Genomic DNA, 144,179 nt, shown 5'->3' with positions numbered 1-144,179 from the left:
TTAACTAGTCTTGATAATAAATGCCCCATGAGCATCTAACATGCAACCAACTTTGAGAATCACTGATCCAATAGAAAGGACACCCCCAGAATATGATCTGGTTACTTAGAAAGCTCCTAACCTCTTAAGTTAGGTGAGTGAATAGACGGTGCACCTAACCAAAGGAAGTGACAGTCACCATGAACTGTAGAGTGATGGAGCCATATTTGGAGTTTGGGGGCAATTCTGGAAATGTAGAAATGGTGGTTATGTTTGGGGACAAAGCCAGCTATAGAATTTTCTACATATTTGATTCCAGGACATAGGAGAGTCCCAGCAGGACAGTGAGAACATATCAGGAGCAACTAAATTAGGATGTGAAAGCTGTCCTTAAAAGTAAGGAAGGTTCAAGAAAGACAGGAATTAACTTGCTTGACTCTGCTCTGGCGGGTATAACAAGTCCCAATCAACTCATGCAATGGGGAGGCAGATATTAGCTCGAGATCTAATGTAAGACTCTGTGATTGAATCTAAGATGAGAACAGATTGTCTAAAATAGTAATGAATTCCCTGCCATGAGAAGTATTCCAGAAGGTATTGTGTGCCCTTATTTTTCACTTTCCTCTAGCCACCATCTGTGAACTGCTTGAGGTCAAGGGCTTTGCATTATACCTCATACCTTCACTGGATACAGTTGTTCTTGGAGACTGGTGTATGTCAGTAAGGGTTTGTGGAATGTCAAAAACACTTAACAATTGGTATGACATAAGGCTAATTAGTCAGAATGAACACAGACACATGGTCTTATTCATCCAGGTGATATCTCTTTAGTTATTGGATCTTGTAGAGGTTCACGCAATAGCGTGAAGGGCGTGAGGGGGAGTTTGGAGCAGTGATTATTCAAAAATTCTAATTTTTTCAAGTCATCATGCCTCTCTATGCATGTTGGGTAAACATCGGTCCTATGTCATGAATGAATGAGTGAATCAATCAATCAGTCAGTCAAAGCTACAGTGGAGAGACAGAAGCGGTGGATTTGGATTCTAGACCTCTATCATTAACTGGATAGGATAGATGAAGCTGAGCACATTATTTCAGTACCCTCTATCTTAGTTTCCTCCTGGGTAAACGGAGAACTGTAGTCTTGTCCTAAGGCATCAATCATCATAAGGCTTACAGGAAATACCAGATATAAAGTTACGTTGCAAAGTTAGATAATTCTGTTCAAATACTGGTTTTGATTATTCAATGTGATGTGGATATTTAAATGACTCTCTCCAGATGCAGCCTAATTCACCCCTTCTGAAGTCCACATTGTATCTTTTTCTCCCTAGGAAATGAGAAGTTAATTTCCACTCCTGATTACTCCCACCCCAGCCCCACTTTAGAAAGGGATCTTCTCTCCAGTGGCTTCCCTGATGCTACTGCAGTTGCTAAGCAACATGGAGCTAAGCAGAAGCAAAATGTAATTGTCCCAGGAAGGGAATTCCAGGTCTACAAAGGCTGGATTGTAGTTTGGGAAACTGCCTTCCTGGCTGCAAGAAATTCAGTAAAAGAAGCATTCTTGGCATGTGGTTCCTCATGGATGCTCCAAGAGAGTGGTTTTTGATACTTGAAAGGCAACAAGGTGGGGGAGGAGCCTTCTTCTGGGTTTTCATTTTCTGGCTCCCTGGCAGACTTTTTGTCACTGTGACTTCAGAGTGCCCCAAATCTGCAACAAGATTTTGAATGCCCCCGGTTCCTAACTGAGCCTTAGGAGCCCAGCTCTAAAGAGTTTACATTTATACCACACGGAAGCCAAAAGGAGATCCCGGAGAAATACCACAAGGAGGTGCCGGCTCTTCATTCCCCTCTAAGAATCTACCTACTTGGGCCATACCAGGCAGAGGTAAGCACAGAAAGGTGTTATAGAGACAGCTTGTTTAAATTGAGGGGAACTTATTGAGAGGATACAGGGGAACCTCATGGAAGGCAGATATAGGAAGTATAGCCAGGCCTCTTGGGAACTGGGAAGTTGCCAGGCAGCTCCTCTCTCTCCCTCTCTGGGGTCACAATGACTCTTACCTGTGCTTTTTTTCTCTATCTGTTTCATCCTTACAGGGACAAATTTTCTCTGTAAGATGCTTGGCTTTGCTCCTTCACAACTTTGGCATATGTCTGACTTTGATTTCTTTTATACTCCATGACAAGCCTCAACTGCAACCTTTTTTGTGATTCCATTTTTCTCGTAGAAAAATACCTGATCACCTCCCGTGCATCTACGGTGCATTCCTGGTACCTATGACTGAGGCCAAGGGGCTGGCACATGCATGACTCTCCAGCCTTGAGAGTTTCTTCAGGAGGACCACAGGAAATGTGGTTACAATGGGGAATGGGCGGGGCTGGCACTCCAGGTGTGTTTAGAATAAAGAGCTAAAACTCTCAGCAAACGTATATATTTCCAGTACTAAGGTCATCTTGTCACATGGGAAGAACTTGAGCTTTGAAGTTAGGCAGGCTTGGGTGTAACTCATCCTGAGAAAAATCTCTCTGAGCTCCAGCTTCTTCATCTGAAAAACAGACCTACTGATAGTAGTAACTTCACCTCTTTAGGGCACTAGTGAGGAGTAAGGGAGGCTAAATGAGATAATGTATGATGAGCACCTGTGTGGTCAAGATTATGCTAGATGCTGAAAGAGTACAGGAGGTACATTGTATATTTGTCAGTAAACTTTCATTTGGAACCTACTATATTTGACCTACACTTAGTACTATGCATACAAAAACTGTTAAGAATGTCCTTTACCTTGAGAACTTTCAGGCTAGTAAAAGAGATCCATACGATGTTAGAATCAGGATGATCGTTCTCTCTTAATTTCTTAGTGATTGAACCTGAAGAACATTGTGATTTATTCTTAACCTCTTACCCGCGGCCAGCTATAGCTCTTAATAGCAGAAGAGTCCTCTGTACACAGCTTTATCCCGCCTTCATGCATTTGAAATCAATTTTAACAGACAAGATTATATGTGAACCAGTAAATTTGAAATATAAGAGATGATACAAACTGTACTTGTAACCCACAAATATGAAGATGCAGAAGGGATTCCGTCATAGGAAAGAGACGGAGATGATCTTTAATGTGCCGTCTGTCCATACGGTGCTATGAAACTAAGAGCTGAGAAGAGAAATCCAAGTGAACTACAGTTTAAATTAAAACTTTTGGCCCTGAACTGGCCAAAAAAAAAAAAAAAAAAAAAAAAAAACCATGTGACATAAATAGATAGAAAGCTGGGGTGTCCAACCATGGACTATTTTATAAACATGTGGGATGGTCAGCCCATTATTGCTGATTGGAGTCAGTTCTTGGCTCGACCATAGTCATATGAGCATTAGAAAGACCTCATGGTTATAGGGGGAGGACAGCTTTTAGAATGGTAGGAGGATGGCCACAACCAAACATTAATTTGAGCCCCAGCTTGTTGGCTAATGGGCTTATTCCAGACTCTGGTATTAGAATCCACAGAGTCACTCTTGCTCTCTTGATAGTTAAGCTATTCATGTCAAAAATAGTACTATGGATACTGAAACTAGGTAGACACTCAGAAATGCTTTTGTATCAAATCAGTTACAAATGATTGCACACAAGGGCCACAAAACGAAACCAGCTGAAGAAACTGAGACAAATGGCTCAAAGTTACAGAGCCAGTAGTTTGTGGATTTAGGCTTCCAGGCCCAGGAGCCTGACTCCAAAGGCCACCCTTCTAACCATGGCTCCGTACAAATTGCTCTATTGCAGTATTACCTAGCTAGTAAATGGCACAGAGACACCTGGATGTTCCTTATATCACCTCTTTAGAATGTATTGAATGAGCCTGTTGATTTCACTCTTCTCAACTAAATGAATCACAGTAACATTGAGACTTCAAATTATAGAGCTGGCAGGTTCATTAGAAATCATTTGGACCAAGCAATTCATTTTAAAGATGAGAGAAAACTGAGAACAAGAAAGATAAACTGACTTTCCCAAATTTTCCTGCAGGTGACAAAGCCAGGTTTAGAAACCACTTTGGATTGCAATCACAGAGCCCTTCCCATTATACTTAGCTGCCAGGGCTTGGTTGCTCCCTCTGTAGACCAACTCAGACTAGAAAAAAGAGAACCAAGAAGTAGAAGGCTCAGCAACCAAGCACCCCTCTGACCCTTCAAAACAGAGAAGTTTGGAGATGTTCTCTTTAAGAAAATAATTTGGTATACATTTTTGTGATTGTCCATTTTTATTTTGAATTGTAGCCCAAAGGAAAGAAAATAAGGTTGACTGCTTCACAATTAGGCTGATATTATCTCAGCAATTACTCTAATTTTTATACTCCAATAATTGATAGTAAGAAGATATATTGGAGAAAAAAGTAAAAGGAAATATTTTGAGAGGTTAGGAATAAGCTGTAAGTATGAACTTGCATATGGGGTACTTCTGAAAATAGTTGGTAAAATTTTTTGTATAGCAAAATCAGTTATTGTAATGGCATATATTCATAATGAAAGATGTTGGACTCATTTATCTATCCAGCCATCCATCCATTCAGCCACCCATCCATCCCTCTATCTTGGAAGCTACTGGGTACATAATGATAGGCACCAGGAGAAGTGTAAAGAAAGGTAAGATACCATCCTAGCCTGGGAAAAACTCTTAATCCAGACAAGAGCTCACAACCTTTAGTTTCCAGTCTGCAGGGAAGTTGAATGTAGAGAATTCTAAGTTCAGTCAGAAACGGTGACAAAGGACAACTTGTAGATTTGCTTACGTAGACCCTTAGTTAATTTTACCAAAGTCACCAGCTACCAGCTTCTGGACATCTCACATAGTATTATAAGTAAATGAGTTCCCTCATATACAATATACAATACCCATAGTATAGTATATTTATTGTATATGTATTGTATTATTTATTATATGTAAATATACAATACCCATAGTATTGTATTTATTCATTTATTGTATAATTGTATTGTATAACATACAATACTATGGGTATTGTTTATGTATCATATATGTATTGTATGATTATTGATTATATTGTCTTTAATCAATCTGTAACCATTTGCACTTAAAATTAGAACAAATTGATATGCAGAAAGGATGCCCATCAGCTCCTGAAACTTTCTTCCATCAATTAAATTATGTGCCTGTACATATATTTGCATCCTTGTTCTCAGTTTCTCAACAGTCAATTCCTTCTCTCTAAATGATGAGATGATGTGTGTAAGGTAATGAACACAGTGGTTGATACACAGAATGGCAAGTAGACAAATGGAAGAAGTTTTCACATTATCTTACTCACCTAGATTTTTTTCTCTCCTCTGTCTGAATTATCATTTCTTCTTGTCACTCAAAATTCTGCTCAGGGTGACAAATCATCCTTTGAAGATTATTACTATCTGTGTTTAATGCTTTAACCACTGGAGCAACCTGTATACGGTTGCAGAGTTGTGATGCATAATGCAATGATCTCAAACCAATATACCCAAGTTTGAAAGAACAAAGGAGAAATGAAGTTAATAAATTAATAAAATTTAATTTTGCTTAACCTTTGTGCATAAAACATTGGCTTGTTGATGTAATGCTATTCTTTAAATAAGTGTGTCTCCCTATGAAAGTGGTGACCAAATCTTTTCACTCATGTGAAACAAAAGACTAATAAAAGGCAATTATATTTCTTATCTCAAGAGATATATATGTATTAGTTGTACCCGGTGTGAAAAGGATCAAATCTTAATACTATTTCTGTTATGAAGTTATGGCAGGGTTTGGGGGAAAACACCATAAAAGCAGTGATTCAAGCATATAAGGCAGGGCAAGCTTCCAACAGTGATATTGATATTTAGTCACCACTTCAGTAAAGGGCCAAAGATAAAGTTTTGGGTGTGCCCATAGGTAGGCAAAGATTGGTGGTAGTGAAGCCAGGGTAGTGAAACTGTGCAGGTAACAACTGTAAGATCTATTCATGGCCTGGGAGAAAGAAGAGATTGTCAGAGTAAGACAGAAACCCAGAGCTGGCAAAGGGGTACAATGCAAGTCAGGCCCTTAGAAATGGTGGTCATAACAGAGATTAAAGCAAAAGTGTAGTCTTATGAGCCCCTTATAGAGTGGTGATGTCCAAGAAGGTATCTTTGACTCTGAAACTCAAGTAGGGTGGCACTGGTGATCAGAATGGAGCTCTGGTGGGGCAGGTGAGTCATGTCCAATAATCAGTACAGGCATAGACATCCTGGCAGGAAATAAAATAAAAATAAAATAAATAAAATGTTTAGCACCAGGACATGTCAAGCTGCTCCAGCATTACTTACACAATGACCAGGCTCATTGTCAAATGACAATTTCATTTATGTTCAAAGCTAGCTTCTACTTAAGGTCTAGCTTTTAGTTAGGTTAAAGAGTAAATGATGGATAAATGGTTCACTTAAAAAAATCATAATTATCATATCACTTGTGTGAATACAAGTGTTCTATCTTCCCCAGTGGATTTTAAGCAAGTCAGGAAGAGAAACAAGCACTTCGCTTCAGTGAGTTCAAACTATGCATTGGCTACCAACTACTGCTAGAGATTTTGCTTACCATATATTTCTCTCTTGCTGCAACTCTTCCTTAGTAAATGATACCTCCCTCTGCAAACTTCTGCATAAGCTATTTTCTGTTTTTTTTTTTTTTTTACCAATTCATTTCTATGGTGCCTAGATAAGATAAACTTGTCTACGTAGCTCTTACCACTCTGAAGAAGGGATGCCAGAAACATGGGGTCCTACCTGGCCACATACATTGAAAGTCCGGGTATTCTGCCTTTGGTGAGAAGGAAGAGTCAAGAAAAAGATGGCAGGCCATCTCGGAACATTCAAGAGTTTTGGCCATGGAAGGAAATAGCTGCTTGACTCACCATCTACAGTTGTAGGTAACAGATTATTTGCAACCTTTAGTCAGGTGCCTCTCCACCTCTATCCTCCTCTACTCTGTTATTGATATTCCTAAGCTCTCGCTACCCTTCTACACGTCTACTGATGAAGGAGAACTTAAAGCTAAGATTTAGGATGCCTTACAGTAGGCTTTTAGTTACATGGCAGGATAAATAAACTTCTACTTTTGGCTCTAATGAGATGGCTTTTATCATACCTACCCACCCACTAAGAACAAAGAACATTTGTTTGAAGGCATTTAAGAGCAACCAAGAAAGCCAAAACATGAAGTGCCAGCATCCCCCAAAGAAAGAAAATGCATTGAGGAAAGACTTAAATTCTGCACTATTTCTTCCCTCAAAACACTTGCTGATTTAGAAGCCCCACATGGAGCAGAAGTCTGAGAAACCAAGTAGAAAGTAGAAGCTAAAATGTAGAAATGTTGAGTAGGGTGTAACAATATTATGAGGCTGGGAAAACAAAAATGTAGTTTACAACTTCCAAGACAGCCAGGACTTGAAGGGCCAGAGTCCCAGAGAGAGGTACAACACAGACAAGTAACTCCTGTACTGCTTTTCGTCTTGAGGAATGTGATGATTCCTAAGCAGTATGGAGCAAAAGGTTGAGAGGTCAAGAAGAAAACACACGAAGAAACAGAGAAGCTAAACAGAGCTTTCTGAAGCCAAACTTATGAGAAGGAAATATTATGGCTCACATGAGAAGAAAATATTATGGCTCATGCCATACCAATAATGAGGGGTCTGGTAAATATTCCCAGGCTTTCTTTTGGAATCCTGGAAGGTTCTCATCTTAGGAGGAGTAAAGGTAAATTAAAAACAGACTAGACTTTACAATAATAGAAGCCCAGCTCCAAATTGATTCAATGTCTGATTAGATTAAGTTGAGCTGCACATAAGAATCAAAAATGCATGCTACCTGGAAAAAAGTACCATCAGTCAGAACTTCTGTAATTTTTATGCACAATGTCTGGCATTCAATCAAAAGTTACTATGCCTCTAAGGAGATGGATAAAAGAAAAAAGAGACAATAAAGACTGAGTAAAAGTTGATCCAGAGTTTGAAATTGTCAGACATGAACTGTAAAATATTTGCAATTAACATGTTAGTTTAAGAAAAGTTGCAGAATTTCACCAGATCCATTTTTTTTCATTTTTTAAAAAAGAGAAAAAAATAGAAATTTTAGAAGAAAAGAAACCTCAGTGACAGAGAGTTAGTTCTCAATAAGTGGATTTAATGGCAGATTAGATACAATTGAAGAAAGAATTGGTAAACTGGAAGTGAGCTCAATAACAGATATCCAGACTAAAGCATTAATCATTAGAAAATACAGAAAATACATGTATGTAACATCAACTATATAGCATGATTTAACATATTTCAAAAGATTAAAACACTTTAAACTTCAGAGAATCATCTATGACAAAATGAAATTAAATTGAAATTTATAACAAAGAGATAACCAGAAATAACATAAAATCCCAAATGTTGAAGATGAAATAATATACTTCAGAATAACTCATGAGTCAAAGAAGGAATCACAATGATAGACTAGACCTAAGTAATAACTAAAATACAATATATTGAAACTTTGGAACTAAAGTCAAGTTTGGAGTGAAATTTACATAAATTTACACAAATTTAATTTGTGTGTAATAGAAAATAATAGAACCTAAAAGATTACTGATCTCATCATTTATCTATAGAAATGAGGAAAAAGAACAGTAAAATAAACCTATACAGGTAGAAGGAAGGAAATAATAAAGAAAAATCATAGCAGAAATTAATAAAAAAGACAACGAACATATAGAAAATTAATAAGCCCAAAGATGGTATTTTGAAAAGGGGTAAGAGCCTTTCATGAACTCACATGTAGACTCATGATTCATAAATTGTAAATAATTTTACCAGGTATAATATACTAGGTCTTCTTACCACTGACCTGCATGCATACATACATTTCTGAGTTGCTTTGAGTCACTATTTAAATGGGGAAAAAGAAGCATTGGGTTTTGCAAAATAATTTGATGAGTTTATTTTAAATTACGTATGTTTTGGCTTGTATATATGTATGTTACATAAATAATATTCTTTAATTCATGTATACGTATTAATGAATAAAGCTTCAATTCAATTCGACAAATAGTTTTTGCATTTTTAAGTGTGTTGTACCCTGGAAGTAGAGCAGCAAAGAAGATAAATATAATCCTGGATTTTCTCAAATTTATAGTGTAATGGTGATACTTATGCAGAGAAAGAAATAAAGTAACAAAAGAAGAGGGGGAAGGCAAGAAGGATATTGTTTTTTATACATCAGATACAGAGGCAAGAGGAAATAATTATCTAAATTAATCAGACCTTGGGCAGCCCTGGTGGTGCAGCGGTTTAGCGCCACCTGTAGCCGGGGGTGTGATCCTGGAGACCGGGGATGGAGTCCCACATCGGGCTCCCTGCATGTAGCCTGCTTCTCTCTGCCTGTGTCTCTGCCTCTCTTTCGCTCTCTCTGAATAAATAAATAAATAAATCTTAAAAAATAAATTAATCAGGCCTTTATCATTTATTTTAACCTTGTAACCCTTTTCTTTTTATCTGATTAATTCAGATTGATTACCAATTTTGATTTTGTTTGGACTATATTTCTCAGCTCTTTTTTATCCTTATTTTACCTGATTTTATAAATGAAATATTATATATTATATTATATTATATTATATTATATATATTGTCCTATACTGTCCCAAGACATGTACATGTCTTGTCCTAACTGGAAACCCTTCAGTGAGGAAACATGTATACCAGATTCTATGGAAAACACAAACAAAACACATATCCTTCTACCCATTCACATACACAAGTGAAACTCTGATGGCTTCTGGTCTGGTTGTTGCCTAATTCTTAATAGGACTCATGGTAGATACTGCTAGTTGTGCCCCGATATCAGTTCACTCATTAGTCCCCAGGATAATAGTATCTTCGCATTTTTGATGAACTGGGTATAAAGATTGTACCTTCCTTTGCAGCCAGGTGCAGTCAGGTGATTCTAGCCAATGTGATGGTATCAAAAATGGAATATGAAATTTCAAGAAATGTCTTTACTCACTTTCTTTTTCTTTCTTTCTTTCTTTCTTTCTTTCTTTCTTTCTTTCTTTCTTTCTTTCTTCCTTCCTTCCTTCCTTCCTTCCTTTCTTCCTTTCTTCTTCCTTTCTTTTCTATTCTGATACCTAGAATGCAGATTCTGCCATCTTGGACCATGAGGTTGAGACTACCCACTATAAAGCAGAAGAGCCTGACCAGTCTGGAGCACTATACCAGTCCAGAATACCAGTCCAGAAACTACTGTTGTGCAGTTTCTGTTAGATTAGGATTTCCTTTACTCACTGCCTAACCTACTTCTAACTAATCAGGGCTCTTCAGGATGCCATGCTAATATTCTTGTACTTCAATAAGCTCATAGCATAGTAGTAATGACTTAGTATTTTAATGACCACATTAGATAGAGCCAAAATTTCATTGTGTTGAATTCCGAAGTCAGTATACATTTCTTACTTTTGATTGGTTCTTTAGGAAGGAAGAATTTATATCATTAAGGGGACCTTCGGGGATCCCTGGGTGGCGCAGCGGTTTGGCGCCTGCCTTTGGCCCAGGGCGCGATCCTGGAGACCCGGGATCGAATCCCACATCGGGCTCCCGGTGCATGGAGCCTGCTTCTCCCTCAGCCTGTGTCTCTGCCTCTCTCTCTCTCTCTCTCTCTGTGACTATCATAAATAAAAAAAATAATAATTATAAAAAAAATAAATAAAGGGACCTTCGTAGCCCTTTATGTGCCTCACCAAATGAAAGTTATGTGTCTCATCAAAGGAAATGACATGACTATCCATAGACTGATTTAGTTGTGTGAAGATATTGCCATCAAAGATCTCCTCTTAAAATATTAGTTTGTGCCTTAAGGGATATCTAACACTTACACTTTAGGTTAATGTCCCAAAGGATCTAAAGTTGGCAAATTGGGAATATAAATTTTAGTTTTACTTCTAGAATAAAGTTTTAGTTCTAAAGATAACCAATAGTCAGCTGAAGACTTACCTCTTCTGACAAAGTTTTATGGTGCAAATCATGAGTTAATCTCTAGGGTTCTGGCCAGAATTGAAAATAAGATTTTTAAGCAACATGAGACACACTACAGAGAACACCCACAGCTGCCTCATGCTCCACACCCACTCCCAGCCTCTTTGTTCAGTTAATATTTTCCTATTTTCTGTTATGATCCCTGAGCTCACATTTTTCAAGAAAAAAACTGGTGATTGTATTAATTAATTCATTTTATACTGTGAGGGACTGCTCTTTATTCATCTAACAGTGTTAATTCCTTCCTCTCCTTGCATGCCTCTTATAGTGGGGGTGCCAGAACACATCCAGCTCTATTCTGGTTAGTAGGGAAAGTGAATTACATGAGAGTACTTCTTGGAACAATCTCTGGACTCCCTACACAGAGCATTTCTCTTATGTCTTGATAGCATTCTTTTTAGGTGGACTCCTTGGGAAAACCAACATTGGGAGGGAAAGGGAAGGGGCAAAACTGAATCCAGATAAAACTAAGGCATCTGGCCTCGCCATTCAGGAAACACATTGATTTTCATCAACTGTAGGAAGAGAAACAATAATTGGAAGTGATCCAGCCTTAGTTCTCAATAGGGAAAAAAAAAAAAAAAAAGGCCTCTGGAGACCCCTGGCTGACATGAGTTTGTCATTTAACAAAAAACTCAAAGTCTTGGGTGGAGGATAAATAGTTATTGGAAGTGATGGGGAACTAGGAGTTTGTGCTGAACCACCTTTAACATTTATGTTTTAAGCTTTAAATTCACAGATTTTTTTTTAATTACTTAAAAAATTTATTTATTTGAAAGAGAGAAAACATGCACACAGGAGCAGAAGAAGCAGACTTCCCACTCTGCAGGGAGCCTGGCAGGGGGCTCAATCTCAGGACCCCGAGATCGTGACCTGAGCTAAAGGTAGACATTTAACCGCCTGAGCCACTGAGGCATCCCTAAACTCACAGATATTTTTAAGAGTGAATAAAATAAAAAGTGGGAGAAATTCTGAGAGTGGATGGATTATTGAAGGCAATGATGAATTGCCATTCCATCCGTGTGTTGTCTTTTTTTTTTTTATTTTTAATTTTTAGTTACCTATGATAGTCACAGAGAGAGAGAGAGAGAGAGAGAGAGAGAGAGAGGCAGAGACACAGGCAGAGGGAGAAGCAGGCTCCATGGACCGGGAGCCCGACGTGGGGTTCAATCCCGGGTCTCCAGGATCCCACCCTGGGCCAAAGGCAGGCACCAAACTGCTGCGCCACCCAGGGATCCCAGTCTTTAGGTGAATATCATATACATAATATGATCTTTATAGAGATTGACCTAAAGAAAAACATCTGTGAATTTCCCTGATTCATTTGCATCTCAGTGACAATTTGGTGCAATAGCAAGTTCTTCAGGGCTTTGTAGGCCCAAATTTCAATTTTGTCTGTGACCCTTTGCGAGTTGCACGACCACAGGCCTATTACTTTACATTTTTGAGATTCAATTTCCTTTTCGGTAAATATATCTACTTTCATCATACCCATGAAATTTAAATATTAAAGTATAGGCAAAACATGTCTAGTACATTGTTCATTTCTAATCCTGTTACAACTTGTCTCAACAGGAAGCCATTTGGAGCAGGTGTAGAGCTACCCCTTTATTCTGTTACCAACTCACTAGCCAGGAACATACAGAAGCACCAGGGATGATGTCAGGAGTTTTCACCACAGTTCTGAGGCTGGGACATCCAAGACCATCATCTTTAAACCTAGCATTGTGGCAAGGCATATGTCTCTCTGGGCACATCTAAGCCTTGGCTTGGCGAGAGATGGAGTAGATGGTCTCATGAGGTTTCATGTGTCCTATAATTCTTCGCACAGCAAGCTTTTGCCTTTGTTATTTTGTTCAAGCCACTGCAGCAGATCTGACCCAATTTAGCTGTTACCATTTCCTCCTTGAAAAAAAAAAAAAGAAGAAGAAGCTCAGAGAAGACCAGGGCTGTTGTGCTACTTCCATAACTTGCTTAATGTTTGCCTGCCTTCTCCCATTTCCTAAGCACCTTAGACCTAGCACCACCTAGGCCCTCTCTGTAGGTGGTTTGAGTCGGATCTCAGGGCTTGTTAATCTCTGCTTGTCACTCTCTGGCCAACAAACTGTTTCAGTGTTAGCTGCAACAAGTGATTGCCTACTTTGTGTGGTATGCAGGTCCTGACCCTCACCCCGAGAGTTCCCTCCCTACCTCTACAATGACCTATATTCTTATTTGAGTCAAGTCTCAGAGCCTGCAGATGGCACATCACAGCTGAAGCATACAGATCACACAGGAGAGACTAAAGGGTGGGGCTATTTGCACAGGAGCATCCATTAATCAGCATATTTGGCAGATGGGTTATCATATTAGCAGTTGTATCTTTGGAAATCTGTTTGAGGGGAAGGAGTAGGATACAAGGCTGGCATGGTTAGATGATGGAATGAGGGAAGGAAGATATCTGGATTTTGAAGTTGTGTCCCAGGTGAGTTTCTATCCTTCTGAGGGACATGTAGAAAGAAGTGCCAAGATCAGCATAAGTCAGATGGTTTCTGGAGGAAAGGACCTTAAAGATACCAAGTTAGTGATTAATTATGGGTGGTAAGAATATAGACAAATGCTCCATTCTTTTTTCTACTTTTCAAATTCTCTAAAAATAAATGATGTGACAAATATCATAAGATAATAACTACACTCCTTACCAGTTTTTACAATTATTTATTTATTTATTTTTAAAGATTTTTTTTATTTACTTGAGACACAGAAAGGGAGAACATGAGCAGGGGGAAGGGCAGAGTGAGAGGGAGAGTGAGAAGCAGCTGACGTGGGGCTTGATCCTAGGACCCTGGGATCATGACCTGACGAGAGCTGAAGTCAGATGCTTAACCAACTGAGCCACCCAGGTGTCATTTGTAGGAATTTTAAAGATTGAATTTCTATGATTCCATGGTTGACCTTTTGTGTTGAGGGGAGGAACAGAGTGACTGCCACAGGTATGGTTATAGTGTATGCAGGCTTTAGTGCTTTCTTCATGGTTTCCTTATACTAGAGTCACCTGTATTTGTTTGCCTCTGTGACATATGTATGTCTATCATTCCAGTTTCACCCCTTGAGCTGCTTTTCACTCCTAGAGATGCCTCTACTTGAGCATGACACCTTCATTTCACCTTCTTTAGCATCATCCCTAATATAACCATGGTTATTTAATTAAAAGACTATTTAAAAAAAAAAAAGACTGTAAGACATTCTTTTTTCTGTACGTGTGGGGAGAGTATCCCCACATTCATAGACTGAAGTAGAGCCTTGGCCAAGTTTTAGTGGTTCAATGTAGGTACGACCCTCAACCAGAAATCTATAGTTAACCAATTCAGTTCCTCACTATCTTTTTGTTCTATATAGACACATGTTGTCTGAACCACTTTGATCAGATAATTCTAATAATAAATACACATAAGCAGACATGACTAGTGTAGCTATCTATCTGGATCCAAAGCTCCTTGTCTTTTCTGCAACAATTGCCTGAAGCCATGAGTTTCCCACTGACTATGATTTGGTCAACCATGTTATTTCAGCCATCTTAAGACTGAATCTAGGCAGCCCGAAGCCAAAATAACCAATTAAACAAGGAGGCCCAAGACATGGGCTGGGGTTCTACATTGGATGCCAAATATCTAGACCTCTCCCATCCACAGTTAACAAAAAAATGAGGGTGAAGATTCCTATTTAATTACTCAACTTATTGTCTGGATAAAATTAGGCTGTGAATGTTGCAGTCCTCTGAAATTTATTTATTTATTTATTTTTTTAAATTTTTTATTTATTTATTTATGATAGTCACACAGAGAGAGAGAGAAGCAGAGACACAGGCAGAGGGAGAAGCAGGCTCCATGCACCGGGAGCCCGATGTGGGATTCGATCCCGGGTCTCCAGGATCGCGCCCTGGGCCAAAGGCAGGCGCCAAACCGCTGCGCCACCCAGGGATCCCAGTCCTCTGAAATTTAAAGTGTAGTGTATATGGATGAGACAATTATCAACTGATTGGCAATTGCACTGTTTAATCATATCAGTTAATATCAATCAGATCAACCAAGCCTCAGAAGGAGAGAGCTGGTTACTATGTAAAAACAGCCTGCCTAAGTGCCATCCCTGGTGCCCAATTTGCCACTTTCCCCCATTTTTACTCCTGTTTAGCCTTGGAAACATTGCAAGTGATTTCCATCTGATTTAGAAAAGTAATGGAGCAAAGAGACTATCTGTAAACATAAAGAATACAATGGGAAACATTATGTGTGTATATAAAGAAAGAGAAATAAAACCAGGCAAAAAAACTTTATAGCTTGTCTCAAAAGAATTATAAAATTAGTGGATGAAGGGTATGTTGTTACATTTTTATATTTGCATTTTGCCAATGGAAGGCCTCATAATATTTTTACTGTACTTGTAGATTTGGCTCTTCCGCCTGTCACATGGATTGAAAGCTGAGTCTCTGGAATTGGGGGCTGCTGGAAGGTGAGCTGATTTCAGGGATGAGAGAAAGTCTGAAGTGGTGATGGGCAGCCTCCTTCAGCATCTTTGCCTGGAGTGGAGCTGAGCAGGTGCATGGCATCACGTCTAATAGTGCTGTTCACGGCAAAGCTTTAATCACACTCTCTTAAAGTTGCTTTTCTTGGGAACACATTATTCATTCTCTGTCCTACTCATTTGTACACCATCTCAAGATACCAAACCAAACCAAACCAAAATGAAGCAAAAGTTAATTAAGAGAGGGCCTTATGATTCCAATCTTGGTGCTTATGTTTTATTGCTCTGATACTGCCATTCTGATGTTTTTGGAGCATTGATTTCTCAGTGTTTGGTTTATATCTGAAGAAATTTCCTTCTGCATTGCAAAGTTAGTTGATTTTTTTATCCAGTTTGCTATGGATTGGACTATGTACTTCCAGTTTTCATACTTGAAGCCCTAAAGCCCTAACTCCCAATGGGACTGTTTTTCTGGAGATAGGGCTTTTAGAAAGTAACTACAGTTAAATGAGGTCATAAGTGTAGAGTCCTAATCTGATAAGTTTGGTGTCCCTATAAGAAGAGGGAGATCTCTCTCTCTCTCTCTCTCTCTCTCTCTCTCTTCTCTTTGCCATATGAGGACACAGTAAGAAGGGAACTATCTTCCAGCCAAGAAGAGAGCTCTCACCAGGAACCAAATTGGCTGGCACCTTGATCTGGGACTTCCCACCTTCCAGAACTGTGAGAAAATGAATTTCTGTTGCTTAAGCCACCCAGTCTACGATACTTTGTTATGGCAGCCCAAGCTGCCTGATGCACAGTTAAATTGCTTAGGCTTATTTATTCTTAATCAATGAACAAGAATTAACTTGGCTATTCAACTATGAAGCCATTTCTGTTTCTCAAATAAGCTGCTTACACCTTCAAAAAACAAGAGGGTGGGTTTTAGTTGATTCTGTAGCTTGACACCCAAAGAAGGTTGCACAACTTTACAATGTTTGCCCAGTGATGAGTGTCAGGTAGATCTAGTACCTGAACCTTCTGAGTCCTATTCTAGTATGTTTTACTCTACACCACAAACTTATAAATCATCAAATCCAGAGCTTGGTCTAAAGTACCAAAATAATCAATCAAAATCCAGAAACCATTCAGAGGGAATTGATATCTTTTTTTTTTTTTTACTATGTTAAAACAAAAGAAAGAAAAAGATTTCTATACAACAAAAACAAAGCAAAACCAACCTCTACCATATATAAAGTCATAAGAAATGGCAGACTATCAAAAAGCACTAGGCAACTCATCATAGACCAATAACCTGGTAGGAAAATGGTCAAAGCAAATTAACAGACAATTCACAGTTAAAGAAATGTAAAAATCTTTTACATATATGAAAATATTTTTACATCCCTCATAATAAGAGAAATGCAAATTTAAATGTCACTGAGATGTTATTTTTCATGTATCAGATTGGCAAAATTCCAAAAGCTTAATACTACACCCTATTACAAGGAGAAACAGGGACTCCATTCATGAGGAAGAACAAATAAGCACAGGCCTTTTGGAAAATAAGTAAAAAATATCTAAAATAACAAGTGTTTGTCCTTTTTTATAATAAATTTATTTTTTATTGGTGTTCAATTTACCAACATACAGAATAACACCCAGTGCTCATCCCATCAAGTACCCCCCTCAGTGCCCATCACCCATTCACCACCACCCCCTGCCCTCCTCCCCTTCCACCACCCCTAGTTTGTTTCCCAGAGTTAGGAGTCTTTATGTTCTATCTCCCTTTCTGATATTTCCCACACATTTCTTCTCCCTTCTCTTATATTCCCTTTCACTATTATTTATATTCCCCAAATGAATGAGAACATATAATGTTTGTCCTTCTCCGATTGACTTACTTCACTCAGCATAATACCCTCCAGTTCCATCCACGTTGAAGCAAATGGTGGGTATTTGTCGTTTCTAATGGCTGAGTAATATTCCATTGTACACATAAACCACATCTTCTTTATCCATTCATCTTTCGATGAACACCGAGGCTCCTTCCACAGTTTGGCTATTGTGAACATTGCTGCTATAAACATCGGGGTGCAGGTGTCCCAGCGTTTCATTGCATCTGCATCTTTGGGGTAAATCCCCAGCAGTGCAATTGCTGGGTCGCAGGGCAGGTCTATTTTTAACTCTTTGAGGAGCCTCCACACAGTTTTCCAGAGTGGCTGCACCAGTTCACATTCCCACCAACAGTGTAAGAGGGTTCCCTTTTCTCTACATCCTCTCCAACATTTGTGGTTTCCTGCCTTGTTAATGTTCCCCATTCTCACTGGTGTGAGGTGGTATCTCATTGTGGTTTTGATTTGTATTTCTCTGATGGCAAGTGATGCAGAGCATTTTCTCATGTGCTTGTTGGTTGGACATCCACATGCAGAAGAATGAAACTAGACCACTCTCTTTCACCATACACAAAGATAAACTCAAAACAGATGAAAGATCTAAATGTGAGACAATATTCCATCAAAATCCTAGAGAAGAAGACAGGCAACACCCTTTTTGAACTGGGCCACAGTAACTTCTTGCAAGATACATCCATGAAGGCCAGAGAAACAAAAGCAAAAATTAACTATTGACTTCATCAAGATAAGAAGCTTTTGCACAGCAAAGGATACAGTCAACAAAACTAAAAGACAACCTACAGAATGGGAGAAGATATTTGTAAATGACGTATCAGATAAAGGGCTAGTTTCCAAGATCTATAAAGAACTTATTAAACTCAACAGCAAAGAAACAAACAATCCAATCATGAAATGGGCAAAAGACATGAACAGAAATCTCACAGAGGAAGACATAGACGTGTTTGTCCTTTTTGATCCAGATTTTCTTTTCTGAGAATGGATCCTATAGCATGCACAAGTGCAAAATGACCTTTGTCCAGAGTTATGCATTTCATTACTGCTTGTAAGAATAAACAAATGGAAAGACCTTAAAAGTCCATCAATGGGAGACTGAATGAACTGTGGTGAAAATAGAGAAGAATGAGGGCTCTCCCTACCTCGTGTTATGGAAAGGTCTCCAAGGTGTAGCATTAGCTGAAAAAAAACAAAGAATGAATATTATGCTAACTTTCAAAAATGAAATACATAGACCTAAATAAAGACCAGAAGGTATATAATAAGCTTGTCAATGGCCTATGGGGATGGGTCGAGATGGGGCCAAAGAAGGATAAGGAAGGCAGTGAGACTTTCGATTCTATGTATTTTCTTAGAATAATTTTTGTTTTTTGAATCATGTGAATTCATTACCTATCCAACTTAAAAATAAACCAAACAACAGAGAGAGAGGAAGAGAATGGGAGAGGAGAAAAAATCCATGAGGACAATTGTGAATTTCCCTCAGAAATCTGTGCCATTTTGTTCTATTTCCTGATGTGAAGAAATATTTTATAATGGATATTTTCAGTACTTCCTGAGTAATAACTTTGACAGTTTAAAAAAAAAACCATATAGAATGGTTGGTCACCACATATTCTAAAAGCACAACATTTAAAAGAAGTTTGGCAAAGAATCAGGAAAATACAATCCCAGGATAATCTTACCACGGTTTAATGTTTTCAATTACTGACTATCTGTGGCAAGGTTAATGGGAATAACACAGGCCTTAGAGACAAACCGCATTTAGGTTCAAAGTTCATTTCTGCCACTAAGAAGCTCTGTGTTCTTGAATGAATATCTTCACTTCTAAGACTTCACTTACTTCTCTTAAGATTGTCATAGTAATATCCCTAGTTGTAGTAGTGACAATCCAGCAGGATCATTCAAGTTAAAGATCTAGCACTGGTGGGCATGTCATAGATGGTAGCTATTATTAGATAATTTCTGTCTTGTCATTGTGGAAATTCCATAAAGCCAGTAGGTATTTGCAAAATAAATGCAGTCTAGAGAGGTCAGTAACATCTTGCCTATCTCACTCATCACCAAAAAACAGAACACAGAAACAGAAAGAAGCAAACAATGGCTCTCAGTAGCAAAATAGATTCCACAAATATATATATGTACATTTGAGTATTTGCCTCTTCAAACAGCCCCCTTTGAAGGCCCCCTGTAGAGCCAATATGGCTTGGATTTCATGGCAGTGGTAAGAACAGAAATAGAGAAGGGACTGATACAGTCAGATATGCTGCCCAGGGAAAAGTGACAGATCATGGCCTGAGATAAGAATTGTATAAACTGTAACAAATACAAGAACCTCAGAGCTTTTTATCCAAGCTTTTTATCTAAGAACACATCTCCATACCCCAATAAGTTGTGAAGACCCTGCTTTTTCATGCCAGGTCTGTGGCAGGTACTCATACAATAGGTTTGAAAGGGTTGGAAAGAATAAAGACTTTTATTAAAAAATAGTTAAAATAAAAATAAATGTTGATCCTTAATATCTACTTGTATAGATAACTCAACTTCCTTGAATTGTTGGTTCTCCGCATTTTTTTCACAAATAGCTATAATTTTACTTCATGCAGTACTTAAAGGCTCGTTAGAAATAGAAACTCTGGTGGAAAAGTATGGGTTGAGATGAATAAAAACATTTAAATATAACTCGAAACATGAAAGCTGCACAATAAATGGGATATTGTTCTTATGTGCTCATGGAAACTCCAGTAAACAAATAGAACCAAGTTACCTGTCCTTCCTTTGATTTTAGGCTTATGCATGCATAGAGTGAAGCCTGTAATATTTTCCACCAGGCTCTCAACTTTAGTTATTCCTACTTGTTTAAATTTGGGGAAATCTAAGAACTGAACAATGACTTTTGCAAGTTGCAAATTGCTTTAAGGGGAAACACTTCAGCTGTTGTGTGTGTAACTTGGTAAATGATACCCTCTCTTATAGCCATGAAACAGAGATCTTAATTCCTGTTGAGCTTTTGTTTATAGAGACACAGGCATGATGGGGAGGCTTGCCCCCAACACTTTGCTGATACCCACTTGGGATAACTACAACTCTCCTCAGCAGCGGAACCACAAGAAATCCTGCCACATTTTCCAAACAAGCAGCAATCAAACTGCCAGTGGATCCTCTGCATCACATATTTTGTGGATGACATATGTGGCTATGTTCTTCTGGGTCAACATTCTTCCTTTATTATGTGGAGTCTCCCAGTCACTCTGTAGACAGTCATGCCACTGCTGTGACTGCTAACCAGAGAAATTGTGAGACCAGATCTAAAGAGTGTCCTGATGATGGAAAGTGGCAAGTCACTTTCATTATTTTGTCATCATTGTATGAATAAAATAATAATGAATAATCAATTCATGGGGTGCCTGGGTGGCTCAGTGGTTGAGCATCTTGCCTTCAGCTCAGGGCATGGTCCTGGAGTACTGGGATTGAGTCCCATATCGGGCTCCTTGCAGGGAGCCTGCTTCTCCCTCTGCCTAGGTCTCTGCCTCTCTCTCTGTGTCTCTTATGAATAAATAAATAAAATCTTAAAAAAAGAATCAATTCATGCTTGTTAATCGAATTCTACTTCAGGAACAGAGTAAGAATCAATGGTAAGAGGTGTGTGTGTGTGTGTGTGTGTGTGTGTGTGGTGTGTGTGTGTGTGTGTGTGTGTGTATGAAGGGTTAGTACGGAGTGGGAAAGAGAGATACACCAGAATCATCTGGGGATTTATTCAAAGTGTTCTTGTGCATCTCTATGCCTTTTTCCTCACCCCAATTCATTTGAATATATCCTTGAAAGGAAGTTCTGTGAATTTAGGGAGGAAAATATGATTCTGATATAATAATAATAATAATAATAATAATAAAACTTTGTACAGTGACAATATAATTGCCAATGAGGTTTATCGGAGGCATGATTAATGCTAAGAATAATAAGAAATAGGTATAATAATAATAATAGTAAAGATACCAAGTAGTAAACAGTTATTGAATGTATTCTATGTGCTGGACATTTTTCTAAACTCTACCTTTTCCTGTGGTTGAGATCTTTTCTCTGTGATTAATACACTGAGTGGCTATTACGGTTTGGAAATTAACTGTGTGAGGTCACCCACATTCTTTTCCTTATCTCCTTATTTTATTTTTTTCATGAGAAAAAAAATGGTGCACTAAAGAACACTTTCCTGTGTGCTATACATGGCTTTAGGTAAGTAAGCCACCCGAGCCTCAGTTTTCTTATTTGTGGTACATGGGGATAACGAACACTTTTTTTGTCTATATTGATACATAACAATAGTTATTACAGTGAGATGGTTAATTAGGTTCAGAGTATGGTTAAGAAAGCAGGAAATTTAAGGCTCCCCTCAAAAATCAAATTTTATATGCCAAGAGGTTTTAGCTGTATTTAATCTGGACTAAATACCATGAAGTGCAAAGAAATGTACAGTATGCCCTTCCTCCTATAGTTTTCAGGGATAAACTGCATGAGACAATCAGTCAAAAGTACACTTTTGTATTACCTATATAGTGCAAAAATTCTGGGTTAAAGATTCGGGAATAGAGTATGCTAGAACAGTAGGAGTCCAAAGTGTAAAAGGAAGGAAAAGGGTGACAAGCATTAGATCAATAAAGGAGGTATGACTGAGTCAGGTCTAGAGGGCATTCACATGGAGAGGAAGGGAAACCCTTTCAGGAATAGCACTGGTGGAGGTGGCATGGTGAACCTGTAGTCCTAAATAATCCTTGTATTATGCTAACTGCTCCAAGAGTGAACCCTTTATACAAAACATAGAGAAAATAAATTCATAGCTACATTATGCAGTGAATATCTTTGTGCAAGTTTACAGCATTAGTAAAGTATGTGCTTCTGCATAATTTATGTCTCCAGGGAATTCCCTGAGGGAAAGGATCAGTGTTCCGTGTCATAATTCTCGTGCCCTTACCACATCCAACATCATTCCAAGTACACTGGGAAGAACTCAATTCACATTTACAGGTGGGTTGGAAACATAAATACTTTGATGGTCTTGGCAGGAGAGATGAGGTGATAGACCAGGAACTTCAGGCTTTGCTGGGGCTGGTCAGAAGCAGAACTATGGGTCAGAGCCATAGAAGGAAGAGAGCTATTGGGAAGAGGAGTAGGGACCATCACAGAAAACCAGGTCTAAGCTATCTTCTCAAAGCATGTCCCCATCATTACTGCATTACCATGATCTACCCACCTCAAAACTGAAACCTGGGAAGCCTGCATCTTTCCCATCCACCCCTCCCCTAGCCCCAAATGCCTCTTCTTAAAAGTAGACGAAAGTTGAGGCTGGGGTGTTGTGATTAATGCCAACACGTCTAGAATGTACCTCCATCAACCCACGGTCTTCCCATTTTTCTTAGATGCTGAGAAAATGCTTTTCACAGCTATGATGACACAGCCAGAAATATCACCTTTTGAAGACATCATAACTGTGAGATATGACACTCTTTTGGCCGTTAGAAGGTTATTTGCTGTAGCCATTAAATACAGCCCTGTCACTCCCACTCACCTGAGCCATATTTCCTCCTTCAATAGATTATCCATAAATATAGGCTCAGGTACAAATAGAAATAATGAACATTCACAGCTAAAGAAGACATGCACAGCCAAATGCTGCTAAAGTGTAAGGTTTTCTCATAGGAAGGGAGCAATCCTTCCCTGGAGCAGGCTAGCAAAGCCCAGAGGCCAGGTCTTCTGGAGGACTGTCTGAGGCTCAGGTCAATGTGACTTCTCCAATATCCCTGTAATGCAGAGCCTGACCTCCTAAATGCCAGAAATGTGCCTGACTGCCAACTTGGGGCCCAACCTACTTTGCTGACATTTGGTAATTAGAATGAATTAGTAGTAGTAGCTTGTGTATTTGTCTACTATTTAACTTTAGTGAATATTAATATAGGAAACAATGCATTGCATTTGTGTGGATTCTACAATTTCCAAAGCAGATCACAGTAGCACATTCATTTAATCGAATATATATGCATGTATATATATATAAAATTAGTAATATTAATATATATAATCTCACATATGTGTATATTTGTTGTTGCTATTGTTTTCCTGATCCAGGTGCTTTATTATCTTATATGTAATTAGCAATTTATTAATAACCTGATAAAATACTGAAAAATGGGGAATCTCTGGGTGGCTCAGAGGTTTAGCGCCTGCCTTTGGCCCAGGGTGCGATCCTGGAGTCCTGGGATCAAGTCCCACATCGGGCTCCCAGCATGAAGCCTGCTTCTCCCTCCTCCCGAGTCTCTGCCCCCCACCGCCCCCCCCCCCCACCGTGTGTGTGTCTATCATAAATAAATAAATCTTTAAAAAATACAGAAAAATGTAGAAAATACATAGCAACTGAGCATAAAACTAGGGCCAAAACTTTTACCTTATGCAAGAAAGAAAAATTGTATAATTAAATGTGAAATTACAGAGCATAGGTGACTAATTCTGAGGTATTGGAGAAAAGGTGACCAACAGTCCTCTGGGATTGACAGGACTCTAGCTTGGCTCAGAATAGAAAGTCTGCAAAATGCTTTTATCTGGATTGTAAAATATAGGATCCTAGCAGAGAATTTGGTAGGTCATCCCTAAGAGTGAGTAGAAAGATGATAAAGGTAGGAATACTCTTGACATATCTGGGAGTGTGTCCTGGAAGATAGTATAACACCTGAACTGTTCATGAGACTTCCCACATTTAGGGAAATAACTGAAGAATTAGGCTTTAGAAATAATTTGTCGGGGCACCTGGCTGCCTCAGTCAGAAGAGCATTAGCTCTGGATCTTGGGGTCTTGCGTTTGAGCCCCACATTGGGTGTAAAGATTACTTAAATAAATTTTAAAAAAGAAATAAATTGTAGTAATACCATGATATAGTGATTTTCAAAGATGAAAATATTTTCATGAGTGAAATGGGACTTATTGTCATTTCATGGCTCAAGATAGATCTGCCTACCACAGAGGAAAAAAATATTAGCCTACCTGTGAGTTGTATTTTTGTCTGTATGCCTATACACGAAGTTGATGTTGTAGTTGATTAACCAGGAGGATGTACCTCATGTGGATGCTCTTAGTCAATAAAAGAAAATTGTATGTCACAAATGTGTTATTTTCACAAGTTCATACTTTCAAAAGTCAAAATTTTCATGGGGGGAATGCTCTGTTTGTAGAATTAAGCATTATTAAATTCTATTGACACTAGAAGTACATGACACACATACATGTAGGCTAAATATCTTTTTTTAAAAATAACTTTATTTATTTATTTATTTATTTATTTATTTATTTATTTATGATAGTCACAGAGAGAGAGAGAGGCAGAGACACAGGCAGAGGGAGAAGCAGGCTCCATGCACCGGGAGCCCGATGTGGGATTCGATCCCGGGTCTCCAGGATCGCGCCCTGGGCCTAAGGCAGGCGCCAAACCGCTGTGCCACCCAGGGATCCCCATGTAGGCTAAATATCTTATGCACTTCATCAGCTTCCATATCTTCAGTGTATTATCTTTCGAAGGTATAACATAAACATAAAATACATATAGATATGCTTATAAATGTTCATATACATATGGAGACACCTGCTTATACACATATACAAGCAATTTTATGTTGAGATCTGGCCATTAGCATGTCAGGATTAGAGGAGAAATGCACACAGCAGTAAGTGAAGGGATTTGGTTTTGCTTAATTTTGACCGTATACAGTATGTTCACCACACAGTGGACAGGAAGATCCTTCTGAAAGGTGAAGAAGTTCTTGTCAGTTCCCTGCTCAAAGCCTTCCAACGACTTCCCATTACAGCTAAAATAGATGCAAAGTCCTTACCACAGTCTAGAGAGTGCTTCCTGTTTGGGCTCTAGGTCCTCTTGTTAATTCCTATCATTTTTGTTTATCCCACCAATATTGCCCTTTCACTGTTCTGTGAGGATGACTAGCACATCTCTGACTTAGAGTTTTTCCCCTTGATGCTTCCTCTGCCTGGAGCACACGTCTCTCAGATCTTCATATGGCTCATTCCTTCATGTTATTAAGGTCTCTCCTTAATGGCCACCTCCTCAGGGAGGTCTTCCCTGATTACCCCACCTAAGGTTGCTTACCTGGCCTTCTCTGTCCCACTGTCTTATTTTATTTTGCTTGTAAGTCTTAGTACAACTGACATTTTATAATACGTCTTTTTGTTATTCATTTAACTTATATATCTCCCAAATGGAGATGTCAATCCCCAAAGAATGCTCTGTTTTGTTTTGTTCTGTATCTCTGGCACATGGCAGACATCCATTAAATGCTTGCTGAATGAATAAAATAAAATAGTAGGATAGTATTAGTATTAGGTTTATTTATTTGCATACTTACTTGTTAACTGAATTATAATTACCACCATAAATCTATTATCAAACCTAATAACTGGACATTATCAGAATCTGTCATCTACCTGTGTTGGCCCCTCCCTCACACAGTTTTCCTATAAGAGATAATGCTTTTCCTGAATTTTGTGTTATTATTTCCTACCTTTTGAAACACAGTTTTACTCTATATGTGTGTGTGTATCTAAAAGTATATATTGTTCAGAATATATTGTTTCATTTCATCTATAACCGAATGTCATTTTAAAAAGTATCATTCTTAAATGGGAAAAAATATCATTCTACATGTAACCTGGAACTTCTTTTTCACTCGGTTTTATATTCTTTAGATTTATCAATGTTATTTTCTTTTGATATTATACTATTTTGATAAGTGTCTGTGGCCCATTCATTCTCACGGTTGTATAACAGTATTCCATTCCGTGAGTGTGCCATAATTTATTTTCATGTCATCCTCTAATGAGTCTTCCAGTACTATATTTTCCCTCAATGGTTGAGGAAATTTGGCAGTTTTAAGCAATTAGTACAGGACCCCTGAAATAGTTAGTGGGGATCTGGGCTTAGTCTCTATTAAGGATCCTTTCCAATGTGTAGAGATGTGCCAGGGGCATCCTGAGTGAGGTGCCCTATATTCAGTTACAAACAATGTGTTCTGCTCTCTCACCTGTTTTCTTTGGAGGCTGCTCCTAGCTCTTCAGAACTGGGCTCATATCTGTAGGCTGAGTTGTAGGCTCAGTCCTGTTTAAGTTTCCAAAATAAATATGGTAGAAGGAAGAAGAGTTTAATGATTTAAGCTGATGAGATTTTATATTAAGTCTTCTCAGGACCCAAAGGAAGCCTTTGTGTTGCCAGACAGATGTAGAAATTAGTGTTCCACTCCCTGGTTCCAGTATTGCTATTGCCAACTTCCTGCTTCCTTTTCTTCCATATTGCCCTGAATTCATAGTCATGGTTCATCCTTGACTCTTTGACATGGTTTCATCTTCACTGTCCTCCTGTCCAGGATTCTGGTTTTGTTGTTGTTGTTGTTGTTTTTCTTTAGAAATAGTCTTCTCTCATGAAATGCAGTCAAATCTTGCAGCCTTGTCTTAACCTTCCCAGTGTTGTTTCTAAAATTCTGTGAGTTAGGACAATCTTCCCTCAATATGACTAGTAAGACCTGACAGCATCTGGATCCATCACTCGGGAGTCCTGCTTGCTTGATCAGAACACCAGTGCAGATCATTCTTGGATTTATGACAGAAACCATTGTATTTACAGACATCAAACTTCCATTTAAACTGCAAATCAGGAATTCATCTATATAGCCAGAACAGAGTCACTGAATTTGTTAATGGCTGAAATTAAGGGTGGGATTGGTGACCAAGAACCAGAGAGGCTGTAATTGGTCTTGATGGGTATAAAACACAAGAGAGATCACCCCAAAATGATCATAGGCAATATTAACATAACTTTGTGATACAGAGTCATACATTGTTAGAGAGTGTGCACATTGGTATAATGCTTTGGAGAGCAATTTTACAGTATGCATTCTTAAGGTGTTCATGGATTTTGGCCCTAAACAGTCACTTCTGGAAACATGCTGGGAAGATAATTTTAAACATAGAAAAACTATGCACAAAGGTGTTCATAGCAGCATTACATAGCTACAAAAAGAAAGGTAACAAACAAAACTCCATTAGGATAATAATTAAACTAATTAAATTAAAATAACTATTATTTCTATTAGAAGAATAGCATAAATCTTAAATCTTATATACTAATAGGAAAAATATCAGCATTATAATATCATACATAAATTGAAATAATATATATGGTATAATCACAAATGTACAAAACAATCCTTTCTCCCCACAAGCTATGTCAGGAAATAAGACTGGTTGGAAATGTTCCAAAATACTGAAAGTGGTGGAATGATAGCTATCTTTTAGTTTGCTGGGTTTTCTGTATCTTCCTTAGAAATATGTATCACTTTTATAGGGAGAAAAAAATAACCAAACTAAAATAAATCAAACAGGACACCTTGTCAATTATGAACACAAATAAAAGATACACAGTAGAGAGTGAAAAAAAAGTAGCCTCAAAGAGCTTTAAACTGCATCCTTCCCTGCATAGATCTCTCACCCTGTTGAGATCAGAGGACGTAAGCCCTTTCTAGCTGCCTGTGTAACATCTGCTTTAGAGATCAAATTCTAGAGAAGAAATGGACTCAAGACATAAAATAATTTACTTGATGGTAAAAGTAGACTTTCAAATCAGATGAAATCAGAGGGATCAGTTAATGTGTGTAAATGTATTTAGAACAATATCTGGCACACTTTAAATGCTGGGGGGAAAAGTAGCTACTATTATTATTATTATTGTCATTATTCAATACATGACATTGAAAATACTGATAAAATTTTAAACATTAGATTTTATATAAAAATAAATTCCAGGTAGATTAGAAATTCAAATGCTAAAAAATGAATCCGTTAGCAAACTAAAAGAAAATTCAAGAGAACCAATTGAAGATTAGAAGGACAATTACTTTAACAGTAAGCAATGAATTTTTGTGTGTGTGGGAATAGAAGTTAAGGGAAATAACAATCGCTATTTACAAAATAGCTACTTTATTGTTTCATGGTTTTTAAGATAGCATGCTTATTTTCATTTTTTCTCATTACAAAAAAGTTAACTTTATTATGAAAAAACTCTTTAAAATCTATTAGAAAAGAGGAAGTTACTTCAATAAAGAAAATAAAGCAAAGGCACCCATGATGTTAGCAACATGGCTGAATAAGATGCCCCTCATGTGTAGCCTTCCTTCAACAGCAATAATTTGGCATTCATCCATGGACAAAAGTACCTTCCTGGGAACTTTGAAATACAGGAAGATTGTGAAACTCTAGTGTACTCCAAGACTAAGAGAGTTGTTTTTAGAAGGCAGGCTTGCAACCAGGCAGCTGACTCATTGACTGTGGTCTTGGCTATAGACACAGAAAATGACTCTGTATCCCCGAGGATTCAGTCAGTTACAGCCCTGTTTGGCTTTGGGTCTAAAGTAGATACACAAAAGATAAAGAGAAAGGAATTAAAGCATGATAGCACAAAAGTAAATCACAAAAGGGGACAATAAGAGAGGAAGAAAGAACAAAGTAACTTAAAAAATAGTCAGAAAACAATGGATGCAATGACAATAGTAAGTCCTATCTACCAATAATTATTTTATTTTATTTTATTTTATTTTTTTAAATTTTTTATTTATTTATGATAGTCACAGAGAGAGAGAGAGAGAGGCAGAGACACAGGCGGAGGGAGAAGCAGGCTCCATGCACCGGGAGCCTGATGTGGGATTCGATCCCGGGTCTCCAGGATCGCGCCCTGGGCCAAAGGCAGGCGCCAAACCGCTGCGCCACCCAGGGATCCCCCAATAATTATTTTAAATGTAAATGGATAAAATTCCCTAATCAAAGGACACAGAGTAGCTTAATGTATATAATAAAAAGCAAGCTGTAACAATATGCTGTCTACAAGAACTAACTTTAGCTTAGGGAAACATATAAGTTGAAAGTGAAGGGATGGGAAAAGGTATTTCATGGAAATGGGTACCAAAATAGAGTAAGAGTGTCCATACTTATATCAGGTAAAATAGACTTTTAGTAAAATTAACCACAACAAACAAGGAAGGTCACTATGTAGTGATAAAGGAGTCATTTCATGGAAAGGATATAATAATTATAAATGTATATGCACCCAACACTGGAGCAGATAAATATTTAAAGCAAATATTAACAGAACTGAAGGGAAAAATAAGCAACAATAAAATAATAGGTGGGAACTTCAGTACTTCACTTGAAATATTGGATAGATCATAGATCATCAAGACAGAAAATTCAAAAAGAAACAGCAGACCTGAATAACACTATTAGACCAAATGGACCTAACAGACATATACAGAATACTCCATCTAACAGCAGCAGAATCACATTAAAGCCTACTATGAACAATTACATATCAGCAAATTGGATAACATAGAAGAAATGGATAATTTCTTAGAAACATACAATCTACTAAGACTGAATCATACAAATAGAAAATATTAACAAACCAATAATGAGTAAAGAATTTGAATCCATAATCAAAAGATTTAAAACAAAAAAAAGCCCAAGACCAGATGGTTTCTCCTGGTGAACTCTACCAAACATTTAAAGAATTAATACCAGTCCTTCTCAAATTTTCCAAAAAATTTGAAGAGAAGGGAATGCTCCCAAACTCATTTTATGAGGTCAGCATTAGCTTGATACCAAAGTCAGATAATGACACTGCAAAGAAAGAAAACTACAGACTAGTACCTCTGATAAATATGGACGCAAAAATTCTCAACAAGATTCTACTACACTGAATTCAAAAGCACCTTAAAAGGATTATACACTATGATCAAGTGGGATTTGTCCCTGGGATGCAGGGATGATTCAATATATTCAAATCAATAAATATGATACATTGTATTAATAGAATGAAATATAAAAACCATATGAACATCTTAATAGATGCAGAAAAAGCATTTGACAATATTCAACACCTTTTCATAATAAAATCTCTCAACAAGTTAGATACAGAGGAAACATATCTAACATAATAAAGGAGATTATGACAAAGCCCATAGCTAACATCACACTCAACTGTGAAAAGCCAAAGCTTTTCATCTAAAATTAGGAACAGGATTGTTCAACACAGTATTGTAAGTGCTAGCCAAAGGAATGAGACAAGAGAAAGAAATAAAAGGCACCTAAATTAGAAAGGAAGAATTGTCTCTGTCTGCAGATGACATGATTTTCTATATAGAAAACCCTAAAGACTCTACCAAAAAATTGTTAGAACAAACAAATTTAGTGAGATTGCAGGACACAAAATCAACATATGAAAATAAGTTGCATTTCTATACATTAACAACAATATATCTGAAAGAGAACTAAGGAAGACAGTTATGTTTACAATAGCATCAAAATCAATAAAATACTTAGGAATAAATTTAACTAAAAAGCTAAAAGATTTGTATACTTAAAACTATAAGATGCTGATAGAAGAATCAGAAGACACAAATTCATATAAAGATATTCTGTGTGCATGGATAGGAAGAAATGATATTGTTAAAATGTCCTTATACCCAAAATCATCTATAAATTCAATGCAATCTCTATCAAAATGTCAGTGGCGTTTTAAAAAAGATTTTATTTATTTATTCATGAGTGACACAGAGAGAGAGGTAGAGACATAGGCAGAGGGAGAAGCAGGCTCCGTGCAAGAAGCCCGGTGTGGGAATCGATCCTGGAACTCTGGGATCACATCCTGAGACAAAGGCAGACATCTACTCAACTGCTGAGCCACCCAGGCATCCCTTTCAGTGGCATTTTTAACAGAAATAGAAAAAATAATCTTAAAATTTTTATGGAACCACAAGAGAGCCCAGATAACAAAAACAATCTTCAGGAAAAAGAACAAAGCTGAATGCCTCATACTTCCTGATTTCAAACTATACTACAAAGCTATAGTAATCAGAAGAGTATGGTACTGGCATAAAAACAAGAAACAGACATCCCAGAAATAAACCCATGCACATAGGGTCAATTATATTGATAATATAAGGGAGCCAAAAATTCACAGTGGGAAAAAGATAATCCTTTCAATAAATGGCATTGGGAAAACTGGATATTTACATGCAAAAGAATGAAATTGGGCTCTTGTTTATATAATCACAAAAATTGACTCAAAGAGGATTGAAGACCTAAATACAAACCTGAAACTGTAAAACTAGAAGACAGTTTAGGAAAAAAAACCCTTGATGTTAATCTTGGCTATATGTGTGTGTGTATATATACATATATATAGATATAGATAGATAGATAGATAGATAGATAGATAGATACATAGATAGATATTGCATATATATATATATAAAGTACAAAGTACAAAAGTAGAAATAAGCAAGTGGGATTGCATCAAACTAAAAAGCTTTAGCACAGGAAAAGAAACAATCAGAAAAATAAAAAGGCAACTTACAGAATCAGAGAAAATATTTACAAACCATATATTAGATAATAAGTTAATATCCAAAATATATAAGGAGTTCATACAACTGAATAACAAAATCAAAAGAAAATAGTTCATTAAAATAAAAACCTAAAAAATAAAAAAAAAATAGTCCAATTAAAAATGAGCCAAGAACCCAAACTGATCCTCAATATCGCTAATCATCAGGGGTATGCGAATGAAAAGCACAAATGAGATGTCACTTCATACCTGTTAAATGTTTACTATCAAAAAGATAAGAGAACAAGTGTTGGTAAGGATATGGAAAAAAGGGAACATGACTGCACTGTTGGTAGAAATGTAAACTGGTGTAATCACTATGGAAAACAATGTGGAAGTTCCTCAAAATATTAAAAATAGAGTTACAATATGATCTTGTAATCCAATTTCTAGGTATATATATCTGAAGGTAATGTAATCACCCTCCTAAAGACATATCTCTACCCTCTCTACCCTCATGGTCACTGCAGTATTGTTTGCAACAGTCAAGACATGGAAATGACCTAAGTGTCCATCAACTTATGAAAAATTGAAGAAAATGTGGAAACATTCATCAACTTATGAAAGGATAAGAGAAATATCTGTATACATATATACATATAGTATGTGTATGTATGTATTATATATGTGCATTATGCATATGTGTGTATGTATGTATATATAAAATGGAATATTATTCGGCCATTAAAGGAAGGAAATGCTGCTAATTGCAACAATATGGATGGTCCTTGAGGGTTTTTACACCAAATGAAAAGTCAGACAGAGAAAGATTAAAAACTGTATGATCTCACATATGGCATATAAAACGAAAAAAATGGTAAAAAATCATAGAAACAGAGTAGAATGGAAGTTTCCCAGGAGTTGGGGACAGGGAAATGTTGGTTGAAGAGTATAAACTTCCACTTGTAAAATGAATAAATTCTGGAGCTCTAATATTCAGCATGGTGATAGTTAATAATACAATGTTATATGCTTAGAGTTGTTAACAGTAGATCTTAAAGTTATTAAGAGTAGATCTTTTTTACATATGTGGCGAGATTTCACCACATATGTAAAAAATTGTAGTTAATTTAGGAAATGGATTTGTTGAATAGACGTCTGCCTTTGTTTCAGTGTGTGATCCCAGAGGTGCGGGATTGATTCCCACATCGGGCTTCTTGCACGGAGCCTGCTTCTCCTTCTGCCTATGTCTCTACCTCTCTCTCTGTGTTGCTCATGAATAAATAAATAAAATCTTCTTTAAAATGCCACTGAAATTTTGATAGAGATTGCATTGAATTTAGATGACTTTGGGTGTATGGACATTTTAACAATATCATTTCTTCCTATCCATGCACACAGAATATCTTTATATGTATTTGTGTCTTCCATTTCTTCCATCAGTGTCTTATAGTTTTAAGTATACAGATCTTTTAGCTCTTTAGTTAAATTTTGTTGTGGGAATCGTGTCACAAATATATCAAATTATCATGTTGTACATTTTAAACCTTCACAATGTTGCATGTCAATGATCTTTCAGTAAAATTGGGGGGGGGATGGAAAAAAAGATAAAACATTAACACAAAGTGTGCATGTTCATAAATCACCGAAGAATCTTTCAATTAATTAAATGCTAGTAAATTGATAGGTTCTAAAAATTAAGCATCAAATAAAATGAAAATCAAATAATTAATAGGAACATAGATGGATTTTAGTGAACTCCAGAATCAACCTCTCTCTCTCTCTCTGTCTCCTTCTCTCCTTCCCTTCAAAAGTGCATTAGGGTATTGCTCTTGATTAAAGAGAAACACACTCTCATAGGAATGTAAATTAGTAAAAGCTTGTGGCAGAATTTGGCAATATGTAAAGTACTTAAAATTATAAACATGCTCTCATAGACAAGTCTCGTTTTTAGAATTTCTCCTAAAGAAATAATCTGACAAATGTTCAAAGATGTTTGAACAAGGGTGTTCATTGAAGTGTTGTTAATAGTATTGAGAAATTGGAAATAAATAAAATATTTGAGAGTGGGGAATTAGTTTAAAATTTATGCTACATGAAGTAGAATATGCTATGTAGAGTAATTTTTAAGTATTTGAATTTATAAGTATATGCATTGAATTTCTTGAAAAACAGTATGTTGATAATATATTAAATGAGAAATCAGCTAAAACCTAGAATGTTCAGTATGATTCTTTTCCTGTAAAAATTATACACACTCACATATAAACATATCCAAGTAGACTCACTCAACTGCTAGGAATAATATGTATCAAAGGCTGACTATACTACTTCTAAATGTGGAATTACAGATAATCTTTTTCTCTTTTGTTTTTTATTTTTCTACAATACACACACATTACTTACTCACTTTCAAATAGTCAGACTACTTCTCACCTGAACTACCACTCCCATTTAGAGCACTGTCACTTTTTCACTTGGATCTCCCTGAAAATAGTGTGGGAGAGAACTGGAGGACAAGTAAGGTTTGGAATTGACCTGGAAACAGAAAGACCAGAAAGAAGAAAACCCAGTAAAGCACATTAGTAAACTGACTCACTGTGTGCAAATGGGGTGCAATCCCACCATGGTCTATGTGAATGAGCCTCAGAGCTGCATCTCTCCTCTGTAGAGGGTTACTCCAGGGTGCTAAATTTCTAGTCATTGGCACTTTTTAAAAAAATGGCTATTTATTTATTTATATTTTTTAAATTTTTATTTAAATTCAGTTAATTAACATATAGTGTATTTTAAGTTTCATAGGTAGAGTTCAGTGTGATTCATCACTTGCATATAACACACAGTATTCATTACATCAGGTGCCCTCCTTAAGGCCCATCACCTGGTTACCCCATCCTCCCACCCATCTCCCCTCCAGCCACCCTCAGTTTATTTCCTATAGAGTCTTTTACAGTTTGTCTCCCTCTCTGATTTTGTCTTATTTTATTTTCCTCACCCTTCCTCTATGATTCTCTGTTTTGTTTCTTAAATTCCACATATGAGTGAGATCATATGATAATTGTCTTTCTCTGATTGACTTATTTCACTCAGCATAGCAACCCTGTGGATGGACTGAGCCTACTCCCCTAGCTCCAGAGGACATCCTCAGGCAGAGAAGCAGAGCTGAACATGTTTTACTCTAAGTAAAATAGCAATTCTTGGATTCTATTGACCTCTATTCTTACTTTATTTTTCTCCATTTTCTCTGCAAGCCAGATCTTTTTCTTTATTTTTACAAAAAAGTCATTTCTGTTTGTCTCCCTGCTAACCATGGCCTGCGAGCTCTATTAGGTCAGAGCTATGCCTGTGTTTTTGTTTTGTTTTTAGTGTTAGTTCTCCTGTGTCTGGACTATTGCAGGCACATAATAGGTGCTTAATACTGAATGATGTGCGGACCAATGGGTGAGTGAATAAGTCTAGGACTCATCAGCTTCCAAGGGAAGAGCAGAACAAGGTAGAGAACATTTCACTAGGATCAGATTCCTCCTGTGATATTTTCTGCTTAGCAGGGTCACTTTTGCTAACCCTTCATGACCTTACTAATTCTGTGTAGGCCTACCAATTGCCTTGCAGCTGACGTTCCAAAATGCAGCCTATTGCCTGCCTGAGTATGTGGTATCTGCCAGTGTGCACTTGGTTAATCAGATCCTCAGCTCTCCAGGGTTCCTGTTCCCATGAAGGTCCACACCCTGGGCTTCCAGGTCAACTCCTGTCTTGACGACCTGCCCTACGCAATCAGTTCTCAGATGACAGAGTCAGTGTTCTCAGTGCATTCCTGGAGCAAGTTTTGATCAACTCTGTGCTTGTCTCCTTGTCAAGCCAAGAGAAAGAACCTGGAATGCTGGCACTTAGCCTTGTAGCCCAGACTTTCTTGACAACACACCCTCCCATAAGCCAAGGCAGAATCATGTCTCCATCACCACCTTTCCCAGCCTTCCTGGTCCTGGATCCATGCCTGACCTCCACCCTGCATCACTGCTGTGGCTGCTCAAGAAATATGAGGCCCACCCACAACTTTCTTCTCCCATGATTCACTGAATTAATAACAAGGCTCTATACTGAGAAGTGATAATATCTTCTCTCCAAAGAATGTGCAATGTTTGGAAATGTGCTTGGGCAACCCCTCCCCAACATCCAGAGACACCAAAGATCATTTATTTATTTACCCAGGAGAACAAGATGAGGCTGATATTGAAAGTACCCACTGTCCCTCATGGTAGAGAACAGCAGAATTGAAATTTTTGCTGAAATCAGTGACATTTAAGTCCTTTTGGTAACATGCACTGTTACTTGGATCTGTTCCATTGCATCTTATCCCATTGCATAGGTAATAAATGCAAATTTAAGTATTCATAACATTAAGGACACATAGCATTTTCTGATCTATTGTAATATACTCTTATTTTGAAGTTTTGAGACTGAATTTTCAAGAGATAGCTAGTGTAATTTGCTTTTCTCTCTACCTTTCACAACTAAATTATTTTTAACATGAATTATATGAAAACATTAGAAAAAAACCAATTATTTCTACAGGTATTACTTAACTCTGCTTAAATGCCCATAAAGAAGATCTTAGGTGCTTGAGATGGGTGTTGAGATGCCTCCCTAATGCTCCCAAGTAGGAAATGTTCAGTGATGCCTAGGTAGGTTTATCCTCAAAACATTTTTTTTAAAAGATTTCATTTATTTATTCATGAGAGACACACAGAGAGAGGCAGAGACATAGGCAGGGGGAGAAGCAGGCTTCCTGCGGGGGAGCCTGATGCCGGACCCTGGGATCATGACCTGAGCCAAAGGCAGATGCTCAAGCATGGAACCACTCAGGTGCCCCTCCTCAAAACTTTTTTGTATAAAAGATTTCATTTATTTATTTGAGAGAGTGCAAGAAAGTGGACAAGTGGGAGGAGAGGCAGAGGGATCAATATACTCTCCCTTGAGTGGGGAACCCCATGCAGACCCAGAGATAATGACCTTAACTGAAGTCAGATGCTTAATTGACTGTGCCACCCAAGTGCCCTGGAATTTGAGGTTTGAATGAATGTTGTTCTATGGATTTTTATTATATCCTTGACCTTAAGAGATTTCATTACAGCAATATTAACTTTTTACAATTCTATGCTAAGTTTTTGACAATTACAATAAAATGTGAATTTATATCTATGAGCATAAACATTTTCTTAATGTTGATTCAAAACCACAACACTCTATTTCACAGAAATAATAAATCAATATGGTTATTTATTAGTATTATCTACATTATCACCCCTGAGTTACTTCTTAATATAATTCAAATAATTTCTCTTCTTCCTTGCTCTTCCCACAGAAGGCAATTCACCCTTACCTAAAATTCTCTGTGTAAGATTGTGCTTGAGTCTTTGGAATAATAATGATGTAAATGAGATGCAGATTTTAATTTTGAGAGAACTACTTCCTCTCTGTTCTGAAAGACATAGTTTGTTGTATATAAGAAACCACTTTATGTAGAGTTCATAGTTCACGGTAGAAAACCATACTACTTATAAAATGCTCATTTTGTGCTCAGAATTGTGCTCAGTACTTTACATCTGTATCATATCATTTTACCCTCAGAACATCTCTACGAAGTAGGTAATAACCCCCTTGAGCAGATGAAAGAACTAAGGAGTCTCCCCTATTTGATTTGATTGAAAGAACTAAGGGGTCTCCCCTATTTAATTTAGTTATGAAAGGTAGAGGGAAAAGCAAATGTTGATTTGATACAATGAAAATATTCTCATTCTATCCTTCTACATTCTGATGTGTCTGTCTTCACTCATTTCTTTGTGTATTTATTGAAAACCTATTTCTTTTCATCTCCTGCTTTGTGCAAAAGGTATATCAAGGAGCTGTGCTAGGAGTTGCAAGAAATAGAGAGGAATAAAATTTAAACCCTTTCCCCAGGATTCAAAATCAAGTTGAATGTATTATTGGGGTCACAAACTTCTGAGCAGTGACAACCTAAAATCTTAGTGGCTTAACACAATAGAAGTTAATTTCTTCTGGGTCCAGATTACTTTCATCTGGTGGTTTTGCCATCTTTTGTACTTTAGAATCTTTTACTTCTAGCTGATAGGTGTGTGTGTGGGGGGGGCGAGAGATACAAGATGGTCCAAGCCAGGTCATGATATACATCAGTCTATTCTGTTGACCAGAATTCAAAATGTGGCTCTGTGCATCTCAAGGGTGGCTGGAATATGTAGTCTCACTGTGTGCACAGATAGGAAAGGAATAGATAATGATGTGCATGGAATAATTGCTCAATAAGCACACTCCTCTGGGTGTCAAATATCCCTTCACTTCTCCAGAGAACACTTGTCCCTGCCTCATGACCCAAAGATCCATCCATTCAGTGCATCTAGCTCAATTTGCAGGAACTCTGATCACACATGTCCTATCCATGAAGTCCCTGTGTGACTCCCTATAATCTGGTAAAATATGCATTCTAAGGACGAGTTTTTTGCCCTCTCACCCCATTGACACACCCCACTCTATCCTCCATCGCCAATGTACATTGTAAAGGAGGAACAGGATAGCACCTATAAAAGCTCCCATCTGCAAAGTTGTCTAACAAAGATGAAGTCTTGCTGGGCAGCCCTTGTAAAGGATTCTTATGTGAGGGGGTAGAGAAGTTCTGGATGAGACCCTGATTAGGCCTCTGGGAGAGATTCCTTTGTGCTCTGTTTTTGGTGGCCGTTTTTTGAACATTTTCTTTATGATCATACAGGAGGTCACTTTGGGGACCTCTCCTTGAGGGCTGCCCATCATTTACTGCCTATTACCCACCAATTTGGGGACTCAAAGTTTGCTTTAAGTCCTAAGTAGCCAGTTTTCTTTTTCACAATACATTTCCTTCAAAAACATGATAATCTTCTGGTCCATTTGCTTCTAGTCACTTCATGTGTTAGTAGCCAATCCTCAATCTCTTTTTCTAGGGATGATTCCAAACCCAAATTCTTTATTCTTCCTATCAGTGATTTTCTTTGTAAAGTAAATGGACAGTAAGGTTTAGGGTAAAGTAGGAGAGAGGACCTACCATCCTTAATCTGATCTTTAGTAGTTGTCTGAGATTCTTTGAGTTACAAATAAAAAGACAAAAAATAAGTAAAAGGCATATTGGGCCTTGCTCATTAGCAAGCTCTCCTTAAACAAAACAAAACAAAACAAAACAACAAAACAAAACAAAACAAAACATATAAGAACAAAACTCAAATCAACAAATAAAAAGAGAGTTTAAAACAAGGGCATTCTCCAGTGCACGAAGTGATCGTTCTAGACCAAATGTCTCTTACCTGCAGTGGGAATGGTGAAACCCACCTTGTCTCAGTTAAACATTAGAAGCCATATGAAATAAATGAACTTGTGGGAAGCAGGAAGACATTAATTGAATAATTTTAGAAGCCATTCATTCTCATTTATTATCGTATTACAGCATCTTGCAGGCCTATGAGTAAAAAGTTAAGCATTCATATTTTGCAGGAATGAGTGAATGAACTAATTCTTATTGAAAGCTTCTGGAAAATTCATTCCTTTGGGTTAGTAATTCATGAACAGGAGCTTACCATTTTTCAGTCTTGCTTTCAATTGCTCTCCCTGCTAAATTCCCTAAATTATGCCATATTTTTGTGTAATATTGCATTTTGGCAAACAACAGAATTTGGGAGATGACACTTGAGAGATTGTCATCTAAAAGTACATTATAAAAGAAAAAGATTCTTACCAGATGACCTCTAAACCACATACACATTCTTTGAAAGTGAATGTGATCAAGTTCATGGGCTACACGTTACCAGTTACTAGGTTGGGGCCCTGTTCAGAAAGATGGGGAAACCTGATAGTATGTGGGCTCAAGGAGGTATAGACAGAGGTGATGAAGATGATGGAGAATTCTACATTTCTTTGGAAATGATAGCAGAGATGACTCTCCTATTTTTGGAGGATAACACCACACAATAGAAGGAACACTGATTTTAAAGTTGGTAGATTTTGTTTGCAGACTAGATCTAATGTTTATGAGCTATATAATCCTGAGCAGGTTACCTAACCTCTCTCCAGCTCTTTTTCCTCATCTGTAAAATGTGGGATAATGATGATACATTCTTCAGAGCATTATTAGAAGGAACAAATGGACTAATGGATGGGAAAGTGCTTTTGAAGTGGCAAAGCAGTTTCAAATGTGAGTAGTAATTACAATTGGCCCTCTATAAATGGTCTTTGATAATAATGGTCAGTTTCTTATCCCATTCTTCCGTGAGGGATTGTGGATAAAAAGCGTCAGTCCTACAGGAACAGGGCTTGTTGTTTGCACCTTTGTCTACCCAACTCAGAGAGTTTTGGAGAAGTGGGAGTGGGACTCACCTTACTCTGGCATTCTTTCTCCAGGTAGTATGTTACCAGGTTAGAACTGTATTCTGATACAGAATATAGTATCAGTATGACCAAGTACAAAGAACACTGGGCTGAGAGTTCCAACACATGCTTTCATTTCTTCATTATTTCATTCAATCATGCATTAATTTAGCTAATATTATTGAGGGTCCATGATGTATCAGGCACTTGCTAATCTACCCTGAGTATTTACTGAGCCCCCCTTTCATATTAATAGGAATTCAAGAGTCACTTAAACTATTCATGTGTTGGTTAACTCAACTGACCGCAGTGGTGAGCCTTGCCCTGTCTTTCTTATATAGTTTTTATGAGAGAATAGCTTGGAGACTGCTTTGCAGAAATAAAAAGACTAGACAGTTCTGAGGTGTTAGTGTCTTATTGGCGTATCTTGAATAATCATTGGCATATAGCCTGGTTACTGTGTTCAGGTAGGGCAGCCACAAATGAAAGCTGACCATAAAGAAACAGAGAAACTGGTTATGGTTTAATGACATTTTGCGGAATGTTGATGACTGAACCAAAAATTATTTCATAATTGGATATGATGTGAAGCTAAGGCCATGGAAAAAGATGAGACAGTGAATTCAAGGAGAACAGGAATAGGTGTGGGAAAATGGATGGGGTGATGGGTTAGGGTTTTTAACATGCTGCTTTACAAAGATGGTGGGAGAGGCAAGGCATGTCTGATGAACACTCTGAGAACTTTAATACAAGAAAGAAACATTAAGCTGGCTTTGGTAGTAGTATTAATGAGCATTTATACCACATTTTGTTTTCTAAGTACTTTACAAAGGTTAATTGGGTAATTGCAACCCCATGAAGGTTCAGCATTATTATTTCTCTTTCATGCCAATAATCCTCTCTTTTTCTAGCTAGCTGAGACCCTCAGGCACTGAGTCAAAGGTTCAGCTTTCAGTCAGGTGTATCCCTATGAAATAATGCATTGCTCTTAGAGGGCAGACATAAGGAACAGGCCAGTGATATTCTAACATCTTCTCCTTTTCAATGATAGGTGCAGTCATACTTATCAAACCTTAGCCTGTGGAGAAACTAGTTATAATACCTTTAAAGAGTCACTTTCATGCCTCTTCTTTGCTTCTAAAAAGAGATTAACCAGTTATTTTCATACTACATGGACTATTAGAAAAAACCTTGGATTCATGACCCAGAGAGGTATGTTTTGGTGTGCTTTCTGCCACTTATTTGTTTATTGGTAGTGATCATTTCAACAAGTTATCCACAATTCAAACTTTGAAGATTTCTAAGCTTCAGGGTTCACCTTTGCAAAAGATAAATAATAATACCTGGCCTATTTTCCTCCCTGGTGATTTGTGAGAATGACATAAAACATCATAACTTTGGGAAGGCTATATGGCCAAATGTGCTAAGTTTTATTAGTTAGCATGGTTTTTATAACACTAGTCAAAGATGGCAACCATACAGTGTTACCATCTCTGCTCCTGGCCTGTGGGCTGATATTACTAATTGATCATGACATTTTCCCCCCTGAGTGAGGCTCTAGCGTCAGAATCCTCCTCAACATGGCTCTCTTAGCTACCACTCCTGATTGACTGGAATTGGTACAGACAAGAAAAACATTTGCCAAATCGAAACCTAAGTCTCTTCTGCTATTTGTATTTATTTTGTTATATTCAGTAGGCTATATTTACACCTGGTTATACAAGTATTTTTTAAAAAGTGAACAGTCTTTCTTAGTTGTCTTCTGCCATTTCTAAAATGAAAATTTTCTTCTCTGATGTAAGTATATGCTCTGATAAATATTATCTCAGGAAAAAGAGAAAAGTACAGTCAGATCAGGAGGTGTGAAGTTCTGAATCAAGACATTCATTTTGTTGTAATCTCTTGCCTGGGAGATATAATCTCTAAAAATCTAATCATTTAGCCTATATCCCATAATAGGTAAACTCTGTGTAAATAAAAAATGCCCTTGAGTCCAGTTGAATCAAATCTAGGCTCTCATGTGACTTGACTATGTTCCAAATATAGGTTCTATTTTCAGCTTCTGGATGCCTTTCCAGTTTGAACTGAACAATGAAAAAAAATAATAGATATAGTATCAACATCATTCATACCTGGGATGATTAAAAACACTTAAAGCATTAAAAATAATTTTTAATAGACTTTTTTGCAATCCTGTACTGAAAAGGAAAGTAACTAAGGTGAGTGGTTGTGAAAAATTCCCATGTTCAGTGGGGATACCTTGTCAATTTAGACAGATGAAGCAGAGTCAGTGAAAACTGTGGGATACAGAGATCTGATTTTTAACTCCTAATTTAAAGGTATATCATATGAAAATGAGAGAACACTGCCAGACTATCTGTGGAAAATTTTATATTATGGTATCTTCTGCATTGCAGAGGGGAAATGAGAGACTTCTTTTCCCAGAAATTCCTTCCTCTACAGTTTCAAGTTAGAGTTTGTCAATGAGAGATGTTCACATGTTATTTGGAAGCAGGAAGTCACTATTCTTTGGAGGTAATTGCATTCATGGACAGATGAATGATTCATGATTAGGTCTTGGTGAGGTCAAGAGAATTCACTTGGTTTGACCCTGAGAACTGAGAGATGTGGTACAAATTTCTGAGGGCTTTATGAGAACTGAAACAGTTTTCCAGAGAGCTCTTCAAACTCTGCTTTGGTACTTCAGATAAGATCTTTAGGGTCAGCTTCCTCTGTTCTTCTGATAGACAAGTCCCTATTTCCTGACTTATGCTCTTCATACTTGGAATAGTTAGAGAGGCTTATATATATTTTTCTTTTTAGAGAGAGGTAGAAAGGGCAGAGGGAGAAGGAGAGAGAGAATCTTAAGCAGTCTCCACACCTGGCACAGAGTCCAACACAGGCTCAATCTCATGATACTGAGATCATGACCTGAGCCAAAAAAAAGAGTCAGAAGTTTAACCTACTGAATTACCCAGATACTCCTAGAGTGGCTTGTATTTCTTGACTGAACTCTAACTAATAGACTTATTTTAAACTGTAAGTTTAAATTAAACTTGGGATAATTAAACTTTAATAATGAAGCTGTCATATTGATTCTCTGATAGGATTATAATTGAACGCAGTAACAATTTCAGTGCCAGTGCAAGGTGGGTCACAGATAGTCCATAGTATGTAGTAATAAAACAGTTATTTACATTTTCTCTTCTAATTTCCTGGAGTTATGTATCTACAGAAGGCAAGACTTTGAGAGGCAAAGTAGTTGTAGTAGTAATAAAACTTTATGGTGAAAATAAATAGTAGAAGATATTCAGGGTGGGGCTAGCTCCTTTTGAGTGCAATGTAAAGCTTGGAAAAAGAAGCACAATACCATGGTTTTAAATTAGTTATTCAAGGAATGGGATAAGAAATAAAGACTGTGACTTTAGTTATAGTCTTGAATGAATTCCTTATTTCTTATAGCCACTGGCCAATATTTCTAAAACCCAACCAAAAGTATAATCCTGAGAGTGGGTAAATTGAAATGCAAAGTGAACATATAGACTTATCAGGTCTCTTATATTAAAGTTAGATCATTTACCAAGAAAAAGTGGAAACTTGAAAATCATGAGGAGATATTTGGACAGATTTCAATGGATTTAAGTACCTTAAACACCAAACCTGTTGTGCCTTCTTTGCCAGCAGAAGCAGCACTGTCTCTTTTCCTGCTTGACAATACTGTAAAGATTTTAATTCAGACATTCACCCTGCAAAAATGTGAGTTCTATTTTAGACCTCTGGACTGCCTTTCTTTGCCTCCCGAACCATAACTAGACTTAACTCCTAGTAAAAACCAAGAGAATAAGAATAAAACATAAATTATGATTGGGAAGGAAGTTCCATACAACAAAGAAGAACTCCAGTATTTTGTCATCTTTTAGTTGTTTGTGTGTGGAAATGTTATAGGTGTTAGACCAGGGAATAAAGGGTTTAATATTGAATCCTAGTAATCACAGTAGAAAGTCATAGCCCATGACTTGATTCTCAGAATTAACTCCATGGATCCCATGATTCTTAAGGGAAAGTTGTAACCACAATAAAGAGAGACTCTGCTCCACTACCAACATTTATATCATATATTTTCCTCCTGCTCTTCCTCAGATTAAGTCATGGTCATTAATGTAGATGAGGATACACTGAGGAATACCTAGAATTCTGAGTGATTACTAGACATCTAAATCGATGCCAATTCCAGGGGACTCAAAATGTCCTTTTATTCTACAAATGTAGAGTAAAAGTTTATAAAGGTCAAATGATGAATGGAGTTTGGGCCTAAATTCTATCTCAAAATGTGTATGGTGATACCCCAAACACCGCTAGCTATTTTCCCAGCTTCTGAATTTATAGTTGGAATAAGCACACTTTGAAAGTGGCAAAACCTTGCATGTTGGCTTCCTGACCTGTGGAAAGATAGGTACAATGGTAAGAAGAACCAAGTGGTAGTTTATCTCTACAAAAGAAAAAAAAACATGATCAACATAACATACTAGGGGAAATTTCAAAGATTAGTGATATGATCAAAGATTTGGAATATGCATACCTGCCTTGCCTGAAAGTAAGACCAGACCAATTAAATTCCTGATATCTGGTATTCTACTATTGCCTTTGTGCCTGTTAGCAAAACGAAAACAAAACAAAACAAAATTGTAGGAATGGTTTGCTTTTACTTGGGAAAGATAGAAGTATAACTTCACTGTCTTACCTCAAATTATAAACTCTTCATCACAATTTAGCAAGCAGAAACTTGATTGTCTCACCAATATACAGGGAATGATCTGAATCCGTAACACAAACGACATGATGGTGCTTGGAAATGATGATCATGGTGCAGCAAATACCCTAGATGCCTTTGTAAATGATATAGAAGTCACAAAGGTAGAAAATTAAGCTCATAAAAATTCAGATATCTCCCATTTTAGGAAGTTTTTAGGCATTGAATGGTCTGGGGTATATTGAGATTTCCCTGCAAAGTGAAGTGAAGAACTACTTGTTGTATCTTGTATCTATTAATTCTCAGAAAGGGGCTCAGTACCTGTGAGCCTCTGAATTCTAGAGATAAGAGATACATATGAGGGTATGCTAATCCGACTCATTTATCTGTTACCAGTTCTGAGTTGTGCCCAGATAAAGATAAAGCTTTCTAGAAGGCATAAGGTGCTCTGCATCTTGAGCTATAGGACCAAGCTGATCCAGTGCTTGGTCAAAGTATCTCTAGGGTACTGTGTAACATCTATAGGAGAATCATAGCCCAAATCCTTAGGATTGTGGAGCAAGGTTATGCTGGGCTTTTAAATTAATTAATCATTTGTGGTCTGAGTCAACTTCACTGATCTCTGCTGGGTTTACTCAAATGTCGTTCTGTCACCTGACAGATCAGCAGAGAGCTGGATGATGTAGGATGTCCTTGCTCACCTGTGCACTCACCTGTGTGGCTGTTAACGGGTTATCAGCTAGGACATTGGAAGTGACTGTACTATGTATCTCTGATCACTCAGAAGGCTAGTCCAGGACTTTTCACATGGAGACTACAGAGTTCCAAGAAATGCAAAGATTTCTGTGAAGATTCTGGAGGCCTATGTTCAGAACTCAAACTTATTCTGCCACATTCTGTTTGATAGCAAGGATATTAAGATAGCCCAGATTCAAGAGATGGAAAATAGATTCCACCTTTTGGTATTAGGAGCTTCAATGTGTCATTGTAATTTTGACAATGTATATAGACTTTCATGGCATCTATTTTTGTCACATTGATAACTCTTTCTCCATCAATATGTGTTGCTCCCTGGGAAGTTCTCTATTTCTGGCCAACTAAGTAAGAAAAAAATTGGACCTGTTTTATAGATAATTCCGCACTATATGGTAGCACCACCCAAAAGTGTATGAGTATGTACAATGGCCAGTTTCAGAAAAGCATTTGAGGATAGGGGTGAAGAGAAATTCTACAAGTGGGCAGACCTGAGTATTGCAGTTCTTTGTTCACTTTTCCTGGAGGAGCTTTTCCTCCAGGAAAAGTGAGCAAGGATACACATTTATTCAGTCATGATTAGGCCAGGTTGTTATGGACTCAGTAGGAAGAAGATTAGAATGTTGGTAATAACAAAGTCTGTGGGAGAAGTCTGTGGAAGAGACTCACAGAATGTACAGAAAATATGGGGATATTTACATCCCATTGATGCTCACCAAATACTACTGGTGAGCGGTTCCCAAAGTTCAGGTGGCTTAGAAGACCTATGCTTCTCTGTCAGTTAGCCTCCATCCCAACACTTTAGTCATTGTTCAGTGAATTCATGAACAAAATCTGGGCCCATGGTGGCAGGGTGGAGTTATATATTAATTCAATATCATGACTTTTATTCATTAAGACTTATCTGGCTATTATATAGCTGAATGCCAAAACTGTCTATAGGAAAGATCAACAATGAAACCCTTATGTGATTTTGGACAGGTGATTAAATTGAATCTTCTCCCATATGAAGAGTAATAATGTATCTTCACTAAAAGAGATGAAGTCTAGATTTATATTTGATTTCTCTGCCCTCAGTGGTACCTCTATAGCCATCATTTGTTGACATCCAGTCATGGAGTACCCAGCCAGGTAAAGATTCATAACCAGCTGAGGTGCTGAATGAGGACAAAGAAAACATGGAAAGTGTAGTATAAAAAGGAAATTATTGTCAACCCTGGCTGTGTGATTAGTGGCAAAAATAACTTTGTGGTTATGCACATTTTCTCCCTTGCTTTTATGCGCTTTACATGTTTACCTATTCTTTTCTCTCACTTTCCCAATCTCCTGTGTCTAATATAAGATGTGTTAATTATAGGTTACCCTGTAATTCAGGACTAAAATTACAAGATACCAATGGAAATTTGGTCTGAGCTTAAAGATGAAGGGCATTATTGAAAGATGAAATGACATGAGGCCCTTGAGTGGCTCAGTCAGTTAAACATCTGACTCTTGATTTCAGCTCAGGTCATGATCTCAGGGATCATGAGGTTTTTTATGCTCCATGCTGGGTATGGAGCCTATGGAGACTGCTTAGTATTCTCTCTCTCTGCCCCTCCTCTTGCTTGTCAGCTTGTGCTCACACACACACACTCTCTCTCTCTCAAAAAAAAAAAAAAAAAAAAAAAAAGGAAATGACATATAGGGCTTTGTGTCTACTTTTGGAGCAAAAAGTGAGTAAAAGTCTTTGGATGTATGAGATATGATTGCACCACAGTAGGTCAAAATGATGTTTATATCCTGTTTGAAGGTTAAAATGGGCAAAATGGGCATGTAGGGATGCTGGTTTGACAAATAGTGTCCTCCGTCTGTAGTGTTGGACTATCTATTATCAATTTGGCACCAATACCACACTCTTCTGAGGTCTCTTTTGCAGTGCAGAGGAAAATAAAAAGTTTACATTTCCCAGAATCTTCTTTCATATATAGTTTTAGTTTAGCATTTGCCACTTACATAGATTTGGAAGACAAAAAAGCAGTCACTGTTCTCTGGAGGTCGTTGCTGCCAGATATAGGAGTAAATGTGAGATCTGCAGGAGTTTTCTGGTGAGTTCTTGAGAACCCACTGTTTACTGCTACAGATTGAGATTGTTGGTGGGAACTCTGATGGATTGAGCGGAGTTCTGGCAAGCTGTTATGAATTGTTGGCTTTGGGGTTCAGGCTGAAATCTTCAGCTTTGGATTCAGCAAATTTTGTTCTCCAGGTTCTTCCAAAAGCTAGATAAGCCCATAATTCTTATATAAAACTCTGTATATCCAGAGAAACTTCTATTTTCTTCCATGAAACAACTGGAAGGATCTATAGTGGCTCTTCAGACTGGTGATCCCCAATATTGATGAATAGGTGTCTGTTAGTATAGTCTGTATCCTGTGAGGGAGAACATGCATAACAGCAAATACTTTAAATTCAGTAAGGTTTTCTTTAAAAGAATTTGTATGTAATAAATCATAACAGAATCTATATACATTAAAATATATTGTTGAGATGTTACTCATTCAATTTACTGGAACACATGTGGATTCAATGAGTTCTTGTAGTGATGCCTACTCTCTCTTGGCTGTCCCATGTAACACCCTATTCCAGAGAAGAGAAATGGAAGATAGTATTTGAAAACTAATGCTATGGCTCAATACTGTCACTTTTTCAATAAGAAGTTTGAAATTTAAAGAAAGTAATTGCCTTTGATCATCCAGCGAGGACCAAAAGAAGGGCATTCTCAGTTATAATAGAGGGCAATTTCCAATAAAAACCATATCTAGTCGTAGAGATGATAAAAATGTCATAAGTCTATAATTCTTTACTACTATTTTTCCCATCTCTGAAGATTTCTTTTGGGCTAAGAAATGTTTTTGAAAATGCAGACACTTTGGGGTGTCTGTGCGGCACAGTAGGTTAAGCATCTGATTCTTGGTTTCAGCTTAGGTCATGATCTCAGAGATGTGAGATCAAGCCCTGTGTGGGGCTCTGTGCTCAGCAAGGTGTCTGCTTGAGATTCTCTCTTCCTCTCCCTCTGCCTCTCCTGCTCATGCTCTCTCTCTCTCTCTCTCTCAAATAAATAAATAAAATGAAATAAATCTTTAAATTTTTAAAAAAGAAAAGAAAATACAGATGCTTTGTGAAATAGAGTAGAGGCCTGTTAGTTATGCATGTTTCTTGTAATTATTTTCTCTCCAAAACATGACTGAACTGAGCCAGTGCATGTGGTACACCTCATTGGGATGAAAGGGGAAAATAAAATGTCTTTTTTGGAGTAGTGATCTCTTGTTTAAAGTGATACTTTGTAGGATAACACCAGTCTTATGTAGGGAATGAGTTTATATAGCCAGATTTAATTGCTGGAATATAGATACTGGGCTTTTAAGAAAAAGTACAGAAAGGAAACTTGGAGAACCTTCCCAACGGTATATTTAGCCTAAACTGGAGGTTTGTCCATGATTGGTTTTGAAAATAGACACGAATCATTATAAATTATCAAGTCAAAACAATTTTAAACACTGAAGAGTAAAACTACATCCTCCTGCTACTACCTTCATATATAACAAATGTTCATTTGCGTCTGTCACATTTCAGGAAGTGTTTTATGTGCCAAAAGAAACATAAGAAGACCTTGCAGGGAATAAAACAGCCAGTCCCTTTGTCTCAGAGTTCACATTCCAGTTGCTATGCTAGATGTATGAGAAGCAAAAGATAGAGCCCCCATTTCAAGAAGCTTATAATTTTGGGGAGTGACAAGGATAATATATCTGACCAAAAGAAAATACAAGATTATATAGTCAGTCACTAAATTTAATGATTCAGGTGACATGAGAAAGACAAAGGCTTGTTTTTCCAGGAAGAAGGTTATAAAATAGTTCTGAAGAAAAGCCTGCATGAGTACATGAAGCAGTTGTACAAATGCTATCAGCAGGTTGCTTTGGTTTTCATATTTGCCACAGCAGTTCTCAACATATTGGAGAAAACTGTTTCAAAGTGGAAATTTGAGTACCTTGTCTATGAAATAAGTATACTGTCAACGCATTCTACATAGATGCTCAAGGTCAGTTATTTCTCTGGTGGCAGCTTGGAGGCTCTGCCAGATATGGAGATCATGCCTAGAGTCTAACTTGACAGCCTGGTCAAGGTTTGCCAGGTAAGAGACTGCTTCCAGAGGGACCAGGGAGGTTGAGTATTCCATCCATATTCCATAGACGAACATAGGAGAGAGATCAAGTTCAATATAGAAAGTAAGGACATTAGAGGCCAAGAAGGTATCATCTGGCTGTCCAGATCAGATCTAGAGTCCAGGAGGCCAGAGAATTTGTGAGACCATCTCCAGAATGCAGGAGATATCGAAACTGAGTTGGTATCCTAGGGCTGCATTTATTTCTTACATTTGTTCATTCCTTCTTCCAGCTACTCAAAACACACTGGGCACTGTACATACTACTGCACCATCTGTTGGGGGAAAATGAAGACGAACAGATACATTGCCCTACACCTTGGTAAGCACCTGCAATGTGTGTGCAGGCTGCCGTAGGAGTGCACTGAAGGAGCTTTCATTCTTACTGCTGCGTGGGTGGGCGAGGAAGCACAGGTGTGAGCATTTGCCAACAGAGGCACCCATAGAGCCCCCAGGTGTGCATGCTCCTGCTTAATGTCAGGGCCAAGGAGAGGCCTTTTGGGATTTTCTTTTGGTAAGTAATTAATATATGTTTCAAGTTAAATGCCAAGAGCATGAAAAGACCTCGCAGGTGCTAAGTGTTATTATAACATATTAAAATAATGAGAGCCTTGCTCATCTTGCTTTGCCTAGCTTAGTGGTTATTCTCAACACTGCCTGCAGATTAGAATCACCTAGGGAACTCTGAAAAAAAAATTCCAGTGCCCAGGCCTCATCTCTAGAGATCGGATTTAATGGATTTTGGGTGATGCTTGAGCAGGGGGAAAGCAAAACAACTCCCCAGGTGATTCTAATACACAGGCAGAGCTGTGATCCAGTGTAGGGAGCTCAAAAAACTCTTCATTTCTCCGTATCCTGATAGTTTTCTGAGACTTAGTTCAATTCCCATCTCCTCTAGGAAGTCTTCCCTGCTTTGTTCATCTGTTTGTGAACTACTGAACTTTTGTCATCTGTAATACTCAAGTACTTCCTGACCAACACACTGAGCTATTATAAGATCAGGGGCTATAACTTTTATTGCTCTTACATCCTAGAAATCTGACCCTCAGATTTGGCTAAATTATCCAGACTGTGGATCAAAAGTATAATTGTTTTTAATGTATGTTGATGCTTTACACAGAAATTGGAATGTTTCGTAGAATATTAGTGCTGCATGGAAATGTAATGAGCCCTAATCAGATCCCCCTCGTTTTATAAATGAAAATATTGAAAGACAAATCACTTCTCTAAGTTCATAGCATTGCTGTATGCCTGGTCGTAAATTCTCTGAACACATTCCCTCTGACACGTTAGATGTTCTCAGATTGCACTTTTCAGCATTAGAAGGAGAAGACTGGCACACATTTATATTTTTCCTAGAGTCCTAATGGTGATAAAAACAGAACAGGAATTGGACTAAGGCTCAAGATTTATGTGGATTGGGTATTTGAGTCCCTAGAAAAGGGAGTAAAATGAGGAAGCTGCTGTTTGGTTTAAATAGTTCACAGCCAGGGGCAATTTTGTCCCCAGAGGGGCATTTGGAAATGTATACAGACATAATTTGTTTCATAACTAGAAGGGGTGCTACCTGTATCCAGCGAGTAGAGATCAAAGATCCTGCTAAACATCCTGCAATATGTAGGATAGTCCCTCACAACAAAGAATTCTCCAGCTCCAAATGTTAACAGTGCCAAGGTTGAGAAGCTGTACAGTAGATGTTCCTTCGGCTCAGGAGAGGGTGCAGAGCCAAAGCCAAAGGACAGAGAGCTACTGATACCTCCAAACAGAATGGTTTGCCAGGGTGATATGGTGGGGAGATGCCTGAGACAAACATTCCACGATGAGATGGAAGTCTTGATGAATGCAGTGATATATGTGCATCATGTTAATAAGAATTCTTACGAGGAGGCTCTGAGTCTGTCATTCAGATGAACTCATTGTCTTATGCCCAAAGTTCTCTGCAGATAACTTGTGATTCTTTGGAGTCTGAGAGCCATCTACTTGGTCTGAAGCTCCAGCATGAAGCTCAGTGTTATGGACTGAATGTTTGGATTTCTCCCAAATTCGCATGTTGAGACCCCGACCCTCAGTGTGACTGCATTTGTAAATGAGGCCTTAACACATGTAATTAAGGTTAAATGAGGTCATAAGGGTGGGGCCTTGATCCATAGGATTAGTGTTCTTATAAGAAGAGACACTGGAGCTCCATCTCCCTGTGCACTCAGAGGAAAGGCCACATGAAAGTTGCTGTCTACAAGCCAGGAAGAGAGGCTTCATTAGATGTGGAATGCTTCCAAATCCAGTTCTGGGACTTGCAGCGTCCAGGCCTGTGAGAAATAAACTTCTGTTGTTTAAGACCCTCCCTGATCCCTGTCCTCCCATCTGTGGTATTTGGTTACAGCAGCCTGAACAGACTAAGAAAGTCAGGAAGTTTAAACAATTAGAAGAACAGGATGTAACAATCATCTCCAAAGTTGGAGAAAATATCTTATGGGGGAAACAGCAAGAGAGTAGAAACCTGGACCATCCTCCAGTGAATCCCATCAGTGTGGGACATCTCCTCCCTGCTCCCCTGCACTCAGCACTATCTCCTAATGACCTCTTTCCCTTAACACCTGGTTTCAACTGATTGAGGTGTTTGGATGCTAGTTCTCTTGGAAGCTCAAGATTGTTTCAACAGAAGTACAACATTGAATAATACAATTAGAAGATATTTAAACAAAAGGAGGGTGAACTATTTTCATGGTATAAGGATTAGGTAACAGGGACCAACCATTAATAAAATTAATTTTTTTCCTTAAAGCCTTTAGTGTAGTGCTTTTTTTTAATTAAAGATTTTTATTTATTTATTCATGAGAGACACAGAGAGAGAGGCAGAGACACTGGCAGAGGGAGATGCATGCTCCTCACCGGGAGCCCGATGTGGTACTTGATCCCAGGACCCTAGGATCATGACCAGAGCTGATCATGATCAGCTAGCTGACCCCTAGTGCAGTGATTTTAAAAACTGGATTGGCATAAGAATTATTTAGAGTTCTTGTTAGAGATTCAGATTTGTGGACCAATCTGGTTTAGTAGGCTTGAACTGGGGCCCAGAGTCTGTTTACAAAATCATGGGGATTTCAAAACAGGTGATTCACTGGTCACACTAAGAAACACTGCATCCATACTTCACAAGGGTTTTTTTTTTTTTAAGAGTTATGTATTTTGGAAATGAAAAGGAAAAGGAAAAGATGAGGGGTTAGGAGAGAATGAAATGGATGGTAAGACTGGGAAATAAAAGGGAAAAAGAGATATAATGAAGCAATGTGGGCAATCATGGGGCAGAAGTGCATTTTACAGCAAGTCATAGTGAGAAGGGATGGAGCCTGCTAGAACTTTGTAGCAAGAAAGTCTAGTTTATTTGGTCTTATCACAACTTGCTCCTGAATTCTGCCCTTGGCATTTGCAATTGTTGGCAGGGACAGCAATCAGTTCACTCTGTACCTCAGTTTAAAACTTGGCATCAGCAGAGAGTCCTCTATAGAGCCTGTCTTTGGTTCACTAGGAGTATTCAGGAGAAGAAATTCAGGAACCTTAAGTGCAAATGAGAAGATGGGGATCAGGTCAGATAAAGATATGTTGGCAGTCATATTCCATAGACATATCCCATGGGATATCCTATGGGCATAGCCCACAGACATATACAGCCAGATTGTGCCAAGAGAATGAACTTCTCAAGAAAAACTACACCATATACTCACACATTCTGTGCTAACCCTTAAGATTTATTTAACTTAGATGAAGTCTAGTTTAAACAAATGCCAATAACAAAAGGGATATGTTGTGTTTAGCTCTGGGAGGGCTATGGATCTCTAGGGAAAACCATTTTCCGCCTCACTAAAGGTGGTGATGGGATAGCGGAGGGGGGCTACAGATTAGATACAAGTATACTGGATTTCTATTGCTAATTTTGTTATACCAGAAACTAGATATTCCAGAATCTTGAGGGAATGCCTGAGGTTTTTCTGGGTTGGGCTCAAAAGTGAGGTTACATGAGATTTGGGAAGTGGATATGTAGCAGCAGTTGAAGATAGGTGTCAAAGAAAAGTGATGAAACAGACACAGAGGTGCAGATGGGTTCCAATTTGATCTTGATCTCAACTGGTGGGCTTGCTGACCAACAGCATCCATGGTCTGTCATCTTACCCTTTCTTGCAATCTCATAGAGGCAGTAGTTACATAGATCCAGATGCCTTCTGCAGACTTCTGCAGCCAGAATTCTCCCCAGTTGGACTGTAGCAGCTAGATGCTCCTAGCTTCCAGATGCCCCTGCAAGTTCCAATTCATTCAGGAATGCTATGCTAGTTAGTGACCTTTCTCTGACCTTTCCACTCAAAACCTTTACTTCCCCAGTGACTCCCTCAAAAACGTAAGGTCTAATTCTTATAGGAAATTCCTTCTTCCATGATACTTGTGATGATACTACTTCCCTCACTAAACCCTGATTAATACAACTCCAAATCACCTCCCTTCCCCAACCCTCCCACTGTGCACCAGTTTCATAGGCCTTCAAAGCACAGAGACCACTGAGGAAGTGCCAATTCTCCATATATCTTAAAGACAGCTCTTCCTGTAATTATTAGTGTCTGAATCTGAGACCATATCTTAGTGAGTGCTAAAGAAAGGTAGGTTGTGTGGAGCTATTACTTTGTAATAATATGAAATGAGAGGCATCCCTTGGTTTATAAAGAAGTTGGATTGAAAAACATGGCCATCAGAGATCATTGTAGGAGCTGCTGAGCTGAGCCCATGAGACTGTCAGTGACCCTAACCCTGGTTATAAACTTGGAACACTAGGTGAGGAAACCTAGTGACAGACAGGTGGAGGTATTCTAGACACGGCACCCAGACAGAGAAAATTGCTTTACAGGAGTTATTGCAAATGCAGAAATCAAAGAGACTACGAGGGGGTGAGAAAGTGGCAACTTAAAAGATAATTCAAGATGTTCCAAAGACAAAGAGATATCTTCTGCAGGGCAGGTAACACATTACTTTCCTGGGACTGTAGATTTCAAATACAGTGTACTCATGGCCAGAGGAATCTATGGGAGTTCACGTTCTGGGTTATATATAATGCCGGTGGTTCTGGTACTGTGTCCCATCATTCTCAGGGGCAGAGCCAACCAAACTCTGCTTTGGATTGGTGGTCTGAGGGGCTTGCCACAATTCAGTATCCTTCCCAGATGGAAGCCGATGAGCAAAGAGTATAGGGACAGCCACACCTATGACTAAACTTTAGTTAGCAAAATGTGTCTTTACTTTGTTAACAAAAGTGCTTCTATTCTTTTCTTTTTCCACTTGTTTTATAGAAAATGCTCAATGTAAGGATTTTGAACTATACTGAGCTGAGGCTAGGCTAATAAGGGAATGTAATGTATTTTTCCAGTTTCAGACCAATGGGTAGACCAGGATCTATCTGGTTCCTTCTTGAAGTTCTGTGGTGATAGCATCGGTTGCTCCTCCCATCATGGTGGGCATCATGATTGCAAGACGTGCACATAGAGGGATGGATATTCAAGCTCAGCAAAGGGCAGATGAGAGTCCTCCTTCTTCCCAACTGGTGAGCACAACACAGCTTTTTTTTTCCCTGCCCTGCTTTGGAGGCTCATGTAGGAAAACTCTCTCCCTTCTCTTCCAGCCACAGAAAAAAAAATCACTGTCAGTTCAAAGGATCTCAAGGATTAGCCTGAGGTCCAAACCTGTGTGCTGGCCTTGCCTTCAACTGCAATCACCTTCCACCCTGCTGCCTCACTTAATTATCTCCAAGCCTGAAAATGTCTCCCACCTTTACCCCAAATGAGATAGTCCTCTGAGCAGCTGGCTAGCTGAGGGCAACAGCTGGATGAGCCTAGTAGCTGCTCTGGAGGGATAATATTATCCTGTGATTATCATACCTTCCTCTCCCAGGGGCACTGGGACTTGTAACTGTTGTGCTTCTTTCTGCTTTACATGTAAATAAAGGGAGGGAAATGCCTTGATTCCCTTAAGCTGGCAGTTGAAATCATGTTCCAACTGGGAGACTGAAGCTTCCAGGCCTCCTTAAAATGCTAATGAGCTCTGAGGTACACACTGGCAGGGGCTTCCAGGTGGATTCTGCTGGTGCCCAGGGCTGCTGTGGATGGTACAGCGCTCTTTCCCTATGATCTTGTGTCTGCTTCTTCTTCTTCTTCTTCTTTTTTTTTTTTAAATAAATTTACTTTTTATTGGTGTTCAATTTGCTTCTTTAGCCCTTTCATTTTACCTGAAGACTGGAACTGCTCTTTGTATTAGAGATTCCGGTGCCACCACCTGCCCAGTCCTCCAGCTCCCCAGCTCCCAGGATAATCCTATATAAATCATGGTGGCGTGAAAACTTCAAGACAAACAAAGCTGGTCATTGGTGTGTTCCCACTGGAGCTTTCCCACTGGTAAAGAGGAAGACCTTTACAGGGGATGGGACTAGCAAAGGAAAAATTAGGAAGTGGCAAATACTGGATGGTGGAACTTGGGCAAGAAGCCAAAATTTAGCCTACAAAGACAAAGCAGGAGTGGGAACTCAGTTTGAGTCAGACCCTGTTTAGCATAAGAGAAGACCCTGATTCCAATGAGAATTGGCATATCTGGGGTCACTGGGCCAGAAATAGACTGGAGTTTATGAGAAGAAAGTCATGGGAACTAGTGCTAGTGACCTTCTGAAACCATAGTCCTGACTTTTCCTAAAGGCAGGACTTCTCTGGAAGGCCTATGCTCTCTCTTACCTCAAGGATGCATCTCTATCAGTCTTAAAGGGCCAGGACTCAGAATTTTCACAATTTTCCCCTCACAGACTTTGTTGCCCTTGTCGTCATCGTTGTTGTCCTCTATTCTGATTGTTTTCTCATCCCAAAGCTGGATTACTGAGACTAGAGTACTGGATGCTAAGCTTTTGCTGGCTTCAGACAGATCTGTTCTTCTCTTGAAATTATTTTCACACTTTCTCTCCTCTTTCAACAGTAACAACTTTGGGTGTGTCATTTAGGGCTGAGCGTACTCTCTAACCCAATGTTCAGAGCCTACTGAATCTCACTAAAAGATGGTAAGAGCAGGTAAGCAGTCATTACTGCATTTTGATAGAGAATTGACTTTCCTCAAAACCTCCCCTTTGTGCCACCTCTCAAATCCTGTCCAGTTGGTGTTATCTATTTCATCTATTGGCCCAAAGACAATACGGAAGTACAGAACAGAGCAGCACTCAGTTTAAAGAACTTTTCCCAGGCCACTGGAATCAGGCAGTTGGCAATTCCCAAATCTGTTTGCAGACAGTGCTGAAAGTTGAGATTAGCCTAGCTGCAGGATTGGATACAGCCTTTGGATTGCTTTGCCAAATATGGGGTAAAATGACTTTGGCTGCTGTAAACTCCAGCTTCAATGGAGACAGAAGAAGTCTCTCTTTTTCACATCTTTTCTGAGCTCCTGGGGCCTAACAGTCAGTGTTTGGCTTAGAGAGGGATTCAGTATCCTTTTATTATAGTTTTGATGTCAACCCCAATGCCACATGGGAAGGCTCCTTATGTTCAAGGGGCAGCCACAGCAAGAAAGAGAAATCTGTGCTTTTCTATTTTTTGGTCCCTGAGATAATTTTGAAGGAGGTGATGTTTGTGTTTCCAACTTACCCTTCCACTCTTCAATTTCTATATCTCCTATGTAAGCACCCATATATCATTCTCATGGATTTGTGATCTTAGGATATTGTTCCTTCTAGAAGAAAGCGATCTGAGAATGAAACTTACATTAAGTATTCATAACTGGGTATATTATTCCTTTAAAGGCTGTCTAGATTTTAAAAGAGGTTACAGGAAGAGGGCAATACTTAAACCATATTTGTCCTACATGCAAAAACATTCTTTGACCCAAACAGAATGTAAGGATCCATTTCCACAAGCCAAGAAAACTTAGATCTCTTTAAAGATTCAGCCCCTTCTTGGCTGAAACATTAGTTCCCTGTAGCTTCAATTCATACTGTTGGTATTCGTGATAAAGCTATAGCTTCTGTGGATCATTATTATTAATTATTATTTTTTGATAATACAGAAGATCATGGAATTTTGGTGGGAAGTTAAGATGGGAAGAGGAAAAGAGCAGAGCATCAGGAAGCCCAGAAGATAGACATGCATTGTTTATATAGGTCATTGGTTACCCTTGCTGAGTGGTGTTAAGGTATGATCATCTTTGATCTCCACTAATACCCTGAAGTCTTGGATAATAGTTAGACAGCTATGCTCTTTAAAAGATAAACTCACAAAGATAACAACCAGGATATTTTATAAAGTTTAATAATTTTGTTGGATTATTAATTTTAGTATGGACATTTGGGACACTGTCATAGAATAGAACAATTTTAGTTATTTGTGACATAGAACATTGGTGGGATACATGGACGCTAGATGAGATATATTCTATGTACAATGTTAAAAAGCAAAAATATTTCCACTGCAAACATTTATTCCTGGCAGATAGAAATCTGTTGAGAAAATGTTTTCTGTCAATAACACATATCATAATGGTGGTTGACGTTTTGAGCTGGAAGACAGAACCCCAGGGATGTGTGCAGCATGAGAGATAAACACATGAATACTAAGAATGTTGTTTTTTTGCTTAGTTGGCATTGGAAAAACTTGATTCATACATATATAAATATTTGGATTTTTTAGGTGATTGTGTGCTAAAGCACATCGAAGTTGTAATAATATCTTGTGTTAAAAATAAAATGAGTCATTTAAAAAAATGTGAATTTACTTACTTAGCAATCAATGTTCTTTTCCTGAACTTTGTGTACCTGTTAGCTGTAGCAGATAGGGTGTCTATTAATAATTCACTCTTCCATCAGTGCTGTATGAGAGTCCCACTCATCATCATTCATTTTAGTCATTCTGTATTGTGTCTTATTTTGGTTTTAATTTACAATATCCTGATATCTAATAAACTTGAGCACCTTTTCATATGTTAATTTATCATTTTGACATTTGGATTTTAAGAAGTTCCTCCTTCAAATCTTTTGCTCATTATCCTTCTGGCTTCCTTCCTTTCTTTCTTTATTTTAAAGATTTTATTTTTAAGTAATCTCTACAACCCAACATGGGGCTCAAACTTACAACTTTGGGATCAAGAGTTACATGCACTACCAACTGAACTGGCCAGGCACCGTACCTCTACCTGCTGTCTTATTGATTCAAAAAAAATTCTTTATATGTGCTAGGCATGAGTCTTTTTCATTTTTTATTTTGGTTTGAGTCTTTTATAGGTTGATGTATTAAAAATATTTTCTCATTCTGTAGCTCTCCTTTTTAAATTTTCTTGATTTCTCTTTATAGCCAGAAATTCTTAAATTTAATAAAATCCAATTTATCACCACTCTTTTGATTTTAGCTCCTTTTGTATCATATTTAAGCAATCTTTGCCTACTTCAAAGTCATAAAGATATCCCACTGTGATTTCCTCTAAAATAATTACTGGTTTTCTGTTCACATTGAGATATATACATCTATCTGATATTGATATTTTATTTATAATGGATTTTTAAAAAGATTTTATTCTTTATTCATCATAGACACACAGAGAGAAGCAGAGACATAGGGAGAGACAGAAGCAGACTCCATGCAGGGAGTTCAATGTGGGTCTCGATCCCTGGACTCCAGGATCACGCCCTGAGCTGAAGGCAGGTGCTCAAACACAGGGCCACCCAGGCATCCCCTATAATAGATTTTTTTTTTGTCTGCAAATACCATTTATTGAAAAGCCTATCTCTTTCCTAGGGAACGATACTGCTATCTTTGTCATAAATTAGATGATTTTTCTAGATTTGGGTCAGTTTATACATTCTCCATTCTGTTCTACTCCTTTTTGTCTGTTTTACTACTCTTGCCAGAAGTGCACTTTCATGAGTATTATAGTATATTTTGCATCTGGAAGTATAAACCCTTCAGCTGAAAACCAAGAAGAGGATTTATTTAAACTTCTTCAAGATTACTTGAGCTATCCCTAGTCCTTCTATGACCAAAAAGAATTAGGACAAGCTTGTCGATTTACACTCAAACAGACCATGTTGTAATTTATTTGGATTGATGTGAATCTCTAGGCAATTTGGGAGAATTAATGCCTCATTTGGTTCTCCCTATCCATGATAATGGTATAGTCTTTGATTTATATAGTTTTTCTTTTATTTCTCTTATTTTTTTAAATAATAAGTTTATTTTTTATTGGTGTTCAATTTACCAACATACAGAATAACACCCAGTGCTCATCCCATCAAGTGCCCCCCTCAGTGCCCATCACCCATTCACCCCCACCCCCTGCCCTCCTCCCCTTCCATCACCCCTAGTTCGTTTCCCAGAGTTAGGAGTCTTTATGTTCTGTCTCCCTTTCTGATATTTCCCACACATTTCTTCTCCCTTCTCTTATATTCCCTTTCACTATTATTTATATTCCCCAAATGAATGAGAACATACAATGTTTGTCCTTCTCTGATTGACTTACTTCACTCAGCATAATACCTTCCATTCCATCCACGTTGAAGCAAATGGTGGGTATTTGTTGTTTCTAAGGGCTGAGTAATATTCCATTGTATACATAAACCACATCTTCTTTATCCATTCATCTTTCGATGGACACCGAGGCTCCTTCCACAGTTTGGCTATTGTGGACATTGCTGCTATAAACATCGGGGTGCAGGTGTCCCGGCGTTTCATTGCATCTGTATCTTTGGGGTAAATCCCCAGCAGTGCAATTGCTGGGTCGCAGGGCAGGTCTATTTTTAACCCTTTGAGGAACCTCCACACAGTTTTCCAGAGTGGCTGCACCAGTTCACCTTCCCACCAACAGTGTGAGAGGTTTCCCTTTTCTCTGCATCCTCTCCAACATTTGTGGTTTCCTGCCTTGTTAATGTTCCCCATTCTCACTGGTGTGAGGTGGTATCTCATTGTGGTTTTGATTTGTATTTCCCTGATGGCAAGTGATGCAGAGCATTTTCTCATGTGCATGTTGGCCATGTCTATGTCTTCCTCTGTGAGATTTTTCTTCATGTCTTTTGCCCATTTCATGATTGGATTGTTTGTTTCTTTGGTGTTGAGTTTAATAAGTTCTTTATAGATCTTGGAAACTAGCCCTTCTCTTATTAACATAGTTTTCAGTGTTCCTGTCTTAAATACGTTTTGTTAGATTTATTACTAGGTATTTGATATGTTTGATGCCATAATGATGTTAAGTGACACATTAGTTTTTTTTATTTGTTTGCTATAGAAGTAGAGTGGACAATTCCTTCAAATGCTGTTTTGCTCATTATTTTACTCTTTTCCTTAGGGTATCCAATTATATTTGTTCTTACTGTGTTCACGTGCTTCATTGCATTTTTCTGTGTATTCCATTCTTATTTTCTGTGCTTCAGTTTGATGATGTCTTTATTTTAATCTTTATCCATATCTCTATATAGTTATACCTAATCTATCTGATTCAATGTCTGTGACTTAATGATTTTTTAACTTATCACTTGGATTCTTATCTTCAGATACTTTAAATTCTGGAATTTCTATTGATTCTTTTTCTAGATATATAACTTCTGGAGATTTTTTTCTACTTTCAATCCATTTTATGCATATCTTTGACTATTTAAAAATCATATTTATCATTTTAACATCAAATTTTTTATTCTTCTAAGGGCATTACTAGATCATCTGTCAGTTTACTATTATGTTTTTTTCCCATTGTCCTCAATGATATCTATTTTTAGCATGCTTAGTAATTTTTTATTGAATGCCTGATATTGTGTTTAAACATTGTTAGTGACTCCATATGGTATCTTCTTTCTGAGAGGATTCAACCTTTACTCTGCTAGGCTGATTCAGTGGTAGCTGATCATCTTTATTCCAATCAGGGACTGAGTTCAACTGATGCTGGGCTGCAGTTTTTGGAAAGTGCCGTCTGCCTCGTTTCACTCTTCTAGGGTGTGCCCTTGAAAAACTGTCAGCTAAGATGTAGTTCCTGAACTCTAATCTTTCTGTCATTAGGTCAGACACAAACTGCCCTACTACCAAGAATTTTGCTCTCCTTTTCAGAGGTTCCAGATTACTTCTTAACTTCCCATGCATGTATGCATGTTGCCTCAGAATTTAGCAAATATCTTGAGGGAAAAATCAGATAAGTATGAACTTTCTCAAATCTCTAATATAGCCTCTTCAACCCTGTAAGACCACCAAATTGGCTAAGACTACCAATAGTCCTCAGGAGTGGTCTTCTGACTAGGCAAAGCCTGGCCTGAATCTTTCTCCTCTTTTCTTGTTTCCAGAATCAGCTAATGTTCCTAGGGAAAGAGTAGCTACAGCTCACCAGCCCATCTTTCTGTAGTTCTCACTCTCTGTAATCTTGGTTCATCTAATCATCATTGAATCAGTGCTCACTTTGGGAGCACATATACTAATCATCATTGAATCAACAGCTTCCTGATAGCTTTAAATATGTGCTCTTAATGTTTATAAGTCTTTTCTATTTATTCTTTGGGAAATCCCACAAAGTACTCTATCCTGCTTAAAGAAGTCCCTCTACTTGTTCTTTTTTGTCTTTTCCTCCACTAGTTCTTAAATGAATCTATTTATCAATATTGCTCATTTGGCAAGTATGACTATTGACCTTCTTTCATTCCTTATCTCTCTCTTCTAAAGCATGCTTCAAGATATGCTGATCACAGTCTGTTTCATTATTTTCTTTGGAGCATCTCAGCAGTCAGTGGTCAGTTTGGGTTACTTTCATAAATCTTTTCTGAAATACACACACACACACACACACACACACACACACGCACACAATTTCACTCTTGATTTTCCTTAACTATTCTTCACATTATGAGTTAGTTCATGTGTGCATAAGCCTCCTGAATGTCAGAATATACTGGGCACATTTATAATAGAGGTTTTTTTTTTTTTTTACTATTACACAATATCTACCATGGCTCTGATGAGCAGTGCATCTTTATTTCATACATTAAAAAAAAAAAAGAACTTTTGTAGTTTCCTTCATCTGAAAGTGGAAAAGTGAATTAATGATTGTAAACTTTTTCTTAAAGGAGTGAATTTAGAATGAAAAATAGGATGAATGAAGGGAATCTGAAGTGTGTGTGTGTGTGTGTTTAATAAATGGAAAGAGGCTGTTTATTATTTATGACCTCTATGATTTTATGTCATACTTGTTACATTTCCATTGAGTGCATAATGACCTCTCTGGCTATCTTTGAACTACCATAGCAGTTTTTCTCTAGAATGAAATACAAACTCAGAAAGGGCCCTAGAGACAATGTAGTATAGTTTACCACTCAATTTACATATGATGAACCTTAATGAATAAATGTTACTTTCCCAAGGAACATGATATATTAAAAGCAATTAGGGTAAAAATGCACTTCTTTCTACACATTTCTCTTATATTTTAGTGCTTTCAAGTCTTCTTGGTTTTATTTGAAGTGATTCCCAAAATCTGACAGGTAAAACTTAGTAGTGATGCAGAAGTACAAACCTTAATCTTACACATATACCTGTTCTGGGGATGAGATTATCCAATGGTCAAGAATTATTTCTCAGAGAGGATCCCTTGTTTTTGCTTATTCATTAGTTTTATTTAGGTGTATAAATTAGTGTGTGTGTGTGTGTGTGTGTGTGTGTGTGTAAAATCTCTACATGGTAGTAATTTTGCTAATTATATTAGGAGTGAAGAGAAAGCTATCCAATAACATAATGATTTTTAGAAAAGAGTAATTTGAATAAATTTAAGAATGGGATGTGGAACCATTAATGATCTAAAGGGTATAATTTGAAATTTTCAGTTATAGTTTGCAGCATATTAAAGGGGAAATTAGGGATCCCTGGGTGGCGCAGCGGTTTGGCGCCTGCCTTTGGCCCAGGGCGCGATCCTGGAGACCCAGGATCGAGTCCCACGTCGGGCTCCCTGCACAGAGCCTGCTTCTCCCTCTGCCTGTGTCTCTGGCTCTGTCTCTCTCTCTCTCTGTGTGTGTGACTGTCATAAATAAACAAATATTAAAAAAAATAAAGGGGAAATTATGTGCTATTCTGGCATTCTAGAATTTGGGGTTTCATATTCCTTCTGATTGTAAATGGTCTTCACTACTAGTTAACTTTTGTAACTTTTCTGAATGTTCTGTTTCCCCCAAAAGGTTGCTATCTCTTAGAAGGCAAAGATCAAATTGTATTCCCCTCCAATCCCCCCTCCTTGGTGTTAAGTTTAAGTTCATAATATGACATTTGTTCATCTTTGCCAATGGAAGGAGTTCATAGTGGGGTATTTGCACTATTTCTTTCTGCCTTTGAGGCACACATGAAAGTTAAACTTATTGGCAATCTCATAGTTAGATGGGGTCATGTGACTAATTCTGGCCAATGAATTGTAGGAGGAATTGTATGTCACTTCTAGGAAAAATGAGAGCCACTAGAGAACACTCTCCCAAAGCTATAGAAGCTGTCAACATCCAGGTAATGGTTGTTCTGTCAGCCTGGAGCCTGAAGTAGGCACTATAGGAGGTTTCCCACATGCAAGTGCTGGTGATAGGTCTGTAAGGTCTAAGAGGTCTCTTCTGGAGTCATTCCTGGAGCATAGCTCTCAGATCATCCAGGATGGACATGTAGTATGAACAAGAAATGAAACTTTGTTGCTCTCAGAGACTGAGATTTTTGGGGATGTTTGTTATCCTAGCACTACTAATCCATTATGACTGATACACTAATAGACTGATTACTTTTGAGGTTTCAGTTGCCAAGTGGTTCTAAGAAAAACCAAAACATATGGGGATAACCACATCACTAGCTTATTTTCCTGGCTCTGGCTAACCAGGCAGCATGGACATTTGGTCCTTTCCTCTCAAGGGAATGTGGTTCTACCAACATATGGTAGACAGATGTGGGGCCATGAACACATGGAAAATAAGAATGTTTTATTAGTGTCTTCAAGACTATGTGCCTTAAGATACTCAAGTATCTTTACCATGGACTTAGAGGCATATATTATTAATGATATAACACCTGAGATCATACCAGCATATATTTTAATGCTCTCCTCAGGCATCAGGTATGCTTTCCAGAGGCTATCTATAAGCTCATATTTCTCCTCTGCATCTAAAAATATTTTTCCTAACATCACTCTGTGCTCTCACATTGCATGTAATAAGTACATTTTACAGGAGAGAAACAATCAATTTTAAGGCAGAAAATCATGATGTTGAATATCTTGATCACTTCCTCTCTTGATATTTATTCTGTTGTGTTTAACATTCCTGTAGTTTGCAATGTCTTCACCTTTTCAGTTACTCTCAGCCTTGGCACCAGTGTGTCTCTAGGGCTGTGATGAAGCCCAAAGATTTCCTGTTTGTTTTTTATTTTAATGTCTTTTTGGATTGAGGCCACATAGTAGAGGCACTATAGGAGGTTTCCCACATGCAAGTGCATGGTGATAGGTCTGTAAGGTCTAAGAGGTCTCTTCTGGAGTCATTCCTGGGGGTTTCCTAATGAGTAAAAATATGCTGGTGGGATACAGGCAACTCCAGAGAGAAGATACACAATACAAGGCATCTAAAAATTGTATAGGAGAGAAGGGAACATGTTATTTTTTAGATTCCTGTTATCAGTCGTCATTTTTCTCGGTTAAAGTCGTAGAAATTTGAGGCCAACCAAGAAAAATTATGCATTGGCTGCTTGGCACACACACACACACACACACACACACACACATACACACACACGTGTGTGTGTGTGTTTATCCCATATATATATATATATTGCATATATAATATATATATATTGCATGTGTGTTTATCCCATATTTATTGAGAAGCAAAAAATATTTGCAGCATTATGAGGCCTGTGGAGGAGACATACAAATTAGGAAAAATCTTAATATTGTGGAACTTCTGTTTAAGGAAAGAAATTCACACTTCTAAAACAATTTTGAGGGGCACCTGGATGGCTTAGTGGCTGAGCATCTGTCTTTGGCTCGGGTCATGGTCACAGGTTCCTGGGATCAGTCCCATATCAGGTTCCTCACAGGGAGCCTGCTACTCCCTCTGCCTATGTCTCTGCCTCTCTCTGTGTGTCTCTCATGAATAAATAAATATTTTTTTAAAAAACCAATAATTTGGAGATAACAGACAAAAGACATCATCTATTCACTCAATTATTTCTTAATTTAACCACCAAGCAAATGGATATGGAGGACAATACGTGGTGTTAGAAGTTTTCAGAAAATAGAAAATTTATAATAGTAATGATAATAATTCCTAATGCTAACATTTATTAGATACTTTCATGTGAAAGATAACCTTGTTCAAAGTATGTTATAAGAATTAGCTCATTAAATTTTAGCACCTCAGTTTCCTTTTCATTCCTCCAGCAAGGAGAAATTGTGGGCCAAAAAGACCTTGTAGAATGCACTGTGCTGTTTTCCCTTGTCCTCTATGGAATTATCATTAAGAAAACGAGAAGATCCATGTAATGGGCCCATGCCTTGAAAGAGTTTGGAGACTTTGAGGATACAGATGGAGGAAGTAAGAGTCTGTCTTCATTTAAACTTCTCACTTTCATTTGTGTCTCAGGTGTTGCCATGTGGATCTTGGAAGATAGCATCTTCCCTACATTTTTTTTTAATTTTTATTTATTTATGATAGTGAGAGAGAGAGACAGAGAGAGAGAGAGAGAGAGGCAGAGACACAGGCAGAGGGAGAAGCAGGCTCCATGCACCGGGAGCCCGACGTGGGATTCCATCCCGGGTCTCCAGGACCGCGCCCTGGGCCAAAGGCAAGCGCCAAACCACTGCGCCACCCAGGGATCCCCTTCCCTACATTTTTTAATCCATGAAACTACAAAGAGGCAGCTAAGACCCTTGATAGGAAGAAATCGAGAGTCCTGCTACTTCCGTTTGAGTTCAGAATTATTAGACTATGTCTGATAGTACTAGGGTGGTCTAGACCATAGTTAGAGGAAAAGAGAAAACCTTCAAGGTCCCAAAAGAGAAAATTTGTCAGAGCTAAGGAAGAAGTGGTAATGACATAGTGAAGAGCAGGACTAATTATTGGAGAAAATTTCTGGTTCTAGATTTTCTTGATGTCTTCTGACCTTGCTCTTCTGGGACTGTGTACAAAAATGTGGATGTCATTAATTCAACATGTTAAATTGTTACAAAGCTGCAGCATTTCCTATAGGATGTTTGTGGCTGAGATCTGTGGCAGTGGTGGTATTGATGTAAACACTGGATTTGAGCCTGTAGCACTGGGTCACTCAATCAATTTCAATTTCTGTGGGACATTAGTTATTTGGTACTACCATCATCACCAGCATTTCTCCACCAATGCATTATCCAGAATCCCTTGGTGTGGGAATCACATCTCCATGGCAGTGGTCTCTGAATTCTGTAATTGTGCATCTCTATTCATAAAAAGAAACAAATGAAATAAAAGTATAAGATGTGAATATTCATTTATAAACTATAAAAGACATTGTAGTATTGGTAGATTGTGAAATATACTTAAAATATTGGGGCACCTGGGTGGCTCTGTTGGTTAAGCATCTGCCTTTGGTTAGGTAATGATCCCAAGGTCCTTAGATCAAGCCCCAAGTTGGGCTCCCAGCTCAGCAGGGAGTCTCCTTCTCCCTCTTCCTTGGCCCCTGCCCCTCTCTGCCTCCATGCCTGCTCTGTCTCTCACTTTCTCTTTCTCAAATATATAAATAAAATCTTTAAAAAATAAATATACTTGAAATAGAATTTTTAAGTGATGTAAGATAAAATATACAATATTATAAAATGTACCCCAAATATAATGACATCATAACTATAATAGCTATATCTTAAGCTCTATATTACTAGGATGAAGTTAAAAGTCTATGTTGCCATGATTCTCATTATATGACCCATTGTTTTTGTCTCATAATATTCCTGATAAAGAGTTTATTCTGCACAGAGATATTTCAGTTCTGCCATTTTCTTATAATTCATTTGTGCTTGTATTACTGTTATTAACTTTAAATTATTTCCTCCAAATAACTTTGAAATAAATATTTTAAACTAGTTTGCTTTGTTTTCAAGGTAGTGTAGTTAATAATAGACAACCTTACCAATAAATCCACTTGATTAATCACAAATTAACTGCAACACCTGGCCTTTATTAGAAAACAAAAGGAAGAATGAAGCACCCACTGTCCACATTTTGGATTCAAGAATTTTTTTGATGTTTTCTGAGAAATCCTATGCATTGCATGGGACATGAGACCTTTTCACACAAGGTTCAATGCAGGCAACTTGCATATCAATTTCCTAATTTTAAGATAGATTTGAATAGAAAATTTAATGTTTTGTCTCTACAGATCACCTCACACAAGTTACTTTAGAGACAGGTCCCCTTAAACACCTTTATCATTTATTGAACTGAGGCAAAGATATTTCAAAAAAGGCATTTTTATGGACATCACACAGAACACTAGTTTTTAGATATTTGAGTAACAATTAGAATTACAATACATTTTAGAAGTTCAAAAGTGATTGAGATCCTTTTTAGCTAAAGAGGTCATGAGTCTGCATCAAAAAGACAGAAATCAGGCCAGTCATTGAAAAATGGAAGGGGTTTTGATAGAAATCGAGGTATTCTGGGTAACAGAATTAGAATGAGTACAGCAAGTACTGTTAGAGGACCTAAGGAAGGAGAGTTCAGGGGACACAATTGTGAATTTAATTTTAGATATAATGAGTTTGCATTGGTGGTTAGACACACAGGTGGCACTGTCTCTTAAGCAGATGGCTCCTTAGGGCTAGTGTTTGGAAGCAATCTTGGGACTAAAGGAATTGATTTAGGAATCATCTTCATAAGGATATTTTCTAAAGTCATGTAAGTGATTCATCAAATGAGAGTGGTGAGAACATAAGGACTGCTTTTATGCATGATGAATATATTGAATGCCCTTTGGAAAGCCTTTTTTTATCTACTTTTTAGGTTCCCTTCTCTTTCTGGAAAGTTGTGGCTGTTGGAATAGTGACCACCAGATTTGTGAATCTTTGGAGCAAAATGGATTGTTAAAATTCCAGAGCTGGATATGTACATTCACAGGTGTTCCTCCTTCTCATTGGAAGGGATAGACTGGCCATGTAGGTGGCAGAGCTAGAACAGGATTGGAACTTGAATTTGAGAAGATAGATTGAGTGAGGAATAATTAAATACATTCAGTCATGAAAGGAATGGCTTATGTATTAATATCAAAGTATGAGATCAAGGGGACACACCTTGAAGCATTAAGGAAGTGATTTAAAAAATTAAAGCCAGTCCTACATAATTGACAAATCATATACTGACGGCATTCCCACCTTCAGCTATAGTAACAAGTGATGATGACACAGTTCTTTCCCTAGAAAACGCTATTTGTAGGGGAAGAATAGGTGGAATTATTTCTCAGTGAGATAACAAATGTAGGATTGGATAATTAATTAATTGTCTTTGTGATGGTGAGGGCAATAATGGCTAGAAGTATTTTTGGAATGATTTGTTCTCAAATGTGATTTTCAATGTGTTGATGAGGGATGTAGGCTGAAACTTGATGAATTCCATTTCCTGTATCAAATTAAGTGTATATTATTCCAGGATGACATTTTAATATGTATACACAAGGTATCTATTGTTCAGTTTTAATATTTAGAGCATAAATGACATATCAGATGAAGGGCTAGTATCCGAGAACTATAAGAACTTATTAAACTCAACACCCAAGAAATAAACAATCCGACCATGAAATGGGCAGAAGACATGCATAGACATTTCTCCAAAGAAGACATACACATGGCCAGGATGCACATGAGAAAATGCTCCACATCACTTACCATCAGGGAAATACAAATCCAAACCACAATGAGATGCCACTTTACACAGATGCTAATGGCTAAGATTAACAAGACAGGAAGCAAAAAATTTTGGAGAGGATATGGAGAAAGGGAAGCCATCTTGAACTGTTGATGGGAATGCAAGCTCTGGAAAACAGTGTGGAGGTTCCTCAAGAAGTTAAAAATAGAGCTAACCTATGACCCAGCAATCCACTACTGAGTATTTACCCCAAAGATACAGATTTGGTTAAGTGACAGGACACCTGCACCTCAATGGTCATAGCAGCAATGTCCACAATCACCAAACTGAAATACATAATATTAAGGTTTCTTCATTACACTTTTGAAAAATGTCCCCCATGAAACTTAAAAAAATGTACATGAGGTAGAAATAACATGCACAAATAAATTCTTAGAGGAATGGCTTAATTGATGCAATGGAATGAACACTAAACTTAAAATCAAACTTTTATTTATGTCATTTTCTACTCTTTGAACAAGTAACCTAACATCTTGGAAAAGAATCTTCATCTTCAAAGTAGAGATCTTAATATCTGCCTGGACTACATCTCAGAGCTTTTAACAAGATCCAGCAAGCTCCAGCATATGCTACTATGAAAACTGAAAAATGCTAAACCAACACCAGGCAAGATATCAATTTATATACATCTTCCCTTACATATAAACTTTTATGCATATTTTTCTCTCAAGAATTTTTTTTTATTAAACTAAATATTGTTTCTAGCAAGAAAAGCCTTTCAAGTAAGGTTGATATTATTATTCCTTACAAGTTTCATCTTGATTCATAAACATTTTATGCCAAGAATAATGCTGTTTTAAAGACAATAAGTGCCTGGTTTTGCCTGGGGCCACTGGAAGCCCTGCAAAAGAGGCAGGAGGAATTAAAGGCCCTTAATCATATTTCCCCATTTTTAACTGTTAGTTTTTACACTCTTGAGCCATTTCTCTCCTCTTGCTGGGCCCTACCGAGGCCCATAAATCTTAATTAAAGATGCATTTTTTTTCCTTATGAAATCTGAACTGCAAGAAACCATTCTTATTTTTTATTTTTAAGACTAGCTCCATGTGTCGGCTCATAAAACAAGTAAGACTTTTGCACTCAAAGGATTTTGAAAGCTGTTATTGCTGCTGTCATGTGGCACTGGTCCCATAATTACTATTATTGTTACTTTATTTTATTTTTTTTACACATGAGCTTCTGCTTTTCTTGTATAGAGTATGATGCAAAAAAAAAAAAAAAATAGAACTTACAACAGGCTGGTCTTGGTTTAGAAAGCCAGGGTTATGGTTCATAAAATGTGAAAGAAATATGAATCCAAGATTCCAGTGGGGACAAGAACACTCTCTGAATGCTACTGGGTATAGAGACTTCCTGTTCGGGTCCCCACCAAGGAACCGTTATTTATAGAGAATATTCTTTATATTCTCTTGACTGGAGTCTGATAGGTAAGACAAGAAGGCTATCTGCAACTACATTCCTAGACTAGAAGAATGAGCTTAACACCTTTAGACCTCCGGACCTAGTGTCCTGAGGACAGACAGCAAAGGAGTTTAATCACAGATAACAGAAGTAGCCTGGGAAGACCTAAACCTGTTTTAGATGATGACATTTCTCAAGAATAAGATAATTCTGATAATATCCTAAAAGCATCTAATGAGGCATAAGGCAGTCCCAGGCACTAGGACCAGAGACCAGACTACTTATCTATCAACTTGTCTGTCTTCTGCCATTCCTTCAAAACATCAGTGGGTCTCCCCTTGTTCACACGGTTACATTAAAACTCTCAAGACCACTTTTCATGTAGCCTCAACCTATCTTTGAAACCACATCTCCAACTGTCATATTTCACTAACTGCACTTCTTCTGTTTAAACAGAGAAAGCAAAGACAGTACTCTTCAAATCTTATTCTTCTGTAACTCTGTGGTTTTGCATGTGTTGAGAAGTGTGGTGGGAAAGAAGAAATTGCACAATGGACTTAGGGTATGTTTTGAAGTTAGGTTTTAAACTTGGGAGCCACGTAACCATAGGCAAATTACTTAGACTCTCTGAGCCTCTTTTTCCTCATTTGTGAGATGGGGATAGTAATTACTTTCTGGTTGTGGTGTGCAGTTCCTAGGAGAGGTATGCTATGCATCTAGCACCGTATCTGCAACAGAAAAGGTGCTTCATGAAATAGATGCTTTCTGTCCTTCCTTTTGCTTGGAGTTCAATGGCCCTGTGAGTTTCTACTCATCTCCTAAGACTGTCAAATTATACCTCATTTACAAAGGCTTTCATAAGATCCCCCAGGCATATTTGGGTGAATTAGGATGAATAATTTGGCAATGAGTGCAAGATAGTTGGGAGGAAGGAGGGACCTGGAATAAGCAGGCCAGCCAAAACCTTCTACTTCTTGTGGCCAAAGTACATTCTTTTGCAAAAGGGGCTTCCTGGCCCCTTGCCTGGTTCCTTCTCCTCAGGCAACTCAAATTTCTTTGAAGTTTTGCTCGCCTTCATCTCCCTCTCTCACACTCCTCACTGTACTCCCTCCACCAAATCTACTGATCTCATCTAGAGCTCCTTCTCATGCATTTGTTGGCTGGTTGACAAGTCTTTAAGACTCTGGTTCATACCTTGACAAATGACAGATGTCATTAACCCTTTTACCATCTTAGATTCTCCATGCCATTTTTGTTCCTTTATTGGGTTTTGTGTGATTTTGTGCTTTGACATGATTGGGCCCAAAACTGCAAGGCCCCTTTGCATTATGGTCTCATAAGATTGTGACGATTGATCCACCATATCTTCATCATTTTTGTTCTGTACATGAAGAATAGGAAGCTCATAGAGTTAAAAGGTTTTATTGAGTCAACACCTAGATGTTGATTAAGGTTGTAACCCATGTCTCCCTCATCCTGGCCAGTGCTTGTCTCCGGTCTCATACTGACTCTTCTGATCATATGGCACTTGAAACGTCAGAGAAATCCATCTGGGAATTAGAATGATAAAGTAATGTGCTGTAGCTGTACAGAATCCAGCCCTAAACCAAAGGATTCCCTTCCTATAATGCTAAGCAACAGGGTCTTTTAATCAAGCCAATAAAGTGATGCATACCAAGGGCACCCATGACTAGGTGGATATAAGGAAGTGAATATTTTGAGATAGGTTGCCCCTGAAGAGATCTGCAGATGAAGCGAGATGTCTCATGGAGTTGGGGCAGGACAAAGTTCAGAGAAACGTCAGAACTTCCCAGTGGACCACCTCATCCCACTGAGTTTCCTACCCAAAATGGTTTCCCAACTTAATATCTTCCTAGTTCCAGATGGATCCTGATTGTGGTTTTGCTAGCGGTTCATCTTCAAAGGGACTGTGATGGTGTGAATGGGGCTTTCTGGAAATAATAAAAGGGAGAGGAAATTAATAAATATTTATTGAGCACTTATATAATGTCTGGTCATTTTGTATACCTTAACGAAGTTGCAATGAATTTTCTCATTTTATAGATGAGGAAACTGAGATTTAGGAGTGATGACTAATTTGACCTAGGTTACTCAGAAAGCTGAAGCCAGATTGAAATTTTGGCTCATTTGACTTAGAAAAGGTGAGGTTATAAAAATTCCTGAGTAGGGAGCCTGATGTGAGGCTCAATGTGGGGTTCAATCCCAGGACTCTGGGATATGATCTGAGTCTAAGGCAGACACATAAGCAACAGCCACCCAGGCACCCCTCCACTCTAATTTTCTCTTCAGGCTGATTTTGCCAAGCCTTGTGACTCCTGCCTGTAATTCTTTTCTTCCACTTTATTATTTATTTATTTATTTGTTTGTTTATTTATTTATTTATTTATTCATGAGAAACACACACACACACACACACAGAGAGAGAGAGAGAGAGAGAGAGGCAGAGACACAGGCAGAGGGAGAAGCAGGCTCCATGCAGGGAGCCTGACACGAGACTCGATCCCAGGTCTCCAGGATCAGGCCCTGACTGAAGGCGGTGCTAAACTGCTGAGCCACCCGGGCTGCCCCTCTTTCACTTTATTTATTCTTTTTCCTCTTTCACTTTAAAACCAGGTGTTAATTCTACTTTACTTTCTTACAATGATGCTGAAAAGTCCAGGCAAAACAATGGATTTGACAGTCTTTGAAAATTATGAAGTATTATAAAAACACAAGTCACTATCATTGCATTACAAAGTAAATATTGAGGAGAGGAAGAAAACTTAAGGAGTGTACAAATTTCTACATTGATTTTCAAGTTATTTTAGAAGCAAACCAAAACCCAGAAGGTCTCTTGCAATGTATTCTATTCTTCTAGTAGATTAATTATATATCCCAACACCATTAACTGTTCTTCAACTGTGAATTAGAATGAGATTGCTAAATCCGAAGCTCTCGTACTTACTTAGTATTCAGAATAATCTGACCTCTTACTATTCTATATTTAATGGTTTGCGGGAGGCGAACAAAATTCTAACACTTTTCTGACAATTGCTTTATGTATATTCTTTATATTACATTAATAGTGACTGGCATTTTCATACGCTCTTTGAAAAGATTCGTACAAATCTTTTCTTTCAGACTTTGGAAAATAAAATAGTATCAATAGTACCAATTTGGAAATCAATCATATGGGGAGGGCAAAGTGTTGGTGGTTAGAATCTCATACTGTAGATAAAGCTAATTTTCTCTTTATCCTGATGGAATAAACAATACACTCTTAATGAATAAACCTGGAAGAAAAACTTTCCTTTCTGACTTCTGTTTCCCCTTGGTTAATGATCTCTTCTTCAATATGTGATGGTTCAGTGATATTCTTAAATATAGGCACATACATAAATAAGTAAGCATTATTTTTCTTAAGAATAAAAATAAGGATGATTGAAAGATAAAAGTAATATTTATATGTAACTTGCAGAAAGTCCTATTATTATATAACCCCAGTTCGTATCTATTATTTGTTACTATGTAGGTGTGCAATGGAGTAATTACCAACTTATCTTGACTGTACCCATACTAGGGCTTAGGTGCAGTCAAAGTAATGAGAACAAAGTGACATTTCTCTCCCATGTGGTCATTTGCATGAACGAGTGGGCACAGGGATTGAGGAACCTCCTGTGAACAAGTCTCTGGAAATGGAAGTTCTGAATATAGCCCCGCAGCTGAAGCTGGGAGTTAGTCTGACCCTTCTCCTCTGGGAAAATGCATATTTTCCAGACTGGGTATATGTATGAGCTGAGAGTTGTAGCACTAAAAGTGTTTACTTTTCTGGGTTCATGACTCTTTTTTTGTACTTACTCCTTCCCAGCCTCCAACTCCAGAAGTAGGAAGCGTCATTTTCTGTCAGATGAGCAGCCACATGAGTTTCTTGAAGGTGTAGCAGATCTGTTCTAGGTATAAAAGCATGGGAGTTGGGTCCATTCTTATTTCTTCTGGCAGCATCTGGCACAGAAGCCTAATCGGCTAAGAGCTGCTGTGCTGGGGAACTACTGGGGACTAGAAGCTGTGGATGATCCTGATTTGGCTGGCTGATTCTTGATATATATAAACCTCTCCAGTGATTGCAAGAATGACTTGAGGGAGAGGAAATCTGGGAAAACCTGGGCTTCTAGCCATCACGATTTAGTTACAACTGTCAGTTGTGCCACATTGTGTTTGCTTAAGAAAGCTGCTCAGATTACTAGTAAATAATTAAAAATTCACAAACAAGCAGATATAGAAGTAAATGCACACTTATTTCTACAAATTGCTTATACATTGAGAAAATTTCAAAATCACATTCTACAGATTTTTTTTTAATGCAGTCAAATCATACAATTTACTTGAATACTGCTTTTACTGCTCGGTGCCATTGATGAACCTGGGGATGAACCTGGGAGTGCTAGGGGAATAAGGGAAGTCACCGCACATATATTGATGACAATATAACATGAGTGAAGGGGACAGTGGGAAGAGTGAAGTTAGGGATGAGTATGGCTATGCCATCAAGATGATGCATGGCAACTCTAGTGTTGGGGTGTGGTTGTTTTTTAGTTGCTTTTCACTATCAGGTACAACTTGGTAAACTTACCCAGGTCTGGAGGCACAAAAGAGGGACAGATAGGGAACCCTATGTTTTGTTGCATGGTTGAAGCTAGAAAATTTGTCTAGTTAAACCACAGCTCATAACTGTCCTCAGGTCTGGTAAGCCAATACTACACCAAAAGCTCAATCAGTTTCACCCAGTGTGAAGGAGAATGTTTCTACATGACTGGACACTTTGGATACCTTGGACAACTGCTTGCCAGGCTTTTCTCATCTGTCCTTCTGGGGATTATAGACCTAAAGAGATAAATTAGATTTCAGATGATTTGGGCCATGATGAGAGGGAAATTACCAAACCAATCAAACCCCAAATAAAAATTATTCAAAATAGAGGATGTGATGTGGAAGAGTTTTAAAGCACCACTAGAGATAGGTAGGACCCTGTGCTGACACTGATTACTAGATTCATCCGAGCAAAAAGGATAGTGGGATCCCTAATGTGTTCCTGATATCTGCACTTCATCTTTTGTGTACAGGGACATACTTGCACTGTCCTGTGAAGAGGGAAAATGTCTGTCATCATATTTTTCAAAGGAATCTGTATTAGCCAACTTTTCCAGCTGCTGTAACAAACAACTCCAAAAATGTCTGTGGCTTAAATATTGGTTTCTCACTTAAGGCCAGCTCAGTTCAGTTGGGGAGGTTGGGAAAGTATGTTCTGTTCCACATGGATAATTAATGACTTTTTAAAAACTGGGGTTATGGGTATTTGGGAGGTAGATTACAGAAGAAAAGTACCATTTTCATTGCGTCATATCAAGGATGCATTTTATCAACATGGCTTACAATTGTTGGTGATTACCTTAGTCACTTGGCTGAAGTAGTTGATGCTGTGATTTTCCACCGTAAAGTTACTCTTCCCTTCCTGACCCCTAACCCTATACTGAGCTACTGCGCTCTTTGAAAGAAAGTTACTATGTGCCACCCAAACACTACTTTTGAAGGTGCAGTATCTTTATAAATTATTTGTAATTCTTCTTCAAGGGAGGTTTGTCGCTGTCTCCTATTTATTAATTTATTCATACTCCTTTCATTGAGATGGTTTTTTTTATTTTTTATTTTTGGTTTGTTTGTTTTTAGTACCTCCCTACTGGTACTACGTGATGCTCCAGGTTCATATTGTATATTTCCTGGAGCAGCCCTAGAATCAGCCACTTCTCCAAGAGACTCTGGGCCTCTTGCTGAACAATGATAATAGAAGATAACATCTGGGTGTTGGGTATGCTGTTGCTACGGGATCATTGACAGAGCAAAGAAATATATGCATCTATACATAAACATATACATTTTTCTTTATGTCACCATCTACATCTTACGCTAAACATAAATTCTTACTGATGGCTTGAACACTAATCCATTACCACATGAATCAGTCTAGGCTCTTGTTTATCTGTAAGCTTCCACTTCAACATGAGAAACCTGGCAACTCCAACTGCCATTCATTTTCTTCTTAATTGTGCCGTTATGCATAGTGGCATCAGAATTGTTAATGTATGTGTGCCTGTTCATGTGTATCCCCAGGGGAGACTGCTTTATTAGCAAAAGTTCATTACTTATGTCTTTTTTTTAAACCTTGGTTTTGCATATTCTTTTCATTTGTACTTATTTAGGTCAGTACCTTTTTGCCCCTGTTCTCTTCTGCGGAGTTGTTTCAGATAGTTGTAATACAGTTTGTTTTGCCACATTCCACATTTCATCCATCCAGCAACAATGGTTTCAGTGCCACAGAATATCCCCTGGAGTTTCACTTATTCAACACTTTATCCTTCCATAACCACTGATCTTACTAACATTAAATCAACTCTGTGTTTTCTAAAATGTGGTACAATTGGAACCATAGAGTAAGCAGTGGCCCATGACCCTCAGTAATTTCTTTCACCTAACAACATGCATCGAAGACTGACATATGTCTTCTCATAATTCCATAGATCACATCCTTTTTTAAAATCACCAAGTAACATTCCATTATATGGATATATCATAGTTTAGTCATCCATTCACCTGTTGGAGAACTTCCCAGCTATCTCTAGTTTTTGGTGGTTATGAATACAGCTGCTATAAACTTTCATGTGCAGGTTCTAGTGTGAACATACATTTTCAATTAGGTAAATACCTAGGAGTGCAATTATTGAATCATATGGTAAATTTAGGTTTGGCTTGGTCAGAAGCTGCCAAAATGACTTCCAAAGTAGTTGTAATCACCAGCAATGAATGAGAGTTTCTGTTGTTTTACATTTGTTGTTTACAATTGGTATTGTCAGTTTATTTTTTATTTTATTTTTTATGTTAACATAAGCTTTCTTCGTAACTACCCAAACATGGAAGCAATTGAGATGTTCCTCAACAGGCGAAAAGTTATATAAAATGGGGTATATCGGGGTAACGGAATGCTATTCCGTGACAAAAAGAAATGAACTATTGAGCCATGATGAGACATGTGGGAGCCTCAAATGCATACTACCAACTGAAATAAGCCATCCAAAAAGGTCGTGCAACATATGATACCAACCGTGTAGACACTACGGAGAAGAAAACTATGGACGTGGCAAAAAGATCAGTGGGCTACCAGGGGTCCAGGTGGAGAGAAGGAAGGACCAGGTGTTTCTCATTTTAGGATTCCCCTGCTGGCCCTCACAAAAGTCTGAGATCTTGTGAGAAAAATAGTTTCCAAGGCAGTGTCTCAGTCCTGATTTCACCCGTTCTGAGCTGTCCCTGAAACTGCAAGCTTTTTGGATTTTAACCACTCTAATATGTATGTAAAAGTATTGCATTTTTGTTTTAATTCATAAGTATCTAATGACAAATGATTTTGAGGATCTTTTCATGTATTTATTTGCCATCTTTGGTGAAGTATCTGTTCAGATCTTTTGTTCTGTTTTTAGTTGGGCTGTTTGTTTCCCTATTGTTGATTTTTAAGGGTTCTTTGTATATTTTGTATATAATTCCCCTATCAGATATGTATCTTGTAAGAGTTTTCTACTAGTCCATTGCTTATTTTTTCATTGTCTTAACAGTGTCTCTTCCAGAGCAGTTTTTTATTTTAATCAAAATACCTTACCAATTTCTTCTTTCATGAGTTGTGACTCTGTCTTTTACTTAATGTTCTGTTTGTCCTCAGATCTTTCTAAAATTCTCCAGTGGATACTTTGCATCTAGTCAGGTAATGATAAAAGATAAAGAGTAAGGATGATTCTGTAGGCTTGAAAGTGGCTTACATCACTTTTTTGAACATTCTACTGGATAGAACTTGTCACATAGCTCCATTTAGATTCAAAAAGAGTTGAGAAATGTAGTATACTTAAGAAATGTTATAATTAAGCAAAATGTTTTGGTGATCATTCAGAATGATTTCTGCTATGGGGTTTATGACTTACAAATGTTTAGGAAACATTGTCTTGGACATTCATTTGTGAAAGGTTATGTTTTGCAGGGTACCACGATTTAGGTTGCCAGGACTCCTTGGTCACAGGGAAATTGTTAGAATGGAATCAGGGTGGTAGTATATTTCTCCAAAGTAATCTCAAAATATTCTGGTGTATCTGGGTGTCTGCAGAGATTTGTGGGGCTTACCTCATGATGGTCCCTATTTAGTCTATTTAGGATACAATAACAAAAAAATACCATAGATTTGGGTTCCTTAAGCAACAAAGATTTCTCACAGTTATGGAAGCTGGGAAGTGCAGGATCAGGGCACTGGCACATTTGGTGTCTGGTGAGAGCCTGCTTCCTTTTAATGGATGGCCATCTTCCCACTGCGTCCGCACAGGGATGGAGAGGCAAGGAAGCTCTCTGGGGTCTCCAATAAGGGCACTGATTCCATTCATGAAGACTGCACTCTCATGATCTATTTCCAAAGCACCCACCTTCTAATACCATCACATTGGGGGCTGGGTTTCAAGATATGCATTTGTGTGGAGGCCACATTCATCACTAAACCACCAGGGGAGGTAAAAAGAACTGCAAATGAAAAAGAAAATTCTCTGAAAGTTCCCCAGATACCTGTCAATCCCTAGAAATGATTAACTATGCTGAAAAGTGGGGAGAAGACCTCTTTCACAGTTTGCCTCCTCAGTTTTGGAGGAGGGGCCATGCATTTAAAACTCTCAGACTTGAAAGTGAGAACTGAACCATGCTTATGACGGAATAGCCTAAAGATAAGTGAGATATAACTTAGTTACCTGGCACTTGGTATTTGTCTCCATTTGTTACACGAAAATTTGAGAAAAGAATTGACTAAGATCCCATCTACTGCTATAAAAAAAGGGTGTCAAGATCTTCCCTGGATTTGTGGTTTGGTTTTCCATCAGCTCTTAGGAAAGTTTCCTTTGAATGTTGGTAGCATATTCCACCCATTTTTCTATACAATGATTGTGATAAACATGAATTAGGTTTTATAGAGAAGTAGAGAGTAGAGATATAGGCAACTGAACTAACTTTATCAATCAAATTCATAAAATTCATACTGAGAACAGTAAAATGGCAACACTAGTTTATAAATAGGCATATCGGATAGGCGGGGCAAGACCGCGGAGGAGTCGGCTCCCCAAGTCACCCGGCCCCACCAACTTACCTAGGTAACCTTCAAAACACCTGAAAACCTACGGATTCGACCTGAGATTTAAAGCGAGAACAGCCGGACCCTACAGAGAGAAGGGTTTTCGCTTCTAACAAGGTGGGAAGGTGGGGAAAAATAAAGAAGAGTCAGGTGAGGGAGGGCCCGCGAGGAGCCGGGCTGAGGCCGCGGCCAGAGCCTCCAGCTCGGGAGAGCCCAGCCCGGAGACGCGGGGACTTTAAAGATCCGCCCGGATTCTCCCCGGACCGAAAGGCGCTCGCAGGGAGCTCGGGCGGGATCCCAGGAGGGGCAGCGGAGCCCCCAGCCTCCCGGGGTCACTAACAGGAGGTGCGCCCGGGGGACAGCGCCCCACACCCCGCGGCCGAGCTCGGGAAAGGGCTGGAGCGCCCCGGCGGGGCCTCGGGAGAAGCTCCGGGGGAGGGGGGGCTCCGGGGGAGGGGGCTGCGCCCTGCTGCCTTCGGGAGCCGAGGCCCGGGAGCGCGAGTCCAGTGGCGCAGGCCCCAGACCCAGGGCGCGGGGGACACAGCCCAGGGTCCTGCGCTCCCCCCGGGACAGGCGGAGGCGGGGAGGGCCCAGGACAGCGAGGACGCTCCTGCCAGGGGCCCCGAGCTGTGCAGATCGGCGCCCCCGCCCCGGGAGCATCCAGGTTGGTGCGGACTAGGACTAGGAGCTGCGGGAGTTACTGCGGGAGCTGACTCCAGGGCTGGGGAGCTGGCCACCGCCAGGGTGGTCATTCCTCCTGGTGTCACCTTGTGCCTGGGATGGGGCAGGGCCCCAGGGAACAGGGGCCTCACGGGGTCAGCAGCTCCCACTGAGCCCGGCACCTGGCGGGGGGGTGGACGGGGAAGCTCCCCCAGGTGCACACACCTGAGAATCAGCACAGCAGGCCGCTCCCCCAGAAGACCAGCTGGAAGGACAGGGGAAGAGAAAGCTCTGGACCCAGCAGCGCTGGATAGCTCCAGGGGAAGTCGAGGGATTTACAGTGTATAGAGCTAGAGGGTACTCATCCTTTTTTTTTTTTTTTTTCTTTTTCCAATACAACTCGTTTTTTATATCAGACTATAAATTTTTTTTCCAATATTTTTTTCTTTTTTCCCACCTTAACTACAATATTTTACCACCTCTTCATTTTTAAGTTTTTTCCTCTTTGACTTCCATATTTCTACAATTACAGGTCTTAGATATATTTTCCACTTTTAGATTCCCTTCTACATACTCAACTTAATTCTGGGAGATCTACAACATATGTTTTTTGTTTTGTATTTGTTTTCTCTGCCTCATGTTGTTCTACAATGGCGGAAGTTAATACCTTCTAAAACATGACCAGCATGTACGCAGAAACAAGTGGTATACCGTGCTGGTTCATTCTGTGAGATTATATTCTCTACTCATTCCCATTCTGTCCCCCCTCCTTTATCTCATTTATGTTTTGGTGCTCAATGATGGGGCCCTCTACAAGTATTGTTTTTATAAACTTGGGACTGAGCATCTTCTAACATACAGAACTTAATATACTCAGAACCAAGAGGATTACCCTCTAGGACCCCTCCGGTAGACTACATTCTCCCTCCACTACAACTTCATCACCACCACCATCTCCCAGTCCCCTCCCTTTATTTTTCTTCTCCTTTTTTCTTTTTATCCTGTTTTTCTTTTTTCTTTTTTCTTTTTTTCCTTCTTTGGGATTTCTGGCCTTTTATTTTTTACTACTTTGTTTTAAAACTTGTTTTCATTTTAGTGGTCCTTTTGTTTTATTTCGTTCTGATCTTTGTTTTCAATTTCTGGTCTCTGACCTCATCAGAATCATCTAGGGTGAAATTTACTTAGGTCGTGGTTGATATTCTTGACTCAGCCCGCTCATACAACCACTCTGCACTGAACAAAATGACTTGAAGGAAGAACTCACCACAAAAGAAAGATTCAGAAACAGTACTCACTGCCACAGAGTTATAGAATTTTGACTACAATTCCATGTCAGAAAGCCAATTCAGAAAAACAATTATAAAGCTGCTGGTGAGGAATCCCTGGGTGGCTCAGTAGTTTAGTGCCTGTCTTCGGCCCACCGTGTGATCCTGGAATCCTGGGATCGAGTCCCACATCGGGCTCCTTGAGTCGAACCTACTTCTCCCTCTGCCTGTGTCTCTGCCTCTCTCTCTCTCTCTCTCTATGTGTGTCTTTCATGAATGAATAAATAAAATCTTAAAAAAAGCTATTGGTGGATTTGTAAAAAAGCATAAAGGATTCAAGAGACTTCATGACTGCAGAATTTAGATCTAATCAGGCCAAAATTAAAAATCAACTAAATGAGATGCAATCCAAACTGGAGGTCCTAACGATGAGGGTTAATGAGGTGGAAGAAAGAGTGACATAGAAGACAAATTGATGGCAAGGAAGGAAACTGAGGAAAAACAATTAAGAGACCATGAGGAAAGATTAAGGGAAATAAATGATAGCCTCAGAGGGAAAAATCTACATATAATTGGGGTTCCAGAGAGCACCGAGAGGGCCAGAGAGCCAGAAAGCATATTTGAACAAATCATAGCTGAGAGCTTCCCTAATTTGTGGAGAGAAACAGGCATTCAGATCCAGGAGATAGAGAGGTCTCCCCCCCCCCCCCAAAATCAATAAAAACCGTTCAACACCTTGACATTTAATAGTGAAACTTGTACATTCCAAAGATAAAGAGAAAATCCTTAAAGCAGTGAGAGACAAGAGATTCCTAACTTATACAGGGAGAAATATTAGATTGACAGCAGATCTCTCGACAGAGCCCTGGCAGGCTAGAAAGGGCTGGCAGGATATATATTGGGCACTAAATGAGAAGAACACACAGCCAAGAATACTCTATCCAGCAAGGCTCTCATTCAGAATAGAAGGAGAGATAAAGAGCTTTCAAGATAGGCAGAAACTGAAAGAATAAGTGACCACCAAACCAGCTCTGCAAGAAATATTACAGGGACCCTGTAAAAGAAAGCAGAAGCCCAAAGAAATAATCCACAAAAACAAGGACTGAATAGATATTATGATGACACTAAATTCATATCTTTCAAAAGTAACTCTGAATATGAATGGGCTAAATGACCATCAAAAGACGCAGGGTTTTGGACTGGATAAAAAAGTAAGACCCATCTATTTTCTGTCTATAAGAGACTCATTTTAGACACAAGGACACCTCCAGCCTGAAAATGAAAGGGTGGAGAACCATTTACCATCAAATGGTCCTCAAAAGAACGCTGGTGTAGCAATCCTCCTATCAGATAAACTAAAGTTTATCCCAAAGGCTATGGTAAGAGATGAAGAAGGTCACTATATCATACTTAAAGGGTCTATCCAACAAGAAGACATAATGATCATAAATATTATGCCCCTAATGTGGGAGCTGCCAAGTATATCAATCCATTAATAACCAAAGTAAAGACATACTTAGATAATAATACACTAATACCAGGAGACTTCAACATGGCACTTTCTGCAAATGACAGATCTTCTAAGCATAACATCACCAAGGAAACAAGAGCTTTCAATGATACACTGGACCAGATGGATTTCATAGATATATATGGAACGTTGCATCCAAACACAACTGAATACAATTCTAAAGTACACATGGAACTTTCTCCAGAATAGACTACATACTGGGTCACAAATCAGGTCTCAACCAATACTAAAAGACTGGGATTGTCTCCTGCATATTTTCAGACTACAATGCTTTCAACTAGAACTCAATCACAAGAAGAAATTTGGAAGAAACTCAAACACATGGAGGTTTAAGAGCATACTACTAAAAGATGAATGGGTCAACTAGGAAATTAGAGAAGAATTAAAAGGATTCATGAAAATAATGAAAATGAAGACACAACTGTTCAAAATCTTTGGGATACAGCAAAAGCAGTCCTAAGAGTGAAATACATCACAATACAAGCATCCCTCAAAAAAATTGGAAAAAACTCAAATACACAAGCTAACCTCCCACCTAAAGGAACTGGAGAAAGAACAGCAAATAAACTGTACACCAAGCAGAAGAAGAGTTAATAAAGATCCGAGCAGAACTCAATGAAATAGAGACCAGAAGAACTGTAGAACAGATCAACAAAACCAGGAGTTGGTTCTTTGAAAGAATTAATAAGATAGAGAAACCATTAGCTAGCCTTATTAAAAACAAAAGAAAAAGACCCTAATTAATAAAATCATGAATGAAAAGGAGAGATCACAACCAATACCAAGGAAATACAAATGATTTTAAAAACATATTATGAGCAGCTATACACCAATAAATTAGGCAATCTACAAGAAATGGATGCATTTCTGAAAAACTATAAATTACCAAAACTGGAACAGGAATAAATAGAAAACCTGAACAGGACAATAACCAGGGAGGAAATTGAAGTAGTCATTAAAAACCTCCCAAGACACAAAAGTCTAGGGCCGGATGGCTTCCCAGGGGAATTCTATCAAACGTTTAAAGAAGAAACAATACCTATTCTACTAAAGCTGTTCAAAAGATAGAAAGGGAAGGAATACTTCCAAACTCATTTTATGAGGCCAACATCACCTTAACATCAAAACCAAAGACTCCACCCAAAGGGAGAATTATAGACCAATATCCCTGATGAACACAGATGCAAAAATTCTCAACAAGATACTAGCTAATAGGATCCAACAGGACACTAAGAAGATTATTCACCATGACCAAGTGGGATTTATCCCCAGGATGAAAGGCTGGTTCAACACTCATAAAGCAATCAACGTGATAGATCATATCAACAAGAAAAAAACAAGAGCCATATGATCCTCTCAATAGATGCAGAGAAAGCATTTGACAAAATACAGCATCCATTCCTGATCAAAACTCTTCAGAGTGTAGGGATAGAGGGAACATTCCTCAGCATCTTAAAAGCCATCTACAAAAAGCCCACAACAAATATCATTCTCAATGGGGAAACACTGGGAGCCTTTCCCCTAAGATCAGGAACACAATAGGGACATCCACTCTCACCACTGCTATTCAACATAGTGTTAGAAGTCCTAGCCTCAGCAATCAGGCAACAAAAAGGAATAAAAGGCATTCAAATTGGCAAAGAAGAAGTCAAACTCTCCCTCTTTTCAGATGACATGATACTGTACATGGAAAACCCAAAAGAATCCACCCCAGGATTGCTAGAACTCATACAGCAATTTGGCAGTGTGGCAGGATACAAAAACAATGTCTAGAAATCAGTGACATTTCTATACACTAACAATGAGACTGAAGAAAGAGAAATTAAGGAGTCAATCCCATTCACAATTGCACCCGAAAGCATAAGATACCTATGAATAAATCTAACCAAAGAGGTAAAGGATCTATACCCTAAAAACTACAGAACACTTCTGAAAAAAATTGAGGAAGACACAAAGAGATGGAAAAATATTCCATGCTCATGGATTGGAAGAATTAATATTGTGAAAATTTTTATGTTACCCAGAGCAATTTACACATTCAATGCAATCCCTATCAAAATACCATGGACTTTCTGATTTGTGTGGAATCAGAAAAGACCCCCTAAAAAAGGGAATATGGAAAAGAAAACCAGAGCCAGGGGCATCACAATGCCAGATTTCAAATTGTACTACAACGGTGTCATCATCAAGACAGTGTGGCACTGGTACAAAAACAGACACATCTATTTTTGATCAAATAGAACAGAATAGAGAACCCAGAAATGGGCCCTCAACTCTATGGTTCATTAATATTTGACAAAGGAGAAAAGGCTATCCACTGGATAAAGGACAGTCTCTTCAATAAATGTTGCTGGGAAAATTGGACATCCACATGCAGGGGAATGAAACTAGACCACTCTCTTACACCATACACAAAGATAAACTCAAAATGGATGAAAGATCTAAACGTGAGACAAGATGCCATCAAAATTAGAGGAGACCACAGGCAACACTCTTTTTGAATTTGGCCACACAACTTCTTGCAAGATACATCTATGAAGGCAAGGGAAACAAAAGCAAAAATGAACTATTGGGACTTCATCAAGATAAAAAGCTTCTGCACAGCAAAAGAAACAGTCAACAAAACTAAAAGACAACCTACAGAATGGGAGAAGATATTTGCAAATGACAGATCAGATAAAGCGGCTAGTATCCGAGATTCATAAAGAACTTATTAAACTCAACAGCAAAGAAACAATCAAATCATGAAATGGGCAAAACACATGAACAGAAATTTCACAGAGGAAGACATAGACATGGCCAACAAGCACATGAGAAAATGCTCCGCATCACTTGCCTTCATAGAAATACAAATCAAAACCACAGTGAGATACCACCTCACACCAGTGAGAATGGTGAAAAGAAACAAGACAGGAAATAACAAATGTTGGAGAGGATGTGGAGAAAGGGGAACCCTCTTGCACTGTTGGTGGGAATGTGAACTGGTGCAGCCACTCTGGAAACTATATGGAGGTTCCTCAAAGAGTCAAAAATAGAACTACCTTACAACCCAGCAATTGCACTACAGGAGATTTACCCCAAAGATACAGATGCCTTGAAATGTCGGGACACCTGCACCCCAATGTTCATATCAGCAGTGTCCACAATAGCCAAACTCTGGAAGGAGCCTCATTGTCCATCGAAAGATGAATGGATAAAGAACATGTGGTCTATGCATACAATGGAGTATCGCTCAACCATTAGAAACGATGAATACCTACCATTTGCTTCAACCTGGATGGAACTGGGGGGTATTATGCTCAGTGAAGTAAGCCATTCGGAGGACAATCATATGGTTTCATTCATTTGGGAAATATAAAAAATAGTGAAAGGGATTAAAGGGGAAAGGAGAGAAAAATGAGTAGGAAATATCAGTGAGGGTGACAGAACCTGAGAGACTCCTAACTGGGAAAAAAACAAGAGGTAGTGGAAGGGGAGATGTGCAGGGGGGCGGGTGGGGGTGAGGTAATTGGGTGATGGGCACTGACGGGGCACTGGACAGGATTAGCACTGGGTGTTATATTATATGTTGGCAAATCGAACTCTATTAGAAAACTATACAAAAAAATTAAATCGGCATTTCTATTTTTGTGAATAATCGTGAAGATTTTGACATAGGAACTTTTTGAACATCTGCTAATCTCAGGATTTCTATAAACCATTGATTTCAAAACCTTTTTGAGTACATGCCTTACCTATAAATATTATGATCACAGTCCCCAAATATATGTACATTTACTAAGAAACTGTGTACATGTTCAACTGTAGTAATATGGATTTTAAATACCCATAAAGATAAAAGTCATAGAAGAGATTGCATTAATACACAAGTTCAGATTCCAATAGTTTTTGTACATTCCAATGGATGATCTTGTCCACATTCTGGGTCACACTTGAAGGGTTTAACATAAGTAAGATTCTTCATGTAGTATGCTTCAAATCAGAGTTAATTGTCACTGTAAAACTTTATTTTACAAGAATTTCATCTACATGTTCAGGAATTCGGATGTCACACAGTTATGCTATAGTAATGGCAAGTTGCCAAATAGGTTTCTTTCAGATTCTGGAAGAAAAAAAATCCAGCTTTCTGGAAAGGCTTTGTCTTTGACTCAGCTGTTGTCAATTCATCACATTGCTAAGTCTCTATGATGCAGAGAAAGATTAAACCAACAATTTCCACTCCAACAAGGATGACTTAGAGAATCATGAAAATGGATTTCCCCCAGTCACCTGAAACAGTGAAAGAATCTGAAACATAAAGATGCAAGTGACTGGAAAGAATCCAGAAAAAGAAAATCAGAAACACAAGTAGGCTAATGAAAATTATAGTGGTAAGAGTAATAAGTAAGAACTCCCGTTTATTGAATATTTATTATGTGCCAGGAATTGTCCTTGCAAAGTACTTCATACATATTATCTATTTTCATCCTTATAAAAATCTGCAGAATATATGTTAATTATTTTCTTTTTGTACAATGAGTAAACTGGCTCCTGAGATGAAAGATGAAGGGGAAAGCATTTTATTTCTGGAAAATACAGAGTATTTAAGTGTTTGCCAGCTGTTATGTGTACCCTCTATCAGACAGGTTTCCTTAAGTACGTAGGAATATGGAATTGTTTACTCTTTAGACCCTTTCCAGCACTGTATTTCTGTAAATATTTTTGAACTTGTGCTTAGCATTATTCTAGAAGTTTACCAAGTATAATCTTAAGCAAGTCACTTAACCTCAATGAATCTCAGTTTAACCATCTGTAAATTGGCGGCTATCGTATCTGATTGGCCTTTCTGAAGTTTTCTTAAAAATCCAACAGGTGTATGTTTTGAGGACTCTATGATGTTCTATCTACATAAGGCATCCTTATGATTATGAAAATATGATATAATCAGGAGTTTCAGTTCATGAAGGAGTTTTAGTTAATGAAGAAATCTTACTTATAAAAGCCTGTTCATAAACAAGAATCAGATTGCTTTTTTTTTTTTAACATAGGTCTTCAGAAATCATACACTGATCAGAAGAGGTAATTCTAATTCCTTCGCAGTGGGGATAGAGCCCTTAATAATCCTTCACATTCACAGGACATTTGAAACTTTCAAAATACTTGTACATGAACGATCTTGCCTGGTCTTCCCAAGACTTCAGATGAGGATGCTGAAGCCTAGCACATGTTATCTGGCCCTGCGTTCGGCAGTTACTGTGTGATGGGGTCAGAAGTAAGACCAAAGGCCCTTTAATTCTTTGTTCTAGGACCAGTTTTTCCTTCAACTTTATCGACCCTGCAGACACTGAATTCTGCTATTATTGCTTTTTGGGGATTTTGGTCAACAGCTTTGTTGCATCATTGTTCCCTCAGTCAATACATGGCTCACTTTCATCAGAAGAGTCACCTGTGCCTCCTTCCCTCCATAAGCATTTAAGGATTTAATGGTATTTCATATGCTAGACACTATAGATGGATAATCAAATAGAAACTCTCGGTCTCAAAGAATCTTATCTAGAAGGTAAATAAGAAAAGAAGCAGTTACAATATGCTATGAAGGTGATATAATAGTGGAAAGTGAGCAAAATTTTGAAGAGGGACAGTGTAGGGGCTAGATCCCAATAGACAGAAAGGAGGCCAGAAAAAGCTTTCTAGAGGAGGCAAACCCTGGGATAAGTAGTAGTCAGCCCAGCATCGATTATGGGGATAAGCAGAGGGGACTGTGTGGATGATGATCAGAAAACCCCAGCAACTCTTGGTTTGACTGAGGGTAAAGGAAAAAGTTCAGTGCTTTTAGATGGAACATTCCTGACCCTAAGATTAGAGATTATTTAGGGTTCTGGCCTGAAAAGTCAAGGCTTAGTTCCTTTGAATTCTCAGTGACTGACACTCTGAGCTTTCTAGACCATCCTTCTCCTTCAGGCAGGCCTGGAGTGCTGATTGAACCACTGGACCTCTCTGCATCCCAGAGTTTGCCAGTGATTAAAGGCATTTTTGTCTGAGTGCCTAAGTACCAGGGCAAACTGCCCAGCTGAAATGAATCGATGGACTAAAAATTGTCTTCCCAGCAGGCACTGCCAAGCAGACTCCAGCCAACACTCCAGGTAACTGAGAAAAGATCCATTGAGCTCAGCTGGAGGCTCTGTTCTGGCTGACTCAGCACCCTGGAAGCACTTCTCCAGTCATTTCCATCTCTATTTTTCTTCTCCAACCTCTGCTCTCGGTCTCTACTCTTGATGAGGTCTGCTTTGTGCCAAGGTGGGGGATGCTGAGGTTTAAAATGATGGCACCTTATCAACATCTCTGTGTGCTTCTGAGATGTCCATAAAGTAGACCCAGCTCAATAGTCCATTTTTATTATCTATTAGTTTAATTCACATTTGGGTTTGGCCCAAGTAATAAAAGTTTTAGTTCAAGAGAAACATTTTAAAAAATGATGAATGAGATTAATCTTGCAAAGATCATGGAAAATAAAATATTTGCATTTGAATCTGGAGAGAGTTAAAGAAACTTGTAAAAGGTCATACAATTTGCATGTGGAGGAACTAGCCCTAGAACCTATGACTTTGTCTAATTCCAATATTCTCTAAAAATAAGTAAGACAATGATTTTTAGAGTACTTAAAGAATATTTCATTCTATTGTAAGTAGAATGAAGTAAGTTGGGCACATGCCGTTACTATAGTTGTATAGATGAGGAAAATTGGGCAGACTTGTCAAAGGTCACCCACCCAATGATAAGCAATAGACCTAGGAATGGAATTATTTCTCTCTTAGGACTTTTCCTGGTGTGCCACACTGTACAAAGTCCTAGTTCCATAAATCCCAAAGTAGGAGTGGGGAGATTCTAGATTGGGACCATTTCTGTGTCTAGTAAGCCTTGGGTTTTGAGCAAGTGTCTTGTCTTTTGTTTGTTTCTTTTGTTACCCTGGATTCTTGGATGTTCCTCATCTGTAAAATGTGCAGATTGCACTGTAGCAGGCTTGCAAACTGGAATATCTATCTGTAAGAACCAGGCCAGGGGTGCCAATGAGTAATCAGGCCAGATTGGGCTGCCTTCAGCAGGGGAGACTATGATTCATCTGCAGCTGATTGCCACCATGTTGGTATGCTGGTCCACAACAGAAGCATTTCTGATTGTTGAAAAGAAGTTAGAGATAAATAATTTAATATAAAATCTTTCCATTTTTAATTGTTGGTGGAGGATCAAAGTAATAAAACAAAAAAACAATGTTGAGCTAAATAACAATGCCTGTGGCTTAGAAATAGCTCATAAGCTATCAGTTTGCAATGTCTGAATGACAAAACTCTTTGGAGAACTGGTGAGTGTTAACATTCTATGGCTCCATAAGCCTTCCTATAACTCCATTGTATAAATGCATGGTAAGCTTCTATAGACCTTATCATTATCAAAATCTATATCATAAACACCTCATAAATAGCTTCATAGGAGCTCAAGTAATAGGCTTTAAAAGAATGGAGAAATAGTAGAAACCTTAAATTGTGCCTTTTTGTTCATCACTGCAGTTGGATAGATATTTTGCCTTTAAGATGGTATTGCTTCTGAATTGCTCTTAAATTGTTCTGTGACTATGTTCTTTCCTCAATGAGATGATAGCTTGTTTTAGACAAGAAATTCTGTTTCTTTATATTTTCTTTTCCTCCTTGGCCACCGTGATATGGAATTACAATTTGGTACTTAATAGTCAATCCTTTCCTTCCTTTCATTTATATACTATATGATAGTTTTTTCTAGGTGATGGTTTTTTGTCTCCCCTGATGGGATCACTATTTCTCATTCTGCTCTCTGTATTCTCCTGAGTTCTCTTCTTGATCTTCCCTTTTGCTGCCTCAAATACCACTTGCAAGGAGATAATACGCATAGCTTCTTCCTTTATTCCACTACTATAACTACCTGTGAGCCCTTCAGAAAAGCCATCTGTGGTTATCACTACATCTTTACTGTCTCACCATGGAAAGGAGAGGGGAGACAGGAGATGAGAGAGGGACTGTTGAAATAAAATGTATAGGATTTGGAGCCTGAAGTAATGATGGAGAGTAAGACAGAGGGAGAAGGCAAAAATAATTCTAAGGTTCAGGTCTAGGTGACTTGGAACAAGAGAATACCAGCAGCAGAAATGAATAACACATCAAACTGTGATTTGGTAAGGGCTAGTGAGTTTGAATCTAAATCATTTGTAATTAGGATAAAACTAAAGACACCTTAAAAGATTTATTTATTTTAGAGTATGTGCGTCCTCAAGTGGGGAGTGGGATAGAGGGAGAGAATCTTCAAGCAGACTCTGTGCTAAGTGTGTAGCCTGACTCAAGGCTCCATCTCATGACCCATCAGATCATGACCTGAGCTGAAACCAAGAGTCAGAGGCTTACCAACTGAGGCACCCCTAAAACAAAATATACTTTTAAACTTGAACTAAACTGGAAGTTGAGGCTAGACCTGGGAAAGTTTCCATTGGAGCTATTATGGGTTATTTTTAATGATTCCTCTGGTACTCCTTGGTGTTGTATTTTTAGCATCCTCTTCTTAATCAGGAGTAAATTTATCCTGCTTTACTCTGACATTTTCAATAAGAGGAATTTCTTCATCTTCTAATTCCAAACCATTCTGTCTACCATAGCTGTGGATTCATTCCATTTGTCTCCAGCTCCTCAACCTTTTCTCCAAATAAAAGGCCATGGATATGGCAAAGTGTTAAATAGGTAAATGAAAAGCTGCTTTGTTGAATTTCATTCAGATGGGAGTCCTCAGGGCCGCTGCCATCCCAACTCTCAAAGGGCTCTGAAGAGGCACCATTATAACTACAGAGTAGGCTACCTTTCTAACAGACTAAAGAATAAGCACAACATTTTTGTTTTGTTTGTTTGTTTGTTTTTGTATTCTGTGTCTCAGAAATGCCATCCCCACCCCCTACACAGTGTTTCTTGCCAAAGGAAATAGCTAAACCTTCTGTTAAGTAGTTAGGTCCAAGCAACTTAATACAATTCATGTCCTAACAACTTAATACCCATTTGAGAAACTAATATATATATATATATATATATATATATATATATATATATATATGAAAACTACTATTAGAAACTACTATATATATATATATATATATATATAAAATAATATTTTAATTTTTTCCAAAATAACTATAATCACTTGCTGATGGCATATGTATGCTAGCTGGGCTTTGTAAAAATTCTCAAACCTTGGAATCAGATGCTGTCACCTTTATTTCCTGTTTCACATTGACTTCATGTGCTACTTGCTATTAATCACAGGAACAGATGAAGATCCAGCTTCGCTAAGATATAGTGCCATCAAGAAGAGTAAGACGCATGAAACTATGAACTGCCTTGAACCTGAGATGGTGTAGTTTCTGACAGATGTCAGCAATTCCCTTAAGAATTTGAAATGTCTGCCACCAACACTGTGAGGTCACCATGGCACTTTGAATTCCCTCCCCTAATACAGTCAAAGAATCATGGGAACAGGGCAAAGAGGCAACTGTAAGTCCTGGTCCAAGCGCAGTTAACTAGTTGTTTGAGCACTCTTCACCACAGTTCCCTTGTTGCAATCAGTGGAGGATGTCTGGATTTGTTGATCTCTCATAGTTCCTTCTAACTTTCAATGTCTATAATTGAATGCATTCTTATTTTACAAGTGCCACTAAGGAAGCTTGGAAAGAATTTGCTACCTTAAATAGAAAACAGTCACTTTTTCCCGCATCCTTGTTTTGAAAGTGAGGACAAAACTGGTCTTAAATTCAGCCATTTTTCTCCTGCCAACATACCCTAACCTCTGTCAGTTCTGCGAGCTCAGAATTCCTTCAGAGGAACTATCTAAGGAATTCCATGCATGCTTAGTATCAGGCCTGAGACAGAAGGGGAAGAAATGAGTTTATGTGTTCTGATGCTTTGAAATAAGTAAAATATCTCCATGCACACATTCTTGCTTAATACATGAGGAAACTCTCCAAGACTCCCTTTTCCCTTTCAAGGCTACTAGTTGGGTTAGATTGAAAAGATAAGACATTTCAATAGATATCTTTAAAACCATGCAGAGCTTGGAGAGAATGAAGGCTAACCTATTCATTAATTTTGAACAGAAGGGGTGAATGAGTATTCTTTGGACTTTGGAGTAGGTCAAGTGAAAAGAAGCAATAAAAATTTCTTATTACCCAATTGGTAAATTCAAATTTTGCTTGGTCATTTGGGGTTTTCATTGAACAGAAGTCCTTAATTATTTATAAACCACATTTTTTGTCTTACATTTCCATTTTTTTGAGATTTTCTTTTAAAAGGGTTTTCCTAAGACATAAAGTTACTCATATTTCCATATTAGAACTTTATGGTTTTAACCTGTCACAATGAGGCCTTTAATTCATCTATGGTCCATCTTGAGTGTGGTGTTAAATACCCAGTTATTTCTACATATATAGTGAGCAAGGTTTCCCACCATCACCTCTTCAACAATCTCCCCCTACCCCATTGTTTATAGTGCACTCCTTATGATATAGTATACATCTCTATATATGTAGGCATTTGTCTCTTGGCTTTCTATTGATCTATTTGTTCTTGATCCCTAAATGCACTTTACTTTTATTATTATTATGGCTTTGTAGTATTCTTAATATCTGAAAAAACAAATCATCATTCTTTAGTTTTTCTTTTGAAAGGTAGACTCAATCATTTCTGGACTTGGGCAACATAGAGCATTTGAGATATAAGAACTGGTAGATAGAAGTAATATACCACATGTACATAAAATGTCATAAATGGACCTTAAAAATACAGTGAGGAAAAAGGCAAGCAGAGCTATGTAGTTTAATAACTCATAGAAAATTTAAAATACATGTATTTATATAAAATATACCTATTTTTAAGAACACATAAAAACTAAAAACAAGCTTATTAAATACATTAGAGTAGTTACCCTTGTTGGGGAGAGTAATGGTTGTGGATTTTTAAAAGAAAATAGTACAAAAATTGCATAGAATAAAAATATATTTATAATAGAATAAACCACATTTGAGATAATAGTATAATAATAGTTTTTTTTTTTTTGAAACGCCATCAATTTTCTAACTCTTCAGATTAGAATCAGGGAGAAAGCTGGTTCTTTCTATAGCATGTTCTTCTGGTGGGTGGTGAAAACAAAAACTGGGGTCACATGTGGGTTCAACTCTGCAAGTCAGTTCCTATAAACCATCACAAGGGAGGAAAAGTTAGAAATCATCACTTGAAGGAGTTAGAACTATTTGATCTTGTCCTTTAGGAGTCATCGATATTATTTGAAACCAGTTGGTAGGGAAATCTGTCCCAGAAAGCTCCAGTCCTTGACTCTGGTAGGCTCTAAGTGTAAACACACAGATTGCTGCCTGAGTCACTCAGCACTCCACCCTGCCTCAAAGAAAAGAGCACTTTGTCCAGGAGCGCAGTGCCCTGACCAAGAGCTAAAAGTGTCCTCTTTTCTAATTGTCAATTATCTCTACACTCCAAGATAAACATTTCTCTTTTAACATCAGACCGGCCTGGAAGGTTCATTTAGGACAGAGCTATTTGAAGGGCTGGAGGAAGACAGAGAAGGCAAAGAGACAAAGTTTGAAAACAAGACCTACAGTCTACTTTTTCTGCTATATTCGTGCATATTCTGAATTAGTGAATGTCCATGCAGTAGTCTGAGGTAAAGGAGGAAGAAGTTAGATGAAACAAGGAACTAAGTTTTCACTTTCAAGGACTGCTCTGGGGAATTTTTTTCTCTAACAAAGCTCCTTTTTATTTGTTGGGGACTGGAAGCATTTCATATCTCTATATGTATACATTTATGTACATATGTATATATACATATATATGTATGTATACCTATGTGTATTATATATGTTTATATGCATGCATGTATATACATATTACATGTGTATATATACATCTATGTATACTTTAAAAGTATGGTAGTGTTCTATTTGTTGCTATAAGTGCAAAACTTAGCTCTGAAACTTTACAAAGACTTACTTTTTCTAGTTCATTTATGTAATGAATAGAATTGCAATTGACTTGAGTGCAGTTGATAGCAAAGCCAGAGATAATTTAATTCAGTACCTACCCAAACCTGTTGTGTTTCCATGATCCAGAAGAAGAAGAAAAGAGGATCTAATAAGAAAGAATGAGAATATTTATTCCTGTGTAACAAATAAGGATAATAGTAGAGGATTTTCCCTGAAGCTAATCCTCCCTGGGGTATCAGCTTTGGAGAATAAAACAATGTCACTCAAATTCTTTTTGCCCACTCTCCCTCCTTTCCATTTTCTCCCCTGAATGACCCTTTCCTCTTCCTTCTGTCTCTACCTTACATCTCCCTTTGCCTGGCATACTTAAAATCCAGAAATCTATGTGCTAATTAGTGTGGTTATGATTTGCAACCTGTCCAACGATGCCAGGAAGTGAGACGCAACCTTTTCAAGTTCAGTAGCGACCATCTAATGCAAGTCAAAACAGAGAGATGTGTTCTGCTAATTTGGGGGAGGGGATGGTTGGTATTTGTACATTCAAAGTTCAATGATGACAGGTCACATTGGAGGGGGACAGTCTGTGTGTTAAAATGCACCAATAAAGTCAGAAACTTTCTAGGCCAAGCAGAGAGAAGGGAGATTGTTTTTGTGGAATGTGCTGTTAAACGTGGAAGCCCAAGAGAATCAGGAAACCTGTTTTCAATCAGACACAAAGATTATTTCTATTTCTTTCCAGCACTAGCAATGAGACTTTTAAAAAGAGTTTGAGTTTGGGAAAGTAGTGAATACTTAGTTGTCCAATTATTAGCCTAGATAGACTGTTTGTTTTGGGATAGTTTTTGTTGTTGTTGTTGGTAAAGGAAGAAAGAAAATATGTGGATTTTTGTTCTTGGAGCCACTGGGTGAGTTTTGTCTCCAGTGCTCCAACACTTTTGGCATGAGCCTTTGCCCACCAATGCCCAGCTAGCATTTCATAGGACTCTTTGGAGTTTGGACTGTCATTTTACCCAACATGTGGGTGTAAATAAGGGGAAAGTTCTTTGCTTATTCTGGCTTAGTGAAGAGGAAAGAACAGATTCACGTGGCTGGCAGAGACTAATTCTAGGGTTAACACCCAAATGGCAATAGCATTTCAAGAATCAGAATCTTTGACCTTAAAACTCCAGTTACCATTAAGTTTCTGGGCTGTCACAGAGAAACTCATCAGGCTTAATGATTCTTAATAAAATAATCCTTTGATGAGTGTTTGAACTATGATTATTCACTAGAAAGAAATGTTTAGACATATCTTCTTTATAGCATACACTGTTTCTGAACAGTCCATCTACTAATAAAGAGGTAGTTCAGGCTTTTTGATATTAGCTCTGAATATTGAGTAAGCCATTGAACCTGTCTGATGATATCCACAATGCGGAGTTGTTAAGAAGATCAAATAAGATGTGTGTGATGCAGGAGACACAGAGGGTGTCCTTAGTTACCATTCTTTCCAGGTTTCTTTATAGGTTGAAAGTTCTTCAAAGGGATGGTCTATGTCTTAATAGATTTTCTTCATTTTATCACAACATCTGGGTTCACACAATGTTTATGGAATTTGCCATATAACTCAGCTGGCTCAGAGTTCAGATTTTTCCACAGGCTTTGAATCACTTGCATGCCTCATTCAGTTTTTGTGTTTTCTGTCATTTTAATCTAGTGGACACCCAACTCCCTTTTTTTCTTCATGGGTTTTTGTTCTGTTCATGCTCTTTGTTAAGTCAACAACCAGCCTCTGAGCTGGTCATGATTTTGTCTTTATTAACTCTTCATGGCTCTGAGAATCCATAATGACCATATCATCTGGCATTGACTTAACAGGCAATGATCATTGATCCACCTGTCAATGTCATATTAATAAAATAATAGCAGAAGGCTAAAGGTTCCTTTACTTTGTTTCCAACTTAAGGACAGCCTTATGTAGGCAGTTCACTGCTTGATCCTGCTGTAGCTCCGTTGTCAGGAGATCTCATGCCAGTCAACAAAGGAAGTATTTGAGGCAGGTAAAAAAAAATTTGTATACTTTTCCTTCCTCTGCCCCCAACACGCAAACATAAATGCAAAGAAACATGCATGCACATACACACACACAGCTGATCTTCGTTGCCAATTACGGCATAGTTTTGGTCTGGTGGAACAAAAAATGCCAGCCAGGTGAGTCATATTCTGATTTATTGCATAAACATTTTCCATGTGAAAAGTAGAAAGAAAAATGAAACCATTGCCTGTTCAAGCTGGAAAAGGCTAGTGTTTCCATGATACTGGACTGTAGTTCTGGGCTGGGCTGGGCCGGGTGCTTCAGGATCACCTGGGGGAACTTTATAAAGAAAGAAAATGACTTTCAGGTCCACTCTTGGAGTTTTTCAGCCAAAGCTCTCTTGATGTTGCTTGAGTTTGACCAATTTGGGGGAACACTGCTTTCTCCTAATCCCTTAGTTTTATAGCAGAGAGCATGAAGGTTCTGGAAGAAGTGATTTGTCCAAATTTCTTCAGGGAGCAAGAGGAAGAGCTGAGAAGGAAATGGGAAGAAATGAGCATTTAGTGAATGTGAGAGTTTGGGAGTTGTATTCAGTTTTCTATACATTTGTCTTATGGCCTTTGGAAAGAGGTATTAGCTTCACCATTACAAAAGAGGGAATTCAAGTGCAGAGAGGCTAAAAAATTTTCCCAAACTCCCATAGAAAGTGGTAGAGATAAGCAATGGATCTAAATTTGCCTCACCCCAAAGGCTCCCAGTTTATATCTTGTCTCCTGATTCCTAGTCTGTGGTAACACAGTAGGAGCTTACTTATTATAAAATAAATGAACAGCTCAAAAGTTGCAGATTATTATTATATTGACATGCCACTGTTCAGTCTCCTGAGCCTGAGTTCTCTTCTGTTCAGGATTTGTGCTGGTTCTGCCTAACTCTATGATTCAATATTCTAAATCTCCGGGTTGAATGATAGCACCAACCTAGCCCCCTGCAACAAGATTCACTTCAAAATATTTTGACAAATATTTACTGAGAATCTACTATGTATAAGATGCAGCATTAGGAACTTAGAGGTAAATGTGAAGGAACAAATTTTGATATTTATAGAGCCTACAGTTGAGGGAGCCATGAGAAAAGAAGTTATGCCGATAAAGTGTGATGAGAGTTATACCAGGGGAATGGGTATGTAGCAGGAAAATTTAACTCATACTCAAGGCCAAGGTAAGCCTTCCTGAAGTTGACAGCTAAAAGATGAACAGGAGTTAGCTAAGTGGAAGGTTTTGGAGCAAGTGTGTATGGTAGAGGGGGAGATGTTTCAGATGAGGAACATCTGTGTGAATTCCAAGAGTCTAGACATTGTGTAAAAAGTTTGCATCTGACCAGTTCACCGAACTGAAAGAAGCTTATTTCTGGAAAGAGAGGGAGAGAGGTGAGATGTTAGGAGGGAACGTAGGAAATCCCCAGATGCAGCAAAGCTATGAAAACCCCATTAAAGTCTTTGGATTTTATTCTAAAGTGTGGCTAGGCCACTGAAGTTTCACAACCTTCTAAAAATGACTGGGGGGATTAAAAACAGGGTGTAACATAAACAGGTTTATTGTTTGGAGGATACTTTGACAGTAGTGATAGATTGGGGTGGGTTGAACTTGGAGGCAGGGAAGCCAGATAGGAGTCTATTTCACTCAGAGATCAAAGTTGTGTTTTATTCTTGCTGTACTTTCAGCATGTCACACACTGTCGGGTACTAATATGCATCAAGTAAATATTACTTGAATGAAGGATGTGGAAATAACTGTAAGGATAACACTCTTCTTCCCCACTGCCAATATTTCTGCTTATTTTGGCTTCTTTGTCTAAGTTTCTCCACCCCGCCCCCCGCCCCCGCTCCAGGTACGCATATATTTTTTCTATCTATCTGAAGAAATATTTTAGGTTCAGCTTAAGACTAGGTGCTTCTTGAAGCCTTTCCCCCCTGACCATTCTTAGCTTCATTGATTTTTTTTCCTATCCTTCTCAATTCCAATATCACTTAGAATCTGTTTAAAGCTTTATGGCATTTTGCCATGAATGATACTGTTCCATGTGGATGAATCTTCAACTACTTCTAAGTTTAGCTTAAGATTTAAAAAAAAATATATGAAGCCAACAAACATCTATGCCTACCTATTACTAAGGCTATGAGGCTAGGAAGAGCTAACCTCTTTCACACAGTTGTAGAAATATAAAATTCCTTCCTGAAAAAGGAATACAAAAACATGGAAATACATATATACGTGTTACATACATATTTCTTTAAAATAGTCATACTGTTTGAATCAAAATTTTCTACTAGAAATCTGTGTAATCAAATAGGCAGAAATTACAATAAATATTTATGTTCAAATATATTTCTTTGCCTTTTCCAATTTTAAGAAATTAGAAGCAATCTAATCATTCAATCATTGGGAGCAGAGGTTAAATAACATTATCATCTTAGGTAACATATGACATAGAAAAATATTTGGGGAAAAATAACTTATTCAATGGCAATTGAAAAAGTGAAGTTATAAGTCAGGATTATAAATATTTTTATTTTTTATGTATTCTAGATTTTTTCACAATGACAATATGGTTAAACTGACAATATAAATATTATGTTGAAGCACTACAATAATATTTCCTGCTTTCTTACTACAAACTCCCGAAGTTGGCCAATAGGGCTACCATTCAGCATTCAGAAAACCCCTCGCATATCTCCCTGGCAGTGATGCAGAAGGAGAAGCAAGCTTCCAAGCTGGGTCTTTCAGGAGGGGAGATGGCTTTCCTTCCCTCTCTCCCTCCACAGGTCAGCCTTTGGTTGGTTGCCATGATCACATTTGCAGAAACCAAGTCTGCAACTCACCTGTTCAGTTGGATTGATCTCTTCTGGTTTGCCTCCTATGGATGTTCACTGAGAGGTGAAACACTGACAAGCTATGGCCGTGACAGAGCTGGATGACACAGCAACTTGGGAATATATCCTAGTGGGATTCCAGAGCCCAGACCTGCCACACAGTCTGTCCTTTTCATCCCATGATTGCTTATGCTCTAGAAACAATTATTGCAGGTCAGACTCACATCATCTCTCCTTTTATAGAGAATTATTGGTTCTTGTCCTGTTCAACAGTGGCAGGACATTTCCATAAAGATCTACCTAGGGATGGCCTAGCCTATGTCGGCGGGGGAACAAATGCTAGGAGAGTTGTCATCATATCCCACAATGTCCCAGATGAAAAGACTTTGACATGTGAAATATATCATGTTATCCCTTGAGTGTGGGGGAAAAAAACCTCTAATGCATAACAGCCAGGCAGCAGGAATCAGTCAGGAACCAGTGCCCTCATCTCAGTGGGAGCCAATAGCCAATTCTTGATAGACATCTCAACATATTAAAAGCTGCAATGTTTGATGCTGGCTTTTGTGACTTCCATCTGCAATATTTTGTAGGTCCTGCAGGTACATTCTGACTGGCCCTCTGCAGCAAAAATAGCCTACATGTACTGAGCTTACACTGGGTGCCAGACAGTGCTTTAAGATTTAGGCATGTAGTACTTGCTTTATGTCCCACAGCAAACTTGTGAGGCAGGTATGATTATGATCATCACCTCATATACATAACCATTGAGGTACAGAGAGGTTGTCTGCCCAAGGTCAAATAGGTAGTAATTAAAAAGCAAGGATTTGAGTTATGGCACTCTGACCCAGGCATCCACATAAACCACCATGCTATACTAAAGTAACACATGCAAATTGCTTACAGCAATGCCAGGCACACTGAAAGTACAAAATAAGCATCAACTACTATCAGCTCTCTTTAGTAATTCTGGGCAGTGACCAATTTTCTGTTTCAACTTGATATCTGTGGGGAATTGAAAAAACTCCAACAATCCAGAAAGAAATGCTTGCTAAGCATCCTTAGGCTGAAACCTTGGGGGCTATATAACAGAAGGAAGTTGACACAGCCCTGAACTTCACAGACCGTGGGTATTTGAGATAAGGCAAAGTGGGGTCACCATCCTCTACTCCATATTTTAGTGGGCCTTAAAATGCATTTGGTCCATCTCAAGTCAAGGAGATTATAAACAGGGGAGCATGAGGTGGCCAGTGGTGAACGAATTGTGAGTAGTTTTTGAGTCTCTTAGCCTTCTCACACCCATACATACTTACTTCTTAGGCTGCACATGTTTTTACTTGTAGTTTTATGAGATTAACTTTCTTTCAATAATTTCATTGGTATTAATTTAACCAAATTCCATCTGGACAGATATGGGTTTGGGTGGGTCTGCGGGAGAAGGACAGAGAGCAATAAGACATACGTGGGTATATTCAAGTCAAAGAGCTTATGGTAAATATGGGAGATGCACATATATTTATAGCTTAACAATGTGGGGCAGCCTATCGATTTACATGCCAAATGAGTACAAATAATTATACATGTTTTTGTAGTTCTATGGAGTGGCTACTTAATATGCCACTGATCTCATTCATTGAGAATCATTTTTCCTTAGTGGAAGTAGAGAACGCAGAGTACATAATAAAATGGCTTAGTTTTTTTTAAAAAAAATTACCTTGTAAAGGATTTTAGTCCATCCTTGAAGAAGGATAGTGTATTGTTTAAGAAAGATCATAGTAATCTCAAAATCTTAGCTGCTTAAGACAATGGTTCTTGCTCACTTTGCATTGCGGGAAGATCTGCTCAATCCCTCCCTCACTCTTGGATCCAGGATGCTGGTACAACCGCTATCTGGAGTATAACTAGTTGCAGTACCAAGAGAAAGACAGACTTTCAGAAGGTCCAAAACTGGCAACTAATGCTCTATTCTGTAATTGACACCAGTAACTTACACCTAAATATCATGGGCCAGATCCTCACATGATCCTTAGAAAAGAAATTCTGTCTTTCATTGGAGGAGTAGAGAAGTAGAAATATATGGTAATACCACAAATGACTACCACAGATGTACAACATTTAGATAAGAGACATGAGAGAGCAAGATAGGAAGACCTAAGGCCTAATTAAAGAATGAGAAAACTCAACTTGAAGAGAAAGAAAATGAATTATAATCGAACAACTGTGTGGGGCTAGACAGGGATAGTCTTACATGCCAGGCTAAGGAATGTTGCCTTTTACACATTGGCCATTGATTCCTAACTTGTTTTTTCCAGTAGATAAAATTTTAAAGCAAACTCATGTAGGTCCCAACACGTAAAATAGAAGAAAAAATATCCTCTCTGGTGGGGAAGAAGAGATAAAGGAGTCCTGAAGCCTTTCTATTTGACTTCCCACTCTGTCTCTCTAAATTACTACATATAAGTACATTGAAGTATTAGGGAAATAAGAAGTCCAGTATTATTATTCAGTAAGGGAAGTGGGAAGTCTGCTGTCAAAACCATGGATGGCAACTATAGATTTAAAAGATTGATTAAAGAAAATGTAGGGGGAAACAGAATAGGGAGTTCAATAAAGAGGCATAAAATAATAAGATCCCTGAATGGGTGTTGACAAAAGTAGATGTGTCTCAAAGAAATATTTGACAAACTGGTGACTGATTGGATTTGAGGGTTTGTGGAAAGGGCAGAGTCAAAGAAAAGGACTTGCATGAGGCTTGTGAACTGAGGGAATGATGAAACAACAAATGTTAATATCAAGTTCAAGAGGAAGATTTTTTTATGGATTTAGCCAACAAGGGTCTATGTAGTGCCTAATGTAAGACATAACATGAAAGACTCCTAACTCTGGGAAACGAACTAAGGGGTGGTGGAAGGGGAGGTGGGTGGGTGGGGGGTAGGGGTGACTGGGTGATGGGCACTGAGGGGGGCACTTGATGGGATGAGCATTGGGTGTTATTCTATATGTTGGCAAATTGAACACCCATAAAAATAAATTTATAAAAAAAGACATAAAGTGATTTGGAAAATAAAATAAAATTTAATATTAAATATATTAATTTGAAGTGACAACAGATTATCCTCAATGGCTTAATGCACAATTGTAAATAGGACATTGGCACTCAAGAAAACCCAACACTGCAGAGGTGGGTTAGGAGACATTCACATAGAAATGAAGTGTGGTTCATTGGAATTGATCGTTGTAAGCATAGGCTCCTGTATGTCTGATTCAGAAAGAGATGCGATGAATGGTATTAATCTTATTTTTAGAGTCATTCAACCAGATACTAATCTCTGCAAAGCTTGGTATTAATGAGGACAGTGAGACTTCATTAATTCACAAACCAAGATATACTGAAAAACAATATTTTTATCTTTGAGTGGTTTGGATGGCAAGTTCATATTTATAGTGTTGCAGTAAGTAATTCAGAATTCAAATGGCTTAATTGTCTTTCCTATTTGAGACCCAAAACCATTCCTATTTTGAAGCTTGACATAAAGGAGGGATAGCCTTTGTTAGGTAGAGTCAGTATGGTTATAGGACTTCTGTGGGATAATAAGTTGACAAACAACTGGAGCCATCCCATGATCCAAGGTATTAGACTATCAAAAATTTTTAGGATGTTGAACCTCTCCCTCCTCTGAGGGTGGAACTGTTCTCCTTCCTTTGCCTGCCCAGCTCCTCAGCTTGGCTCAGAGCATAGAGTTCTTGAAACTTCAGTCACCTGGTCCCATAAAGGTAGAAGGGACAAGTACCCAAATCCTCAGGCATTCCTCTCAATTAAAATTTCCTATTCTTTGGACATTTACCTGGTGGGACATAACCCATGTGACCATTCCCAACCCATTTCTTATCTCAATAAAAACAGGTTCACAAGAAAAAGAATTAAAAAAATTCCTACTTAGATTCTAATTCAACAATTTCTATTGACTCATCCAAGCTCCCGGATTAATTGATCCATTGATACATGTCTTAGGTGTGTGACACAGAATGTTCAGGGCTATCTTCACATGGTTCTATCATTTCATGATCATAAGCTTGATGGGACTAGAGATTAAAAGCCTTTGTTATTAATACTAGAAAAGATAACATCGATAGATAAATATGAGAGTACTCACCCTAAGTTGTACTGAATGACCAGGGTTTGTCTGTAGGAAATAAGGGAAAGCTTAAGGTAGAGCACACACATTTGTTCTTAGGGGTCAAATGATGTAACAGGTTAAGAGTCTGATCCCAGAATCTTGGAAAATTAGAATTTACTCTTCACAGAATTCTTATTTTATGGAGTGGTAGCACAGTTTTGGAATTTGTTCCTTTAGGGAAAGAATTAAACTATGGGAATAGATCTATAGGAAAATAAAGGATATTTAAGATGTGTAAGTAACCCCAATATATGTGAGGATGGTGCCTAAAAAAGAACACTGGCCTCTAAGAAAAAAAAAAAAAAAGAACACTGGCCTCAAATTAGAATGCTTACAATCCTGTCTCTGAGACTTCTTAGCCTTGTTTTTTTTAAAATTTGCTTTTTATTGACATATAATTTATTTTCAGGTATACAATATGATTCAATATTTATATGCATTACAGAATGGTTAACAATATATCTAGTCAACATTCCTTACATAGTTACCCATTTTTCATAAGAACTTTTAAAATCTACCCTTTTAACAACTTTCAAATATGTAATACAGTATTAATTATAGTTATCATGCTGTACATCTCCTAACTTATTTATTTTATAACTGAAAGTTGGTACCTTTTGTTGCCTTTCACTCATTTTGATCACTGCTCACCACCACCCTCCCTACCCCTGGCAACCACCAATCTCTTCTCTGTATGTATGAGCATGTTTTTTTTGGGGTGTGTGTGTGTTGTTTTTTTAGATCCCATATATGAGAACGTACGGTATTTGTCTTTATCTAACTTATTTTATTTAGCATAATATCCTTGAGTTCTATCCATGTAGTTGCAAATGGCAAGATTTCATTTTTTTTATGGCTTAATAATATTCCATTGCATATACACACTTGGATATATATATCTACATTGCATAAACACACATATATACACACATTTTTAAAAAAGATTTTCTTTATTTATTCATGAGACACAGAGAGAGAGAGAGAGAGAGAGAGAGAGAGGCAGAGACACAGTCAGAGGGAGAAGTAGGCCCCAAGAAGGGAACCTGATGTGGGACTTGATCCCAGGACTTCAGGATCACGCCCTAGGCCGGACGCAGGTGCTAAACCACTGAGCCACCCAGGCATTCCCACATATGTTCTTTTTGAGGCCTTTATCTACTTATGGGCACCTAGGTTGTTTCTGTTCTATATCTTGGCTATGGTAAGTAATGCTGCGATAAACATAGGGGTTCATATATCTTTTCAAGTTAGAGTTTTTGTATTCTTTGGATAAAAACTTAGGAAAGTGGAATTGCTACATTGTATGGTAATTCTATTTCTAATTTTTTGAGGAACCTCTTTACTATTTTCCATAATGGCTTCACCAATTTACATTCCCATGAACAGTACATGAGGATTCCCTTTTCTCCACATCCTTACTAATACTTACATCTTGTCTTTTTGATAAGTCATTTTAACAGGTGTCAGATATCTCATTTTGGCTTTGATTTGCATTTCCTTGATGAGTAGTGAGGTTGAGCATTTTTTCATGTACCAGTTGGTCATCTGTAAGACTTCTTAGGAAAAAAAATGTCTATTCTATTGCCCATTTTTAAATCAGCTTTGTGTGTGTATGTATGTATGTGTATGTGTTTAACCATTGAGTTGTATGAGTTCTTTGTATGTTTTGAATATTAATCCCTTATCAGATATATGATTTGCAAACACTTTCTCCCATTCAGGAAGTTGTTTTTTCATTTGGTTGATTCTTTCCTTTGCTGTGTTAGCTATGCCATCTTGAACTAGTTGTTTTCTTTGAATCATGGGTTTGTTCATGTGTAAGAAGTCTGAATAAAATAAAATTGTTTTCTATATTATTATTTCAAATTAATGTAAAATCTAGATCTGGGTTTATAATAAGTAGCTACATTTATGCTAAGAGTTCTGCATATATTATCTCACTTTATCTTACAACAATATTCTGAAGAATTTATTGATTTCTTATAAAAATGAGGAAACTAAGCCTCAGAGAGATTCAATGACACAAGGGTACACAGATAATAGGGAGTTTTAAAATTTAAACTCAGTTTTGATTTTAAACTCAGTTTTGATTCCAAATCTCATGCTCTTAACCTTCACGTAATATGAATTCCTGTAGGAAACTCTGAATTGTTCAAAAGCACAAACATGAGAAGCATGTTCCTTGGTTCTTGTCCTGGTCAGAGATTAGCTGGAGAAGTTTTGTTCTTTTGAGCCCAAATATCCTTAATGATTGAAGCTATGTCCTTTAAACTTGTGCCTAATCTTTGGATCATCAAAATTTAGATTACCTCTCAGCTAGCTCTTAGGTTGTCATGCCACTATGCCTTTTTAAAAAGTTTCCTCCAGTAAATAGTCACAGGAAGATCATTGTCCAGTCAGCTTTAAAATTGTCCCATGTCTTTATTTCGTCTCTGTCCAAAGCCCAAATGGGTCAGGGGAGGCTATTGATGTCCTTCCCTCTCTCCTGCCCCCTACTAGAGGAGAGTGGTGTTCTCTAAGGACTCAGTCTTTTCTCAAGGGTTTATCATTAGCTTTCCTGTGATAACTGCTTCAATATTTTTTTTTAATTTTTTTTTTATTTATTTATGTATGATAGTCACAGAGAGAGAGAGAGAGAGAGAGGTAGGGACACAGGCAGAGGGAGAAGCAGGCTCCGTGCACCGGGAGCCGGATGTGGGACTCGATCCCGGGTCTCCAGGATCGCGCCCTGGGCCAAAGGCAGGCGCCAAACCGCTGCGCCACCCAGGGATCCCTGCTTCAATATTTTTTTGTGTATATCTGTATCCTATAAGTTGAGGCTTAGAGAAGGCTTTGCAGATTTAAGTAAAATGGTTTGCTAACCTGTATATTTGTTTGCCTTATAAACTCTTCCTCTGAACTAAAAGACAACACTGTTGGGGTGCCTGGTAAGCTCAGATGGTTAAGCGTCTACCTTAAGCTCAGATCATGATCTCCAGGTCTTGGGATCAAGCCCCATGTCAGGCTCCTTGCTCAGTGGGGAGTCTACTTTTCTCTCTCCCTTCACTTGTGCACTCTACCTCTTTCTCAAATGAATAAATAAAATCTTTTTAAAAAGAGACGATACTATTTTATTTCTTGAGCTCTAGACCAAACCTACCATTGATTGCCTGCTTTACAAAACCTGAAGTTGGAAATGAGAACACTTGGCTTCCATTCACAGACTAGCTAGGATGTCTGTTACATTTCATGAGGAAAATGTCTCCAAGAATGGTGGAATCTGGGATTGGAAAGAGGCTTCATGGTCTTCTACTCCAGCTTTCTGTCTATTGATTGAATAGCTTCTACTTTAGAGGTGTTCTTTTTGAGGCTTGCTATAAATAGAACCTAACCTGCCTCACCCTCCCAGGGGGAACTCTTGGATTTGAGTGGGGTGGCTGTTGAGCAATGGTGGCTGTGTCCACTAGTATCCGATTGGGGAGGAAATAGATGTGATTCAGCTGTGAAAATCACAAATTAGAGTTTGGCTTTTAGAACACTGCATATTTTTAGAACCAGAGGAGAATAAAATAAACTTAGGTCTAGTAAATATTATTAATATTATGTTCAGGAGGAAAATGCCTTCTTAGTGATTGGTTGGAAAAACTTCTAATATACATTTTTCTAATAATTTGATTTTATGCAAGATAATATTTTTATTTATGAACCACTCCCTCCTTTTAAAAGATTTCTCAGATTAGGGAGCTCAGTGGGCTCACTTTGTTAAAGCTACGGGACCTAGTTTTGCCAACTGAAAGCTGCTTGAGAGTAGGAACATTTTCTTGTTGTTACATCATCTCCTCCATAGCATGGTAGCTGGTGCCTAGTAGGAGCACAGAACATGTTTGTAGAGTGAGTGGGTAATCAGAAAATAAATAAACAGAAGTTAAAATAGGTGCTGCCTTGCTGTGTGCTCACATGGCCTTTCCTGGGTGTGTATATATGGAGAGCAAGCTTGGTGTCTTTTCCTCTTCTTCATTCCATCATAAGGGTTCTACTCTCAGGAGTTCACCTGAACTAATTGTCTCCCAACAACACCACCTTCATCACATTGGAGGTTAGGATTTCAACATACAGATTTTTGTGGGACATAAACATTCACCCCATAATACAGGTGGCAAGGCTAAATAGCTTTTCTAAAGCTACTTGGATAGCATTTAGAGGTTAAGGATCCAAGGCTTTCTCTGAACCATGACCCAGGCTCCCAGCAACACATTCCAGGGACTCTTGAGGGGTTATATTGGCTTCCCCTGTGGTATCTTCTTTTCTGGCTAATGGATGTCCAGGCAGAGAGCAGAATCTACGGGAAGGTCCCTTCGTTGTTTCTAGGGAAACTGCCACCTGTCCACATTTTCTCATTGTCCCAGTTCTTTCTCCATGTTCTGGGATTTCAGTGAACAAGACAAAACTTAGAGTAATTCTCAAGTCATTAAACTTTTGTTTCTAGGAAATAGACTCATTATATTAAAAATTCCTTACTTGATCAAATAATTTCAATAAAAAGGCCATTTTTTTCCCTCTATAAAAATACAGGGGCGGGGGGGCTTGTTGACAACTGAATATTTCGTTGATAGTGTTTCCTTGAACATTTAAGTATTGAGCTGGGGAATGAGAATGACAGACGATAATTTCTCATTAAGTTGCCTGGCCATTACCTGCCAATAGGGTTGAAACAGATGTTTTGCTAGCATCCTCTTTTTTGAAATCAGTTCCTGAGTTTTACTTCATGTTATTTGATGTATTTTGCCTCATACCCAGGCCTGGGTACTATGAACATTTCTTTTAAACTGAGAAATTCCTCCTTGTATTCTCATTAGAGAATAATTGGTGGTGGGAAATAAAAAATACGAGAGTTGAGAGTGTTCAGATATTTGCCTTGGTCTGATAGGCCATGGCATCTGAGTAGTTCTAGCCTGAAGCAAAATGGGAATTAGGGGAATGTTATTCTTTCTTTTCAAATCACATCTCCTTTTCTCCTGGCTCCTACATGCTCATTTACACCTTTCATATTCCAGAAAACTTTACATCCCATCAAAACTTTCCTGTCCCATCAGGACTTCACTGTCTATTGGGTGACAAAAACTGCTAATGAATAATTCAATTTTACTTGTTTAAGGTTAAAGTATGTAAATTGTTATTGTCTATCCAACAATGGATTTTTACTGTTTATTATTATTTGCACAGAACTGTGCCACAGAATTGAAAGGTAAGTGAGGGTTGGGCAAAAATATGGGAAAAATAGTCTTTGTCCTCAGTTGCCTCTTGTTGCAAAGACAAAGCATACCTTTATGAACTTTAGTAGAAATAAATAGTACATACCACACTCATGTATACTGAATGTGTAGCTAAAAGCTGGAAGAGAGGAAAAGTCCTACTATGATGTTATCAAAAGAGCATAAAATCTGTAGAAGTCCTCAAGAAGTAATGTTAAAGGTAGCTATCTATTTGATGGCTCCTTCAGCACTTGCTGTAGGTATAAAAAGGTAGGAATGATTTTGGACAGAGCGGCCTTTTGGTGATCCTGTAAACTCATCATAAAGACTGACAGCTAACTCACCATTCATATACCATCTTCTGAGCTGAGAATGCTGGTGATGTTGAGTGAGGTTTGTCAGAATGTCCCCCACACTGTTGTCAACAAGAAGGCAGTGGGGAGGCAAGCAACAGGCAATGAAGTAAATGGCAGCAATTAACATCAGCACAGAAAGAGAACCCCTAGTGGGCTAAGCCAGTTAATGCATTTTCCTGACTTGCTATTAGTAAAACCTAATTAAATCAGATGCTACTAATTTGAAACTCTTGCTCATTTGGACCGGCCTGAGCTAAATGTTGCTTCTACTCTAGCTATGAAAGAAAGGGTTTTCTTAGCAAATTACTGGGGTAAACAAGATTGCAGAGAATTAAAATGCTTAATAGAATAGTAGAGAATCAATTTGCAAGAAAACAATCATTGTGCTAATTTTAAACTGTTTTTTTACCTGTTCATTAAAGCAGCCTATTAAGGACCTCAGCCTCTTAACACTTTGTTATAGTAGTTTGAGTTGTTATATTCCTTGGCAGTAAAGAGAAAATTTCATTTCGACTTCTGTAATTCGTACTAGCATCTTCATAGCCCAGTTAGCCTGAATTAATGAAATTTGTTTATGATTAGGGCATCCTCCAAGAGTCAATTGGGGAGATCACCAGACTTTATTCCTTTCCTTCTGAAGGTTAAATTTTGAGTTTGCAGAACTCATACAGCACTTTCAGTTGTACACAGATTTCTACATTAAATTGAAAGTTCATGGACATGATCCCCTAACTAGGGACAAGTGTCTGATTGAGCATCACCTTCATGCATATGTTTGACTTCTGGGTTCCTAGGAAGAGAATGACAGCAAAGAACAGAGTTGATCTCTGTTGAAGGAGTTTGAGGTTGTTGGGAGAGAACCACAAGCGTCTACGGTTAGCACTTTTAAATTAGACTCTAAGGAATTAGATCTGCAAACAATTTCAGGTTTGCAGGTTCTTCATTGTATTTGTTTACTATATACTACATTTGTTTACCATATATACTATACTATGTATTTTTTACTATATATGTATATATATGTATAAAAGTAAATATTTAGAGAGAATAAACATATACATGTGTATATGTGGATAGATTTTTCTATCCTAGTCTAACGATAATAACCTAAAGAAAAGACAGACACTCTGGATCTTTTGGGTGGCTACTTTATAATCTACTCATAGTTTTTTTAACTGTGTTATTTGTGCTTATTATTGCATTGATATGAAGGAGAACTATCTAATGCTTACCAGTAATAAGAACAAAGATAAAAGAAATATATAAGTGGTGTGTTCCCATAATAAAAAGGTAAATGGCATCACTGGCAGCTGTGTAAGTACAGCATTTCTGGAATTTGCATAGAAAAAAAATGGGTGGAAGGATGAGATTATCTGTGGCAGGTTCTAATAGATTTGGTGACATACACCAGAACAGAACATTCTACATGTGCATTGTAAGCAGTGATATAATTCCAGGAAAATAATATCATGTTAAATTGATGTTGTAAATTTTGACTTTATTGGTTTTGAAATTAGTTTTTCATATTTGTTTGGGTTTTATTGTTCTTTAAGAGTTAGAAGCATAAGGGATTTATAGGTAGTTTTCTTTTAATTCATATTTAAGTAACATTATAATAAATATAATTTAAACCAACACTGGTAGTCAAGAGGAATTTAGTTTTTAAAAGGAAGTTGAAGAAATAATTATTGATAAAATCACAGATTATTGGAAATTGAAGATTCCTTGGAGATTATGTCTGGTGTTTCTGAGATTGGGTTCCAGGGAACTCTGTGTTGGGAGTGTTGTACTGTCCATATTTTTTTTGAGGAACCTCCATACTTTTTCCACAGTTCCAGTACCAGTTTACATTCTCACCAATAATCCATGAGAATTCCGTTTTCTCCATATTCCCACCAACATGTGTTATTTCTTAACTTTTTGAAACTAGCCAATCTGACAGGTATGAGGTGATATCTCATTGTTGTTTTGATTTACATTTCCCTGATGGTGAGTGATAGTGAACATCTTTTCATGTGTCTGTTGGCCATCTGTATGTCTTCTTTGGAAAAATATCTTCTCATGTTATCTGCCATCTTTTATATGGATTATTTGGGGGATTTTTATTGGTGTTGAGTGCATATGTTTTTTTCTTTATATACTTTGGAAATTAACTATCAGATGTATCATTTGTAAATATTGTTTCCTATTAGGTAGGTAGCCTTTTTTGTTGTTGTTGTTGATGGCTTATTTACTGTGCAAAGTTTTTTTTTTTTTTTTTTTGGTGTAATCCTAATAATTTATTTTTGCTTTTGTTTCCTTTGCCTGAGTAGATATCTTAGATATGTAGAAAAAATATTTCTACAGTTAATTTCAAAGTAAATACTCCCTATATTTTCTTATAGGAGTTGTATGGTTTTAGGTCTCACATTTAGGTCTTTAATCTATTTTGAGAGTTTATTTTTGTGTATGGTATAAGAAAGTGGTTCAGTTATCCCAGTACCATTTATTGAAGAGACTGACTTTTCCCCATTGTATATTATTATTCCTTTGTTGTAGATTAACCATATAAGTGTGAGCTTATTTCTGGGTTCTCTGCCCTGTTCCATTGATATTTATGTCTATTTTTATACCAACACCATCTTGTTTTGATTACTACAGTTTTGTAGTATATTTTCAAATCTAGGATTGTGATACCTTCAGCTTTGTTCTTTCTCACGATGCTTTGGAGATTGGGGGTCTTTTGAGATTCCATACAAATCTTAGGATTATTTGTTCTAGTTCTGTGAAAAATGCTATTGATATTTTGTTAGGGTTTGCATCAAATCTGTAGATTGCTTTGAGTACTATGGACATTTAACAGTATCAGTTCTTCCAATGAGCATGGAATATCTCCCCATTTATTTATGTCCTCTTTAATTTCTTCATCAATATTTTATATATTTTCAGAGTACAGGTCTTTCACTTCCTTGGTTAAATTCATTCTTAAGTACTTTATTTTTTTTGGTGCAATTATAAATGAGATTGTTTTCTTAATTTCTCTTTCTGATACTTTGTTATTGCATAGAAATGCAACAGATTTCTGTATATTTTATAAAGTGAAACTTTAATGAATTCATTTATCAGTTCTAGTAGTTTCTTGGAAGAATCTTTGGGGTTTTCTATATATAGTTACGTCATCTGCAAATAGTGACAGTTTTACTTCTTCTTCACTAATATGGAGAATTTTATTTCTTTTTCTTGTCTGATTGCTGTGGTTAAGGCTTTTAGTACTATGTTGAATAAAAGTAGTGAGAGTGGACATCCTTGATTCTGATACTAGAGGAAAAGCTCTCAGTTTTTAACCATTGAATGTGATGTTAGCTGTGGGGTTTTCATAGATGGCCTTTATTATATTGATGTATATTCTCTCTAAACTTACTTTGTTGAGAGTTCTTATTATAAACAGATATTGTACATTATCAAATACTTTTTCTGCATCTACTAGCCTGATCATGTGACATTCATCCTTTGTCTTGTTGATGGTATCATTTTGATTTGTAAATATTCAACCACCCTTGCATCCCTTGAACAAATTCGACTTGATTTCATGGTAAATGATTCTTTTTAATATATTGTTGGATTTGGTTTGCAAATATTTGGTGAAAATTTTTGCATCTATGTTCATCAGAGATATTGATCTGTAGTTTCCCTTTTTTTACAGTGTCTTTATCTGGTTTCAGTATCAGGGTAATAATGCTGGCCTCATAGAATCATTTTGGAAGCTTTCCTTCCTCTTCTATTTTATGGAATAGTTTCAGAAAAATAGGTATTAACTCTTCTTTAAATGTCTGGTAGAATTCATCTGTGAAGGCATCTGGTCCTGGACTTTTGATTTTGGGATTCAATTTCATTGTTAGCAATTAGTCTGTTAAAATTTTCTATTTCTTTCTGATTCACTTTTAGAAGGTTATATGTTTCTATGAATTTATCCATTTCATCTAGGTTTTGACGTATAGTTTTTTTATGATAGCCTTATCACATTTTTCCCCTAAAGTTTGCTTTGTCTTACTGTTACCACTTTTTAATCTGTGTTCAATCTGTCTGCTTTGAGATTTTTCTCTTATCTTTAGTTTTCTGCATTTTTACTGTGATGTATCAAATACTATGAGTTGAATTGTGTCCCCCAATAAAGATACGTTGAAGTCCCAACCCCTAGCACCTCAGAATGTGACCTCATTTGGAAATAGGGTCTTTACTGAGGTAATCAAGTTAAAATGAGGTCATTATATAGGGCCTAATCCAATATGGCTAGTATCCTCCTAAAAAGTAGATATTTAGACATAGAAATAGGTACATGCAAGGGACAGATGATGTTAAAACACGCAGAGAGAATTCCATGTGAAGACAGAGGATTGGAATGATGCATCTATATGCCAAGGAGTAACTAAAGATACCAGGAGATAAAGAAGCATGAAATAGATCCTTCCCTACTAACATCTTGATTTCAGATTCATGGATCCCAGAAGGGTAAGACAATACCTTATTATTGTCTTAAGTCATCCAACCTGTGGTGCTTTGTTACAGGACCCCTTGGAAACTAATACACCAAGATATGGCTTTCATTACATTTTTCTCACCTATTACTCTGGCCAAAACTGTCAGTGCATCATTAGTGCAAACTAATTATCTTGCCTGGGGAATTTAGCATTTTGGAAACTAGGACTTACTGTCTAAAAATTTCCCCAAATTTGCTAGAGACATCATTTCTTCACATATTTCTTCTCTTTTCTCTTCTGAGATGCAAGCATATAGTAGACCTCTTCATCATGACACATCTATCTCATATTTTCTTCTGTATTTTTCTTCTCAGTGTGGTTCAGCCTGGATATTTTCTAATATCTATTTCTAGTTCGCTATTTTTTAAGTCTGTTGTGACTACTGGAAAAATATATCAGTGTATTAAATTTTTAATTTTACTCATTGTATTTTGTTCTTGCATTTCTATTTCATTCTGCTTTGTAGATTGCCAGTTCTTTGGTTACATTATCTACATTTTATCTTACATATATTATAATCATTTTGAAATCTATATCTGATAATTCTAACCTGTGATTTTCCTTTTACTGTCTTTTTTGTTTTGCTTTGCTTTTAGTTTTCAGTCATTTAACCTTGTTTCTTGGCTTACCTGGTAACTTGATTGAATGCTGTATATATCTTATAAAAGATTTTAGTGACTCTATATAATGTTATCTTTCTTCAAATAGAGTATTAACATATAAGCTTGATCCAGTTAGGACTCACCTATTTCAGATTAGCCTTTACTTCTTGAGTCAAGTCTTTTCAGGTATCTCATCATAAATCTTGGAGTGTTCGCCAGAATGGCTCTTATTTGATGGGCTCTGATCCCCCAATCTCAGGAAGCTGCCAAATTTCTGTTAAATTTTTGGCCTCTTAAGAGCAGCTTTTGCATGCTTTTTGAAAGTACTACCCCCACATGCACTACTTTAGAGTAAGCAAGTGTCTTCAGGGGAAATTTCTCAAAAAGATTCAGGTTCACCTCATCTTCATTTCTTTCTCCATGGTATTTTCTCCCTCAAAATATGGCTGTCTTGATAACTGTGGACTCCATGTTTTGTCTCTCTCACCCTGTGAGGCTGCCAACAGCTCTAGGCTGTTGGCCTTGGTGCCATGATCTCTGAATCAGCAAAGGCCCTGAGTTGGGGGAAAGCAGCCATAAATGTCAGGCTCACTTCAATGCTATTCATTCTTCTCCATAATCTTGGACTTTAATGCCTAGTTGCCCTAGTTGTTTTCTAATGCTTTCAAAGAGCTACTTTGCTCACCTCCCCACCCCCACACACACCCATGCCCAAATCTAAGTCATAAATTTCTTAGAAAATTTCATCTGATACTACTAATAACATCTTAGGCAGAAATAGAAGTTTCCTTTTTTGTTGTTGTTTCAATATTATAACAAAGGAGATGATAATTTCTGCCTTGCTCACTCCATGGGAATATTTGAAGTTAATTTAGCCTAGAGTAAGGAAAAATAGTAAGAAAGGAAATTAGTTTTGTAACTTATTCACCATATCTTCATTGACTACCCAAATTACACCAGGCATCCTTAATCAGAAAAGAAAGCTACTCTCATGAAACTTTCATTCTATAAATTTAAATAGATTGATACACGAGTAACACGTTATCAGAGAATGGTAACTGCTATGCAGAGAATTAAAATGAGAAAATGACTACTTTAGACTAAGGGGTCAGGAAAAGGCTTTTGTTTGTGTGTGTGTGTTTGTGTGTATGTGTGGATAATATTGAAATAGAGATCTGAATGACAAGAAGATAGCAGTCATCTGAAGACCAAAGGGAGTAACATTCCAAGCAAAAGGAACTGCTTACACAAAGGTAAGCCCCGAAGCAGAAATGAGTAAACAAATATTAATACCAACATTCTTGTATGCAACTTCTCTACTTTTGGATCTTCCCACTGTCATTCCTACTAGAGAGCCTAAGAGGAGTCTAGCAGGCCATGGAGACTACAAAATGTAGTTTGCAGATTCTCATTCCTAACAGTAAAGAGCAGAATATCAAAAGGTACGCTTTGGCTGAGAAACAGTTTGAAACTAGTGCAGTCCATCTTTTTGATTACTGAGCCTCTTCTACACATGTTAAAACTTCTAAATAGTGACAATAACAACATTTACACTATATGAGACACAGCCATTCTTTACACAAATGAAGATAATCCCCCCTCACCCACACACACAAAAAGATTGACACAAAGTGCCACAAGGCATTGTTCTTATCTTCAGTGATATTCTATTTATAGTAAAGTAACAACAATCCTACCTTTCTCTGTAGTCTAAAGATTACATTTAAAAATTAACCATAGTGGAAGGGGAGGAGGGCGGGGGGTGGGGGGGAATGGGTGACGGGCACTGAGGGGGACACTTGACGGGATGAGCACTGGGTGTTATTCTGTATGTTGGTAAATTGAACACCAATAAAAATTAATTTATTGAAAAAAATAAAAATAAATAAAAATAAAAATTAACCATAATCAATGCTTCCTACACAAAAGAGTAGGAAGAGAGAAGAAAAAGATATTTAATGTATACAGAACCAGCAAAGACAAGAATATGTTTAACTGTAACTAGTTATTTAGCCATACTCAATATCCCAACTTTATGGTTTACTACCTATCTCTGTTTTCTTTGCCTTAACTAGCACCTCAGTTAATTGGGATTCTTTGTTTGAGGATAAACCAACTGTCATTTCTGAAGGGTCTGAATGTCACCTGTATTTAGTGGTTGAAGGTTTCATCAACATTTGGGTGTGAAAACACCCAAGAGATTGCTGGCAAGCCAGCAATCTCTGAGTTTCAAATATAGTCCCCTCTCTCTTACTACAGGGAAGCAATTATTTTCCTCCTTGGTAATCAGAATCAAATTAATCAGTAAAATAACCCTATTTCTTTTCCTATTGGTTCTGTGACATAAATGCCAGGTGTCAGTCTTACCTTCCAGTTTAGTCAAATTATCGTTTTCTCTAGCAAAGGCATCCTTCCATTGAGAAACAAGGCATCTAAATCAGGACAAACCAAAGTTATAGAATCAGAAAATACAAGTTTTACATCATACACTATCTGAATGCCCATCTTCTACTAACTGTGTGCCCCAGTGGGTCCAGAATAGACATAAAGGAATGTATGAAAGGGAGGGGACACAGCCATCCTGGAATAGCTCTGTGATGTTTGTCCTCTGTAGGTCAGGGATGATGCTGGACATGTTGCCAATGAATGGGCCCTGTTTCAGTTGGAATAATGGGATCTCAGAAAGGCAGGGTCTACATGCTAACTCTTCTTGGGACAACGTGGGCACAATTATCATAGTGGATAACAGCAACAATATTTACCCAGAGTGTGGTACACAATTGTCGGAGGATCATTGGGGTGACTAATTAATCATGCTTTAGAAATAAATGGACAACTGTTAGGAGTGCTTTGTATGTATCTTACAGTGTTTATAAACAATTCCTGAACCCTAAATGGGAATTCATTATTTAAAGAGAGGTATAAGGAAACCTGAATGGAAGAAAAGTAATAAGAATAGCTGAATTTAACTGTGACTAAACTATTGAATCTGGCATGATCATGGGCAGGAGACTTCTCTTGGGATCTCATCTTTTGTAATTTTAAAATGAGAATAATAAAATGATTTGAATTATAAGAGCTAGTATATATGGAGAACCTACAAAGTACCACACTCTTTTAAACAATTAACATGCCTTATCTCATTCACTCCTATTATGAGATGGGTCATTATTATTAAACCCATCTTGCAGATAAAGCAATGGAAAAACAGGCAAATGATTCATCCAAGCTTCAACAGTTAGTAAGCAGCAGGCTAGGGTCTTAAACCCACACTTCAACTGCCATTAAGTCATGGATGAAGCCCCCTGAACCTTGGTTTCAATCTCAGTGGTTTTCTTTTCCAAGTCTGCTGTATGATCTCATAATGGCCCAAGCTGATCCTCAAGAATGACCAATATCAGGGAAACAGAAAACAGCTTTCTGCAATTAGGCTGATTGTGTAACTTAACTCAGGTGGACTAAATTGGCTATAAATTCTTTTACCAGACATCCATGCCCCACAGGCTTCTGGGCACTAGAACAAAAATAACTAAGTGCATAATGATCACAACAGGGACAACTTGCCCAAACATATCCATGTGCCAGAGCACACGGGAGAAGAAGAGAAATAATTTCCTGTCAACACCCCTAATCATTCTGGGAGACTACTTCATAATGATTGCCAAAACAGAAACAGGGTGGTGGGTGGGTGGGTGGGAAGGCTGGGGGTGACATGGCATCTCAGAACAGGTAGGCCTCATGGGCATAGCATTGGCTTAGATATAGTTGGTGGCTTAGCTCACCAACTAGTCCTACTTTGGACTTTAAACTACTGTACAACATCGAATGTCTTGTCGTCATCATGGAATATTACTAGTGCTAAAGGAATCATCATTGAGTTCAAACTCCTGATCTTACAGAGAAGAATATGGAGGCCTAAAGAAGTATAGCCAAATCGGAACTCAACCACTCTGAATCCCTGGATTTCCCTTCTGTCCACACTATACCCCATTGCAAGAGCAAGCCCCCCACCTTTCTGAATATCAGTATATCTGATACTGAGTATCTGAGTGTTACCTGTAGAATGTATATAACCTCAGATGCTCTAAGTACCCATTATAGGTGTTTAATAAGATCAAATATATGGGAATTTTTTAAAAAAGTATATACTATTAAAGTACCAGTGTTTTGAGGGTTTTGGGATATAACATTTTCCTTCTCACTGGGTCACCATTTCCACAGCCTTCATTCAGCATGAGTGCCCTAACGATCTCCCAAAACAGACCTTGAGTTCAAAGATGGGCACATATCACTTAAGGTCAATCAATGGGTTAGAATTAAGAAGGATGGAATGGAAGCATGGGAACTTTTAAGTAGATGGTGGTGGAGGTGGGGGAAACTTTTAGAAAGCCATTCGGTAAAAACCACAAAATATTCTCCTCCTCAATGACAGATTTACTACTTCACTGCTTGCATCATTTAAATCCACACCAGACCAAGCATTTAGGAATGCACCACAGGGGGTAATGTAGCTTAGTCAGGGAAGCAAGCAAAGGTGTCCTAGGTAGGCTTTATTTGTCTTTGCTTTTTTTTTTTTTTTTTTTTATCTTGGGCACAGTTGCTCCTATAAGGCCTGGTGTCATCCTTCATGGCTCAGTTAGACATATTTTAAATAATGGTATGTTTTGCACAAATGTTCCCATTTACTGTGTGGCTAATTTTCTCTCTGCTTTCAATCAAAATCTATTATCTACCAGAGACCACACCAGTGCTTTTTGTGTATTATCTCATTTAACCTTTGGAAAAGCATGATGAAGTAGATGTTATTGTAATCTTCACTTAATAAGTGAAAAGCCTGAGGCCCAGGGAGGAGCCAGTAAGTGCAGGAGCAAAGAATGAAACCAAGACAGTCAGAACTAGAGTCTGCACTTTGAATGCCGGGTCACATTGCCTTCCTATGTTCTGCCTGCTGTTTCATTGTCTTAAGCAATGATTTCAAGCCACATGTTCCAGAGAATGACTTTTTCAAGTTACTTGCCAAGTGTGCAGTACTATTTTTACAAATATTTAAGAAACTCTCGTGTTGATGAGAAATCAAGCTTGCTCTGTATGGCTTTGGAAGGGAAAACTAGGCTCAATGGCTGAAAAATATCCAGAGCCAGATCTCAGATTAATGTGGGAAAGAATTTTGTTTTCAGTGGAGTGGTCAAATGAATGAACTAGCTATTCTGTTAGTATGGAAAGCAGACGTTATTGTTCATACAGAGGTCATCGTGGACCATCTGTCATGTATTGCTGCCATGGATAGGGAGCTTTCTATCCTGAAGCCTCTTAAATTATGGCTATTCTGAAATTTTACAATTTGATAACCAATAGATCTGAGTAAAGAATAAAGTGAGAAAGAACATCTTTTGTCAAGTGTGGCCTTGCGTGGTCATTCCATGCTGATTGTGACCTAGCCAATTTTCTGAAACTATAGTTCAGAAACATAAAAATTCTCATGCCTTGAGGAAATGAGTTCCTCTTGGGCTTGTCCTTTCTTAAAACCATCATTGCTTTCCCCTATCTGAATTCTTCAAGATGACCACATTCAACTGTCCCTTCCTGATGGTCCATCTCTAATCTTACCTTCACAAAGGCTTCTTGGGGCTGTCCCAGGCTTTGACAATCCCCACTCCTTAAACTCCTGCCACGCCCTTTTCTCTGACAATGCATTACTGGTTGCAAGGCAATAATAGAGTAATCTGATTGCAGAAGAGTCAATGACTGCCAGTCCCAGAGGGATGGAAATACGGACATCTAATCATCTGGTGGAACTCTGGTAGTTAGCACAGAGGCTCCTGGCATACTGTAGATGCTCAAAAACATTTATCAAAAGAAAGAAGGAGGAAAGAAAGCAGGGATGGGCAGAGGAAGGGTGAGTAGGAAGGAAGGAAGGAAGCCAAAGTGATCCAGGCATGTTTGTGTAGCGGTCAAGAGACCAGGCTCATGACAACAATGTGTATCCATGTTAACCAGTGGTATGAGGACATATGAGCAATGTAGGCTGAGATTACGAAGAGCCTAGAAAGCCTGGGTTAGAACTGGAGGCTGGTTACAGAGACATTTATAACATTCTGAATATCATTAATGCTTTTTGTGGCTTCTCTAGTAGACTGCAAGTCTTGTGAGAGCACAGTTCTCCACTTATTCTTGATATCCTTCAGCTTATTTAGCTGTCCATATGTGCATTAATTGTGTGAAAAATAAATAAGCAAATGAATAAACCACCCTCTGCTTCAGTCATTCCAGAGACAAATTGATGTTTTTGCACTTGCTGGCATGCTGGTGTTAGCCACACTGTTGGCCTTTCTCTTGTGTAGAGGATCCAAGAGAATGTGAACATTTCTCCAACTTGGGCACTACAAAGTTAAATTTAATGAACTTTCCCCTCCTGAGGGTGTTTATCATTAGATCAATCTCACCTCTCCAGTGCTATTCCAAAACCCCCACTCTCAGGCTACACTGTAGCCAATTTCCAAGACTGAGTCATGTTCTTGGATGTGAAATGAAATGGAAAGCTTAATAATTGGAGAATTTTTAAATGTACCCAGTCTCTGACAAATCAGATTATTAACAATGTTTCAGTTCCTTTTTTTTTCTAACCAGAATATCCTTAAATGATTATAACGTTCCTTCAGAAGATATATATATATATATATATATATATATATATATATATATATATACTGAATTTAAGTTCTGGAGAAGAGTAAAAAGGAGTAAAGAGAAAGATCTCATCAACAAGCCTGATCTCAGACATTATCACTGCTACTAACTGACCCTGCAATTTTAGACAAATTGCTCCTAAGTCTATTCCTTCATCTGTAAAATTATAACAACAATGCCTACTCTACACTTCTGTACACTGTAGTGGTAACATTTTTCTACATTACTTTTGGCCATATATGTATACATATTTTAACCTAAATATTAGATTTTTAAAAAATATTTTATTTATGAGAGAGAGAGAGAGAGATTGAGAGAGAGAGATACAGAGGCAGAGACATAGGCAGAGGGAGAAGCAGGGTCCTTGCAGGGAGCCTGATGTGGGACTCGATCCCCAGACACAGGATCATGCCCTGAGCCAAAAGCAGACACCCAACTGCTGAGCCACCCAGGCGTCCCAATATTAGTAGATTTTGATCTAATAACAACATGAGATTTTTCCCTGAGGAAAATAGACCTACCTTCCCCAGGAAAGCCTCTATCTAGCCCTGAACCTTTCTAATTATATTCTTCCATTAAAATTTTCTCCTTTACCATCCTTTCAAGGTCCAGCATTTGGCTAAGATAACTTTTCAGACTAATGTCCTGATAGAACACTCCTTTATGATGGAATATTTCTATTTTTAACTACCAAATTCTGGATATCTTACCCTTTAGAGTATATTTAATCTTAATATTCTTAAACATTATTAAATTGGTAAATCTAGGCTGTTAGGAAGCTAGGAAGAGATTGTTTGCACTTGAAAGTGTTTGGAAGTAGCTTTAAATTCCTTAAAATTTCTATTGCATAAGTAACTAACTGTATGATGAGCTGATCATGACCTTGTCTTTGGGGCTAACACCAGAAAGATGCTTTTCAGCAGAACAAGCATGAAGTCCTACTGAAGTCATTTTTAAGTTCAAAATATGAATTTTACAAATAGAGGATGGTGCTTGTTTTGGCAATACCCACCTGCAAAAGATGTGACAGTGTTATGTGATCCTAAGATAGAGGTATTTAAAGTGCTAACAAAATTAGGTTAATTACATTTATACATCTATGAAGCCAATAATGTGATATAATCCAAGCTGACTCTGCTATGATGACTAGACCTATCTGGAGTAAGGGTAGAATTTAGGGTGCCCTGACTGCCCTGACTGCCAAAACAAGACAGTGAAAGGTCTAAATATTGTGTCAAATGGGACCCACCTGATGCAAACAGGGATTTATAGTGTGGGGGATAGAAGGTTAAAGAAAGACACACATAATATAGCTCTTATAAGAAAAAGAGAGAAGCAAGTTGTCTATGACTCCAAAGGATGTAACTAACTTTACTTGTTAGAAACTGTGGACATGCCCATTTTGCTATATGCAAGAAAGAACTTTCTAATAAATAGAGCTATACAAAAATGGAATTACTAATTTCATGAAGAAATGACTTATTTCACAAGATCAAGGTCTAGTTATTGTTTTTGGTACATGATGGGAGGAAGGAAGGAATAACATTAGTTGTTCTCTCAGCTGACAGTTGGAGTTGGTTCTTCCACTCTAAATTGATCAGGATTTCTTATCAAAACCACATAATCTGCCCTTTTTCCCAGGAAGTTTCTTCAATCACCACCTGGCCCACATCTGTTTTAAACAGACTCTTTCACAGTCAAATTCCATTTAGAATTTATCCTAAGTCTGGAGAATAGGCCATCACAAAGTGCTCATTTTCCTTATTGGAAAGAAAAGTTTGAGATTTCTCATGTACATTATATTTCATATTTTTTTCTAATAGTAATGTTAGATGTAGCAGAGTTTCAGTTTCTTGTATATAAATACACACACACACATATATATATACATATACATATATATATACACACACACACACATATATATATATACCCACACACGCACACACACACACACGCACACACACCAGTCTCCCATGAAATTTAGCCAAAATAAGAAAAGTTGGAGCCGTGAAACATAAGAATTTTTAATAGAGCCATATTTTCTTAAACCTTAAATTCCCCTTAGTTTCCAGTATTTGATATACCTCTGTTGAGTAAGATGCTGGGTTTGTGTTTTGAATTTTTACATGGTATGGTTCTAAGTCTAATAAGAGTTTCTGTTACATTTAAAAGAGTTTTCATGGTATTAACCTATTTTTAAAATTTTAACCAACTCAAAACACAAAGTGGCCATTCTATAATGGTCTCTTATTTCAAGTTGGAAGGTAATAGGTCTTATTATCCAATTTCCCTTTTTGGTGGGCTTGATTGGTTGATTTCTGTTTGCCTTACCTAGCTACGGATTTAAGAACAACTGGGAACCTGGCATCAGGAAATCTGGGTTTGAATCCCAGATCCATTACTTGTGAAGATGTGAACTTGAACAATTCACACAGCTTCTCTGAGCCTCAGTTTCCTCCTATCTAAAATGGGATGAAATTGTTTGCTTACTTCTGTGGCTTGTTGCAAAGTTACCCAAGAAACCCTATATTAACATGCTTCATGAACTCTAAGTATTTCTAAATAGGTGTAGAGCACCATTATCCTTGCACAACTTCACAACAAACAAAAACATTCTCATTCTGTTGTTAAGGAGCAACCTGGGGTTAGGTTCCTTCCCAAATTCACAAGGGCTCTGAAGAAACAATTACTGCTGTGACTGCTGAGTAGCCAGGGACATCACAGAGAGATGGCAGTAGGACTACGCTCCATTGTTTCGAGTAACTAAAGCAGTCATCATTAATGAATTGAAGTAATTCCCAATTTGCAATAATCTATTTCATACACTTCTGCTTACTATATTTTAAATTATTCTTCCCAGCTGGAAGTGCAATTTGTTAATATTTTTCCTATGTGTGCTTTGTACACACCAGAAATCTGAGAAAGACCCTGAACTGCATGGCCAATTTTATGAGACCGTGCATTGTGGCATCACGGATGAGCCATTGGCATGGGAGTCATGCCACTCAGAGTTCTAACCAGACTATCTATAGTAAGTTTAATAATGACTACCTAAAGACATCCACATCCTAATCTCTAGAACCTATGAATGTTACCTTCTCTGTAAGTGGAGTTTTGCAGACATGATTGCATTAAGGATTTTGAGATAGGGAGATTGTCCTGGATTTTCCAGGTGAGCCCAAGGTAACCACCAAGGTATTTATAAGAAGGAGGCAGGAGAATCAGAGGTGTAATGGAGATGACAGAAGTAGAGGTCAGAGGGATGCAGGGCTAGGAGCCAAGGAATGTGGACAGCTTCTAGAAGCTGGAAAAGGCAAAGAAAAGACTCTCCCCTGGAGCCTCCAGGAGGAGCACAGCCAGTTTTGCTGACACCTTGATTTTGCCTCACTGCCTAATTTTGGACTTCTGACCTCCAGAACTATAAGAAAATAAATTTGTGTTGTTTTTAAACTACTAAATGTGTGTTAATCTTTGGCAATAGGAAACACTAGCTTTAGAAAAATGTATCTCTAAAATAAAATTATTGAGGGGATCCCTGGGTGACTCAGGCAGGTGCTTGACACCTGCCTTTGGCCCAAGCACGATCCTGGAGTCCCGGGATCGAGTCCCATGTCGGGCTTCCGGCATGGAGCCTGCTTCTCCCTCCTCCTGTGTCTCTGCCTCTCTCTCTCTCTATATATATATATATCTATCATGAATAAATAAATAAATACATCTTAAAAAAATAAAATGATTGAGTTAGATGTTCTCAAAGGTACTCTTCAATGCTGACATCTTACAAATAGATACTGTCTTATACTTGGGAAAATCCAAGTTTGTTTTATATAGTAATATAGTTAGCAATTACATAGATAATTAGTGTCATGCTGTTTCTAGAAATGGGCTTATGTCTTTAAGTTGTCTGTTTTGCTTCTGATTTGTTGTATTTGTATATGGAGGAAAATGATACATGTTTATGTTTCTTTCTGGGACAAGACAAGGATGGAAATAAATGAATAAATGAAAGAAAAGAGAGATGGCTTCAAAGTCAGACCTTTGATCTCTAGAATTGCTTTTGCTAGAGAGGAGGTCATTTCATACTTCTCTTTCTCTCTCCCCATTAGTTTCCTAGTCTGCCATAAACTCGTAGCTTCAAACAATAGAAATTTATTCTGCCACAACTCAGGGCACTAGAAGTCCAAAATCAAGGTGCCAGCAATTCCAGTTCCTTTTGGAATCTTGGGAGGAGAATCTGTTCCATTCCTCTTTCTAGCCTCTGGTGGTTGCCAGCAATCCTTGGCATTCCTTGGCTTGTTGATGCATCATTCCAGTCTCTGCCTCTTTCATCACATGGCCTTTTCCTTATTTGTTTTCTCTAAGTCTCTGTTTTCTCTTCTTAGAAGGACAGTAGTTATTATATTTAAGGCCTGCCTTAATCCACTATAACCTCCATACTCGTCAGGATTCTCCAGAGAAATAGAATCAGCAGGTTGTGTATAAATATGGAAAGAGATTTGTTATAAGGAGCTGGTTTATGTGATTATGGACACTCACAAGCTCCAAGATCTGTAGATGGCAAGCTGAAGACCTATGAAAACTTTTTGCTATAGTTCTAGTCCAAAGGCTGGTAGGCTACAGATCCAGGAAAAGTCAAAGTTTCAGTTCAAGTCTGAGGCAGGAAAAAAAAAATATGCCAAAGTTAGAATATAGTCAGGTAGAAGGAATTCTTCCTTATGCAGGGGACAGCCATCAGTAGTCAATGGAATTGTTTTCTTAATTTTTCTTTCTGCGACTTTGTTGTTAGTGTGTAGAAACACAAGAGATTTCTGTATATTAAGACAAGGCTCTTCTTTACAGTAGAAAGCCAATCTTGAAATGTAGAGAAAAAATTTAGAAAATCAGTATTTGTCAGCCAGTATCATAAAATTGATTGAGGCTAGAACTATGGATGACAATGGATGACTAAAATAGCGGGTTAAACATTTAGGATTAGCAGGAGTTTTACATAGTCTCCAATTCCATTAGGTATTTATGAATTACAAACGGAAAGATAACTTTACAATAGAATAGCCTGGCAGACAACACCTTAGTCAAGTGATTGAAGTTAACATTACTTGTAGCATCTTGTACCTTCTTATATAATGTAGTGAACTCAATATGATTTTTGGGGTATTCTTTCCAAAAAGCAAACTCAATTTAATAAAAAAGAGACCCCAGACAACCCAAAATGGGGGGTGTTTTGTTCTGCAGTAGTCAAAAGATATCAGAAAAAAATAAGATTCATGACATATCAAGAGATAAGGATGCCTTCTATTAACATTTTGATTCAAAATTTTGCTGACAGTCCTAGCCAGTGTGATAAGGAAAGAAAAAGAAATAAAACACTAGAAAAGAAGATATAAAATTGCCCTTATATGCAGTTGCTGTGATGTTGCATGAAAAAAAAATCTATCACCTATTCTTTTGGAACTCTGCTATTGCTGTAGCTCTCTGGCTATTGGGAGCTGTAATTAGAAGCCCCCTTCCCACCTCAGACATAGAATGAAAATATGAAAACCAGTATTGACAGACCCAATAAGATGCTCAAACATTGTTGAATTCAATAAAATCTATCCTCAATGATTATTATGGAGAGCATGAATTAAAAAGCAATATTTTAGTAAGGCATCTGAATATGAACAATTTAAATAATAGATAATGTTATTTACTAGAAAGTTCTTTTGTGTCATTCTATTTGAGTCTCTAGAAACTTTTAAGGTCAATATGAAATACACTACTAATCTTTGCAAATGAAAAATTGTCACTCAGAGTTTGAGCTGTTTTTCCCAAATCACACAGTTAATAAGTTGTGCCATTGGGGGCACAACCATAGATCATGGGTCAAGTGATTTTTTCCAAATTTCCACTTATTTGCTTCATAAGTCAGTACCACTTTCTCCTAACTCTCCTGAAATGTGAAAGTTAGCTAGATAATGTGCACAAAGGAAGAATTTTGCTGATTTTCTTTGTCTAAATTATCTTATGCAGGACCCAACAGAATGTTATTTATGGAGATGTGAGTCCTTGAAATAAAATATGAAATTTTAGAAGCCACTCAAAGAATGTTTTGTATATATATATATATAGACACACACACAAATATATATATGTATATATATACATATATATTTGGTATAAATTATATATATAAATAAATAATATATATAAATAACTAATATATACAAATGTATCTATGTAAATCTAAGACTCAATATTCCCCATCCCCTTTTAAAAATTACTTCAGTTTCCTAAAGCTATCTGGGGACTGGGGAGGGCTTTCATCCTTCAGTATACCAAAATTGAGAATTTTATAGGTATTTTAAATGTTATATTTCACATATAACATCAATTTTACATTCCTAAACTTGCCAAATGACTATATTAAGACATAAAAATAGAAACAATTGCTTATTTCTCATTTTCTTCACAGCTTTCAAGTTTATAAATTTTATTCTCCATCCTTGCAATTTTAAAAAATGTTATACATATAGGCATATTTTGTATATAAGCTGCTTAGCTACTGCTTAAAGATGCTCTTTGATCAAAAGCCCAGCTGGGAGAATCTGGCTCAGGGAAGAAATACTATGATTTGTGTTATGAGGAAATAGTGGTTAGAGCCCTGGACCAAGCCTCACATCCCTTCAGAGTCCGTTGCTATCAGACACTGATATAAGGGTGTGGCTTGTTTGGACACTGGGGCAGGGATCTTCTCTTGTAGAATAAGGCTGGAACTGGGCTGCTGAAGGAATGTCTGAGCTATCCCTGAGCAAAGAGCCCAAGGCACCTAGGAGGGATCCAGGGGCTGCTAAATCCACTGTACCAGATTCTAATCTTGTTTTCTGACAGATTCTTATCTTGGAGTTTGTGTGATCTGACTTTTATTTTCCATGTGTTTGAGTAATTTTCAGTGAGGGTTTTTCAATAACAATGTCGACAAATGTAAAACCACTTTTCATATTTTACCCCAAATGACTTAACTACTCATGAAAATTTACACAGAAAGAATTGAGGTATTGTCACAACATGTGTGCATGTAGTAGATCTTTGACCAGTCTTAAACCATATAGATGATAGTTGTTATTGTAACTGTAGACTGCACAGCTGGAGCTAGGAGGCTGACATTAAGTTAAGCAGAATATTTTTTTGTCTTTTATAACTCCTGGATAAAGGGCAAGATATTTTGAGAAATATCCTATTTGCACCTCAGCTGTGAAGATAAATGTTATATTTTCTGGCACCAATGCATACTGTTAAGACTTGAACAGTAATGGGGAGATAAATTTAATGGCAAAGGAAATACTAAATTGGAATTCAGTGAATCTCTGGATTAATGTAAACTCCAGGGACATGCAGGAGTTCAATAAATAAGTGAAATAAAGAACGTTTGGCAGAAGAGTGAGGAACTGACTTGACAGAGAGATTCCCATTCTCAATTGCTTTAGGAAGAAAGGAACAAGGAGCCAAAAAGTAGAGACAAGGTGAATGGATGTGAAAGAAATTTGGGAAGATATCAAGAAGTCTTTTGCTGGCAATGTGAACTGACAGAATGATGCCTGATTATTGTTTTGTGCTTGTGATGAAAAGCTCTATAAACAAACACTTTAATTGTATACACAATTGGGCTAGGGTAATGTTTAAGGCTGAGATAAGGTTAAAATGTGGGCAGCTTAGGGCGACTAAATAGGTACTATGTCAGACTCTTGGAAGAACAAATATTTTGGAACAAAATATGTCAGGAGAAAACATAAAGACCATCTAGAAGCTCCTGATTTCCTCTTCTTTCCTCACATGTGTGGATAAACTGGTTTTCAATGAGAAACATAAAAGAACAGGTTGCCTTCTTTGAAGTGTGAAGGAGATAATTTAGAACAAATTAAAGGGAAGCCCTTAGCATGAGGTACCATCCTTTGTATGCAAAGAACGGCATTCACTGGGATCCTATGTTCATTATTTTTTCAGTAATAGTGTGACATGAAGCCATTCCTTGGCAGACATTTATTGGTTGACTGGGGTTGGGTGTTTAATCTCCAGCAAAATAATCTTTTCTACATGTAGTAACTGATTTCATGATTTTCCCTTATACGGTCACTGCTTGTCACTCGGGCAGGATGAGGAGAAATAAACAATACATTTTTAATACTTTGGAACACTTGTGTTTTCTACTGAGGGGAGTGTAAAGTAAGAAGTTGCCCTCAGGGATCTTAGAAAGAATGATAAAATGATAAATACACCTGAAATGGGCAGTGCATTAGTTATTAGTTAATTAATACTAATTCCAATACTGGGCCAGGTACTGAGGTTATAGATAAGATAAATTTTCCTGCATGATGTCTAGAATTGCTGGCTGATTCCCAGTTCTGCTATTGGTTATGAAGTTGGCCAAGGAATTATACCTTTTCCAGTTGATTTATCTCACCTATAAACTTGAGCATGTGTATCTGAAAACCAAAATGCTCCTATAGAGCGCTTAAAGAAATGGCCAGCCCCATATGGCTCCTCAAAAAATGGTAACTCTGAGTCTAGGTGAGGTAAGATTTCAGTATGTGTGACAGCATTCTAATGGTGGGGATTGTGGAGGACTTAGCAGACTCTCTTGCTGTAATGCATGTGACAGGTAGGAGGTTTGGGTCTCTGTAGTGTCCCAGACCTATTCTTTCCACATGGGTCTGTTTAGGAAGAAAATCTAATTCTTTTAGGTTGAACAGGCATTGCTACCGAGAGAGAAAAATCACAGGATGGAGCTCAAGATTACTAGGCTCTGATACATGTGCAATGGGAACAGGATTGGCTATTAAATGACAGTGGAAGCAAGTAAGTGGGAAAAAGACAGGATGTCTGGCTCTGTGATCTCCCTCAAAAGGAAATGTTCATCTCCTCAAAGTTGGTAAATGTATCATCAAAAAAAGAGAAAGGAGAAGTTTGAAGAAATCTTACCTTACAAATCTGGTCCTGAGGCTAAACAACATTAACAGTGGTGGTGGTAGTGGTAGTGGTAGTGGTAGTGGTAGTGGTAGTGGTAGTAGTAGTAGTAGTAGTAGAAATAATAATGATAAAATGTAACTTTGGGGCACTTGGGTGTCTCAATTGGTTGGGTGTCTGACTCTTGATTTTGGCTCGGGTCATGATCTTGGGGTCATGAGATTTTAGACAGGGAGGGGTGAGGGAGGGACAGAAGGAGCGGGAGAGAGAGTATCTCAAGCATACTCTCCTGTCTAAAATAAATAACTTTAAAAAATAATGGTAAAATGTAGCCATAATTTTATGCTTTTTAAGGCATTTTTACTTTTTTGATTGTTTTGGTTTATCACAGATATCTGTTGAGGGGGAAAGGCTGCCCAGACATTACTAATCCCATTTTATACATGTAGATACTGAAGCAGCCTGCTGTAGTGGAAAAAGCACCAACTTGACACTGAAAAGATCTGAGTCCTAGATTTCAATATGGAAATTAGATAATTCCTAAAATTCTTCTAGATTGAAGATCCTGTGGTTTTTGTTAATAGTATGATTGCCTGCTGCTTAAGTGCTCTCAAGTGAGCCCCACTTTTTGCTTTTCATGCTTTTCTGTAATCTCTTCCCTAGTGACTTGCTTCTGACAAATAGAAGATGGCAAATGTTGTAGACACCATTTCTGAGGTTAGGTTATAACTACTGTGATTTTCCTTTGCACTTCTCCTTTTGGCTCTTCTCATATGTTTGCTATAGTAAACCAAACTTCATAGGTCCACATGACAAAGAATTAGGGACAGATTTTGGCCAACAGATGGAGAAGCTGAGGTCTTGAGTTCAACAGCCCAAAGGAACTCACTAGAAAGAGATTCTTCCCCAGTCATACCTTGAGATGACTGCACCCCTGGCTAACAACTTGGTTGCAGCCTTGGGAAACTCAGACCCTTAGCCTCCAACTGAGGTACACTTGAATTTCTAATCTACACAAAAACCACAAGGTGAGAAATGCTGTTTTAGGCCAATACATGTTAGGTAATTTGTTACATAGCAATAGGTAACTAAGGTCAGACATTGAATAAGTCTTAGAGCCAGAACTGGTTACAGAATTTCTTTTCCCTGATTTTTGTTAAAGCATTTTCTAAAATATTCGTAACACATTAATGAAAGGAATGCTCTGTGTGAGATGAATTCTGTGGTCAAAATACACTTGAGAAGTGCTTCACTTCTTGAAAATATATAATGTATATTACATAGTAAAGATTCAATGATAAGGAACATTTAATTTTGTTAAACCTAGCACTTCCCAAACTTATTGGACCACATCACACTATTAACACGAAGCCTTTTAAAATAAACATTTCATGGAAGTCATAAATCACAGAGCACTATGAACACACTTTAAGAAAAACTGACCTGGCTATTTTATTATCTCTGAGCATCTTTTTAAGATCTATCCCTACCACCAAGATAATGGCACTGAATGGAGCAGTTTGCATGTGGTGCGTATAGTTTGTGTACTATTAGGAGAAAAATACACCTAGAAGACACTTCTGGTATATCATAAGGGTACTGTTTATAGTATAGGGTATGGGGAAAGTATGAGGTAGAGGCAGGTGGAGGCATTGGATGAAGCATAAGGCCAGATATAAACCTGGCTGCAGGTACCACTAGGTAGGTGCGTGCCTGATTGTCCTGGGTGAGTTTTAAGCTCTTCTAGAGGTTACTCTTTGCACCTACCCACAGGAGCATTAAACAGGAATAAGCAAATATTTCCTGTGAGTGACATGGCCTTACTGTGGCCATTTCTTCAGGAGAGGCTGGCCTTTAGGTCTGACCCATCTATTCCAGCCCCTGCTTATCCTTTCCCTGCCAGAGCCAAGCTATTAGACCTATGTGTTCATGGGCTCCTTCAGGCCTGAACCAGGTCCTTGCTCTTCCTCTTCCATGAAGTAACAAGAAAGACTTTCCTGTATCCTGAATCTTCAGGTACAGAGAGGAAGGGAAAGATGAGAAAAGAAGTTGTTCTCTTGCTCAAGTACATCCTGCAGCCCTTTCATGAGAGACTCTAAACTGTGGGGAAACAAGTTAGGGGAAGTCATGTGACATGGAATCTCAAGAGCATGGGCTTGATACCTCTTCTGGGGTGAGGTTTCTGAGGGTGCTTTAGAGAAGCTTCTTCAAAGTCTGGATCACTGCTGAGCAAAGTCTGAGTTACAAGCCACTCTGAGCCCACAGCCAAGCTGTGACAACAGGACAGTTAATCTTGAGGGCTCTCTGCTTTCCTGTTAAGACTTGGCTCCCTTCCCTTCACCCACTACTTCAACAAGGGCTGAACCACTTTGTATCCATCATCCCATCCTGTATCTTTTCAATACTTTACACTATTTTTTAAAAATCAAGGACCTGATAAGGAATGTGATGAAAGGGGAGGCCTTTTCTCCAGAAAAGCACACTTGCATTAGTTACAATATCTCCTATCACTCCCCACAGAGACAAAATTGAGGAGTCTGGTATAGACACAGAAGTTTTGGGGCTATTTCCAGAGTCCACAGTCCCTGGAAGTCCTTCAGCTAATTAAAGTTCCTTGAATCTCTGAAGTACAATCTTTTGTCATATAGCACTGGTCCCAGATGAAGGTTTGGATAGAACATGGTCTATTGAAGATGTGGATCAGAAATAGCTTCATATTTTACCTGGTTTGTCTTAATAGAGAGATAGTGAACTTAAAGACTCAAGAGAATGAATCTTGAGTGGTAGGGTTTACAGGCTTTGAGACATGCAGTTGGTAGAAGAAGTCTTTTTTTTTTTTTTAAAGATTTTATTTATTTATTCATGACAGACACAGAGAGAGAGAAAAGTGCAGAGACACAGGCAGTGGGAGAAATAGGCCCCATGCAGGGAGGGAGCCTGACATGGGACTCGATCGCGGGTCTCTAGGATCACATCCTGGGCTGAAGGCAGGTGCTAAACTGTTGAGCCACCCAGGCTGCCCAGAAGAAGTCTTAAGTAAAGGACAGTATCCTCCTCCCACTCCTCCCCATTACAGACTGAACTCCCTGTGTGGATAAGGCCAGTGGCTCTTAGAATCTTTGTCTTCTTTTACAGAAGGCTAAGTAATAGGTGCCCAAATCCATGGCAATAGATCCCGTGTCAGGCTTAAATGGTATGGTGCTGAGTCTAAATTCAATGGCCCTTCCTCTAGAGCATGGAAGCCTTGAGTTAGCTGAGTTTTCATTATAAGGAAGTTGACTGATATCAATATTAAGAGTGAAATGTCTTAGCTTTTACAAAAAAATATTTTATAAGATGCTTTTCTTATGTGGATATCACACATTTTTTTTAAAACCATGCATTCTGTGTTTAAAGAATACAAACCAAAGTTCACAGTGTCTTCTTCTAAAATATCTCCCATCAAAAAAAAAATAAAAAATAAAAAATAAAATAAAATAAAATACCTCCCATCCCAGCTGCAATGATGTCCCAATCTCTGTCCCTGTCATTCTTTGATTTAAAGCTTTGAAGGCTGCTAAGTAAAAAAGTAAATGCTATTGGAGGAGGAGGTTAGCTTTTTGCAACTAATACCATTCAGGAACTTCTTAATCTAGCTTATTTTATTAGATTAGCTACAGCCAGAGATAGAAGACAAGCTGAAAAGCCAGGAGGCCAGAGGAAAAAGGACAAGAATATTCATACCATATCATGTTTCTGAGGTTATGTGGTATCTTATGGGCATGTCAAGGACTCTCCTGGGACTGGTGATCAGAAGGGGGAGTTTGCTTTCATTATTATCCAAAGATTTCTTCTTGATTTAGGTGTTATTGTTTTTAAATTTCTAGGTGAAATTTCAAACTTGGGCAAGTTTAATATCTTTGACTGGTCTCATATTAATTTTTAGTAATGTCAGAAATGGAAATAAAGGGACAGACCATTGTGTTATATGTTCTTTTCTCTTTAAATTACACTTTAGGAATTCCTAGATAAGATGGAAAAAGTAATGCTAATCTAGGACTCTGGGATTTCTGGAAGGACCTTTGGAGAGAGCTGGTAGTCTAGGTATTTGTAGATCTGAAGCATCACAGGAAGCCTAAAATGAGGTGCTAGGCAATGATTGTGATTGCCTCTGGCCAGATCATGTTGTTCTTTTTATTCTATGTGGTAGATTATTTTCAAAGATGGTTGCAGCAGTTCTTCCCAAGCTCCTTTGAAACATGACTTTGCCATCCTCCCATCAAGAGATAGAATATATTTTCCCTCCCTTTTAAACTTGGGCTGACCTTATATTTTGTTTTGACTGATAAGTGGAACACGGTATAGTAATGACTTCTGAGGCTATATGAGATTAGCTACATCCAGAGATAGAAGGCTTCCAGTTCCCCTCTTGGGGCCCTAAGATCCCCACATTCTGAAGAGGTCCAGTCCTTCCTACAGCAGGGTAAGAAGTCCAATGGAAGAGACATGACAGATGGCAGCTGGCACCAACTTGCAGGCAAGCCATCAGATATTGTAGCCATATGACTGATTGCAACCAGCAAAAAATAAAACCACCTAGATTGCCAACCCACAGATTTGAGAGAGATACTAAATCTTTGTTGGTGTAAGACTCTAAATTCTGGGGTGGTTTGTTCAGAAACAGAGAACTAAAACATTATGCAGCACTTATATAACAATACTACAAGTGAGCATGTGTAGAATGTTTTATAGTTGGAATAGGTTTTTCACATGCAATCTTGTTTGCCCAGATCCACAAGAAAACCTTATTTTCCAGCTCTGTAGAGTAGCTGTGGGAGTTTCATCCATGTTATAAAGGAGGGACCTGAGGTGTAGAAAGATTCCAGGCTTCACCCACCATCACAGGGATGGGAAGTGAGCAGGAGGGGCTCAAACAGAAGTTGCCTCCTTCCAGATCTGCTCTTTGCTTTGTACCATGTTGAGAACGTTCTCTTGAGAACACACGTGGATGGCTGGTAAAAGCCAGGGGAACAGTCTCAGCTCGACAGTTCTTGGAACATACAGCTGAGATCCGTGCCTGTGTTAACAAGGGAAGCAGCTTGCCATGGATGTAGGCCACTGAGGACTCCACTGTGGGACCAGAGACCTCCCTTTGGCTGCCATGCCGACAGATCTCCTATGGCCTCTAATAAAATCTCAGCCCAGCCTGCAGGGGTTCATTAATTGGTGTGCAGCTCTGACATGTTTTTGTAACTGTTAGTTTAAAAAATAAATAACGTAAAATATACCCTAAGTTACCACAATCCTAAATTAGCACAGGCGAACTGTGCCGCCCTGTGGAAATAGTGGTGGAGGTTCTTGTCGGTGATTTCTCAGGTAATGGCTATGCCAAGCAAAATAATCCCTTCTTCATACCCACCTCACTGCCTTGCAGTATAGTCCCTCATCATTTCTCACCTAGATCCCTGTGACAGCTTCCCAGCTGGTATTCCTGCTTTAACACAAACCACTTTCCTCCTCTAACCACATTGAGCATTGGCGCCAATTCTGTGTCCTAGAGCCATCAGGAACTTCTATGCTTGTGAATGTAAAGGCCTTTGCATTACTTAAAACAATCTTGAAAAATAGCAAAACTTACCATTTGTTGACTAAAATATAAGAGCAACCACACCACGGGCATTGCTTAATTATATAACTACTGCTATATCTCCTAGTTTATATGCAAGGTAAGTTGAGCAGCACCCATTTCTATGAAAGCATTGTGATTTCTCTCATCTTTATGCCATTGCTAATAATTCTGTCTCTGTCTGAGACCTCCCTCTTTTTTCTCTAGTTCTTCACTGGTTTAACATCTGTCCAGAGTCTAAATATTAAGGTTAGGTATCAACATCACTGGGATGTGTTGCCTGTACTCTTCACTTCTTTGAGATAAGATCATCTCATAATAGATTTGAGCCTATAGGCCAGATGAGTCTCAAGTTCGATACTTGAAGGCTATAGAAGTAAAGATTCTGTAATAATGAAGGCCAATTTAGGTGTATCATCAGAAGTTCATCAAACCCAAATGTAAACTTATTGGCTTAAGCTTTTTATTCACAAATGACAACATTGAGGCTAGAAGTGAGAAATGAGTTAAAAGTGGTGAGGAGAGGAGGTGAGGTGTGAGATTGAAATACATTCAAGGTCAAACTGGTAATGGTAGATGTAAGACAATGACAATACAGATTTCTTGCCTGCTAAGCCAATGTATTTTTATATCAGCCTAGACCAATTATTTGTGTGAAGGTGAATAAAACAACATTAGTCTTTTCAAGTAAAGAAATACATATTTTCTGTACAAAAATACTGAAAGAATCTGTCTCCATAGCATTATTGGATCAACCAATCGAAGTTCATTAACCATTCCATTCCATTAGACAACCAGAAATTCAGTCAAGCAATTGATACTTGCCACTGAATCAGTGACTTATTTGGCTACATAGACTAAATAGCATAGTCATGTGGGTGTTGTGTAGACAGACACAGCCTGGCTTTCTCTGAGGTGGTAATCCAGCAAACAAACAAACCCAAGGGAACTATGTACACACAGGCTGGTTCCCTCACATTGCCCACCAACTGAAGCAGATTAAATTAATAACTTTGCTATGTTTATGGACATGCTGGTTATAAGCAATGTAGGCGTCTCGGCTGACAATCAGCCAGGCAGAGAAACCAATTAACTAGTGGATCTAAATCACAAGAAAGAGGAGCCATTTCCTAAATGACCTGGATACATTCTTGGTATAAATTACCAAATTAATTAATGAATAAATCCTAAGTCTTTGCTGGTTTGCAACTTCATTCATTCATCAAATTTTATTAAACAGCACCTCTTTCTGTGTTAGACGTTGAGAAACAATGAAAATTAAAATGTATTTCTTCTAGCAGAAAAGAGATATAGAGTGGCTCCAAGTAGATATTTTCAGGTTAATTTTTCTGAGCATTACTTAGACCCAAAATCCTGGAAGGTGAAAGAGAAAGAAAGGTGGAAGAGAACCATCTCTAATCATGCCTGATTACACCTACTTGGTGATTTTACATGCAGAAGCTTTGCTCTGGGTGAAGGAGGGTTACACATCTTCAGAGAGCTGTGTCCTCTTCCAAGGTAGCAACCAAATTAGATTATGATTCCTTACATTTGTTCCAGTGCTCTTTCACAGTATTTCATAGGTATTACCTCATCTAACCTGCATCTTCAACTTCACCCTCAGGCAGAGAAGCATCATTATTTCAATTTTAAAGATGAAGAAATTGAGGCCTAGAAAGTTTAACTGATTTTCCAAAGTCACATAACTTAGTGTAATTTTCAGAATTGCTTTTGAGGACCCAGGAATCCTTACTTTGAAACACTTATACCAAATGGAGAACATTTCTTGATTGCTCATAGATGTTATCTCGATTTATTTAGGGTAGTGATGAGTGGAATAGACTTCAGCCCCTTTGTTGATGCCTACCAGAGATCTGGTCAAGTTCTTTGCTTGGATGGTCCTCTGTGCTGCCCTCCCCACTTCTCCCTTCTCCCTCCTGCATCTTTTACTCATCCACTGAAGTCTATGGCAGGTCCCTCGTTAGCCATGAAGCTTTGTCTGGCTTCTCAAATCCACATTGCTCAGCACCTTCCCTGACTTCCCTTAGCATTGCAAAGGGGAACAATTTTTGAGCAGCTAAGTGATTTTTGGATTTATTAAGATGCTATTCTAGGTCTTGAGGCAAAGGAAGAAGAGTAATACCTGTTTACTCTTTAATTGGAGCCAACTGTCTGCTGAGGCAGGGAGAGTTGGTGCAGCTCACTGCTGCAGAGCAGGGGCATGTTCTATTGGAATTCCCTCTAGTACAAAGGTGAGGGGGGTTGTAAGGAGGAAAGACCCATTCTGCAACAGTGAGTGAAAACTAAAAAGATATTCAACAATTTGATGATGTACTTCTTTGGACTACTCTCTACTATTTCATGTGCCTCACCTTTATAATCCTGACTAGAATGCTTCAAGCTACAAGAAGGATTCCTGGTTAGGGGCAAACATAGGACAGGACAAATTAGTCAACAATGAATAAAGTAAGCATCGGCTTTCTCACCCTTAAGGAAATACCTACCTGGGAAAGAAGCAATCATCAAAGGCAGCAATATGCTGAGCTTTCTATGAGAACTGTCTTGAAGGGAAAGCATTTGGTTGGATGGATAAGTTACATTATATTAATAAAAACCATTCACATTGTCATTTCTCACATGACCTCAATCTTGTGTCTGGTCCTCATGTTGGTTGAAGATGAGGATGGTGTAAGAAGGAGAGTAGGGGATAAGCAGAAATACAAAAAAAGAAAATTCATAATCCCTAGCCTTTTTAAAAAATATTTTATTTTATTTTATTTTTTTAAGAGAGAGAGAGTAAGAAAGATCATGAGCCAGAGGGGCAGGGAGAGGAAGAAGTAGGCTCCCTGCTGAGCAGGGGGCCCTATGCAGGGCTTGATCCCAGGACTCCAGGATCCTTACCTGAGCTGAAGGTAGATGCTTAACTGACTGAGCCATCCAGGCACCTTATCTCTGACCTTTTTAATTAGGAGATATATATAGATGCGAGGGACATAACTAAATCATAGTAAAAGATAAGACATGAATTAAGGCTAAAACGTCATTCATAGTCTAAGGGATTCCACTGAAATGGGAATTGGACTTGGCATAATCAGGAAAAACTTCATGGAGAAGGTGGAAAGTGGAACCTTGAATAATAGACTGAATGTGGCCGGTTAGGAAATCAAGAAAAAAATGTTAAGGAACATCCACACTTATCCAGTAGCACTTGTAAATAAGAACCCTGGGCGGATTCCAGTAGAGATAGTTTCCTCCCTTTCTGTGACCCTGAATGACACCCTTGTGCTCATTAGCACCAATTGAGCCAATCAGTGTAGTTATGTGGGACATAGAAGACCTGTCCCTGCCCTCACAGTATTTACCATATAATTAGTCAGAAAATGTGAGGGTAAGAGAAGGAAAAAGATGCTTCTAAGGACAAAATGATTTGAGGGGTTTAGGGAGAGAGTCCATCTACAGGGTTTAACATCATAGGTAATTACCCAATCCCCTCTTCTATTTGTCACAGCAGATGTGGGTCTGGCCTCAAGTTGTAAATTGCCTGAAAGATGCTTCCTGTTGTCCTCTGTGGTTGTGCTCTTGTTCCTCCTTAAGGTTAAGAACAGCTGTTCACTACCCTAGCCATGTACTTGGAAAACAGCTGTAATTAATATAGATAGCTTTAGCTGAGAAAAATATTAGTCCAGCCTCAGAGGTTGCCTGTTTTAGGAGAAAGAAGATGGATGGGCAGTATATATGGAGACCTGATTTGCCAATACCCAGTTGTGTGCTTTTAGGCAAGGTCCTTGAACTTGGAACTTATCTGTGCATGATGGGGATAAAAATACTTGCCTACTTATCTCCTGGGGCTACTATAAGGGCAAAATGTGGTCGTAGATAAGAAACCATATAGGAACATATAAAACACTATACATGCTTCAGGGAAATTTAACATCAATTGGATAAAGCATGAACAACTAGAAGCACTTGTTTTCTCTCTTGGCCATGCACTTAAGAAAGAAGAGTGATTTAGAGGGTGGATGGATAGGAGTAAAATAACAAGATTTTTATCTCCTATCCTTAACTACATATTTGAGACACAGTGAAGTGTGTTTGTTTCCAACCATGCATTGATTATTTTGACATTTTCTGTTTGTAAGATTAGAGTGGTCATTAAGAGGCTATGACTCTTCTGGAGGAAAAAGTAATATTGCATTTATAAACTGAAGTAAAAATTCTCCAAAAGCAGCAGTGATGAGTACTTATTAAGCGCATACTAGGTTCCCAGAGTTACATTACAAACTGAAATGTATACAAAGAAAAGTTTTTAAAAATGATAAAGAACAAGAATGAGCTATAAATTAACCTCTAAACTTGTAATCACTTTTGCAAAACAATAAAATAATAATCTTACAAACTCTTGGCAATGCCTATAATTCTTTTTGTTCCTTGTACTAAATTATGTATACTAAAATTTTGTAACGAGTTTGCTAACCAAACTCTCCATGAATATTCAACTTGAAAAGAAAAAAAAGACAATGATTTATTCTCAGTAGTGGCAAATTATTGTTTTTGGAGGGTACATTAGATATACATAAACAATTATCATTTGGAGAAAAATATAGTAAAATTTGTTGAGTATAGAAGGAATATTATTAGAATGGTAGTTCTCCAGAAAATTAATGTAGGATGTGTAATAAATAAGAGGAGAATAGACTCCATTTTACTAGCTTTAGCTCTCACTCATAAATGGCAACTCTCTAATTTCTAATATCACAGAATTAAAAGCTTGCAAGGATTTTTAGCGTCTCTTGGATCCTTATATTCAAAGACTAATTCTTATACTCACGTCTTTGACACACACTAATATTCTTTTTATTTTATTAATAAAATTTAAATATATTAATTTTACTTAAATTCAATTTTTAAATTTTACTTAAATTCAATTAATTAACATATATTATTGGTTTCAGAAGTAGAGGTCAATGATTTATCAGTCTTTTTTTAAAGATTTTATTTATTCATGAGAAACACAGAGAAAGAGGCAGAGACGTGGCAGAGGGAGAAGCAGGCTCCATGCAAGGAGCCCCACGTGGGACTCGATCCTGCACTCCAAGATCACGCCCTGAGGCAAAGACAGATGCTCAACCACAGAGCCACCCAGGTGTACCTGATTCATCAATCTTATATAGTACTAGTGCTCATTAAATCACGTGCCCCCCTTAATATCCATCACCCAGTTACCCTATCTCCCTACTCCTGTCCTCTCCAGTGACCCTCAGTTTGTTTCCTATGATTAATGTCTCTTATGGTTTGTCTCCCTCTCTGATTTTGTCTCTCCCCCTGTGAGTCTCTGTTTTGTTTCTTAAATTTCACATATGAGGTCATATGATAATTGACCTATTTTGCTTAGCATAATATCCTCTAGATCCATCCATTCATTGCAAATGGCAAGATTTCATTTTCGATGGCTAAGTAGTATTCCATTGTGTGTGTGTGTGTGTGTGTGTGTGTGTGTGTGTATCTCCATTCATCCATTGATGGACATCTGGACTCTTTCTGTAGTTTGGCTATTGTGGACATTGCTTCCATAAACATTGAGATGCAGGTGCCCCTTTGGGTCACTACATTTATATTTTGGGGGTAAATACCCAATAGTGCAATTGATGGATCATAGGGTAGGTAGCTCTGTTTTCAACTTTTTGAGGATCCTCCATATTGCTTTCAAGAGTGGCTGCACCAGCTTGCATTCCCACCAACAGTATATGAGGGTTCCCCTTTCTCCACATCCTTGCCAGCATCTGTCATTTCCTGGCTTGTTAATTTTAGCCATTCTGACTGGTGTGAGGCGGTATCTCATTGTGATTTTGATTTGTATTTCTTGATGCAAACATTCTTTCATGTGTCTGTTGACCATTTGTATGTCTTCTTTGGGGAAATGTCTGTCCATGTCTTCTGCCCTTTTCTTGATTGGATTATTCAGAACCCAGAAATGGATCCTCAGCTCTATGGTCACTAATCTTTGACAAGGCAGGAAAGAATATCCAATGGAAAAAGACAGTCTCTTCAACAAATGGTGTTGGGAAAATTGGACAGCCACATGCAGAAAAATGAAGCTGGACCATTTCCTCACACTATACACAAAAATGGACTCAAAATGGATGAAAGACCTAAATGTGAGACAGGAATCCATCAAAATCCTAGAGGAGAACACAGGCAGCAACCTTTGTGACCTTGGCTATGGCAATTTCTCACTAGACACATCTCCAAAGGCAAGGGAACAATTGGGATTTGATCAGGTTAAAAATCATTTACAGAGCAAAAGAAACAGTCAACAAAACCAAAATACAACCTACGGAATTGGAGAATATATTTGAAAATGACATATCAGTTAAAGGGCTAGTATCCAAAATCTATAAAGAACTTAGCAAACATCACTAATATTCTTATATTTCTGTTTTAACTTCCATGTCTTTAGACACTGCATAAGTTCTCTGAGCTTCAAGTTCTCTATGAATAACATCAAGATACTGTTTAGTCCTATCAGAATGAAAGCTTGTTAAGGGCAGGAACTTTTTCAACTTTGTCCACCCCTGTTTTTCCAGAGCTTAGAAGAGACCCTGCCTCACAGTAGGTGATAGATGTTCAATAAATATTTTTGGAATCTTGTGGGCAAGTGTGTTTATGTGTGAATCTGAGGTCTGAGCAGAACAGAGAAAGAAAATTGCAGGGATAGAAAAAAAGGAAGATTGTTGGATAGGAGATCATGAAGTGATCAAACTTGCTGTATGGGATGTAATGGAATAGTTATCCATCCATCCATCCATCCATCCATCCATCCACTCACCCACCCACCCACCCACTCACATAGTAAAGTAGTAAAGTTGGGTTGAAAAGGGTATTAAATGTAACCAAAAATATATCTATAGGGCATACTAAAGAGAGGTTTGAAGTTTGCTAAAGAATGAGAATATGTTTCAACACATAGCTGGGGGTTCTTTTGAATTCCTTGAGATAGGTAGGAAAGGATGGATCTGAGAGAGAAGTTTTTACTTAAAGATAAGCAAGTGGATTAAGGGACTTCTATTATTTTTCTAAAGGTACTATGATATAATAACCAAAATTTCAGGCTCTAAAGTCAGACTGGTCAATGTCTGAATTTTGTCCCTACCACTAAAGGCTACAAGGAAAGACAAGTTACTTAACCTCTCTAAGCCTTAGTATCC

This window comes from Vulpes vulpes, chromosome 13 (genome assembly GCF_048418805.1).
Source record: "Vulpes vulpes isolate BD-2025 chromosome 13, VulVul3, whole genome shotgun sequence".
NCBI classification, from domain to species: Eukaryota; Metazoa; Chordata; class Mammalia; order Carnivora; family Canidae; genus Vulpes; species Vulpes vulpes.
The sequence above is the reverse complement of the archived record's forward strand: the minus strand, read 5'-3'. Positions refer to the sequence as shown.